This window comes from Lutjanus erythropterus, chromosome 10 (genome assembly GCF_056507025.1).
Source record: "Lutjanus erythropterus isolate fLutEry1 chromosome 10, fLutEry1.hap2, whole genome shotgun sequence".
NCBI classification, from domain to species: domain Eukaryota; kingdom Metazoa; phylum Chordata; class Actinopteri; order Lutjaniformes; family Lutjanidae; genus Lutjanus; species Lutjanus erythropterus.
This window is the reverse complement of record NC_139326.1, coordinates 5487943-5624236: the sequence shown is the minus strand read 5'-3', so window position 1 is coordinate 5624236 and position 136294 is coordinate 5487943. Positions and strand designations below refer to the sequence as shown.

Genomic DNA, 136294 nt, shown 5'->3' with positions numbered 1-136294 from the left:
TTATTGGTATTAGCCATGAGAGGCACTCGATCATCAGTTACTGACGTCCACCAGAGAGAAAACAACAACAACAACATTTCATCTAAGAAAGGCTGCCCCTGAATACTGGGTAATTCAATCAATATACTGTCAACAGTTAAAAAAAAACATTGCTGTTGAATTATTTTTTGTTATTTTTTTTTTTAATTTTGTTTTACTCAGATGGTGGAAGAAATCTCAGAAAGACTGTAAACCTTAAAAATAAATAGCTACAGGAAAATTTACTGGAACTAATATTTAATGGATTGCTTTTTAACTTCTACTGAAGATTATAGAAAGTGTAAATTTCCCACAAGCTCTGTGGTTCTCAAACTGTGGGGCATCAAGCCACTGCAGGACAGACATGGATGACCACGAGAAAAATATGAAGTGAAACCAAAATGAATATGATTTATGTAGGGAAGAATTTGCTGACGCAGTCATGGTGACCTTTATTTGACTAACATTCAACTTGGATCCTTTTTTGATCAGTTGCTTCTCCTGCCATTGTTAATGACTGATTTAAAAAAAAAAATTTATTTGGTTTCTGAAAAGGAGCATGCCAGAAAAAGGTTGAGACCCACTGCACTAACAAATACTTTGTTATTTGGCATATACAAATGAATCAAAATAGCAGACATACATTCATCAAAGGTGTTGCTGAACCGGTTTTATTGTTCTAAGTAAAGATTTGTCAAAAATACAGAATCCTTTGTTCCAATCAGAACAAAAAGACAGAAAGCATGCACCGTTTAATAAAACATTTCCATGACATGTTAAAAATCTGTTCAAAAGGAAGGACACAGGCACTAAATAATTATGAACACACAACTTTTGCATTTAAATGAGATTTTTTTTCTTCCAAAAATAAACACAGAACAGTCATAGCTTAAATTCAGGAGGGATATAAGGGAATACTCATACTGATAAAACCCAGTAAGTAGTTCTTGTTTGTGGGTGTGACGCAGCACCCAACCGTAAAATATTAACCTGGTTTGCTCTCAGACCAGGATGGATGAAGGTAATGGGCAACACTGAAGTGTTTTTAGTGTAGAAAAATAAAAGTTAATGTTTAAGTACAGGCTGCAGCGCTGTGCACACTCGGCGTGTCTTATTCTCACTTGACAATGAACCAAAATGGGGAACAAATGTAGTCTGCAGTTTGTTACAGCAATGACATTAGTCGACTATATAAAGGGAGCATAAACTGTATTAAACCTACACAAACTATTTGAAAGGTTGATCAGGATAGGATGGCTTAAACATAGATTAACGTATATAAGCAGGTATATAAAAAGGACTAAAGAGAAAACCGCAGCCCAGAGGGCTACCCAGCAACCACCAGAGATCCTGCCCCAAATCAAAGAATGCACTGGTGCTGTCTAAACGCTGGAACGATCAAAAATAAAAAGGTCAAACTTATGACAATCTGACTCAAAGGGAGGGATCAGCAATGAAAACATCCCCAAATATTCATAGCCAACTCCATACATACACATGAGTCCTCAGGGAGCCGTCAGCAAGTTATGGCTGGAATGAAAATTGCCAGTCTGTTAATGTGCATGTCCTCGTCTCTCTTTTATATTTCTCTTTTCTGTATTCTTTAATCACCCTTGGTAAGGAGGTCCTCTATGTAGGCATCAAGCTCGTCATCTGTGTTTATGTCAATGTCCTAAAAGTGTAAAAAAGCAATTAAATTTACTTTCTAATTTATAAAAAACAGCGGTACTTATATGACAAAGATTCCATTTAATAGACAGGTGAGGGTGAGTTGTATACTTTGAACCACTGCAGATAAAGTCTTACCTCTTGTACTTTTTGCAGGAGTGCAACAATGTTTGTTCGTAGTTTCTGTAGTTTCTCGTCTGCCTCCCTCAGTTTGACTTCATTAATGTTGCTCTTCTCCTCAACAGCTTTGGCCCTGGCATCAGCTCTGCTCTGGTACGAGTTACACAACGACTGGAGACCTGATTCATACTGCTGGAAATACTCTTTCTAAAATGCAGAGAGGGAAACACATTAATACTCATTACACAGGACAAGAAAACACAGTAATAATAATAAAAAAAACACACACACACAGATAGACAGGTTCTACTTCCTGCTGCATTCTCTGATCGTGTTATTGCTTTAAATTCAAAACTACATTTTTGTTCTTTTGATTTGAGGTTCAATTCCAGCCAAAGGATCAATCTATTTAAACCTCTATTATCCATCTCACCAAAGGGAAGGCCACCAACTCCTCAGCCGTCATGCTGTTAACATCATCCTTTGGGATCCGAAAAGCAGGAGGGAAGAAGTAACGCAGCATCGTCCTGTGAACATCAACAGCACAGTGAGCCACACCACAGTAATATGAGACTAAATAAAAAATAAATCCCCACTTTAGTGTATTTTGGCATTCTTATATTTCTTTTTTAATGTTAATTAACTAAGCAATTTTTTTGACAAATAACTTTTGAGCTTATATTATCTTATCAACTGCTTCACAAAGCAGACAAAAGAATAACGGATCATGGGACATAAGGGGAATCTTCTCTACTTCAACTTCATCATAGATCAAGAACGCATTTTATTTCTTCGGTTATGAACATGGTCTGCAGACTACAGGTAGCCTACAGCTGATCTAACAGGATGTGACATCATTCATCATTTTCAGTATATTCTGTGAAGACTGCTGGAAACTGCCTGACTTGACTGCAGCTTTTTGTCACCACCGCCTGCTCACGTCTACTTTCCAGGCAAGGTGCAATTAATGTCAAACGAGTCTACTGTTAACCTAAAAACTACAGGTGGCACTAACTAAAATGGGATTTTAAATAAAGAATGTGCCCTGGTTGTTGTTATTTACACAGTGCGTGGTGATCAGCTCACCTCAACATGGTGACCAGACTATCAGTCACCTCTCGACTGGTTCCTGGTTGAGTCGTGTCTGGCTCCATGGGTGCCGGCCCCTTCTCCGTCTCCTGTTGGGTGTCAGGTGTCTGAGAGATTGGAGATGGTGGCCGCATCAACCGGACTTCATCGCTACCCTTAAACACCCTTCACAGACACACAAGAACAGGATATTAATTATCATGTCAACAAAAAGTGTCCTGAATGCAGCAACACAGACACTCTCTCTTACCATCGATCTTTCGGGGTGGATCTCGGTACATAGTCAAACTTCACTTTCCAGCGAACACTCTGTTTATTCGCCTCCACTGCGATGACTTTGCCTGTGAACCACTCCTTGTTGACACGTACTTCAACCAGCAGACCCTTATCTGTGGAAAATAAACACATAGATTGATATTCCTCCTCATTTTACGGCTTTCTAGTGTGTTACACGTGTAAAGCAGTCCGTCATCTCACCTTTCTGAGCATTTTTAGTGTCGTTCTCTGATTCCTGCTGGGAAGATTTCTCAGATGCCTGTAGAAACAAAACAATCATTACCACCAACACAGTCAGAGAAAAATGTTTTAGTGAAAAGGAGGCTAAAAGAAAAGATTTACATTCCTGTTAATGAAAAATATGAAAGTCCCAGTCATTGAGTGAAAAGGGCATGCTTGATTGCAGAGTTACAGAAGAAGATGTCAACTTGTGTTTCAGGAGAGGAGAGTGTTGGACGAGAGAATAATAATGTGACACTACACCCAGATTGGCTAAAAAAATTTCAAGATTGTTAGAAGATGAGAGAGCAGATGCAGCTCAGCTTTATTTGAGGGTAGGAGAAAGAGGAACCAAGTAAAGCTACCTTTGCTTTAGCTCCATGCGGTGGCACAGAAATGGGTTTAGAGACAGATGTTGGTGTGGTTGGTGTCTGCCGTGTAGGAGTAGAAACTCCTTTCTTCTCAGGCTGTGAGTGTGTGTTAACCTGCAAAGTCAACAGCAGAGGGGCTCTGATTGGAGGTTCAGTTACCTACTTGACCATCCAGGACTGCCTGCCTTTCCATCTTTACCTTACTATATGAGTCATATCTGTGCCAAACACTGTAGGAAACTCAAACTAAAGATCTTATAAAACAACAATATACGTGTGTTCTGAGAAATGTGCTATTAGCCACCCAGCCAAATTTGAATGATTAATAAAATCTCTAAATATATAAAATTAGGTCTCAAAATCATGAAAAAATAAGCAGTTTTCTCTGCTCTGGAATGCTGGGGTTGTGTCCACTCTGCTGTCTGTCAAACACCACTATGACCTGAAAATGACCTGAAACACGGACGCTCTATCTAGCAGCTTTATTGGACATGTCGAGACATGTTTGAGCCACCAGAGCAAGAGGAGGATAACAGGGTATTTTGTTGTTTTTTTTCTTCTGTGTCAGTTGTTGTAACTGCAATAAGCTGAAGTGAACTGCTGGGCTGATGTGGACTGAGAGAGTCGCTGAAGGTACATTTGTAACGGACCATTAGGGAGACATTGTTTGTGTGTCAGTTTGTGGGACTTAAATAGAGCTGGGGGACCATGGCTCTGGCACGTCACCGAGCCACATTTCAGCCCTGCTCAAAAAATCCTGAACGCAGAAATCGTTAACAAAATGTCTACTAGTCAAACTGCAGAATTCAGGACTACATAGTTCTCTGTGTCTTCACGTTTTCAGCAACTAGCTTCCAACATGTACAATGTCTTTAGAGGAAAACTCCTTTTCTTTAAGCAGTGCAACGCTTTGGGTTGGTGGTATTTGACAACCTGGAAATGAGAGTAAACAATCAACTATCTTTCTCCAGTATCACTTAGAGCACCTTAAATGCCCAGATGATAGTCCACAGATTGCACAATATTGCCACAACGGAAGCTCGTCATTACTCCACCTTTGCCTTTGCACCTTTTTTACACTGAACCAAACAATGCTGCTGCAAAACCGCCCCAGTGTGTGATCTCAGACAGCCGACATTCTAAATTAGCAAATGTAACACAAAAGAACACTGTTGGAGTCTTAAGTGACGACTGCACTGTTCAACAAGCGATTCTGCTCTTTCGTTCTTTCCAAATCATTACAGAGCTCATTGATTTATAACATGAAAGCTTTTTATGTGTTCCTCAATAAATGGGGCATCACTGATTCTGCAACAAAGTTTAAGCTAAGGATCGGCTTGTCTGATGATCAGTGGAAGGGATAAGAGTTGCTCTCCTGCCTGTATTTGAGTGTATATGCTGCATCTGGAAAGTGTGTTTCTTCTGCGCTGTGTCTTATGCTCTCTGCATAATAAATATGTGGAATAAGTAAGCAATTTAAAAAACACAATCACAAACAGCAGTGAGCATGTAACTCAACAGTGTTGTGTCCCATCCTGCCAGCTCACCCTATTACACGGACATAGATTTGGCTCTGTTACTATCTCTGCTGGCAGATCAGAGCTGGGACAAAAATGACACCCCATTGCATGCTTGTACCTTTTATACAGAATGGCAAGGCAGACAAAACAAAGCAAGAGTCCTGCCTTGAACAGGCTGCATAAAGGGCTGATGAAACATTTTGTTAAAGTACTAATATTCTTTAAAACTGAATATAGTTCCATTCCATTTTTTACCATTTTCTGCATGTGGCTCAACATGATAAAAGGCAATGGGCAGTTACGGCCTATATATACACACGTGGAACAACATGTGCCTTTATTACTACACTTTAGTTGCAATTTATGTTCAGATACTAAAAAAACAACAGACCAGATTTTGAGTAACACTCAAAGGGAAGGCAGAAAGGCAACAAGCAGCAGAAAAGACAGCAGTACACAACATCACAGCACGTTGCACAGCCAGAGTAACACATGCAGGCTGATTCACAAGATCAAGTTTAACATGTGTATAGTTTGTGCATCATTATTGATGCTGCCATTTTATTCTGTATGTGTGTATATTTTGCAGTATTAAAGTAAAAGTCTACTCTAACGTGGATTATGTGTGTTTACCTCGTCCAACTTGCCACGTTTGGGAGGCGTGGCCTTCTCTACCACTTTCCCACGGTTAGCGACGGCTGCGGCCATCTTGGATTTCTTTGTCTGCAGTTCCTCTTCACTTTCCTCCTCACTGTCTCCTTCCTCCTCCTCCTCCTCTTCTTCTTCCTCTTCCTCCTCCTCACTGTCATCCAGCTCTATGATCCTCTTGCGTTGTCCAGCAGCTGCTGGTTTGGCTGATGATGCCTTTGACAAAGTCTGTGTTAGGAGACAGATATCAAAACAATTTCACACCAGTTTTTTGGGTTTAACTTGTACATGCAGCCATTTTTAGGTGTTTTTTGGACAGGAGGAACCTGTCCATATTTCTACGAACTGTTGGATCCCCGCCCCTCTTTTCTACTGTTTCCACACCATAGGAAGTATGAACAATTGTAGTTCTTAGAATGGAGTTTCAAGGGACTTTTTTTTTTTACCTCCTACTTCAGAGTAGGTTCTCCCCCACCACAAGAGGTACTCTGAGTGACCCAAGTGCACCCTGATTGGTCCAAACGTGAGTATATGTTGACTGGTCAACACATGAGCCAATGCAGCGCCAGTATTTGCCGTTTTTAAAAACCGAAGTTGAAGTTTTAAGCATAAAAAACAACTAAGAATTATTTTTTTAAATGGAATAAAACATGGACAACTGGACTGACAGTGAAGCCCAGGCTTTATCAAGTATGCGACGGTGGAAACATAATGTGATTTTGACTCAGTCTTATAAACTAAACTTGCAGTGTCTCCTTTCAAACTCCATTATAACTATAAAACCCAAAACAAACAGCAGAAGTGACATTGCTCTACCAACTGCTGACTGGCTTACATCACCTTAAGGTTCCTATTCCAGAAAAACATCCCTGCAGATGTGTAGCTCTCTGGGAACTCCCTAGTGGGGAGTTCCCCTTCAAAGAGTCTAAAAACACCTATTAAAAACCATCTCTTGGTACTTTGCGGTGTTTGAGGAATATTTCAAAAACCTGTGACTTGCCCGTGAGCTGCGGCTGGGTGGGGGTGTTTTGGCAATAGCTTTGGGTACAGGCTTTGATGCAGATGGAGGAGGCTTTGCTGCAGCTCTGGACCTGGATGGTTCAACTTTGGGCGGCGCAGGGGCAGGTGGTGTTCGGGTGGGGCGCTGAGAAGCTGCACGAGGTGGAGGGCCACTCGGGGCGTTTTTGAGGTGAGCTGGGAGCGGCGGGGAGCGTGGACGTGTTGTGGACCTTTCAGAGGACCTAGTTGCCTGAAATGAACCAGGTGAAATAAAGACACAAATTACACACACAAATATATTTTAAATGAAAAAAAAAAAAAAAAAACTTTTCATACACTATCTTCTCTCATTTTTTCTACACTTTCTATAAATGACTGCATATTCTGAGATATTCTGAGTGTGAGTGGACATATTATGTATGATAAGTTTCCCATTATTGCCCTTATTTCCAGTGATATTACGAGTATAAACTGGTAAAATTACTGGTATTAGATAAATTCAAAGTTTATAAAACCACAAGCAGCACAGTACATGGGAGTTTGTACCTGAGAGGAGCTCTCTGTTGGTTTCATGCTGACCTCCAGTGGTAGCTTCTTTACATCTGCTGCAGATTTGATGGTGTTGGTTTTCTAATGGGACAAAATGTAATTTATTATGTCCTGATGTGCACAAAAGAGTGAGAGAAAGTGACAGAGAAGGGAAAGATGAGATACCTGCAAGGCCTCCAGTTTTTCCTGCTGCTGTTTGATTTTTTCTGCCAGCTCTTTCTGCTTGTCTTCAGCTGTCAGCTTGTCCTTCTTCAGGACACCACATGGCAAATTCTGTTTTTGCTCAGGAGCGTCGCACCTAAAAAACATAAAATACACGACATATGTAGCATGAAGAAACTCTGTATTGATCGCAAAAGAGCACCGTTTTGCACAGTTAAATTTATACTATAGTGTGACTTACAACTTTAATTGAAATGAATTGAAATCTCTATTTGTCATTACACAAGTGCAATCCTATCCTATAAAACTTTCACGGTGTGTGTACCTGTCCTGCTTGCTGTCGGGATTCATGAGACACACCCAACTGTCTGGGTAGCGTTTGTCCACAGCATCCATCTGGAATGGCAGCGTTCTCCACTTTAAACACTTATCTGAAAATAAAGAGGAGAATCAGAGGTCAGTGTAAGTTTCCTAAGATACAGTATGAGTGTGAATGTGAGTTTTGTGCATTCAGGGATCTGCAACGTACCACACTGAATAGTAAGTGGTATCTCCATGGCGCGGCGTCTCTTGTATCTTTGCTCTGATGATGGAGGCGCAGACCAGCTGGCAGACAGATATCCAAACTCATCCCAGAACTTCACTATGCCTTTCTGAGCTGCATAAGACACAGAGATGTTATTTCCTAATTTTCCCGAAAAAGGCCCAGCATATTTCATCCTTAAACTCAATCCATACAACAGAGAAAGTTTTACAGTGATACAAAAAGTAAGTGCTCCCACCTGGAACAGAACGAGGACTGCTTGGGAACTGGATTTATGTGAGCCCATCTCAGATGAACAGTGAAACTCTGCTTTCTCACTAATCAAGTCCTCATCTTTTTGTGTGAGGCTCAATCTCATACAAGTCAGAAAATTTCACCGGCTACATTATTCTAATAATAAGCTGTCCAAAAATCTATTCGTCCATTCATCCAGATTACCCCAGATGATGGTCCTGTTCATCCCTGACTGACTTCTTAAATTATGATTTATGTATGTTTCAATGGGGTCAGTATATTATATTGATATCTGAACAGCCTGCTAAAGTATCGATGGACAATTGCAGTTTGAAAATGTAACATTAATCAATGATTGAGATCCAATTTGACTAAAATATTAATTTCACTACTATATACTGGATCATGTAGTGGGAAAATTACATGTTGAATTTTGTAGCTTGTATAAACTGGCCTGACATATCCTGGGAAAGAGAGACTAAGTGGTTACTCATCCTTGAACACACAGCTGTCCTTTTTTGGAGGGACAACTTCTAATAGCACTCAGTACATCATGACTCAGTCTCCTTTGTGTCTTTGCCCTATAAAATGGATGCGCTTTCTTGACCCACTGTAAGCCTACTACTAAGCTCTGTACTCTGATCCTTTGCAAAGTATTATTAAAACACCACAGTCTGGATGCTGTGGCATCCTCCTCCTCTCTTCTTTTCTATTGCAGCTCCAAGTTCTCTCTGTCTTGATTAAATTGTAGTGAACAGCCTTCCTACAACACACGTTTTCATTCACAGGTATGAAATAGCTCCAAAGAAGCTCAGATTTCATTCATCTATCACTGTGTGTCAGATTAAATTGGTCAGAGAGCACACCGTGGCGTGCTGCCTGGGCTTGACGCGTGTGTTGTTTAGTGCACGCAGACACAGACAGCAGTAGAGAAGCAAGGTGCACTACACAACTGAGCGCTGTTCACACAGACAGTTGTGCTCTTTGATGAAATACAAAGAGTCCTCTGCAGAGGCTGTGGATTTGATTACAGCCTGCGTCCCTTTGCCTTTTTCGAAACACTTCTGTACTTGTCTCTTACTGCAGCTCTGCGAACACTAGAGGTGCCCCCGAAAAAAAACAAAGGCACTGATGATTTTACTATTCTGTTGAGAAGACCTCGAGCCGACTTGCATTTTTCAGTCAAATCTCTGCATCTCCTTTTGTTTTAGCTGCGTCATTGTATAGAGCAATGCAGAAAAAACAGTATGGCAGGCTGTAAACTTGACAAATAGAGTCTCAAAATGACCACAAGTCACAAAACTCACTGTGATGAAAGCGGACAACAGTGACAGAAACGCCAGACAGCAAGGGAAACCACAAGAAAGTGATCACTGACTGTGTGTGAGGATGGCACAAGAGTTTAAGTCCATTCAAAAGGTTAATATGGTTTTACCTTCTTGTTGTGTTAAGAGGGCTGAAGTCTGTATAAACTGTAATTAGTGCCTGTAGCTACTCTCTTAATTAGTTTTTCAGTTACTATCCAAAACCTGAAACCAGTTTAAATTTGTTCCGTTTGTCCAACTGTCTGTCTGTCAGCAGAATTACAGAAAAACTATTGGCGTGATTGTCATGAAACATGGTGAAAGAATTCATTTTTCATTATTTTATTTTTTTATGGAACACTTGGGGACAATGGTTCATGAGAAAAATCATACAATTGTAACATCACCACAGTTGTATTATTGCCACAACTGCAACAACAACTGCACAACTTTTTTCTCGACTAAGGTGTGACTAAGGAAACGTAAATATACACATATCATGCCATTAATCACACTCACTAATGTGAACTGTCAGACTGAAGTTTGTGCTTTCACATTTGCACATCACAGAAGAGTGGCCTACTGGCCTTGGCAGAGGTCTGCATTTATGAAATGCTCTTCTAGATTTGTGATATCTTTACTGACTGGTTTATCAGAGGAGAGTTTCAACATGAAACTTTTTCTACAAACTGGAACAGAGTGATTTGAAAACCTTGACATTTGAAATTTTATAAAGGTCGATGATTTTCTTATTTGAACTGCGCAGATCAGGTGTTGGTGGCAAACTGAAATCTGGCAATTCAGAGAAACTTACCAATGTTAGTGTCTTTCCAGTACTGAGCTAAATGTTCCCCCATGGATTTCAGTAAATGTCGATACTCCTTAGCGTCTGCAAAGTCTTGTTTGTTGTGGGTAGGCTCCAGTACTAAATATGGGACATCCACTACTCCTACCACACCTCCACAGGCCCTAAAACACAGAAATCATGCAACTGTAAAACATCTTTCTTAATCGTTCAAACACTGTCACTTTTCAGTCTCCATGAGCACATTACTCACATGCCTCCCTCCAGCTGGGGCCCCGTCTTCTCGTACATCTTGATGAGACGAGAGCAGTTGTACACAAACATCCCGTCCAGGTCTCTCTGTTCTATGTTTACCCCAAATATAAAGTTCAACTCCTTGGGCTCTTTTAATGCTCTGAGGAACAAGAAAGTGTTGGATACTGGTCAGAAACAAATAAACAAAGCCCAGTAAAAACAAAGTGATTCAAAGTGTTAGGATAGTAACATGAAAAATTTGTCCAACTCAACAAAATAGCTCTAAGGAGGAAAAGAGAATAAACATAACATATAGATGATACATTTGTACAAAAATTAGGGATGAGTGAGAGCTTCATTTGTATCTGTTCAACCAACTAAATCACCCGTCTCCATACTTGGAATGGGCGGGGCTTAACAGGACATGGGTGGGACTAAATGGAAGTTCTTACTTTATGCCTGAAACTGATATGCGTTGATCACAAGTTGTTTATCATTTATTAGAATAATTAGAATTTAGAATTTATTAGTTAGTCCGACCAACATCCAGTTTAAGTCCCACCCACTCAGAGTACGAATATTGACACATTTTACTGTGTATAATATAGCCATATATCATCAGTGGATTACTCACTCAACCCTATCAAAAATGACTAATGTTAAAATGGTAAATTTCTTAATTTCCTGACAATGGTGGAGTGTGAAACAGAAACAAATTTGAGCTGTTTGTAAATCTGTAAATAGGAGAAATAACTTTACAATGTGGTCGTCTATATGTTGCTATACGAGAGCATCATACTTCTGTTTGGCTTCGAGAATCCTTTTCTTCATGTCAGCATCCCGCTGAAGCATCATGGCTGAATCTTGAACCTTTCTCAGGATTGCCTGGAGGAAGAGAAGACAGACAAAGATATCAGAAAAACGTCAGCTGAGACATTATAACAGCCTTAGATTAAATTGTGCACCGTGTTTACATGACAAATTGACCAACGTCCTCTTCAGCTCACCCGTGAATCTTTTGACAGGTCCTCTCCTAATCTGGCCTCTAAAGCAATGCGCTTGCTCTCTGCCTCTCTGGCTTTCTCTTCCGCTGAAAATAAATAACAAGATTTTTATTAAAGCTGATGAGAGTGTGGGAGTAACAACACAAAAGCATAATGTACCACAGACTCACCAATCTTAGCGAGGTGATCTGCTTTCTTCACTTCTTGCTCAGCACGAGTCTTGAAACGAGTCGATGAGTATTTATAAACCCTGTTAACAGAACAAGAAACTCTTTAATGAAAGTCTCATCAGCGGAATACATTATTACAGACACAGTATAAGGGAGTTACTATCATATTACCTTGGTTTATATAGACAGCAGGACAGTCTCTTAGTCCTGACTTTGTGTCCCTGGATGAAAATCCTCATGCGTGGGTCGATGTACAAAACTGCAGCGTACGCTCTGAACGACCTCTTCTCTGGCTTCCTGTGAGAGAAGGAAGGGCATGACCATTAACATTCACAACACTTCTGATCAATACAATCAACATCAAATAAAGTTAATGGTACAAAATATAATTTCTTTCACCATGGATGAGTAATACAATGGTTAAATAAAGACGACTATACTCACACTCCTTCAGGATTTATTCCAGCCATCAGTATGTCCTGGTGGTCTGTCTCTACATCCAGCTCTGGCTCTCTGTTGTCCATCAGCTTCAGATTATAGATGATCACAAGAGTACCTTTGAAAAAAATACCAAAAGTGAGCATCATAATCAATATCAGCCATGTAATTCCCAAACACTCATGCTTACTGGAAAGAAATAGTTAATGACATATATCATAAAGTTAATCTCTTTACATGGAGACACACATTCAGTGCTTACCGCTGCTACTTTCTATTTTGCTGAATTGTTCCATCAGCTGCTGCTCATTTTTAAAAGGCGAGTATTTGAAGATCAGTTCTGTCTCGATGGCGTACTTCTCTGGGTCAGCGGTCAGAGGCTCCTTGGTTTTGAGATCCCAGGAGGGGAGGGGGACTATCACCTGGAGAGAGGATCAACATCTTAATATAAAAAGGTCAAACAAAATATAACGGACAAACAAATCATCTCATCAGCAGCAGCCTTATTCACATATATTAACGACTGGGCTGCAGGATATGGTAACAAGGTCATACTGTGATTATTTTGACTGAAACTGCAATATGATGATTTTTGCATCAACATTTTTATTTCCATTGACAAAAAAAATCATGATGATGTGACATTCATTGGTGTCTGTACCAAACAAACATGCTTTGTAGGCAAGGACGTCTTTGTAGCACTACAGTACTTCATTATGATGCCGTTTTGTCCCAGATTGTTCCTTTATTAAAAAAAGTGCAGCTTCTGCAATTTGGATATTGCACTTGGCCATATTGTGACTTTGATAATATTGCGCTTAATTGTGCAGCCCTAATTATAGTCAAGTAATTTAGGCAAAAAGTTATTTTTTCAGTTCTTTCACGGATAAGTAATGGCATACAATATTTGTTTACAGACTGAGTAACTGCACAAGGAAGAAATATAGTTTTACAACACTTTCTTTGCTGTGTGGCAAAGAAAATGCAATAAATGCAATTTTTCCATTACGATAAAATCTCTGTAAAAATATAATGAACAAGATAATAACAACTCTCACTGCTTGTAAAAGTTTATTAAAATGTCAATAGGTAATTATCTCATATAGCTGGCACAGGTTAACGCCGTGCCTCTAGGCCGCAAATATCACTTCAGCATCATATTGGCATGATGACAGTTCACGCTACACTGAAACTTCTATCTTTACTGGTTGGTCTTGTCCTCCTTTTAAAAGCATCAGCAGCAGATAAGCAGCCAAACTTTCAGTGCAGTGTGCAGTTTTCCTTTGATACGTGTGAATAATCCTTATCTATTTTTCCATCAACTTGATGCATATGATTGTGGCATAAGCATGTCAGTGTGAGTGCATGTATGCGTGTATGCGTGTGTGTGTGCGCATGTGTGTGGTGTGTGTGGTTGAGCAAAAGAGTGTAGCAGTGGCTGCACTCAGGACAGACAGGTGTTGACGATCAGAGCAGAAGGTAAATTTATCAGTAAATTTGTCAAGTGGTAGTAAATCTACAATGGAGATTAGTTTGCCCATGAAAAAACACTGCAAAAGAAAAGTTCCTCTGTCTTACTTCTCAGCTGCTGAATAATGTGAAGATGGAGTCTTTAGGATTATTGGAGCCGCTCTCTGGCTAAAGAGCACACTGTGATCTGCCTATAGATTGCATATTGTAAATAAACGTATTTATTCAGTGCCTTTTAATTGGGCATCAACCTTGTCAAAATAACAGATTTACACGTACATAAATGCCTCAGGTCGTAGTTGTACCTGTGAGACATAAGCCAGTGCAGAACTAGTGCAGATAGCTGCATAGATTAAAATTAAACCATTTTTGTAGTGTGAGGTGTGAGAGTGAAAACCACATCTGACCTGCTTCTGGTCGAGACAGAGGGTAAGTAATAATGAACACTACACCAAGCAAGTAAAGCTGCAGCCTCATAACTCCAGAAAAGCTCAGACTACCTGCAATTTTCTATCATATCTATTTGAGTTTATTTTGGAAAAAAAATCCACATGTTCTAGAGGACATCAAATGTGCAGTTTGTTGAAAATGCATACAACTGCATCCTCTCTACAATATGCATGGACATAGCATCATAATGAATTTGCCACCTGTTGATGGACTGATTTTTATACAGGCTGTGTAATATACACCACTTTTTTATGTGCATTCACAATACATAGCTTAATTATTAAAAAGATCTGATCACAAAAAAAGTAAACCTGATGAGATGTAAAACTGCAGTGCTCACTCTTCAATCTGCAGAACTATTATTAGCACTTGATTTTTAGGTTCTTTGGTGCGTGGCAAGCCTCTACTTAATCATTCAAACAATTAATCAATGAAGCACAGTTAGTAATCAAGTTACTGGTATCTATCCCGAAAAACAATGACATCCAACAACAGTTGACTCTGACCTCATCCAGTCCCTCCTCTTCATGGAAAGTCCTCGACAGGAAAAGGCAAGTCAGCGTGCTGCCCTTTTTTGTGAACAAGATAAAGTCTTTCCCGATACGCATAGAGCCGCTGTGAAAACAGACATGGGCATTTTAATATGTGAAATTACTCAAACATTAGGGCACCAAATGCAAAATGTCAGAATCACAAGAACTGGGTGAAGGGCTTACGATTTCAGTCCGTTTCCATACTGGCCAATTTGAGTGGACTCAGGGGAACGTTTGCTTGACTTTCCAAACTGAATGACATGGGTTGCCTCATCTAATAAAAGAAAGGAGTTCAGCCTCATGGTTCCCACACAGAATACATCATACATCACCAGAAAACCTCACACTCAACCCACACAATGCACTTTTAATCATGAAATAAAAACTAGTTTGAGTGGACAACTTTGGTTATACAGGTGCACTTACTCGGGTCCATTCCAATACCATCATCCAAAAAACAGAGCATGTAGCCGCCCCGCAGCTCTGGCCTTTTTTCTGTCAGCAAAGCAGGAACATTAAAGAAAAATGTCAGGAACAATGAGCAACTCTGTATGCTTCAGTGTGTGAGCTATTCTGAGATGTACCTGTGTAGATGTCTATTCGTGTGGCGTTGGCATCTCTGTGAAAGAAATAAACCAACTATGAGACTTTCTACTTCTACTACAGGAAAAAGATATCAGGCAGATGTAAGCTCTCCAGGCTGCAGAATTTGCCAACAATTACAGGAAGTGTTGCAAATCATTGGGCATACCTTGAATTGTCCACAAGCTCTGCCAAGGCTCCAAACAAGAACTCGTGGGTTGTCCTTAAAACAGATCAAGAATTAAATTAATTCATATACTTGATTATTAAAGGAGATTTACCTTTAATTAACAAGGTAAGGTGGTCAGAAAAAGTTTATAAGAGATATTTGGTGTCAGGATCTGATTCTGTTCGGCTTGGGCCCTTAATCTTCTTGTGCCTAGAATCTCTTCTCTATTACCACTTACTGACAACAACTTGTTGTGACAAAACAACAAATCCTGGTACACGTCTCCTAGTATTTGCTTCTCTCTCCACCTTGCCTACTTGCAGGAAAAAAGCAACACCGCAGAGCTTGTTGACCATTATATCACACTGGATACCATATAGACTACCTTCTTAAAGAAGAATTTAAAAATCTAAATTTATGACAGCTGTCAGGGCATAAAAACAATGATCGGTGGATCTTAGGAATCAAGACTTGATAGTTTAACAATGGCACCCTTGTCTATAAAGTGTCAAATGTAATGGCAAAAGCCCAACTCAAGCTCACCAGCTATTTTTAGTTGGTAAATGATTAAAAAGGAGCACTAATTGTTTTAGTCCTGCCCTTGTGTTTAAACCCTTCCCAGACCTGTGCATAATCCCTCAGCAGTGGATTTGGAAATGAGTCCAGGCTGTGATATCATCATGTGTTTCTAAATGTGTTGACTTGGTGCACCAGTCTATTCAAACATGGACTGGGTTTTTCGGTCAGCCTAAGTCACAACAAAATGTTTGGGTGTACTTGTAGCACTGACAAGATGAGGAACCTTAGATCTAACTTTTCCAGTGCAAAGACAAAAATGCAACTGCTTGTTTAAAATACATGACAGCGAACATTGTGAACTACAGCACTCCACATGTGACTTGTGTAGGGTGTGACTTCTGTACATTTTTTTTCAGACGAATAATGACTGCTTCAGCAGAGAACCTCCCACAAATAACAATGCCATATATGTCCAACCACACTCACACCACAAAACAGTTGAAGCTAACTGATATCTATTACAAGTGTCACATAATATAAAGGATTAAACCTGATCATCTATTCTAATAACACGTTAAGCTGGTTTAGGGATGTTCAGGTGTATCTGTACAGACATTAATGTTTGAGCTTTAATCTGTTGTAACCTTTCCAGACACCTGTGGGTGTTGCAAAAATAATTACATGATGTGATATGTTTTTATCTATGTCTAGTTGATGGTCTTTCATATTACTTATCATAATAATGTGCAATATCAAGTTAATACTATTTACCAGCAGGCTGGTACTTACGAATTTGTGTGCAGGTACTCAAAGGTGAGCTGAGCCCTGCTCAGGTTGCTGTAGTTGGAGTAGGCCATGACCACACACACACAGTTATTTCCTGTTTACTTCCTGGTCTCCTGTTTGATTTCGTCCTGTCCAGTCGAGCTCTAGTGCAGAGCTGCCATCCCAAAGAGGGGGAGAAAACTATGCCAGGTCTGGTGTATCCACCTACAAACACCACACCATGGACATGATCTGAAATCAGCAGGTGCGGAAAAGTCATATGGGACAGTTAACACCCGCGCCTTATTGAAAAGCCTCCCCCCCACATGAAGGATACCACGTGGGAGGCCTGTTTAGGAACAACACACTTAAATGGTTAAGAGCAAAGTGCGCCTCTAGGCAAAGTGTTAGCGATGAAGACAGCAACATTTTAACATCCGTGTATTTAAGCAACAGTCAGTTATTGGTCTAGCTCTGACAGAAACGTTTCAGACGTTATACAGCAACTGTTACTAACGTTTAGTGTCAGGCTAACGTATACAGCTAACGGATATTAGCGTTTTCTACAGTGTTTATGATGTATCTAGCGTTAGCGGTAACTAGCTAGCTTCACACTGTGGAAACATGTAGCTGACGTCAGCCATATTAAGTGAGTTTTCAGACCGTTTCATACGTCGAAGACTTTGTAGTGGCTTCGCCCTAGTGTAATAATCCGTCCGCGGAGGAATAAGTACTTTATAACGCTACGTTGGCTTTCTTCTGACATGAAACAGTCATCCAGGCCGCGAAGGATCCATCCACTTCGACGTTGGTTACTGGGTTTCCCTCTGAACTGCACAAACCCCGCCTCTGCTTTTCTACACTCAGCCAATAGGAAAGCACCGTGTAAACATCCTTAGCGACGATTGGAGGAGACATTTTAACGTGAACTAGGTAACATACCGGTGCATCAGGCAACCTCTTGGACAAAAAAACAAACGCATTTTGAATTTAAAATATTGTTTATTATTTATGCGTGATTTAATTTACGTTTTCTTTTTTGTGCCAATATTATGTTTTATATTTTAATAATAAATATATGTACTCATCATTTGTAATTCATTTACATGTGTTATGTCTTACCAGACTGTTATTTGTAATCAATAAAAATACGAAAAAAACAGAAGAACAATGTTTATTGTGTTTGTCAACTATTAACTACTGACAATGCAGGCTTGTCTCACTACTTACGACAACAACAGTGTCAGAAAACATCAGTACCATGACCATTATCTAAAATGTTGGTGATGGGTTCACCTTTTCATTATTTCTGCACAATAATGTAATTTTGACAATGATAAACAAAGCATAATGTACACTGTAATAGATCATTTCAAGTCTGCAAGTTGATTTCCATAGCTACAACACTAAAAATAACTGAAACCAACTGATTCCAGGGTTCAAAACCCTCAAAAAAACAGTTACTTGGAAACAGTCATTTAAGGCAATGGTTTCCAAACTGGTCTCTTGGGACCAACAGGGGTCCTTGAGTGGGTTGTAAGGGGTCCACAGCAAAATGAGGAATAGATATTTTACATGTTTTGGAAGTTGGAACAACATGGCAAGTAACAAGGTTGGGTGTATTGAATAACTGTAAAAATCTTGTACATTAAAAAAATAATACTCGCAGAGCATATGCTCAGACAAAGTTTTCTAAAAGTGGGGGGCAGTGTTCAAATGTGCCTCTATTGTGTGGGTCCTTGACATGAAAAAGCACACTGCAACATTAATCATTAACAACAGAAACATTAAAACCACAAGTTTAATTTCAGATGTCCAAATTTGATGTCCCTCTTCTATTGCTGGTCCTGAGTTTTAAACAAATATAACAAATAGGCCTGTGTCACCGCAACCTTTGCAGATGTTACACACATTTTCTCCTTCTCACCTAAACACTGTTAATTCAGAAATTAGTAAGGACTGAGAGACATTTAAATGTTTCTTCAACACACACTTCTTTAAGTTTCTACTGCTGTGCATTTTATATGACACATAACATATGCAAGAATATTTCAACCGTTGGTCTGCAGATCTGGTAACAGATATGTAAACTGAAATAGTCAAACAGGCAAACTAGCCCAGTTTGCCCAAAGACATTTGGTCCAGTAAAAACACAGAACATCTTCTGATCGGAATACAGTATATTAACACTACTATTTTAACAGATATTTAAAAGATATTAGATTTAGATTTTAGATTTTTAATGTCCATTTTCTGCAATATACTGAGAGAAATTCTGGGAAATGTGGGAAGTGAAGTAGACAAGACAATGCCAAAGAAAGCCAGTAGCTCCTGGGATGAACGGCACATAACAGACTGAGCAGAGAATAGAAGACCAATTGTCCCCATTACACCATAGTCCCATTACAAAATATCCTCCTCCATCACAACTATGTTTCTCACTTGGACACTGAATAATATTTCAGCCTCCATATTTCAGCACGGTTGCCCTGCTGATGTAGTGTTGCACTTTCAAGTTGGGAAACTTGTGAGAGATTGATTAAAAACAGTCAAAACCAATGCAGAAGAAGCAGAAATATCCTGACTTTTAGTCCCTTGCATGAGTCAAACCTGAAAATCTCTGTATCCTACATAAACAGGTACTCTGCAAATCCAAGCTGAGATAACCCTGATGACATCACCAGGGTTCATTACTCTGGCTCTAGAAAGCCGTGTCCAGAGCCACAGAAGATGTTAAGTCTGCAAACTGTTCACACGCTGGATAGTACCACTCATAATGTGTTAACTGGTTTCTTTTGTAAATCTGGTGGGATGCCTCTGTAAAGGTAGTAGTATATATCACTCTTCTCTCTCTCTACTGATTTCATCAGGATGCAGAGGAAGAAAAATGTTCAGCTGTCAATCAAGGGCTCCTGAAAAAAAAGTAAAGCAGTAAGGTTAGGTTAAAACACAATCTGCATGTTTAAAACTCATGCACAGAGAGAAAATTGATTAAAAGTGATAGTTTAGATTATTTGAAATGGGGTTGTATGAGGTATTTATCTATAGCCAGTGTATTACCTACTGCTGACACACAGCAGGAGAAGCAGCACGAAAGTTAAGCAATGTACTAATTTTTCACCACTTTACCTTACCTTCAGAAAGCCTTTTCCAACAAGAAAAGTATCATATATACCTAGTATCACTCTCTCCACACCAACCAGACTCAGCTATTTTACCTCACAGAACACGGGAGTTACTTTTCCACCAGAACCTGTGATTTTGGTGTATCCGAACTAACCTTTTAAAACACCAGAGTCACAAAATAATACTAACTAACCAGTTGAGACAGTGGTAAACCAGCAACTCCTGTGCTTTGCAAGGTAAAATTACTGATTTCGCCAATGGATTTTGGTTGTGCTGAGAGTGCATGACAGAATCTGAGTGAAACAGCAGATTCCCATCAGAAAAGGCTGTGTGATGGCAAGCCTTTTTTTAAGCGGTTAAAATACATTTTGCTCCTGACCCAGTCCACAGCAACCCCACTTCAAATAGTCCAAACTATCCCTTTAAAGTGAATACAAACTATATGGCATATTTCATGCATGCCAGTCCTACTATAGTAATTTTACAATTAGCAGTAATATATTTGATACTGTTATATGGTGGTGTGGTAATACAGGAAATGACAGTTACACTTTGTACGTCCAGTCCATTCCAGTGGTAGCGACGCATGAGTGAATGTGTCAGACTGGCAGCAAAACAAAGCATCAAACAAACTCCTATCAGACACACACTGACTTCCATCAGATGCCGCACTGCCACGATCTGCTCCTCCTGAAGAATAAAAGTAGAGAAAGACTGACGTGATTACAGGAGGGTATCTGACTTGATTAGGTTCCTTTGACATACTGTATGTGTACCTGCGTTAACATGATTGTGAGCGTAGGGTCAGTCTTTGAGTGTAGACTGTAGCAGGTGTGTGACGCTGTAGACGGCTGGTTGTTTGCTTCCACGTAGACGAGTGAAATATTTTTCTCAGATGCAGGGCACTCTGGTGGAAGTCTTCATTAACACACAACACGCACAAAAAACACACAGAAATGACCCATGCATGAGTTGACAGCCATTCTTTTAAGGTGGCATATTAGGGACATTGTAGGTTTGATATAGAGTCCCAAATTTAGCGGCAGAAACTTGGAAAAATAGTGTTTTGAAGCTGTCACCTCATCCAAATCAGCTGTACACAAAATAATGTAGGGATTTGGATGAGGTGACAAAAACTACAGCAGAATGGATAGATGCAAGGAAATGGCTCATCTACAGGCAATTCAAATGGGATTTGTGGTACGGCAAGACAAAATATGACAGATCATCAAATTAATCAATCCCCAAGTAGCCTTTTTTCCTTATTGCTAAATTTGATTATAAAGTATAATTTGATTAGGTGACAACATCCACTGCAGGCGTGATACATGACAAGTGGCGACATCTGTGGTGTGATGAGGTTGAGGATGTGGACCAACCTTGAAAAATTATGCAGTGTGGTTCCTTGACAAAAACATTTTTATGATTTTTTTCCCTCATAAATTAAGAGTTTTTCTCACAAATGTATGGCTTCATAATCTCAGAGAATATTCAAGCTTTCTTTTTGTAAATGTGAGTTTTTTTTCTCATAAATTTACTAATTTAATCTAAGAGAATATCCATTTTTTTTTCTAGTATATTTACAACTTAAATTTAGTAAATCTTTCTTGGAAAATTACCCCCCTCCCCTAGCTCTGTAATTTCTTTTTTTTTTTTTTTTTGCCTACAATGGCTCTTATATGCTGTTATATTTATATACCTAAGAAGTTGGTGATATAAATTAAGGAAACTTAGAAACAAAAAATCAAAAGCAAATTCCACCAATATTACATTGATTAATACATTAATCAGTGATTAATACATACGGGTTCATAGGCAGGAGTTGTGTTGGGGCACTTATGGTGAGGCAGGTGTAGTTATCATTTCCAGACAAAACCTCTACTGTCACATTAATAGTCTCATCGCCTGGGGAGTAAAACAATCAACCATGAGTGAGAATTTATGATTATACACATACTTGTACTTTTTTTCACAACAAAACCAATTCACTGCAAGTCAAACCTCCAAGAAGCAGTTGCTCTGCTCGTAACGTTGTGTGTAGACTGAGGTCTTTCAGAGAGCCACTGTTTGAACTGGCAGTCACAGTCAGAGGAACCTTGAGATGCAAACTGGTGACAGAAGGAGTCTTTGTAGAGACGGCTGAAGTTTCACTCTCCACAAGAGGAGAGGGGACTGGTGAGACAAGCTCAGATGGATTTGCTTTGGCTTTCACACACAGCTGGAACCGTGATAAGGAAGACAGGAGGTGGTTCCAGTCCTGAGAGAAGAATAAAGCACATCAATATTGTCCCAGGACAGACAGAAATGCAGTCACAGAAAATGTCACTTTACAACAACTGTGACCAAATATTTTCATATGCTCCTGTGTTTAACTATAGTTTGTTGCAAAGTCCAATAAACGAAAACGTTCATAATTTGGACCAATGAGTCTTTACCTTTGCTATGTCGGGGTTAGGCAGAGTGTGAGTGTAGCTGTAAGAGCTGAGGCAGATGAACGAGATAGCCAAAGTCAACAGACAGAAGAAAAATGTCACCCCTGGAGGATTCTGGGATACATAATCTCTAAGGTTAGTCACCGGCTGCCAGAAACCCATCTTCAAACTCCACATTCACCTGATGTGACAAGCTGTGAACAGAGGAGAGTTAAGTTCATCAAGTTTTTGTCCACTTTTGGCAGTGAGGGGACACTGTTCATTTGTAATTCAGAAGGACTGAACAATCTTTGAGACGTATGTCTGTGTGAATGTACTTTTTCAGCATAAAGACATTCATACAACATTAAACAAACTGTTACCTTTGTATTTAAGTTGGCATATATCTTGTGACTTTGTAGATATCCAACAACAAAGCACTAGACTAGAAGTTAGATGTACACTTCTGAAATTATTGATAATCATAGAAAATCACCTCTCCACCGACGCCCTTATTTGTGCAAAGAACCAGTGTTTGCAGTACGACAGACAGCATATATTAAATCCATGTACAAACAGACTACAGACCAACAGGAGACGTGTACTTGCCTCTGGTATCAGCAAACTACCTGATAACCGTTATTGTGATGTTGCTACCTGGTTGAAATCCAACGTCTTACCTTGAATTTGAGAAGTCTTCTCCGATCACGTCTGCAGTTTAGGTAAAACACAGAAATACATGAGATTGTCGGTGGTAAGTAAACCCGAGCTCGACATTTAAGATGTTTAAAGTTCACTTAAAGCGGCACAAAAATAACAACACGACAGCGCCGTCCGTTTTCGACAGCGCATTGCTATGACGACGACCAGGACGTGAGTCACGCGAATGTTACGGCGCCGGAAGTGCGCCGGGTGCTGCAACGCAGGGGTTTGACCACTGGGTGGCGCCAAAGTACCATCTTAATGTTTTTAATGACAACCTGCCGTTTTTGCCAACTTTTATTCAATATTTATATATTATACAGGCAGTATAATTTTACACATAAATAAACTATATATATATATATATTGGGTTCACAAGAACAGGACGGACATGAAGTCATGGTGGCCTTGACCTTTGACCACCAAAATGCACCCTGACCATGATGCTAACAAGGACAACCTCAATTTAATGAGAGATTCACTGTGGCTCTCTGCACTTTATTAATAATTATTCAGATTATTATATTCCTATACAGTATGCTCACAATGGCCATTTTGGTGAGATATCAAATGAATAATTTAAAGTTCTTTAAAAGCATCTAAACATTATTGGTTCACCTAAACACATTTTCACTTCTGTTTTTTAACCTGATTTGACTTTAGGAGGTGTACAGCCTGTGCTAGATTATTCCATTTGTTAGCGTGAAAAAAGTTTGACTTTTATTATTATGTTTTTAGACTATTTTCAATCATTTGTCATTAAGGACAAACCCAGTTGTTACCAATGATACTAATCAAGGTCATGGTCCATTTATTGTGGTAGAGTCTGTGAAAGCATGGCCTTTCTATTATTCTACTGCAACCAATGAATTCACAAATATTAAATCTGGTTATTAATACAAAATTCAATTTTAAAAAAGGCAATGATCAGAGCTGTTTATTTGAAAAATATTTCAAAAATAATTCATATAATGCATCATTCAGAATTTCTCAAAACGTATCAAACTCATGATCAAGACATTTGTCTTCAGTGTGACAGGAAACCTGCATCAGTATCGATGATCATACTTTTCTTTGTCCACAGACCAGTGTAGTCCTGTGGAAACATTTTACAACTCTAAAAACTCATCAGAATTAAAATAAGTGGAATTAACCTGTTCACACATTCAGCATAAGAAATTAAAAAAACAAAAACAAAGAAATATGAAAATCAGATATAATGTGATGTAGAAGCTCCCATTTTACAACAGTATGGTTTCTCTTGGTCATACTGGCTCACATTCAAAACTCTTTACTTTCCTCTGCTTTAATTATGCAAATAGTGCAATAGTGTAAAACTTACAGAATATTATTGCCTCTCACTCTCCTGAGAACCAGTAACATGACTACTGTGCTCATAAAAGTCATGTCAGATTGAATTAAATTACCATTTCCCTTTGTCAAAACAGCTGGTAGTATTTATTTATATATATATATATCTCATGCCACTTGTGTGTGTACATATATATATATTTATATATATATATATATAGTATGATAATAATTAAGGAGTCCAGGTGACTTTCATAGGCTTGAATGTCCACGTGTCAGGGTGACCCATGTGCACCAGGTCTTTGTAAGGGGACGTGCTCCACTGGAAGGGCGGCACCTGGTCCCATGTTGGCCCGCTCACTGCCATCATACTGTAGTCACGAAACATCCCGTAGGAGGTTAACTGCACAGAAACACACACACACATATATATATTTATAAAATATCATAACTTGCATGGTGCATCTATTGGGTCAGTCAGTTGAGTTATTTACTGAACCTTATGATTGTACACTGCTCAGATCACAAATTAATGTATTAATCTATAAATACGTAGACAAAATTTCAAAGAAATGAATTATTTGATTCTAGTGGGCAACGCAAAGAGGAATTCTTTAAAAAAAAATACAAATGAAACATTAATCCATCAGTAAATTGTTCAAATTAAAAAAATAACATAAAACAGTTAATAAATATATTAACACAAATTTAGAAATAAATAATGTCATTTTTAAAATATCTATTTGAAAATGCAGTTTAAAAAGAGAAACAAATAACTTAATTCACAAACTGAATAAATAATACAGGCATTTAAAGGGCAATGTGCTTTTCCATGTGCATTTTCTCCTATTAGCTGTTTGATTTGCTGAGTAATTTTGCAAATTTCTGTGACACTTGTCCTTCATTCAGTCACACACATCACACAAAAAAGATCCAGGGATAATGATGGGTAAAGTTTGGGCAGAGAGATATGTGAGGGCAAGAAAAGAAATAGGAAAAAATAAAAACCTTCATGTCTGTTCCTCCGTGCGGCCTCTGCCTTAAGGCACCAAACGGGTACGTTCCGTTAGCTGGGTTCAGGTCTGAACGGGCTGAGATCGCATTCTCTCCATTACCAGGTGGATCGCAGCCTTCACACTTTGACAGTGGGTCCTCTTTAAAGTTATTATACCTGAAGAGAGACACGTCTCATCCATAAAATTCCACTTTTGTTATTAGCATATATAAGAATATAAAATCTAATGTTATAGTCTGTTTGTCTTATGCCGATCAATCCAACATGAAACCAACACACAACCTGCGAAAGACCGTACCTCATGAGGCGGATCATCGAGTCCACATCTGTGACAGCCGTCTGGTTTCTCCTGAATATCTGAGCCCGAGGATTCTGGTCCAGCGAGAACCACGGGCCGAACTTCTCAACCAACTCATTGCAGCCACTGGCATTGAATATGTCCACATAGTACCTACATATGAGCATATATGAAGATTTAGATATAACACAATAAATAAAGTGGTTAAATTCAAAGTAAGGTGCATAAATCCAAAAGATTTTTCTTCTGGTATTTATTAAAAAATAGCCAATTAAAAATGATCAATAATAATGAATATTGACTGAAATAAAACATTTTATCCTGATAAATATTTCAGCTAAATCACCCATCCCTAACAGGTTCCACTGGGATACTTACGGGATGTTGTAACTTGCCCAGTACCCTTTCTGCAGCAGTTCCTGAGTTTTATCAGAGAAAACAACAAGACCCCTGCAGCAAGACAAGATTAGTTGAAATAATAGGTTTTTACTGTAAGTGATCAATAGATATACTGCAATAATCTTATTAAAGACTGGGTGCAAGGTCTTACGGGATCTGCTCCAGCACAACAAAGAGTTCCTCTTTAATGTCAGTCCTCCCTGGAGTGAAGTGTTTATAGTCCACAATCATCCACTGGTTGTTGTACCTAGAGAGCACAAACACACGCACACACGCAGATGCACACACACAAACACACACACAGAGCATTCAACCTTTACCCTACTAGCACTTCCTGATTTTTATTTCTTTATTTACTGTTTATCCATAAAACTGGAGTAACTGTATGACTGAACTGACTTATCATGTGATTGCTGATACAATAAATCGCCTTTCTCTGCTTACTTTGTACCAATCAATCCACATGACAGTCTAAAGTCACACAAAATCTTATCTAATCTTGACATTAATGGGAATTTGGAGCACAGGACAAAAGGCTGCAGACAACAAAGACTGCCGCTCAGGAGATTACATCAGGACAAAGTGGTCATAGTGTTATTTAAAATGTCATGAGAGCCAGTTTCTTTCTTGCATGTAAACACTCACGTTCCACTGTTATACTTGCTGAATATCTCGGCCCACTCCTTGCCAGTAGTAGCAAGTCGATTAGCCACGATATTCCTCAGCCACTCCAGGACGGTTCCTGAGGGGTGAACAAACTTCCAGAGAGCAGGGTTACTGTTCCCGATGGTGGTTTCCAAGGTAACCTGGAGACACAGGATAGAGTAACATAATTTTCATATTAGTTGACTTATATTTTGTATTAATGATCTGAATCTGCAAAGTGAGTAACTGAAATTGTCAAATAAATGTACCCAATTCAGCTAAAACTAAAATGGTTATTCTAAATTTTAAAGATTTTAATTTTTACTGCAAATGTATATCAGTTATCGGTTTCCTTCACCACTTATAGTATTGCTATCAGCCCTGAAAAAACAACAACAACAAAAAAAATGTCGTTCCCAACTCAATTTGCAACCAGAAGTAAAATAAGAACAAATTATAATACTGTAGTTTATTTTTATTTTCTATAATGCCAAGCACAAAGAGTTCTCACCAAGCCACTACTGAGGATATAAAAGTCGTCTCCAGAGAAGATCGAACCAGGATAAGACGAGAACGCCTGCGTTCCTCCAGGAAGAAGATCACTGTCTGAAAAATTAGATCATATAATAAAGCACAAAATAATATGGATTCACATCACAGACAGTCTGTTAGTGGGGCTTCTACTGGAAATCTATTGTCTTTAAAACAAGGAGTTTGCAGTTCATTGTTTAAAGGAACAGTTTGACATTAGAGTTAGATCAAAGGTTGACACCAGTCTTGTGTCTGTGTCGTAAATATGAAGGTAGATTCAGTAGCCGCTTAGCTTAGTTTAGCAAATAGACTGGAAACAGGGGGAAACAGCTCACCTATGTCCTAAATATGTCGCAGGTGGGAGGAGTTTGTCTTTAGGGCTTTCTGCCAGGAAGCTTTTCACAAACACATAACTTTCACCCTGCAATAACTTATTATTTTAACCCAAATCATGCTGTTTTCCTAAATCTAAATAGGTTTGTTGCCTAAACCTGACCAAACTGTACCTGAAAATAAGAAGTCAGCTAGGTTAAAAATTAGAAATCAACGTTTTGCATCAAACACAAACCCCAGTTTCTCAGATTAAAATCCCGTGTTTGACCAATTCATCCACCATGACCTCCTCCCTGCATGGACTTTGTTGCTCTTTATAGTACGTCACCTGACTTCCCGCGGGCTTTCTGGCAAAAATCCCAAAATCCCTGAATGCAAACTTTTCTCATAATCATATATGACCCATCTCATTTGTTTAATCCTTAGAAAAAATTAAGTGTAAACACAATGATTTAATGTAGAGATGAAGAGGAGACGCATGTGCATCGGTAAACTACCTGAAGGAGAAATTTTAAAGGCAAAGATGTATTTCTTCATGATGCGCAGCATGGCCTGGTACACGTTCCAGGTGTCATGTGACACCAGCAGCTCCTTGTTGTTTGGCAGCAGCTTAATGAGAGCAGAACATGAGCCGGAGCCAAGAGGCCGGGTTTGGCTGGATTTGTTCAGAGCCGATTCCAAGTCCTCCAGATCCCCGCCCAACTGGAAAAGTCTGGTTTGAGAATGTGAGACAACAACAAAAAATAAAGTTTATGAAGAAACATGTTTGATTAATAAAAAATGGAGGTGATAACTTACAGGAAGCCAAACGGGTTTAAGGAGAAGGACCCTAGTGGAAAGGACAGCTCGTCATTGTAGCTGTCCTCCAGTCCTTTCAGCTGCAGCAGAGCCAGACGCACCTTACAGGCAGAAAGAGACACTTACACTTAAAAATTATATTACAATTTATTACACTATTAAACTATTAAATTGCAGCTTCTGTGATCTGGATATTTCAATTTGACATGTGGTGATTTTGACAATATTTCAATTAATTATGCAGCCCTAATGCCATACATCCTTAAAGTGCTCATTACGTACCTGGTACCAGTAGGGTGAACTTGGCTGCTTCTCTATTTGCTCCTGAACCCACTGCAGGTTGGTTGTGATGAAAGCCTTCAAGCGCTGGCAGTAAGCAGACTCAGACGTGAAGGGTCCACAGTAACCCATCAGAGTGTTCATCCAGTGCTTATAGATGAGCTGAAACAAACACACGTCAAATCTTCAGATTACATTAAATGCAAAGTAAGTGAATAAAAAATGCAGACTGCTTGGTATGTCGAGCACAAACGGGCACACAGAGTGAACTCACCTGAGACGTGAGTGCAGCCTCGACTGCACCGGCAGCATAAGCCTGGATGCTGTCATTGTACTGACTGCTGGTGGTGACCTCCAAGAAAGACCAGCTGAGGAGAGAGAGCACATGAAAAGAAATGAAAAAGATATAACACATAAGGAAAAATAAGGAAACTGCCTGCACTGTAGGTGAGGAGATGACAGACAGACCCCTGCAACTGTCTTTGTATTTTTCAGCTTCCTCTTTTTAAAGCCAGACATGTTTAGTATTCCCTGAGATATCATGATACACATTTGATTATTACTATATGTGTTATTTTCCTCTCCACTCATGTCTTTTTTTCTTCCATCCTTAATTTGCACAGAGGTCCACTATCAACTTATGGCCATCTTGACCTCCTGTCATATGCTTCACTTCTGCTATCTGTATCTATGCTACTTGCAGAAGTGCAAAGCTAAGCCAAATTATCGAGCAAAACCTGCAAAAACATTTCCTGGTCGCTGCTTCTCAAGTGTCATGATTTCGCTGTTGTACTTGTTATTGTATCACTGGAAATTCAGAATGTGTTTGCTGGTCAGACAAAACAAGCAACTGACATGTTCACTATGAATCAGAATTGGCTTTATTATTATTTGTCATTATTTTTAAATACAAATTTTGAGAAGACCACTTATTATTTTGAGATACTGCATAATTATATTTAAATAGTATTTAATTATTCTGAGATAGTGTCTTTATTTTGAGAAAGTTTCTGATTATTTTTAAATACTAACTTATTTTTTATTTCAAGTTTCTCATGATGACTTTGGATCTTTTTTCTCATTAATTTGGCTCAAATTGTTTCCCGTACAGTAACAGACACACAAGCTAAGAACAAAACAAAACTTAACAGAAGGAGATAAAGAATGTAAAGAATAAAGCCTGGTCAGGCCTGGAATATACATAAAATACAGGTGTGTATATCTGTTAAAAAAAAATAATGAAAACATAACTAAGCCATCCAGTGAACAGACTCAAACCCTGCAGTGAACTCACCCTGATGTTTTAATGTCATCAGTGAAGTTTCCCCAAGCCACAAAATCCTCTCTGAAGCCCTCGATGACAGACAGCTGTCCGCTCTCTTTGTCGATAACCGCGGTTTTTATTTCAGCTCCAACACACGAACACAAAAAACACACAGCGAGTAAAACTGATAAAACGTTTAAAACCATTAAAACACCTCCAGCTGCAGACGTCTTGCTTCGCCTGGACGCCATGTTTACATGAAGTAGTCACATGACGACACCGCGGCTGCCTGGTCACGTGACAGGGAGCGTCCTTTCAAAATAAAAGACTAACTCCAGTTACTGTGCTGCTTTAGTGTTTTCTTATTTCAGTCAAACACACTAAAACTGCAACATCAACTGGGTTGTTAACTAGTAAATTAATCGCCAGCTATTTTGATAATCAATTAATCGGTTTGAGTCATCATTTAAGGAAAAAGGTTAAGATTGTTTGATTTCAGCTTCTCAAATGTGAATATTTCTGGTTCCTTCATATCTCTAGGACAAACTGAATATATTTGTAGACAAAACAAGACATTTGAAGATGTCATCTGTTACACTCATCATTTTCACCATTTTCTAGACCTGGGGTCTACAACCTCTTCGATAAAAAGAGACATTTTTGGTCAAAAAATTAAACGAAAAAAAAAATCTGTCTGAAGCTGCAACTATTAAATTCTCTCTGAAGACTTTTCATTTATTTGGCATCCACGGCCAGCTTATAGAGACTCAAGAAGATTAGTCACCATCAAAATTTAGAGGAAAAGACTCCAAGCCATAGACACAGGCAACAATGCACATTTTAGCTGACTAAGTATTAACTTGTAGGCTACATATTTTTACAGTTGGCAAATATAAGAATCATTTAACACTGTAAAAAAAAGTGAGTTTTGAGCCCAATGCAAACACTTCATAAAGTTTTGCTGACCTATGATCCTCAGTTGAGATAATTTACTATTCTTATTTAGATAAACCTGAATCTTTCAGTTTTAGAAACTCAAAAAAAAAAACACTGTTAATTTCCATATATTTTTTTGCCAAAGTCACAGGGAGCCATTGGAGAGGAGCTACAGAGCCGCAGGTTGCAGAGCCCCATTCTAGAAAACAATCACCAGATTAATTGATGACAATAATCCTTAGTTGTAGCCCTAAAACACAGATGAGACATAAAACGTACAGCTTTCAAAGCATAAAATAAAATTTTATATAAAAGTTGACATCAGTCTGACATTTTATTCTATACAAAACATTATGCAATGTTAGAAATCCAGAGGTCTTCAAAGTTAAACAAAACTTCAACCAGCTGGTAAATTCATTAGAATTTGCTCCGTCTTCACGTGTCACTCAGGTCCTTTTGTTGTCACAGTCCTTTTCATACATTGAAACACAGGAGCACTAATCAGAGTTATGTTGAGCCTTCAACAGAGACAGCTCAGTTTTCCTCCACCCCGTCTGTTTCCATCGTCTCCAGAATTCCCTCCATCACCTCTGACTTTCGCTGCTTCTTGGCGGCAACTGATACGGAGAATAAATATCACCGAAGAGATGAATTAATAAACAGCTCAGTTGTTATAATTTCTTGATGTTTCTGCAAACAAATGATCGTGGATTTACCATGAAAATGTTCGGCTGTTTTCCGTCTCAGTGTCTCCACAGTGTCCTCAGCATCAGCCCACTCCAGCACGAGGCGTCTCCCGTACAGATGGGTGCTGTGGCACAGTGCAGCAAACGCTTTCTGCAGAGGAAACACCGGCATAGCAATTACGATCATGAATCTGCGATCCTCTGCAAACCACAATATTAAATCACAAGAGGACAGTAAATTTCCTATGAAAGCTTACACAATATACGAACCTTAGCATCCTGCTTGGTGAGGAAGTCGATGAAGCCAAAGCCTCTGTGATTCCCTGAACCAGCTGCTTTCTTTGGAAGACGGACTGTCTTCAGCTCTCCAAATGTACTGAAAAGATAGAATGAAAAATCATAGTGTTATTACTCCAAACTTGCTCAAAATTTTCTCAAAACATGATGTGAATTAAAAACAGTTATATATGTGATGATTACCAGAAGAGTTCCCGTATTTCCCTGACAGTGGCTTGGAAGGGGACGTTGCGGACGAGGATCTTGGATCCCGTCTGTTTCTTCTCAAGTTGCTTCTTCTTTCGTGACACCTCAGTAGTCCTGCACACCGCGGAGAAGGACTTCCAGTCAACATTTACCAATAAGTGATATTTTCATGCACATTTCAGCTGATGCTGCCAGTTTGATGCTTGATGCTCATGCAGATGCATGATTCACATTACAGAAGTCAAACAATAACACAAACTGACTGATCAAGGCAGCAATAGACCAGCAACTCCTGTGTTCTGCAACATAAAGTTACTGTTTCTGCAAAAGGAGTCTAGTTGGTTTTGGAGGGAGGAATATCTGGCTTACATAACACTGTCTGATGGTGAGGTAAAATAGTGAAAATATTCTAAATATAGTGTACACTTAACTTATTATTATTCAATACATAAGTTCACGAAAATGCAGATCTTACCTTGTGGCTCTCTCAGAAATTTTCAGCTCTAACTGGTGATCATCCACAGTACAGTGCTGGAGGAGGGTGGAGACAAAGAACACACATCAGCCGAGAACCAGGCCGAAGAGAAAAGCTGCTGAGAATTTCAACGGGGAATGGATGTGTAACGTGTGGGAGAAATTTCTGATCATAAAGGGACGTCTGAATCTCTGCATTTTTCGGTTAGTTGGCCTAAGAGGGCCTTCACACTTTGCAAACTTATGTGAGCGGCTTCAGGGTGCCTGGAGGAACAGATAAGATGGGCCTTGTTATGGTTCCAGACCTCCTAACAAATAATAAACTGAGAGACGCATTGATGAGGGTCACCCACAGCCTGTATGACAGAGGACATACTAAATTCTCTGCTGACAGCTTTAATCGTGGCAACTCGGGCTCATCGAGTCTGTCCTTTGATTCATCAAAGTGAAGACTGACCGAACGCAGATTTTCCGCATCATACCTGTAGCTGCCTCAGGGCTTTCTGTGCCGCTTCTGCTGTCTGATACTGGACGAAACCGTAGCCCATGGACAACAGCTTGCCTGGAAATCAAACCAACAGTGTAAAGTGGTTGTGAACCAACATCTCTTGCAAAGCCTGAGAAAACACACACAGACTACAGATATATTCCCTCTGACAGAATGTGTTCTTCGCATATTTATAACTCTACATTTGTAATTAAGGGACATGAAAGATCCTCATTTTAATGTAAAGTACCTGTTTTATCTTTCTTCTTGGAGATGGAGCAGGACTTGACCTTCCCACATTTGGAGAAAGTCTGCAACAAATGAAGAAAACACAATCAAACATCTCAAACACTGTGCTGTGATTAGACTTTCATTTAGTATTACAATTTAACTGAAGGTTTTATTTATGAATTAATCTACCTCCTGTAGCTTCTCCTCTGTGGTGCTGAAATTAAGATTCTTAATGAAAAGTGTGGAACCGGGAGCTGCTTCCTCTTCTTCCTCCTCTTCTTCTTCTTCTTCAACTTCCTCTTTCTTTTCCTCTTTTTTCATTCCTTCCTGCTTTTCTACCACTTGTTTACAGAATGAAAAGATATCCTGATTATTTAAAAGGAATCTACTTATGTCTAAAAATACTAAAAAACTTGAAAAAGATCGTTAGAGGGATCGTACCTGGTTCTGGCTTGGCTGCCACAAACACCCCCACAGGTGCCCACTCCAAATACAGAGGAACATGTTGAAACTAGAGTGTTGAGAGATAAGTACAAGTCTTCAACATCACTTTCCTAAAAAATATGTTGCACGTGCTGGTTTTGCTGGTAAAAAGCTTTACACACCTTGCTGTAAGCGAGCCGAGTGAAGGCTCGTTTTGCCTCGGTTGGCTCAAGGAACTCAACGACGGCGGTGAGTCCTGACGGCGGCAGCAGCACTCGCCCCAGAGAGCCGTGAGGTGAGAAGAGCTCCTCCAACTCTGACGCCGTCACTCCAGCTGGAAGGTTTTTCACCAGGATCACAGTTGTGCTCCTCGCTGCCGCCGCCTGCACACCGACAGGAAAGAACACATGTGAGAGAGAGAAGCTTAGACCAGGATTTCATGCACGGTAAATTCTTTTTGGACAGTTAAGCAAAGAGAAAACTGGGAGTTTATATTAATCATACCTGGCTAAAGGAATCCAAACTGACGCCGTTGTCTATCAGAAACTGCCGAGTCTCCTGAACGATCTGTGTCTCTCCCAGAGCCATCCTCACTGCAACGCTTCCTTTTGACTCCTGCAGCACAATGATGTAAAGAGAAATTTAAACTGTGCACTGCTGCTCATAATGATCCACATGTTGATGTGGCTCCAACAGATGAAAAAAGACAACAGCCCTGTCATTCATTCGAATGGGAGCGCTGCGTTGGCTCAGTGTCGGTGCACAGCGAAAAAACAAAGTGTGACAAAAGTGGAACCTCGCTGGAAAATAATGTGAAGTCATTCAGCAAGGTGCCGCATTGGCCAATAAAATACAAGCAAACACACACTGCTGGTGGATAATTTTTTAACATGAATGCCATATTTCGAGTACCTCACGATCAATGCAATGAAGGACAGAATATTGCCGCCATGATGACTTTCCAGAGCAAAGAGAGATCACGTCTAATTCCATTATTTCATGCACAGTATAGTCTTACACAGATTAAAGTCATCTGCATTATTCTATACATTATAACATAACATCTAGTTAACTAAAGCCAGTGACAGTTTAAGATTAGATTTTCTGTCATTTAGGATGGGAGAAACATGTTAACATTTAGAAAAGATGATGGTGATGAGGACATTTAGTCAAACGTTTACAGCAGGATGCACGTGAGTTATAGCACAGAGCTCAAAACAAACTTTTTCACCTCCTTCCCAAAAACTCACAAGGGTTATTGCTGACATTGTTCCACATCAACCACACTGACAAGGCTGCTTGCCGTTGTGTTCGCAGACATAACTGTTTATCAGCCTTGTGAGCGCAGGCACCAGCCAATACTGATTATCTCAAAATGCCAGAATATCAGACTGAATAATCGGTCTATGCAATGTTTTGGTGTCTGCTAAACCCTCTAACTCATGGATCTGTTACTTAAACTGGACTTAAAGTGTATTGCATCGTCTCTGGGGTATCTGAAGCAGGTGAGAATCATGCCGTGGGGCGCATTAATGTAGACGATCAGGATGCAGTGTTACTCACGTGGTCCAGGACTTGGCTTTTTGTGGTGTTGTATTTTTCAGCAATGGCATCTGCCACTGCACTTGTGCCCAGAAACAGGGTGTTCCAGTTGTGAGAGCTAGAAGGAAACTTACAGTTAATAAGTGATATGAGGTACGAGTCATGGAATTGAACACAAAAATAAAATTACTGATTAATTCATTCATTCCCAAACACAGAAGTTGAGGGTTAATATGATTATATATACCTGGAACTTGCAGCTTTACTTTTAGCATCTTTTTGCCGTTTGTAAGATGAAGAGCCAGGACCACCGGCGTCTGAAGAGTCGGCCTTTTCCTTCTTCACTGTGGAGGGAAGCAGGTGAAGCATCCTGCCCTGAAAGGACCAGAGAATGAATGTTTCCGATCAGCCTCAACCTCGTCTGTTGTACGACTGAATCCAGAAGCAATCACAGGTCCTGTTTCTGTGGTGTGGAAAGACAGAAACCTAAAGGAGGAGCTCACATACCTGAAATATGTGTCCGTCCAGCTGAGCCAGAGCTGTCACAGCATTCTCTGGTATCATGTAGGTTATGAAAGCAAATCCTTTGGGCTTCTTGGTTAGATTGTCAATAGGGAAGAGCACCTCAGATATAGGACCTGCAAAGACAAATGCAAATCTATAATTATTATAAACTCAGACGAGAGCGAGTTTATTTTTTGCAGGTACAGTTTTTTTTAATTCACCGTGTTTCGCAAACAGCTCTTTGATCTCTTCCTCGGTGCAGGTGTAAGGAAGGTTTCTGACGAACAGGCGGCCCGACTCCGCAACATCTTCCTCCTCCTCGTCCTCCTTCAGCTTCCTCGTGAAGTTTCTGTCAATTTCTTTGTCCTTCCTGTCTCTCTTGCCTTTGCCCCGAGAGGCGTCCACACGGAAGACCTCAATGTAACGGCCGCCTGAAAACAGAGGCAGAAGACGATTAGCCGGCTGACCTGATCACACACCGAGGGTCAGGTGATGAAGACACGTATCACGATTAGAGCTGTCACAATACAAGGATTTTAAACTTCAATACAATATTAGTACAAAAAAAAATACTCAATACCTCTTTGGATACCATGGCAAACAGGAAATAAATCCTAGGATACAAGATTTCTCACCTATGTAGTCTTTATTCTTCTTCAAGGCCTTTTCCACCTGTTCGTCTGAGTGCAAGTCCACATATACGTAACCTGAAACACACACACACACACACACACACACACACACACACACACACACACACACACACACACACACACAACTGTGCTGATACATGGGCCTATATAGACACATACATTACAGATTGGCAACTATCTACCCACCAGGTATTCAGTATAACTATCAAATCTTGTCTGAGCACATTTCGCTGAGAAAAAGCACTAAAGTACATTAAAATGTTAACAGTGACACACCTGTTCTATTTCCGCTTTCGTTCCTCCCAATCCTGATAGCTGCCGGCTTCAGCGGGGTCATGAACTCTCGAATTTGTTGCTGTTGGTGTTACATAGAAAAATATGTCAGTGTCAATGATTTTAAAGTGGAATGTCTCAAATCAGGAAGCTCTTGTCCTCTCACCTCTTTCACAGTGAACGGGACTCCTCTCAGCTTCACCGTGAACTCCGTCACCGGCTCCGTCTGCAACAAACACACGCGGTTGTAAACCAACACAAACTAAAAAAACAAACACTGTATTGGATGGTAATATCTAACATGTAGATTTGTTCGAACAGCCACCTCTTGATCGGCAGTTTTCTTTGCTTTGCCTTTCTTCTTTTCCTCAGAGGAAACTGAGGTTTTGGTCGTTGATGCGTTTTCTCTTTCACCGCTCTCATAGGCGCTGTCTGTGTGCTGTACAGGACCGCGATCCTCTTCTTCATCTTCATCTTCGCCCCCTTCACCATCGTCCTCATCTTCACTCACCTCCATGGTGTCATCTGTCTTTACCACCTTTGAACGCAGATAGTCCATGTCTGATAAACCAGACTTCAAAGCTTCTTTAGTGGCACCTGAAAGCAACAACACATCATTGATTATTTATTGTATTTTATTAAATATATTTGTATGAATATTTTATTTTACAATGGTGGTATATTCTATTGTTATTATAAAATTATCTATATATATTTATTTCATTATGTCCATTGATGATCTTGGTCTCATTAATATTGTGAATTAAGTTTTTTTTAATGTTATATTCATCATCTGTGTTCGAATTCAGGGGCTGCACCCTCCACAGACGTGACCAGTGAACGTAAACCGCTGAAAAGACCTGGAAGTAGGGCTGCGTAATATACCCCCCAAAAAATCGTATTGTGATTGTTTTGACAGATATTGTGATTCCGATTTGATTCACAATTAATGTGAATGATCACTTGTTAGGGTCTGTACCAAACAAACCTGTTTATTAACATTTGGAGAACAAGATTTGTAGACCTGCAGCACTACTTTATTATAATGCTGTCTTGTCACATTTTTCCTGTATCAATTGCAGCTTCTGTGATTTAGACAGTGCACTTAGCCATGTTGCATTTTTAATAATATATCAATTAATTCTGCAGCCCTACCAGGAGGCAAACTGCTCTCCCTTAAATGAGATTGTAAACTTTGCTGGTTTAGTACTAAAGAGATGCCCTAAAATGCCAGAAAAAGTTAAATACTTGCAGTAACCAGAGGAAAGTTTCATTATATTGGCGCTCGCAAAGAGGTTAAACAAACAAATTGTGAATAACTGACAGATAGTGTAGCTGGTTAATGCTAAATGCATACATAAGCTCAGCTACTGTCAACCACAGGCTACAATTGGGCTTAAGAGCGCCATCTAGTGGGCTGTGCCATTAAATAAAAATGTCAAATTAAAATACAGAATTTCAATGACACATCATCTATAAGGAGGACCCAGCCCCTAAATTTGGACTCATCTTTGTTTTACTTACACTAAGAAGTGAGCACCATTACCAACCTTCATCTTCATCATGTTCTTCTTCTTCCTCCACCTCCTCCTCCTCCTCCTCCTCCTCTGACTGTTCTGAATCAAAGTTGAGGTAGTCATCTGAGTCAGGCTTGTTCTTGCTCTGAGTTTTTTTCTTCACACCGTCAGGATCGGGCGTTTGCTGCACGCTGTCGTTCGCCCAGGTTGGTGCTTGACTTCGATTCTGATGCACTGACAGAAACTCCTTGAAGCTCTGGTCCTCTTCCAGCTGACAAACACAGCAAGTACATACCCAACGATTAAAGCGTCACAGAAAGAAAAAAGTAAAATAATATCAATACACTGTATTAACTCTGCATGTTTTGGTTGGTACCAAGCATTGAGGTGAAATAAACAGCTGGTTCCATCTTACTCATACCCTTTTATAATTAACATTGAATAGCAGACAAATATAGCTGCTGACTGACATTTACTCACATTTTCCAGTGTGCTCTTGGTTTCCTTTTTCTCTTTCTTTTTCTGGGGACAAAAACAAAAACATACAGTTTTTTTAAGGTGCAACTAGCAGCATTTTCCAAAGACAAAAATGCCCTTACTTTGTAACATTATTCACCCACTGCTTGATTCAGTAACACAACAGACAATAAAAGTAGTTTCCCAGTCTCTGTTGTGACTGAGTGTCCTTTTCTTTAGGATAGTTTGCATCATACTCTGCTTAAATGTGCAGAGCTTGTGACTTTGTGGTGACTTTCAATTTGACAAGTTAACCTGCACTTGATCCACATGTGTGCACATCAAACAGCCTTTCCTGCTTTCGTCACAGTCAGTGGATAAAATACAGGTTTTAGAGGAGAGTCTGTCCTGCAGTTTTGATTGAGTTTTGAAAGTTAGAGCCAATCAAAATGGGGGACATTGCCTCAATATATGCATCGTGGGACAAGGAATAAGAATGCAATGCAGTCTGACATAAAGGGGGACACCTCGTCACCCTATTTCAGGCATACTAGAAGTTTTCTCACTGTTCTTCTGGTGCATTTATAAACAGCTCGGACAAATCCTACTAATTCTACCTATATGAGACAGTGCTGCAAAACTTAACTGCATTGTTCTCCACTAAGACAATTTAACATACTGTGGTTATCCAGGCAGTAAGAAAAATGAGTTAATATTTTGTCAGAGTAACTCTTTTAGTAGGATTTGGGATGGAATTGTGGATGTAAAATTCCAGTTATTTGATGTCTGCAGGTACCTTCTTGCTGTCAGTATCTGCAGGAGTGGAGGGTTTGTCCGGGCCTGAGCTCTGGGTGTGTTTGCTCCAGGCTCTGGCTTTAGTGGGGTCTCCAAAGGCCTTACACATCTCCACCTGGAACAGATGACAAATCGTGGGTTCACACACGGAAAAAAACAACAGTAAAGTCAACAACATGCTTGGTTTGAGTCAGTGGAGAAGTTATACCGTCACTCTGGACGTGTCCACGAAGCTCCTGTCGAAATGTTTCAGAGCTCTGTTCGCATCTTCCTCGGTTTTAAACCCCACGAAGCCAAACTTTCGGAACTTTCCGTCCTTGGTGAACTTCAGAGAGCAGTCTGTCACGGTGCCAAAGGCAGCGAACATGGACCTGAACCTCTCCTCCTTCATCTGAACACAACATACAGTTAGTTAGATTACATTATCAGGTGGTCTGAAACAAAATGCGACTGTTACGATCTGCTGACATCCGGGCGGGTTACTTACCCCGTTAGGGAGGTTTTTAACGATGAGTCTCGACATGGTTTTACTGGTTGTACTTCCACTAATGTAGCGTAAGTTTGGTTTTTAAATATATGTCAACAAACGAGCGTGGACGAGCCTCTAGGTCGCCATTTTGAATGGGAGGAGCCTACTTCTTCTTCGTCTGTCCTTAGAGTTACAACTATGGTGAGCCGAGTCAGTCTACACACGCGGTAGCGCCACCTGCTGGACTGGAGCAAAAATAAAGGAATAGACTGGAGAAATATTTTAAAAACGTGTAAATTCCCTCGACTAGACCTGCAAACAAACGGACATTATAGAAGGGGTATAGTTAAAATACATAAAATAATACATTATATAAAAATATTAAGAGATATACAAAATCACATTTTATAAATTTGTGATTCTACTTTTGTGAATGAAAAATGTTGTATATTATCCTTGATTAGTTATTTATGGAATATTAATTACATTGTGTTGTTTTGGAATTTGTATTATGATACACTGGACTACAAAACATTAAAAACTGAAAATACTGTATATATATATTTGCATTAGCATATTCAGTATTTACATTTGGTCAAAAAACTAATTAAAAAAAAACCCCTCATAAATACAGTAGGCACAGTTCTTCTCACTTCATTTTGCTCACCACAAAGCATACAGGAATGTTCTTCTAGCCAGCAAAGAAAGGAATTTCAGTGAAAGAAAGAAATTGATCCCACTTTTCATCCCAGCCAATTAATTCTGAAGTTAATCTGATTATATGAGTTGGCAATTTGAGCAAAATACCACTCAGTAAAATTACTGTAACTAAGTGTCCCTCTTTGCTCACTTGCCAAAGGCAATTTTACTTCCACTCATATAGATATTTGATTATATACTGTCCTTGATTTGGAGCAGGCAAACATGTAAGTAAGAACAGAAAATTCATGGATTTAATCAAAAGAGTTCACCTATATTTTCACATTTCATGTTTAGTTTCATTATACATTGCACATTAACATTAAATTCCATTTTGAAAAGTATTAAAAAGTCTGACAGCCTTACAATTTTCAAAACAGTAATTATATTACAGTTACTAATCCAAGTAACTCTGAGTTGCTATGTTACTTTTTGACGTGTAGGTTATGCGAGGGACAAAGTACAGTGAGCAGGTCATGATAGTGAAATTCTATCATTTTAAAAATGATTTTATTGCTTCTACAACGACTGTGATCAGAACTGCCTCCATAGCAATGGTCTGTTATTCATTGCAGCAGTCTGCTATACAGAAATTACAGACTTTAGGATTAGGATTGGGTATTTAACAAAATCATGGAATTAAGTAATATAATAAATAATATAAGTAGTTAATTTTGATACCAAGTAACAAATAAAGTTATATTAGTGCTTTTTAGAGAGGCAAAAAGTAACTTATTATATCAATATTAATAATAACTAATTTATTTACTTTATTGCAGTGGTATTAAGGCCAAGTAAAAATACTTCTTACACTCTTTCCAGCACTGTAAATACATGCAGGACACACTCCTCAATGAACCCTTTGTTCTCCAAAGCTGAAATACAAGGCGGCCTAAAATGGCATAAAAAGTTCACATTGGTTAGGAAACCTTTTTCACATATGGATCTTTATTGAAAAATTAAAAATGAGGAGTTGTACAACCAACATTAATTTATACCAAATGTAACATTACATATTACAGATTGCAATGACTTCACTTCATGTTTGTAGGTAAACAAACAAAATGTAATTATGACTACACAGAAGTTCAAGCAAAGCACCACAATTTGTTTGTTACATTATAAATATTAAAAAGCTCGACTCCCAAGTCGTGGTTTTTATCTCATATAGAAGTCGATAACAGCGTCGTCCCTGCTCCATCGGCACGGCACGCCATTTTGTAGTTGGAGGACTGGAACTCATTCTGGATTTCCAGGAAGGTTTTGTTCTTGGTTTCAGGAATGATGAGGTAAATGTATATCGCCATTGAGGAGCAGATGACCAAGAACACCAGGAAACAGTACTGCTGCAGCCCGAGCTGTGCAAATAAACAACAATATAACATATAAGTGAGTCAGATGTTTAAAGTTCCCCCCAGACATGTTTTACTTTGTTATGATTAAAGGTGGAAGGAGCAATTCTGGGGAAAGACGGTTGATTGTGGACTAGAAGTGGACAGATTCCCCAAAAGAGACGCCAAACTGGCAGAAGGCTACAGAACAAGTCTTAAATTCAGCCTCCAAATGTTAATCGATGGGACATGGACCAAACTAAAACGTCAAAGTACACGTCAAATATATTTTCCCAAAGATGATTTCAGTCATTTTAGGGAGTTTTTATCACACAGATGTTTGTTCAAGTGTTATTTTTTGATCAGCTTGATTTTAATTAGTTATTTGATTATTTAAAAAAGGGTTTTATGCCATGATTGACAGCTGAGCTTTGCTCCCAGTTGGCTGTGTGGGCGGGAACTGGAAACCGCAGCTCAAATGCTGGTCACTACTGCGCAGATGGATGTTGCTTGTTAGCATGTAACTAGCAGTGTCTGACACAGCGAATGCTCTTGCTCTCCTCACTGACGAGTCCTCTCTACGCTGGAAGTTTCAGGTTTCTTTAACTTCACAGAATTATGTCAGTAACATCAAGGTCAGACATTTCAGGGAATATAAATACAAGACATATTTTGACTGGTGGGGATCTCTATTTTGAAATGTATCAGATAATGATAAAACATTTGAAAAGTAAGATATGTTGCCATGTTAAATCATTTGGACACCTACCACAATAAAAGGGAAGCCCAGGCCGATTAAGAAGAAGCTGAGCCAGTTCACCGACCCTGTGATCATGTACGCTGCAGGGCGTGCAGTTTGCGTGAATAGTTCAGTGGTCAAGATGTTAGTCACGCCACCTTCACAGGAGAAGACACATGAAAACACATCACTGTTGGCTGTATCTGCTGCTGCTGGCGAGAAAATACTTCATAGTTACTTATGTAGTCAGTTACCTGGTCCTAGGCCAAAACTCAGGATAAAAGCAAATACACACGCCATGCTCAAGTATGGAATCACTGGGCTAGAGTCCTGAGAGAAAGACAGTCACACACGAGTAGAAGTGTTATCGATGATCATGTGTATGATATAACAACAATGCCTGGGGACAATTACCTGAAAAGTGAGCGTCAGCGTGAATAAAATGCAGCAGATGCTCATCAGTGTGTATCCTCCTGTGATGAGCGCTTTCCTTCCCAGACATTCAATGAGCAGACCCTGTGAGACACACAGTATGTCACGAGACCAAAGAGACTCTGCAGGAAAACATTTTCTTTGAAATTTACTCTGACATTTCACGGCATAACAGCAGTTTAATTCTGTAAAATCCTGCTCCGCGAGATTTCACTTTATGTTTTCGTACCGCATGTCCCTGCATGACAGTAAAAAGAAAGTCAGCATGTGATTTGTGGACAGTGTGGGACATTTGGAATTTACAGGGCCCATGAATTTATATGATTGTGTTGCATAAGAAATGTTAGAAGTTGATCAGCAGATTGCAAGACAACCTTACTGCATTATATTTCATTACAATTTGAATTGGTTTTCCTTTGCATAAATATTTTCCTGCGTGAAAAATTCATTGGAATGCAGGAAATGAAGTGCTCAAAATTTGCAGAGGGAGGACACCCTGTCCTCATGTGTAGAAACAACCAACACCTTTGCTTTAGTCAAAGTCTTTATTAGAAAGGTCTTGTCTGTTGTTGTGCACCTCACCTTATTTATCTTTTTTCTGCAGAATTGTAAGATCCACTGAAGTAATCCACATAAAAAAATAAAATGTAAATAAAACTCATACTTACACACGTTAAAGCCGTGACACATTCACAGGCTCCAGTTCCAACTGTCACATACGGTATTTTATCAACGGGAATACCAGACTGTCTGAACAAGTAATCTGCGTAGAAATAAATCTATAAGAAAAATAGACAAACAAATCTTTTAGTAATGTTTAGTGGCGTTTTTTAGTCTTAAAGTTGCCAATGAGAACCTTGTGAGAGACGGCAGGACAAAGAATATAAGAGGATAACATACAGCATTGATGCCGTTGAGCTGTTGTGCAATGTTGAGCAGCAGGGTGGTGACAAGCTGCCAGCGGATACTACGATCAGCTAACAGCTCCCAGGGTTTCATGGCCTTGATACCCATTAAATTATTCCTCTCCTTCTTGATATCCTCCCACTCCTGATCACAGTCAGGACCATGCAGCTGCTTCAGGGCTGCAGACAGGGAAGCACATGACAAACGTGGCGATTGTAGATCGTTGTGAAACTGAAGTGCAGCAGTTGCAGCAACTTTTTACCTTTCTTACATCCCTCATCATCTCCTCTGTCGATGAGCAGGAAACGTGGACTCTCTGGGAACCAGGGCAGGATGAGGAGCTGCAGGAATGCTGGGATACATGTGGTGGAGAGCAGAAGGGGCCAGTGCTGTTCTTTACCCAGGAGCTCTCTGTGAAATCACACAGAGATCAAAATCATGGAATAAACCCATTCAATCTTGTGAAGATACTGTGTGATGTTAAAGTAACAGTTCACCCTAAACCAAAAATACATGTTGTCCTTTTATCTGCAGTGCCAGTTATGCATGTGGATAGTTGTGGTGTGATGTGCAACTTCAGGTTTGAGTTTTGGAGACATCAGCCGTTGAGATGTCTGCCTTTTCTCAAATATAATACAACCAGATGGCACTCAGCTTGTGGTGCTCAAAGCACCACATGTCCCTGCTACTCTGAGTTGTAAGCAGATGCATATAGGAACTATTTTTTTTCTACCAAACTACACCACTAGTTCAGTGGTATTACACATTTACACAGCCGAGGAATTCAGGCATTAGCACAAAAATACCAGACACCTCACCTCATCAGTTTGAATTGCAGTAGTGTGTTTTGGCAGTGGAAGTGAGCGGGCTGCAGGGGACGCCAATAGAAATGCAGAGGCACTGAAAACAAGTCAACTTCTGGGGAAACACAACCCGATGTCACGCTGTGGCTTACAATCACTAGCCAGTGATCCAACGTGTTCTCATACCTACTAGGGAACTCACACCAAAACAATCTAGATGGATAAATAGCACTACAGGTAAGAAGGAAAAATATGTATTTTTAGTTTTGGGGTGAATTGTCAAAGTCACATATTTCCAGAATTTACTTGAGACCAGCCACTTGTCCAGCCAAGATCCCAACAGTGATGAAAACAGAGGTTCCCATTCCCATGGCACCGCGAAGTGAAGTTGGAGCAATTTCTCCCAGATACAGAGGCTGAACACAAATTCCAATGCCTGTGAAAATAAAACACAATTAAAGCCACATTTCAAACATTTATCAAGATGGTTTTATGCATAATACAAAGGTGTGTTTCACTGGGATGTCTTTAAATGTGTTTCCGAATTACTTACCTGCATTTAGTCCAATGAGAAGACGTCCAACGATGAGTAATTCATATAATCCTGTCGGGTAACTCAGACCCATCAGCAGAGCAGCTATTATTGCAGTTACATTATTGGCCAGCAGTGTCCCTTTCCTGAAAAACCAACATTACATAACAACTTAATAACTGAAACGTGATAAGGAAAATAGGATCATTTTGCCAGCTTTTTTTTTCTTTCTTTCTTTTTGTCCACACCTCCCCAGCTTCACAGATAATGTCCCACCGATTATTGTTCCTATAAGTCCTCCTATGGTGAATATGGACACGATAGTGGACCACAACAGGGTGAGGACATTGTCTGATATTTCTGTTTGGTAACGCTCCCTCCAGGTCACGCTGATGAATTCTTGCACATACTGGAGATACAAGAAGGAAGACACAACATGCATATTCAGCAAGTGAAATAAAAACAAATAATCTAATATCAAGTTTATTTGACTAGAAAAGTTTTTTTTTTCAATCACTAACAAAATACCTCAACTTGTCTCTTCAAATTCAGTCAACTTAAAATTTTAAGGCAGTACAAACACTGACTTTTTAAAGTTAAAACAAATAGTTTTTTTTTGCAGTGTTGTACCTTTAACCCAACTGCTTTTATCTGACATCTTTAGTTACTAGTTAGTTTTCAGATTAAGATGTTATGTGGGGATGCCCCGGCCGGTATCTGTCCGACGCTGATCACTGATCAGAGTGACACGCTGTAAAGACAGATGTGTCACGAGTAACACTGACGATGTGTCATGTGAGCAGGAGCTTGAAGGCAAGTGAGACCTGTCAGCAGCCCTGTCATCATATCAGCTGAGTGGAGTTACTGCAAGGAAGAAGAAAGCAAAACAGCCAACAGCAGCTTATGCATTTACACAATTTAGTTATTTTTAATGTGTGAAAACTTTAAATTAAATGAGCAGCAGTATTATATAACTGAATCATGGTATTGACAATGTATTTCTTCCTTTAGGATAGTTGAATATTTGTTTTGAACATGATGCTTTTAAGATGGCTACGTTAATCAAAGTGCATCCCTACAGAGGCGTTATTAACAGCTTACTCAAGGTTGCAGAGTCGGACATGAAAAATTGGTATCGAACCGTCTCTAATTTTCTGAATTATTTTTAAATATATGATGCACTGTAAAATATTAAACTACACAAAAGTGTTTCCTGGATTCAGCCTCTCGAACGTGAAGATCTGCAGCTTTTTCTTGTCTGAAATCACAATAAATGGAATAATTTAAAGGCTGTGATTGCATTTCTCACTATTGAAGAATCAGTAGATGAATTCAGTCATTAAATAGTTAAAAGAGCTATTAATGCATGAGCAATAATGATTTAATAGTATAATAATATATAATAGAATAACATTTTTCTGCCATGATTTCCCTGATCATACTTACATACTTTTACTTGACATTTTCAAAGTAGGACTTTGTATAGACTTTTCTTTTTGACAGTGTGGTATTAGTACTTTTACTCAAGTAAATCTGAATAGATTAAGCTTGTAACATGGGTACAAAATAGTCTGCATAATACTGTACTGATGTTCTATTATACCACTTTAACATAGAGCATATTTTCTGTCCTTCTTAGCATCGATTAAAATTATTATAGCTGGTATTAACAGTGACAGTAGGGTTATTATTACCGTTGTGGGTGCATTGATGACTGATATGTTATATCCATTCTGAAAGGCTCCTCCTATACACGCAGCACACACAGCCAGCAGGAGAGATCTGTTTGGAAACTGCAACAAAACAGACACATAACAAACAAACAAACATGAATGGAAAGCAGCGTCCCACACATCCAGTTCTTTGTCAAACTCTCCTACCTTTGACCGCCTTCTATCTTTGGTTTCTTTAACAAGCAGAGGTTCAGATTCATCCATAAACTCTTTTGACATTTTGTCGCTGGTGTTTTGCTCACAGTATCGTCCAGCACTGTGTGTCCAGTATCCCTCTACATGTGAGAGCAGTTTGCAGAGCAACAGGACACTTATATTGCAGGAGGATGTGTTTATTCTCAGGATTATACAAGTGATCTGTTGTGACTGCTTGGCTGAGGAGAATCGGCCACGTGAGTCCGTGTTTATCTTAGTTTCACGCACATAATTGCATCAAAACTCTAAATACTCTCCAGTTCTAATGTAAATGATGCGATCACAGTATCTACAGAACCTCTACGGAAGCCGCCATTTTTTTCTGTAGACAAGTCTCCACAAAAAAAAAGAAAAAAAAAACATACCCATAGCTGCCTGTCACAAACCAGAGTGAATCCACACACAGAATCACAAGGCAGAGGTAAAAATAAGGCAAAAACTGAAAATTTAATAGGTCTTCTCAGTGGAACAGAGTACAGTCCGTAGCAGGAATCAAAACCAAAAATCAAAGAGATCAGGCAGAGGTACAGAGGCAACAGGCAAAAACACAAACTAGGTAAACAGGCACAGGTCATAAATCCAGAAGGCAAAAAAAGAAAACAGGCATGATACGAAGCGGGCATGAGCACAAACAACAATCTGGCAAACAACAGGGGCAAACTGACTGGTATAAATACTGAGGGGAGAATGAGCAGATATGAAACAGGTGTGTGGTGGCTGAGCAGGCTGGTCACAGATTGGCTGACAGTCAATGCAGGGGGAGTGCACTGGGGTGTGGACAGAATACTGGCGGGCAAAGCTGGCAGGGGCTGACTGGAGGATGAGCAGAGGGGTGTGAGCAGGAGGAGCAGCAGGAGGCTGGGGCTAAGAAGCTCCAGCAGAGTCCATGACAGCTGCCAGTAGACAAACTGATAACTTGAAGCCCGGCAAGATAGATGTCTTGTAATCTTGCAAATCCAGCTACTTTGCAGGTTCAATATATGTGCACTAATTAATAATACAACTCATATATTTTCACTGATAAGGACAAGACTGTAATATTGGATTTAATGTACACAGAGTGTTACAATTGCCCCATTGTCACCACTCATACAGATGTGGATGGCACCCATTCATGTCTTTTTGCAGCGGCATTTCAAGTGACTTGTATGTTAACCCACAGTGTTACAGCAGAGAGTGCGTTGTAATCACCTCGAGAGAGCCCTACTGAGCATGTGCAGAGTACATGTCATCACTTTAGGTTGTGTCTTACAACTGCACAACATTGCAATTCTATTTTATATTTTTCATCATGAGGACTCCTCAAATGCACCTGCTGGGAAAAGTTTGCATAGTATCTGAGGCATTATGAACTGATTATTAACATTTATGACAAAGAACATGAAGAATGACTAAACTGTGAGAAAACAATAAGCTTTGATGGATCACCAGTATTTACAGCTGCATTATTGACAAATGCAAAGGATCAGCACTAACCAAAAGGTTTTTTCATGACTAAGAACCCCAAAATATGCTCTCATTAAAGACTTTCAAACAATCTACAAAGCAGGTAAATATCAATTTATTATCTTTTATCTAAAATGATTTAGTAACCAGGAAAAAACTAGTTAAAACCTGTTAATCCTTTAAAGCGTGCCTTACTAAGACCCGGTCACATTGCTCACATTTCTCCTCTTCACTTTTTGAATTGTGCACTATTAAATCGAGTGACGGATACACCATCTAATAAATATAACCACAGATAAAAGATAAAAAATAAACCTCAAACCTACAAAAAAAAAAAAAAACTTCCAGGCAAACACCTTGCAGCAAAAGATCTCATCACAGGTCCTCCCAGTGGTAAAAGGAAGACATATTCACATTAAACTGGTTAAAAAGAATTACACTTCTATTGTAACCTTCTCAGGTATTAAATGGTTTGTAAAATTATCAGAGATGGTTGATTTTAACTCACCTCTTTCTTTGATTGCACAGGTCCCTGATTTGAGCTCATTTTGGGAGCTGCTGTGAAGTGATGCCTGAATGAAGCGTTTATAATGGATGTTCCACTTCAGCTGAAGATCTTACATTAAAGCCGCCTTTTGGAAGGTGCAGCATATGATCTCAGCTCCGAGGGGGGGAGACTTCTTAAACTACATTACTGCTTTTTAGAGAGGCAAAAAGTAACTTATTATATCAATAATAATAATAACTAATTTGTTTACTTTATTGCAGTGGTATTAAGGCCAAATATAAATACTTCTTACACTCTTTCCAGCACTGTAAATACATGCAGGACACACTCCTCAATGAACCCTTTGTTCTCCAAAGCTGAAATACAAGGCGGCCTAAAATGGCATAAAAAGTTCACATTGGTTTTCACAAATGGATCTTTATTGAAAAATTAAAAATGAGGAGTTGTACAACCAACATTAATTTATACCAAATGTAACATTACATAATACAAATTGCAATGACTTCACTTCATGTTTGTAGGTAAACAAACAAAATGTAATTATGACTACACAGAAGTTCAAGCAAAGCACCACAATTTGTTTGTTACATTATAAATATTAAAAAGCTCAACATGCTCGACTCCCGAGTCGTGGTTTTTATCTCATATAGAAGTCGATAACAGCGTCGTCCCTGCTCCATCGGCACGGCACGCCATTTTGTTGTTGGAGGACCGGAACTCATTCTGGATTTCCAGGAAGGTTTTGTTCTTGGTTTCAGGAATGATGAGGTAAATGTATATCGCCATTGAGGAGCAGATGAACAAGAACACCAGGAAACAGTACTGCTGCAGCCCGAGCTGTGCAAATAAACAACAATATAACATATAAGTGAGTCAGACGTTTAAAGTTCCCCAGACATGTTTTACTTTGTTATGATTAAAGGTGGAAGAAACGATTCTGGGGAAAGACGGTTGATTGTGGACTAGAAGTGGACAGATTCCCCAAAAGAGACGCCAAACTGGCAGAAGGCTACAGAACAAGTCTTAAATTCAGCCTCCAGATGTTAATCGATGGGACATGGACCAAACTAAAACGCCAAAGTACATGTCAAATATATTTTCCCAAAAATGATTTCAGTCATTTTAGGGAGTTCTTATCACACAGATGTTTGTTCAAGTGTTATTTTTTGATCAGCTTGATTTTAATTAGTTATTTGATTATTTAAAAAAGGGTTTTATGCCATGATTGACAGCTGAGCTTTGCTCCCAGTTGGCTGTGTGCGCGGGAACTGGAAACTGCAGCTCAAATGCTGGTCACTACTCTGCAGACTCTGGCTTGAAATGACGTCACCAGCGCAAGATAGTAGCACTCATACCCAGGATATTTTGGCTTAAATTTTGCACCTTGGTAAGAAGTGGAAATGTGTTGTCCATCTTTATTTACATTAATTGGTTGAGTCACATTCCCAGGTCACCAAATACTAGCTATGTTTAAATGAACAGTATTGCTTAAATCTGATTAAAATCATTCTAATTAGAAATTCCAGCTTAACTTTCTGCACGTGTCTGCCCCATGTGGGGCATTAAACCCAAACTGATCAGAAAAACAAACACTTACATACATCAGCGTGATGAGATCTACCTAAAATACAGAAACCATCTTTGGGAAAAAGATTTACTTGAAGCATACTGAGATGTTTTTGTTTGGCCCATGTCCCGTCTGTTAACATGGAGGAGACAGGGTTTATGAGTTATTCATTTGGACACCTACCACAATAAAAGGGAAGACCAGGCCGATTAAGAAGAAGCTGAGCCAGTTCACCGACCCTGCGATCATGTACGCTGCAGGGCGGGCAGTTTGCGTGAATAGTTCAGTAGTCAAGATGTTAGTCACGCCACCTTCACAGGAGAAGACACATGAAAACACATCACTGTTAGCTGTATCTGCTGCTGCTGTCGAGAAAATACTTCATAGTTACTTATGTAGTCAGTTACCTGGTCCTAGGCCAAAACTCAGGATAAAAGCAAATACACACGCCATGCTCAAGTATGGAATCACTGGGCTAGAGTCCTGAGAGAAAGACAGTCACACATGAGTAGAAGTGTTATCGATGATCATGTGTATGATATAACAACAATGCCTGGGGACAATTACCTGAAAAGTGAGCGTCAGCGTGAATAAAATGCAGCAGATGCTCATCAGTGTGTATCCTCCTGTGATGAGCGCTTTCCTTCCCAGACATTCAATGAGCAGACCCTGTGAGACACACAGTATGTCACGAGACCAAAGAGACTCTGCAGGAAAACATTTTCTTTGAAATTTACTCTGACATTTCACGGCATAACAGCAGTTTAATTCTGTAAAATCCTGCTCCGCGAGATTTCACTTTATGTTTTCGTACCGCATGTCCCTGCATGACAGTAAAAAGAAAGTCAGCATGTGATTTGTGGACAGTGTGGGACATTTGGAATTTACAGGGCCCATGAATTTATATGATTGTGTTGCATAAGAAATGTTAGAAGTTGATCAGCAGAATGCAAGACAACCTTACTGCATTATATATCATTACATTTTGAATTGGTTTTCCTTTGCATAAATATTTTCCTGCGTGAAAAATTCATTGGAATGCAGGAAATTAAGTGCTCAAAATTTGCAGAGGGAGGACACCCTGTCCTTATGTGTAGAAACAACCAACACCTTTGCTTTAGTCAAAGTCTTTATTAGAAAGGTCTTGTCTGTTGTTGTGCGCCTCACCTTATTTATCTTTTTTCTACAGAATTGTAAGATCACTGAAGTAATCCACATAAAAAATAAAATGTAAATAAAACTCATACTTACACACGTTAAAGCCGTGACACATTCACAGGCTCCAGTTCCAACTGTCACATACGGTATTTTATCAACGGGAATACCAGACTGTCTGAACAAGTAATCTGCGTAGAAATAAATCTATAAGAAAAATAGACAAACAAATCTTTTAGTAATGTTTAGTGGCGTTTTTTTAGTCTTAAAGTTGCCAATGAGAACCTTGTGAGAGACGGCAGGACAAAGAATATAAGAGGATAACATACAGCATTGATGCCGTTGAGCTGTTGTGCAGTGTTGAGCAGCAGGATGGTGACAAGCTGCCAGCGGATACTACGATCAGCTAACAGCTCCCAGGGTTTCTTGGCCTTGAAACCCATTAAATTATTCCTCTCCTTCTCGATATCCTCCCACTCCTGATCACAGTCAGGACCATGCAGCTGCTTCAGGGCTGCAGACAGGGAAGCACATGACAAACGTGGTGATTGTAGATCGCTTCACATGAACGCACAGTTCTTCTCATCTGACCAGGCTACAGGGTCTGTTTTTCAGAATCTTGTCAAAAGGTTTTCTGCATTTAAATCACTTTCCTATCACTTCATTGTGGTGCAACCGGAGTGTGATCAGTCACATGCTTGAACTCACAGCCTTGAAGACAGAATGTCTTTGGCTCTTGTGATTCCTGATGCAGGGAGTCTTGAAAGTTTTTAAACTACGCTGTCATGTGCACAAACTCAATCTTTGCAGGGCACAAATAAAGTCACACCGGTTGTGAAACTGAAGTGCAGCAGTTGCAGAAACTTTTTACCTTTCTTACATCCCTCATCATCTCCTCTGTCGATGAGCAGGAAACGTGGACTCTCTGGAAACCAGGGCAGGATGAGGAGCTGCAGGAATGCTGGGATACATGTGGTGGAGAGCAGAAGGGGCCAGTGCTGTTCTTTACCCAGGAGCTCTCTGTGAAATCATACAGAGATCAAAATCATGGAATAAACCCATTCAATCTTGTGAAGATACTGTGTGATGTTAAAGTAACAGTTCACCCTAAATCAAAAATACATGTTGTCCTTTTATCTGCAGTGCTAGTTATGCATGTGGATAGTCGTGGTGTGATGTGCAACTTCAGGTTTGAGTTTTGGAGACATCAGCCGTTGAGATTTCTGCCTTTTCTCAAATATAATACAACCAGATGGCACTCGGCTTGTGGTGCTCAAAGCACCACATGTCCCTGTTACTCTGAGTTGTAAGCAGTTGTATACACCACTAACTCGGTGCTTTGACAGACTCATACAGCCGAGGAATACGCCATTCAGGCCACATTCAGAGAGATTCAGGCGTTGGCACAAAAATACCAGACACCTCACCTCATCAGTTTGAATTGCAGTAGTGTGTTTTGGCAGTGGAAGTGAGCGGGCTGCAGGGGACGCCAATAGAAATGCAAAGGCATGGAAACCAAGTCAACTTCTGGGGAAACACAACCCGATGTCACGCTGTGGCTTACAATCACCAGCCAGTGATCCAACATGTTCTCATCCTGACTCGTCACATACCATCGATCTGTCAGTCTGGTTGCAGCTGGTTAGATTTAGACACAAGAAACTACTTAGTTTTAGGATAAAACAATATAACATGTCAGTGAAGCTACTTACAACACAAAAGTCGTGTGATAAAAGTCATGTAACTTTATGTATCTTACAACTTTTATTAACATTCTGGTCTCACGCGGGACACAAACCCCAGTCTTCTGAATGAAAGTCCCATGGTTGCTTGAGCTTTCTGAATATAGTGACGGAGAGCTGGTAGCGAGAAAACCAGTCAATCAGAGAAATAAAACATTATTTCCTGATTGCCCCCCCACACACACACCAAAACAATCTAGATGGATAAATAGCACTACAGGTAAGAAGAAACATATGTATTTTTAGTTTTGGGGTGAATTGTCAAAGTCAAATTTTTCCAGAATTTACCTGAGACCAGCCACTTGCCCAGCCAAGATCCCAACAGTGATGAAAACAGAGGTTCCCATTCCCATGGCACCGCGAAGTGAAGTTGGAGCAATTTCCCCCAGATACAGAGGCTGAACACAAATTCCAATGCCTGTGAAAATAAAACACAATTAAAGCCACATTTCAAACATTTTTCAAGATGGTTTTATGCATAATACAAAGGTGTGTTTCACTGGGATGTCTTTAAATGTGTTTCTCAATTACTTACCTGCATTTAGTCCAGTGAGTAGACGTCCAACGATGAGTAATTCAAATAATCCTGTCGGGTAACTCAGACCCATCAGCAGAGCAGCTGTTAATGCAGTTACATTATTGGCCAGCAGTGTCCCTTTCCTGGAAAACCAACATTACATAACAACTTAACAACTGAAACGTAATAAGGAAAATAGGATCATTTTGCCAGCTTTCTTTTTTTTTGTCCACACCTCCCCAGCTTCACAGATAATGTCCCACCAATTGTTGCTCCTATAAGTCCTCCTATGGTGAATATGGACACGATAGTGGACCACAACAGGGTGAGGACATTGTCTGATATTTCTGTTTGGTAACGCTCCCTCCAGGTCACGTTGATGAATTCGTGCACATACTGGAGATACAAGAAGGAAGACACAACATGCATATTCAGCAAGTGAAATAAAAACAAATAATCTAATATCAAGTTTATTTGACTAGAAAAATTTGTTTTGAATCACTAAAAAAATACCTCAACTTGTCTCATCAAATTCAACTTAAAATTTTAAGGCAGTACAAACACTGACTTTTTAAAGTTAAAACAAATAGTTTTTTTTTTGCAGTGTTGTACCTTTAACCCAACTGCTTTTATCTGACATCTTTAGTTACTAGTTATTAGTTTTCAGATTAAGATGTTATGTGGGGATGCCCCGACGGTATCAGTCCGACGCTGATCACTGATCAGAGCGACACGCTGACATTTTCAAAGTAGGACTTTATATTGACTTTTCTTTTTTACAGTGTGGTATTAGTACTTTTACTCAAGTAAATCTAAGTAGATTAAGCTTGTAACGTGGGTACAAAATAGTCTGCATAATACTGTACTGATGTTCTATTATACCACTTTAACATAGAGCATATTTTCTGTCCTTCTTAGCATCGATTAAAATTATTATAGCTGGTATTAACAGTGACAGTAGGGTTATTATTACCGTTGTGGGTGCATTGATGACTGATATATTATATCCATACTGAAAGGTTCCTCCTATACACGCAGCACACACAGCCAGCAGGAGAGATCTGTTTGGAAACTGCAACAAAACAGACAGATAACAAACAAACAAACATGAATGGAAAGCAGCGTCCCACACATCCAGTTCTTTGTCAAACTCTCCTACCTTTGACCGCCTTCTATCTTTGGTTTCTTTAACAAGCAGAGGTTCAAATTCATCCATAAACTCTTTTGACATTTTGTCGCTGGTGTTTTGCTCACAGTATCGTCCAGCACTGTGTGTCCAGTATCCCTCTACATGTGAGAGCAGTTTGCAGAGCAACAGGACACTTATATTGCAGGAGGATGAGTTTATTCTCAGGATTATACAAGTGATCTGTTGTGACTGCTTGGCTGAGGAGAATCGGCCACATTAATCCGTGTTTATCATGGTTTCACGCACATAATTGCATCAAAACTCGAGATTCAGTTCAGGTTTCTCCAAAAGTCAGAGGGAAGGGACATCTGAGGCCACAGACGTTGTGGGTAATACTAACATTATTTCCTGAAAAAAAAAAAAAAAAATATATATATATATAAAAAAAACACTGAATAATTCTGATTGCATATTGATATAACAGAACCAGAGCTTTACAAACAGCACATGAAGGTGGTAGGGAGTGGCTGTAGACTAGTGTTCAGTGAGTAGGGGAGACCTGGGCCAAATGCAACTTTGTTCACATTTATGTTCATAACTGACAGACAACTTGAAATACACTAGTCATCTTTTGATATAAGAAAAATATATAGGTAACCTGACAAGCCAGATGGTTTGTTACACAGAACCATCCGGGAAGTTGTCCTTAGTTCTTTCAACAGTGAAATACTGTCCAGTTCTAATCTAGCTGATGCGATCACAGCATCTACACGAACCTCTTCAGAAACTGCCATTTTTTTCTGTAGACAAGTTGTCTTGTTGTCTTATCTTGTCTTGCCTTTTCTTTTAAATCTATTTTTCATCCACGATTGGCAATGTTTACATATGTTATGTATTGCAGTTACTCTGTAAAGTGAGTACCTCTCAACAAAAAAATCTTAACAAAAAGAGAACAAACGTATTAAGTAGGGATGGTCAAAAGTTATAAAATACAGCTTAACACTCAACGTATTCTTTATTTCTGCAATGTGGAACAAATTGCACCATTTCAAGGCTTTATTACAGGATTTATAAGTTGGAATTTGAATACTCAGATGTCACTCACTAAAGCTTTATAAATCAGAGGCCATTAATAAGAGCAAGTTTTGGGTTGCCAGGTTGAGGCTGCATGGTGTATATCCTCCTCCAGCAGGACACTTATTTTATATTTTTCATCATGAGGACTCCTCAAATGCACCTGCTGGGAAAAGTTTGCATAATATCTGCAGAATTTATGAGCAGATTATTAACATTTATGACAAAGTACATGATGAATGATTAAACTGTGAGGAAACAATAAGCTTTGATGGATCACCAGTATTTACAGCTGCATTATTGACAAATGCAAAGGATCAGCACTAACCGCAAAATTTGATCTCATTAAAGACTTTCAAAGGATCTACAAAGAATTTAAATATCTTTTTATTAACTATTATCTAAAATGATTTAGCAACCAGTAAAAAAATGAGTTAAAACCTGTAAATCCTTTAAAGCGTGCCTTACTAAGAACTGGTCACATTGCTCACATTTCTCCACTTCACCCTGAATTGTGCACTATTAAATCGAGTGATGGATACACCATCTAATAAATCTAACCACAGATAAAAGATAAAAAATAAACCTCAAACCTACAAAAACAAAAAAAAAAAAAAAAAACTTCCAGGCAAACACCTTGCAGCAAAAGATCTCATCACAGGTCCTCCCAGTGGTAAAAGGACAACATATTCACATTAAACTGGTTAAAAAGAATTACACTTCTATTGTAACCTTTTCAGGTATTAAATGGTTCGTAAAATTATCAGAGATGGCTGATTTTAACTTACCTCTTTCTTTGATTGCACAAGTCCCTGATTTGAGCTCATTTTGGGAGCTGCTGTGAAGTGATGCCTGAATGAAGCGTTTATAATGGATGTTCCACTTCAGCTGAAGATCTTACATTAAAGCCGCCTTTTGGAAGGTGCAGCATATGATCTCAGCTCCGAGGGGGGGAGACTTCTTAAACTACATTCCTGCACGGTGCTGAGGCTTTGGTCTGTTGGGAAGGGGGGCGCTTGCTGACCCAAATACAGAAATAATACTGTATTGACCCTTTGTTGTCTGCATGAATAGAATGGGGTACTGATTTATCTGAGGGGCAGGAACGAGAAAAGAAAAGGGCATGACTCAAATTTAACTTCTAAAAGTCTGTGTAGGGAAAAAAGGGAAATACTAACTGTTGTATGCAGCTTATATGGTACAGCACCATGTTTTCTGCACTTTTATCCATTTCAAGGGGAACAATTAGTGCACCGCATCATGTTTTCTCCATTTTAAGGCCACCATTTAGTACAGTGCATCTTGTTTTCTCAGTTTTAAGGGCACAATTTAGTACACTATAACACTCTGAAAGAACATCAATCAGTGCACTGCATGACATTTTCTCCATTTTAAGGGTGCCGATTAGTTCACTGCATCATGTTTTCTGCATCTTTAAAGCAAAGATTAGTGCAATCCCATTTTCTCAATTGGCTCTGATTAGTATGCTGCATCAAATTATTCCCCACTGGAAGAACACCATAGAGGGCACTACACCAGGATTTCACCATTTTAAAAGCAAAGACTAGTACGCCGCATCATGTTTTCTCGATTGGAGAGAGTGTTTTTGATTCATGTGTGAGAAAAGATTCTGATCAGCACTAAAAAATACACTAAGATTCACACAACAGCCTAGAAAAATTATTTTTAGTAAGATAAAATAATGCTTTGTATAATATATTGTTATTACTGGAACAGGATCTACAATAACAAGTTGTTATCAAATAATTAATTGCTCTTTAAAGTGCTTTGAAACCAAATTAATAAAACTGATTTGTAAGTCTTTAAAACATTAACATGTTTTTCTGTTTAACATTTCCTTTTTTAACATTAGTCCATAACATTGTGACGTGGGTTGAATAACTTCAGGTCTGATAGAAGAACAACAAGAACATTTTCAGCATCAGCAGTTCTACGTCATGTTGATAACAGTCCTACAAGGTTCTTTGAAGGCGCGCTGCTCTGCACAAGATTCAAACAATCGAGTTGTTTATCAGCCAAAAACTTTTAATCCTGCAAGAATGTGAGAATTGCCTTACGTTTGGCTGTTTGAGCCTTCAAGTGAAAATGCACCTCATTATATAACTAAAGCATATTATGTTCATGTTATATATCGATGTTATTCCCTGATAATGTTCCGGCCAGTTTTATTTTTTTGTTAGCAGCAGACAGTGTGGAGATTATGTCACCCTCAGACAGATCCTGGATCTGCTCTGCAGATAAAAGAAACACTCGTGACTGTGAATCATAGGGAACAGCATGTGATTCACAATTTGAAGCTCTCCGTCCAAATAAATGAATAAATTGCACTCATAGTTCTATTGTACTTTTATTTATTTCACGTCTTCAAAGCAGGACCTTAACTTTTGGAGTATTCTTACAAACTGCTTATAAATGACATGAATTATTCTACTAGAAGACGGATAAGAAGAGAGAAAATTAGCTGTTGGCTCCATGTTAGCTTGAATGTAATGCATCATTCAAAACTAAATTATTTAAGAATAGGCTATGTGTCGTACGAAAACTGAGAATAGCTCTATATAAATATTGCATTAAAACTAGATGCTGCTGGGCCTCACAACAAGACAAATCAGAATCAGAAATATTTTATTAATACTAAAATTGAAATTAACAGATGTGTAAAAATGCCAACACTACACTATATACGATAGTGTACATAAACGTGATCAGTGATAAAAATGAAATAAATGGGGTAAGATGCAAGAATAGTATATATAAATATTAGTATTGCACAATCCTATTATTATTGTTTTATTATTGTTATTATCGTTGCACAGAGCATTGCACAGTTGAATTAATGCAAAAAATAACTGTATAGGCCTATTATTGAAATCAGTATTGCACAGGCTGAAGATGTAAATGATAAATAATAATTAGCGGCTGACTGGGGTGAAATAAGTCAAGTAGTAGACTAGAAAGCGTCAAGAGGTATGTATGATTTATTCTCACATTACAGTCTATGTTGTGCTGTTGTTTATACAACAAACACATTTGCATGTGCAGTTGTTCTGCAGGTCTTCAGGGGCCTGAGTGGGACATTTTCCAGCCAGCAATTTTCAGGTCCAAAGGTCGAGTTAAATTCTGTAAAAGTAGATCAAACTCCTGCAGGCTCAGATATGAAAGGTCCAGGTCTTGGTCCCTGGTGTCGTGTCAGTGTTTGTCCGCACGGGGGCGCTTCATCCGCGCAGCAGAGCGTCGGTGCAACACCGAAACTCTTCCCCCTGTGATTTAGGAAACCGAGGCGGCTGGTGGCTGCTGGCGATCATAATGTCGGGCAGGAAGCCCCGGTCTGTGGCAAACCCTCTGGAGTCTGCGATCACCACACCGAGTGAGAGGATCCTCAAAGAATGCCACAGTCTGTATGTCGACAGCGAAAACGGTAAATAATCGATAACCCGATCAATCAAACAGTCAACGTCAACAGCTCAGTCCGTAAAGCAGACACGCGCAGAGTTGTGCTGTTATGTAACTTATGGGTTTAGCAGGACTTGGTGTGAAGTTCGTGGTGAAGTTAAAAGTGGAAAGCTGCTGGTTTAATATACAAAGTAGTCGTTGGTGAGCAGCAGCTGTCCGTCAGTGTCAAACTCCTGACATTGAACAGTGAGGATCCTCTGCAGGGCTGCAGGGCTGCAGCCTGTAACTGACTGTCAGCTCACTGCTCCTGCAGAAATAAACTGTTCATCTCAGGAGGTTTGGTGAATCCATGAGGCTGAACACTGTCTTCAACAATAATCCTGTTCTACTGTGTGGCTGGGTCACTTTGTGTGTGTGCAGACTTTGCACTTAAAGGGAGGGAGGGGCCTCACTATACTTACTATACTGCTGTCTTTGTTATGAGCCTACAGTTGCTGGGGATTAGTGAACTACAGGGAGTAGTTTAAATAGATTTTGCAGTAGAGCTGCAACAATCATTAGTTGATTAATCAATTATGGCTGCAACTAACGATTATTTTCGGTCAATTATGAAAGAAAATTGTGAAAAATGTCAATCAGTGTTTTCCAAAGCCGAAGATGACTTCCTCATATGTCTTATTTTACTCACAGCCTAAAAGATATTCAGTTTATTGTCAAAGAAGTTTAAAGAAACCAAAAAAATTCACATTTAAGAAGCTCATCAAGAAGCTCAAATCAGAAAATGTTGACTTTTTTCTTAAATAATTACTTAAACGGATTATCAAAAATAATTGGCGATTAATTTAATAATGCATTGATAATGGATTAATCGTTGCAGCTCTATAATCAATTAGTAAATCAAAAGAAAAGTAGGTGGCAACTATTTTGATGATTAAGTGTTTTGTTTTTCAAGCAGTGTCAGATTTAGGATTATAGGGAGTAAAATAAATCCTGTATCGTTAAATTGGCTGGTTAAGGTTGTCAGAAATACTGAAATATTGATCCTGGTTTGATACTATGTGTTTACGATTATAGTGTCCCATTCTTTTCCAAACTTTTTTTTAATAATACACAGTATTGAAATTGTGATATCAATTGCAAAATCAGTATTTCACTCAGGTGAATTTTAATTTCTGTGTGCAATAATCAGGTGTATTATCATCATTCTGTGTGCAAGATGAATGCTGCTGAGTCTCCTTATATTGTATATACTGTTCCTATTTTATATTTCCCCTGTTTATATTGTTCCTATTTTTGTTTTGTTATATTTCCTCTTGCTTATATTTTTGTATTTTATTCTTATATTTTTTATTGGTGCTTCTTCTTCTTCTTCTATCCTCTTTAGTGCCATAACACTAATAAAGGAATATCTTATCTTATCTGATGGCCAAGTGCAATATCCAAATCAAAATTTTTTGAAAAAGGATAAATGTGTGAGAACAACAGCATTGCAGGGACGTACTGCAGTGCTGCAGAGATTCCCTGGGCTAATAATCCTGCTTCAGATGAAAGAAAACATAATTGTTTGGTACAGACCCCAACAAATATCACTTCAGCATGGTTTTTAATATATATATATATATATTTAACTTCTATTTTTTTTTTAGTAAAAATGAAAACTGTAATGCAAAAATGACCATTGCCATGAATTGTGTCACGTTCACAATCGCAATTTCAGTGAAAATGATCACAGTGTGACTGTTTTTCCAGATTGTGCAGCTTGAATCATCTCAACAGGCCTGATCAATAGATGCTGGAAAGACGTCACCATTTTTACTGCAATTTCTGCATCAGCTTATACTATTTTGATGCGTGTTATTGAAAATGTATATACATGTTAGATATTTTATGAATAAGAAATATATGCATTTAGGCTGAGATTGTCTGAACTTAATTGGAACACATACATTTTTCTTAAACTGCTTGTCTATTACCATGCACATAGGTAAACTATGCACATAGGTAAAGTTGTTTTTACTGAAGTTTTGAAATGACTCGTGTATTGGAGTTCTTTCTGCGGTTTTGTTCCTGTATTTGTATTTTATTTCACGGCTGATTTGAAGCATTAAATTGTGATGATGCCACTTTAATTGTTACCTGCTGACTGTGTGTGTATGTGGGCGTTTGTGTGTGTGTGTGTGTGTGTGCGTGTGTGTGTACGCGTGTTTTCAGGCCTGGTGAAGATTGCCAGCAGCCTCGGAGTGCGGCTCCTGCCTCCCAGAAAGAAGATCATTGTGATGATAATGGGCAACCACTCTGCAGGGAAGAGCTCCTTCATTAACTGGTAATACATCTTATTGTTACAGGGATGATCTGCTGTAGCGCTCGGCTGCCTGACCGTCACATGCTCCGCTGCACGTGTGGATCAGGGTTTATAACAAGTGACACAGAAATATCATCCTCACACATGACTTTTAAAAAGTGTTCTGAGGTTTGAAGATCGTGCAGGATGTGGTTATTTGTAGGATTTTCAGTGTCGACAGAGCAAAGACGATTAGGTCAAGTTTGTCTAGGTTATTATTCTTCATGTCAGCTGAGTGTTTTTGTAAAAGCTATGTGCAGAATCAAAGCAAAAGGGGAGAAAATAGTAACCTTAGTTTCCTTATTTGATTCTTTTTTACTCTTTCAGACTAATTCTGAGAAAAATCATTTATCACATCCCATGTAATTGACCCTTCCTAAATCCCACCCCTTTCTGAAACCTCGGTCAACTTCCTCCTTTCCTGCTTCCTGTGCAGTGTGCTTCGCTTGTCTATGCTGAAAAGAAAACCAAATTTTGAAGATAACTGAAAGCTGAATCTGCAAATGTCATATCTTAAGTTATCTAGTCAACTACCTAAATAATCCATGCTTTTTATTCACCATTTTCTGACATTTTATGGACCAAACAACAAGAAATTGATCTACAGATTAATAATGAAAATAATTGTTCAATGCAGCCCTGATATTGCACAGCCCTGGTGTTTTGTTGAGGCATTGTTAAACTCTCTGTTGGAGAAGAAATGTCTCACTCAGCTGGTTCAGGAATTTGTTTTGAACGTGTATAAAGAGCTCAGATGTTTGTCATGCTAACCGTCACTGATCTCACCTCCCCGGGGCTGTGGGTTGGTGTTTATCATGAAACTGTTGCCGTGCAAGGGAGAGTAAACAGAAATGGAAATATTAGATACCATTAGACTCTCTATATTCTTCCAGAGCAGCTGTTAAAATGTTTTAATCAATAACTTGACTGCATTTGCAGGGAAACAACTGGGATTCTCCCAGAGAGGAAAAACTAGTTTTCACTGTTGTGATTCACATCATTTGCATGAGATTTAACAGCCTGTTATACTCTCATCTTATGCAAATGTTGCAGATGTTAATCTTAATAGTTGTCACATTCATGCTGACGGAGAAATGTTGGGTTTGAAGAGACGAGAGTAAACTAGAGGTGTGTTTTATGTAGCTGTCTGTATATTTTAAATCGCCTCCTGGCGTCATAATTCAAATGTGATCACAGGTTCTTCCCATCTCCAACTCCGAATAAACTGGCTTTCTACACAAACATCAGGCTAGTTTATTAGAATTAGTGCTGAAATAATTCAACAATCAATAGATTAATTGATAACAATTAGATCATTCAAGGAAAAATGCCAAACACTCCCTTTTTCCAGCCTCTCAGATGTGTTTGTGTGAAATCATTTTATTTTATTTGCATGCATAAAACTGCATAAAATCCAGATAATGAAAAAATAAGAGATGTGTCAGCAGAGGTCAAGAGATAAAGTTTAAGTTTATAATAATTTCGGAAAATGCCAAAAGAAATTAAAATAATAAACACACAATGAGCAGAAAAACTAACCAATCAGTAAACAACACTCCAGTAAAACAAAGAAATACACGAAGAAACAATATGGGGAAAAAAGAATAAAGAATTATATGTGATGACAATTCCCTTCTAAAGTTTTTACTAAGATGATTTATTGAATGTCTTTGGGTTTTTAACTGTTGGTTGCTTTGTGCACTGGGGATTAATTATGGGCATATTCACTGTTTTTTGACATTTAAAATTAAACTGTTAATGATTAGTTAGCTCATCAAGGGACTGGTGTTGGAAATTATCTTCGGACTGTTAAGTACTTTGGACTCTAAACTCATAATAAACTAGAATGTCAAATGTAAAAATCTGATAATTGTTAGTTGCAGCCCTACAGTGAACGAGCCACCGTTGTTTTAGATCCTGTGCACTGAAAAGATCAGAATAGTCTTTGATGCATGTCGCTTTTATTTTAGGTACGCTGAAGAGCACATACAGAAAGCCGGCGTCGCCATTGAAACGCAGGGCTTCACATTCGTCACAAGTGGACGTAAAAGAGAATCACTGACGGTAAGAACGGCGAACACTTCCAGCTCTGACACAGACAGACTCAGTTTACTGTTTATGATCTGATGGAAAGCCAGAGGGGTGTAAGTGACATTTGACCAAAGTTACAGGAGAACCAAAACAAAAAAATTACAATAGTTTGTCCCGACTGTGTTTATTAAATTAATCTTTAACATTTTAAGTTCTTTAACATGTGGATGACAACATACTTAAAGGAGACATCTGTAATATATTTACTGTAATAAATCATAAAATTACTTTGATCTGAGATCAAAGAAGCGTGTCAGGACCAAAATAATTGTTTTGTATGTCCGTTTCACATGAATCAGAGTTCAAATTAATGCAGAATTTTCTCTGACTGAGTAGGTGTCTCTTTATGAGTCGTGAGAAATCATTAATAATCTTTTAGAACGAGCAGATGTTTATAAATGTTAAATTGAACAGTATGTTAAGGCAGTGAGACAGGCAGTCACTGAACTCAAATTCACGAGCATCCTGCAGAGCTCCTGCAGAGCTCCTGCAGCCTGCCTGTCTCTGCAGTGTCTGGGGAGAAGGGGGCAGGGGTAAACAACTCGCTTCAACCATAAATCATATATTAAACAGTATTTCAACCTATTAAATAAACAGTACATGGTTTGAACTTGCTATTTGCACTGCTGTGCTCATTTTTATACGTGCAGCAGCTGCATATTGCTACTTATTTTGATTTTGGAACCAATATTATTGGATAAACAATCTGACAAAAGTGTGTATGTGATGAAATTACGAAAAAAAAATCCTTTCTTAGACTATAACATATGATATAAAAAAAATCCATCTATCATATTAGTTCATGGAATGTAATTTGTTAAAACAATTACAATAATTGAAAATATATATTCACAGTAATATAATTATAAACAGCAAGTGCAGCATACAGATTCATAGAGATTCTGGAAGTTTCAGATTGATCTGAAATGAGATACCTGCAGGTTTGTTTCCCTGTGTCTTTCTGTTCCTGTACTCTCTGTGTCCTGTGCCTGCAGGTCCCTCTATTCTAATAGATGCACTTTTGCTCCTTTGGCCCCAAATAGTTCAGCATGTTCAGTGTTTTTTTGTTTTTTGATTTCTTACTCTGGCTTGGTGTAGCATGTAGAAATGTGTGATCTTTTTTTCTGTAGAAAGGGCTCATCAAGGGCTTTCATTTGATATATATCTCTAATTTTCACCCAGAATGGCACCTGGTTCTCACCACTCGATATAGAAATAGCCCATTTTCTCACTGATGGTCTCGTTGGCTTCAGTACTTTCGTCCAGATAGAGGCATCAGTATTAAATTGAGAGCGTTTCATAACCAGTTTAAAAGTCCTTTTTAGTTCGTTTAACCATCAGTATTTCATATTCAGACATTTCCTCTCAGTAATGAGAACTGAAGCTGCAGACAGTCGTAAAGGTTGATGAAGCGATATGTTTGATGTCAGCTTGTATGGAGGGCACTCCCTCTGTCAGTGGTGATTTCTCATTCTGCATGCTGCTCCAATGAGCGGCTCTGTTGTACACACACACACACACACACACACACACACACACACACACACACACACACACACACAGACAGGCATCTTTGCAGCATATAAACAGGCTCGGGAGACACCTGTCTCTCCATCTCCTCTTATCCTCTTCCTCTGCCTCTCTGTTCACATCCTGCTGTGGTGAAGGTGATGAAGATGAATAATATATTTGCAGTGCAGGACTGCAGAGTGAAGGATTATCTCCTCTATGTGCGGGAAAAGCTTAAAGCGAACGCACCGAGCTGCAGCACAGCAGCTGGTGTCCGACTTGAGTGCGAAGTGCTGAGAAGAGAGAGGACTCTGTCGTAGCAAACTGCAGATTCATGTATGTCTCATCAAGTTATTTCTCACACTGTCTTTTTAACTCTTTCACAGGGAAATGCAACGCTGCATCTCTACCCTCACTTTCGACCCCTCCTCGAGTTCAAAGGTAAGCCTTTTCCTCTTGTTTCAGCGTCTGTAACTCATAACGGCTTTCGAAAAAGTGCACTAATTTAACTATTTCCCATTTTTGTGCTGAAAATGTAGTGATATTGAAACTCCATGCCTCCCTGCTGTACTTATCCTTTACTGAATCTTCCTAAATTAATCATTATGCAAAGATTTTGTGTCCGCATGCAGATTTTGCTCCGTTTCTAATGTGATGCGTCACATTCAATGTCATTCTCAACATCTCACATAATAGAAGAGTTTACTAAATGTTTTATTCATGCGATCCTTGTGAGGATAATCACTTAAATCTAGTGGCTTTGCATCTCTTTGATACTGAAACCAGCATCAAATATCTCCTCCTTTTGTGATGATAAGATCAGCACTGCAGTCTGAGAGCACAACACATTCTCATTAACTCTGACCATAATGCCTAAAAGTCCTAATTAATAGCACCTTTGTAGTGTGCGCACTGGAGAAATACATGTGATTTTTATGTGTTTTTTTTATTGACTTTATTTTCCTATGCTGGCGTCATGATGAAAAACATCAAAAAGCAAACAGAGAGGATAAAGTGTTAAAATGTGCTGGAACAGCAGGAGGAGTGAACAGGAGATGAATGTAATCATGAGCTGCACACAGAGATCGGCTCCTTTGAGGTTTAAGATAGCGCTGTTGTGTGGCCCGTGAATATTTCCGACCGGGGCTGGCCGATGAGGACAAAATCAAATATCACAATATTTTTGACCTTGATATTTATCGATTAGTTGCTGGGATGACTATTGACACGATGACATTTCTGATAAATAATCATCAGCAACGTGGATATAAAAACTAAGTGGGTGAAGGACTCCCTGTGAAATTGGTATTCCATCTGGATGGGCGTGTTTTTGCAGGACATGCACACATACAAGATGAGATCAGTTTATCTGATGCATGTCAAATATGAAAGCATACAGACTGTGCTGTTCCCATTTCTCTATAATGTGTATATTTGCTCTGACAGCTACGTACATGGACATCGATAGTCTGCCTTGTAAGCACATTTAGGCCGGAAGATACTGACCGACATTGATGTCAGAATACAGAACCCCCATCTGTGTAGATTTTTGTTGCTGTATGTAATTTAGTCCATCTAAATGTCAATATATTTTAACACACATATTTCCAGTCTAATGTGTCATGATGGTCGATTTCAGAATTATTCATCAGTCAGGCAGAAGTTATTTGAAAATCTGCAGAAGTCTAGTTGAGTTTGCAGCCGCGCCAGAAGCACAAGGAGTAAAAATCTAAAAAAAAAAAAAAAGGTAGCAGGTCCTCAGTTAACCGTCTCCTTTCCTGCTCCCTAATTTTTAAAGATAGTTAAAATATGGGGATATGTAAAAGTGTCATATATTCTCATCTTAAGATAAAATTAGCAAAACACTAGCAGATTATTCTACATCAGTCATTAGCTAGTTAGCTAGCCAGCATTGGGCTAAGATTAGCTAATTTAGGATGCAACGCTATGTGCCACTTTTACCAGAAAAGGAGAAAGTTGACTGAGGTGCAAAGTTTGCTTAGCTGTCATCAGAGCACAGAGCAAAAAGGGATGGGATTTAGGAAGGGTCAGTTAGGCGTGAGGTGTGTAATGGTGCGTTCAAATGGGGTCGTGTTTACGTTTTTTTTTTTTTTTACGCCCGTGAATGCGCCCTTCACGTCGTGTTCACAACATTGTGGACTAGAAGTTTTACTGTTAGCTCTGAGGTCACAACTTTCTATTCATGACAAAGTGATGAAAAAGTGACTATACAACCCAACGCAAGCCAACGAGAACATGCATTAGGCACGTTCTGCGTGACGCAGGACATAAGACCCTGCTTCTGGATGAAATACCATGTTTTTAGGGAGTCGGTAAAGCAAATAGTGCAGTAGTGCAGCCTTTCAAACCAGGAAAAGATGACACTTATGCCATATCACGATATAACGATATCCAAATTCTGAGATTATGTGTAGAATCATATCACAGTATCGATATAATAGATATATTGCCCAGCTAAGAGAAGCTGTTGAAGTCAAGTTCAAAAGTTGAGTTTTGCTATTTGAGTGAAATCAAACTCAATTTAATGCTGTAATATGTAACATTTATTTATTATAATGTCTAAAAACACTAGACATGCTTTATATTTTGTTGAATTGTGAGCTTACATTATGCTAAATATTTCCAGCAGTGGTCAAGCTCAGAGTAATTCGCACATTTATTGCAGCTAGTTGCTATAACTTTTGGGAAAACATGGATACGTCCAAGAGTGAGTTGACAAATGAGGCTAAATTTAAAGTGAATAAACTTTAATCTCATCTATGAACATGATTTCTGCCTGAGTCATGTCAGATAGATGTCGTCTGCAGTGGTGGTTGTTTAACTGCGAGGAAAACAATGATCCTACTTCACAACATCATCAAACTGCATCTTTTATTATTGTTTGAATGTGAGAGAGACCCCTAGTGGCAGAACATTTTGTGCAGTTAAAGTTATTCCAAGTTTAATTTGCAGACTCAAGATCAAAAGTTGAGTTTTGCTTTTTCAAATGAACTCGATATGAAACAACATTTCATCCAGAGCTTGGACATAAATTCTCTCTGTTTGTGCATCATGTAACCATGAGTTATTTATGTGATTGTGGTTCTCACAGGTCAGGCTTATCTTTTGTGATTTGAGGTCGAGTAGTTCAGGTGCTTCACCTTGATGATGACTCAACGCTGAGTCACAGCTTTGACGTATCGAGTTTTCTTTACAAATCAGACTCCTGCTCCGTTCTTGTTACATCTGGGCTGTTCGTTCCTGAGTAATGTGAGTTGAGACATAATTAGCGACACATTGTGTTAAGATAATCGGCTGTGTGTGCGTCAGCAGCAGTGGTCTGAAGCTTCTGGATGTTGAGGTGGTCGTGCAGAAAGTCTGGGTGTGCCTGCCTGTCTGAGTGGGAGCATCGGCGTGGAGGGGAGGGGAGGGGAGGGCAGTAATGTATGTGTGAGCGTGTAGAGGAGTGAGGGTTCACTGGGTGCGGACTGGAGCGCTCACGGTATGGCGTGTGAGTCACACGCCCCATCGACAGCAGTGCAGTGGAGTCAGGAGGAGCTGCTGAGAAATGTCACAGCCATTAGAGACGGCACAGCAGCAACAGCTCTGCAGGCCTGCGACGCCAGCGATGATCTGCTGCTGGAACACAAGCAGCCTTTTCATTTCAGCTCCGTCGCCGCCTCTGGAAATACTCTTTATCAGGCATTTGTTTACCTGTCACACGGCGACTGAGGATGACTCATCAGAAAAAAAGCACCATATATCCTTATGTGGGAGCAGCTGCTGCTGATTGTACAGTTTGATCTCCTCTGGGATCTGCTTGGAGACACTTTGATGTTGTTTTAGACTCACATGAAGGATGTTTAACTCTGTGTGTCTGTCTCTGTCTCATCAACCTGTTGTCAGGAGTTGTGACTACGTGCTGCATGGGAATTGGCCGTTCTCGTCACACGTCAGATGACTCAGATTTAAGATTTTAGGCTGTGTTGTTTGCTTGTTTTCTTTACACGTATTTGCACTGTGGCTTGTTCGTCCTCTTTAGTCCAACAAGTTCTTTTTTAGTCTTTTAGTCGATGCAGCATTATTGCAGCCTTTGCCCTTTTCCTCGTGCACAGGATCTCCAGTGCAGCCTTCTCAGTTACAGTCACTTGAGGAACTTAGCACCCATCGGCGAGTATCGCTCTCGTTTCCTTTTCACCTTTCAGGGGACTTAGAGGACTTTCTTTAACTAGACTGGATGAATATGTCTGTATCGAGGCTGTTTGATTCGCTTATTTTCAAATAGACTTACATAATTGATATTTTTCTGTCTGTAGTTTTGCAAAGATGCATGCAGGTGTTTGTTTTGAACAATCCTGACTAAATGAGGTATAGATCCACAGGCTTACAGAGATCTAACGGGAAGCTACTTGATAATGTCTGCATGATGATGATTAATCATTAATTGATTAATCGCTGTTAAGAATTTAACCATTTAAAAATGCACCTCATTTGATATTGTTTTGTCTGGTGGGGTATTTGCTGAATAAGGAAGGAATTTCAGATGAAAAAAATATAAAGAAAACTGGAGAAAAAAATGTGCAGTTTTAATGTGTGTAATGTGTTAAAGTGTTAATCGATTGTTAACAATTTCAACTATCAGTTAAGGAGGATGCACAAAATCTGCAGCCCTAGCATATATTCGGGCTGGGCAATATGGTTTATAAATGATACCTTGCTATTTTTAGGCTTTACCATGATAGTAGATTTTCATTTCTCAAAGCTCAAGGTGACGTCTTCAAACGTCACTTTGTCCATAACCCAAAGATATTCAGTTAACTCTCAAAGAAACTAGAAAACATTCACATTTAACAAGCTGAAATACAGCATTTTGATTTTTTTTTCTCTAAGAAATGATTGTAGTTGTAATTTACTGCAATTTAATTAAAATTAATTGTAATTAATTGTTGTAACTCAAGGCTATTTGATTCACTTATTTTCAACATGGACCTGCATAATTGCTACTTTTCTCTTTTTATTAGTGTAAAGATGCAGACATGTGTAGTATAGACCAGCAGCCTGATAGAGAGCTAATGTGATGATACTTGATAATATCTGCAGATATAATACTGCTGAGCAACATGGCTTATAAATAATGTCTTATATTTTTAGGTTATTATGCGTTTTTACGACAATGTCAATATACACGGGCTGGAAAAACTGAAATAGCACAGTATTTTTGACCAAGTAGCTCGATATTAAGGCTGCAACTAATGATTATTTTCATTATCATTTACTCTCTCGATCATTTTCTCAATTTATCGATTAGCTGTTTGGTCCATAAAATGTCAGAAAAAGGTAAAAATGTTGATCACTGTTTCCCAAAGTTCAAGATGATGCCCTCAGATGTCTTACTAAAACCCAGAGACATTTAAAGTTTACTGTCATAGAGGAGTAAATAACAAACAGAAAGTTTTCTTGTTTAAGAAGCTAAGACGCGAAGCTAAGTGATTAATTTAAGAGGTGACACCTAATCAATTATTCAATCAATTGTTACGTAATTGATTGATCTGTTATTTGTCAACTATTTAATTAATCTTAAATTATTTTGTAAACAGTAAACCGAATAACTTTGGGTTGTGGATAATGTTATAAATTTCGTGCATTAACTTAATTGATAGTTGAACGCACTGGGGATTGATTATTCGATTAATTATTGATACATAAAATACACACGTTTTTGTCTCATTTTATTCTTTTTACTCAATTAACTTTTTTCAGTCTGATTTTAAGTTTTCCTATTCAGCAAATGACACTGCAAAAAATTAAGTCAAAGAAGTCGCAGTTACAGCTATTTCTATACTATTGATCAATTATCAGTTTTTAATCAGTTAAATTATTATTGGTGATTAATGATTAAATATCCTTAGCTATGGAGAAAACAAGACATTTGAGCACGTCATCGTGGGCTTTGGCTTTGTGATCAACATTTTCTGATATTTTTCTGACACGAACCAAACAACTAATTGATTAATCGAGAAAATGATTGACAGATTAATCAATAAAGAAAGTAATTGTATGGCCTGCATGTGTATGTTTTGAGCAGCCATGACTGAAGTGAAGTATCGAACAGAAGCCTTATAGAGATCTGACATGAAGCCACTGGATAATATTTGCATTTATATGTAAACTAATGTTTTCTTGTCACCTTTGACGAAACGATAATTGCGAGGCCGTGGGAAAACACTTCTGAGACGTGTGATTGGAGGCAGATTCACTGATATTGTGTCCTTGCTGATGTAAGAGAAACATAAGGGAATGCAAATGTGCCACAGCAGCAGCGGTCCTGCTCCTCGCTGCAGCACAACGATGTGATTTGTGCTGCCTGTTAACACCTGCCTCCTCCTATGAAACAGCCTCAGTGTCATCCCGGGCCTGAGTGTGTGTTTCTGTGTGTGTGTGTGTGTGTGTGTGTGTGTGTGGTGTGTCTAAACAGTGATCCTGTTCTGGAGCTCAGAGTCGGAGGGTTTTTTTGTGAGGAGGGAGGCGGGCGGGCGGGCAGGGGTCGCTCCATGCGTTGGTGGTTGTGTCGGAGTATCGTAACCTCTCAGTGCGTTGCCTCACAGTCGTTCTTCACTGGCTAGCTTTATGTCCCACGCCCCACGCTAAAGCTGCCAGTTGAAGAGCTGTTGTGTGTAACCATGACAACCAGACCGCTCCACAGAGGGCGTGGTGAGAAAAAACCGGAACACTAACGAGTGTTTTCAGGTGTCAGAAATGAAGTTTTATGTGTGAGGGTGTGGCCGCTGAATGTCTTCTTCTTCTTCTTCTTCTTCTTCTTGTTCTTCTTCTTCTTCTCTTTCTTCTTCTTCTTCTTCTTCTTCTTCTTGTGTTAATGCTTGTAAACAGCTGACTTACATCTTTTTTTCAGACCATCCTGCACAGTTTTGCAGCTCAGCTACAAATGCACAGTTATTTCGTCTTGCACAAAACATTGGCACTGTCTCTTGATCTGTAATATCACTGGCCTCCCTCAGGTTTCCAAGTATTGACTGCACTGCGGCTCTCAGTCGCACATAATAATGTAGACAGAGGTGACAGCGTCCTGCGGGGACTCGACTTTTTATTTATCGTCTCTGTTACGATGAATTTCTCCTGAAGGAAGCACCTGCACACACACATGGTGTTTGTATATTCCAGGTGTTATGGACTATCTGACCGCTGAGATCTCCACCTCCAAGCAGAAGAAGTTCAGCCTGGTGACGTTTGTGGACACGCCGGGTTTGGTGGACGGGGACATGGTCTACCCTTTCGATGTCAACAGCGCCATCATCTGGTTGGGTATGTCCTTGGCAAGTTAAAAGGGAAATACTGCACTTTTCATGCAGATGTCAGTGTTGATGTTAAATGTGGCCAGTTGAAGTCCAAGAAAGCTGAGTCCAGCAGTGCCTACATGGACCAAGATGCAAAAAAAAGCATTGAAGTTGCATTTAAGAGACCATAGGAAAAGGCAAAAGCAGGCCGACAAATAGTTAAATCATTAGAGAAAAGTGACAGTTCATCCCAATAATCATTTATTTAATTAAATCCTTAGCACACACTGAGGGAGAACTGTCAGTGATAATGACAAACAATTAGAAAACACACAATTAAAATCATTAAGAAAGCTTGGTGGTAGCAGGAAGAATACATGGCTAAAACAAGATGTAAAAATTAACATTAATGTAACATTAATGTTAGTGTTAATAGGTAAAGGTGCAGAAATTGGCTGTGATAAATAAATAATAAGAGCAACTGATTTTTTTTTTTTTTTTTTTTACAGCAGTAGCCATTGCAATCAGTCAAATCAGCAGTTAAACCCTGGAAATTTCTCAGCAGCACCAATGAGGACATCTTAAAGGTCTTTTGAAGTAAATTCAAGGTATGCAGGGCACCTTCACCTGAAAGCAGATTTTCCTAGTGCTGTACATTCCAAGAAAACAGGGCTGAGTGCCATTTAGTCCCATTATAAAGAAATGGCTTGCTTACCCTATCAATACGGAGAGACCAGCATTTGTATTTATTTACTAAAGTGCCAGAAACTGTCACTTTATAGAACTCATGACTCAGTTATGAGCAGATTCATATGTAGGAACTATTCTCTTTCTGCTGTAGAATCAACCTGAACTACCGGCTTTCTCGTAGAACTGCCACATGAAACTTTTCACAGCAAGGTCTGTGGATTATCTTGACTAGCCGTGTCACGATTCTTGGAAAGAGCACCACAAACTGAGTAACATTTAGTCCCAATATCTCCAAAACTTGGCAACTCGCATCAAAACTAAATAGTGAGAGAAAAAAGAATTTTGATCTTGGGGTGAACTGTACCTTTAAGTTTCAAACGAGCCAACATTTTAAGCAGACCACAGATATTCAGGAAGCTTGTTTTCACAGGTTGGGAGCGCAGAAACGAAAAGCTGCTTCACCTTGTTTGGTTTTGATCCTGAAAACAGAGTAAACCTGTTCCAGATGACCTGAGGGACCTGGGCGCCTCGCAACCTACGAGTAGATCAGAGATGTGTTTGGGCCCGAGATCATTTAGTGCTTTATAGACAAGTAATAGGATTTTAAAATCTGTCATATGACACACAGGGAGTCAGTGCAGTGATTTAAGCACCAGTCTAATGTGCGACACTTTCTTGACGAGCTGCAGATGTCTGACTGATTTTTTTATTCAGACCTGTGAAGACACCGTTACAAGAATCCAACCTGCTGAAAATAAACGTTTTTCTCAATCTCGTTTAGGTAGAAAACCTGTCATTCTTGCTATGTTTTTAAGGTGGTAGTAGGGTCATGTTGTAATTGGGCTTCATGCAAGAATCACTCGTATGAACAGATTTGTTCTTCAGTGGTGTGTTCGAGTGATTTAGGAAAATTTGTCATGGGCGTTAGTCTGTAACAGTACATGTCATTAGTTTGCTTGCTGACCTTTATGGTTCTCTGAAAGCAGAACTTAAAAAAATCTGAATTCAGAAAGTTCTTTTTGCTCCTTGATGCCTGACATATGGGGCAGGAAGTGTAGCCTTATATGGTGTTACTGGGGCGTTAACTCTGCTAATTTACAAGCCTCATGCACTCAAATGTGCACAGACGAATCATTTACACAGTTATCTGAGTGTTTGCTGAATCTGATAATAATACCAAGTTGTTCTTGCATGAGGCCCATTGTCTTCATGTGACTGAGTCTGAGTCACCGAGATCTCTGGCTTCATTTTTAAGTTTTAGTGTCATGGATTGAAGCTGAGCACTGACTTTTAATCTTCTTTGGGGCCAAAAACTTCTGTGTTCAGTTGTTGAAAAATCTGGCACATCCACTTATTCAATTCAGCTGTTCAGCAAACGTCGGGGACTGCAGTCATGTGGTGACACTGTTATGTAGAGTTGTGTGTCATCTGCGTGAAAGTGGAAGGCGGGAACGGACCCTTGAGGAACTCCACAGGGGATTTTTGTTTATCAATTCATAATTTATAGCATGTAGCTCTTCCTTAACACCAATGACAAGAACGTGACAAGAACAACAGATTTTGTAGCAGAACTCTCAGTCATTTATTGCTTTATTTTTACCCTCAACACTGACTGGACATCACCAGGAAAAGTGCTAAATGTTCCCTTTAACTATCGAGTCTAAAACTGTCGTGTTCCTCTGATGGATGTTTTGTTTTCTTGTGCAGGGGAACAGGCCGACCTGGTGTTTGTGTTCTTCGACCCGATGGGTCAGGCGCTCTGCAAACGCACACTCAACATTGTGGAGAAGCTGAGTGAGAAATGTGGAGACAAGCTGTTGTTCTACCTCAGCAAGGCAGACGAAGCTGGGAACGAAACAGACAGACAGGTCAGTCCACTCCATATTTGCCTTTTTTTTTTTAAAAATCCAAAATGTTAAATCTAAGAAAAATTACTAAATTAAAATGGTTTATTTCTGCAGAGGGTGATGATGCAGATAGTCCAGGAACTGTGTCGCCGTCCAGGTCTCAACAAGTGTGGTTTTGAGATGCCGACAATATACATCCCCAACCCTCAGAAGGTTAGACTTTGTTTTCTGTTCCTGTGAATGCCAGTCAACAAAAAGAGAATCTGTCAGCGCAGTCATTTTTATCTCCTGCTGCTTTACAGAAGATAATTCATGCTTTAATTTCATCTGGTTCAGACTACTGCAACTCACTCTGTACCTGCTTCAGTCAAAAATGAGCCTCACGTCTCCAGGTTGTTCAAAACGCTGCGGCTAGAATTTAAACGGGTACAAAACATAAAAACCTCATCACCCTGGTTTTAGCACAGTCGCACTGGCCAATAAGGTTGAATTGATTTTAAAATTTGATTGATTACTTTTAGAGATAAACTAAACTAAATGGTCTAGCCCCTAGCTAGACTGCTGACCACTGCAACCTTTTATGAGTCATAACACAGCCTGCAAAGCCCTTTTAGTTGTTCCACAGTCCAGACTCAGGACTAAAGGTGACTGTGCCTTTGCTGTAAGGGCGCCTGTACTCTGGGACAGCCTGCCTGAGGAAATCAGGCTAGCAAAATCAGTTTCACCTTTTAAATCCCCACAGGAGTCCAGAATCACTCTTTGTTTTCATTGTGTTTTATTTGCATTATCCTGTCCTCCTAATAAACATCATGCTGTATCGAAGAAGACTTGAAACATAGGGAAACTGTTTACTGAGGTCATAAATAAAAAGAGCACAAGGTTAATTTTGTCATAGGAGTTACTTTCTTTTTGAAACCAGTAGAGTTGCCCCCTGCTGGCCATGAGAAAGAATGCAGATTTAAAGCATTTCCACATTGCTCTACATGTTTTTAGATTTAACCTTCATTCTTGCAAAGTAAAAACAACAATAACTGTCTCCTACTAGCTCTAAATCATCCAGTATTTCCCCGTCACCAGATTGGAGCTGTTTCTGGTCTGGTGTTTTCCTTCAGCAGATCCAGGTCTGATCTTCAGTCTGGATTTAAATATCTCTGCTATCCTTTGGGATGAACAGCCATTGATTTTCCTTGAATGTAAATTCTCCACTCCAGGTTTTTCCTGGTGGCTCTTGATGGCCGGAGAAGGATGATTCATTTTGCAATATGGTGACTGAGAGACTTATCCACTCTGTGGGAAGGGGGTGCAGGGGTTGTAAACCATGGCCTCTGATCAGCCACCTTTGACAACAGCAGCCCCCGAGTCCTGAGTTACGGCCGCACCATCCTGTGATCTACAACCGCGAAGCTGCACTCCGTACTGCACTGTAGATTTGTGCATCCCTCCAGACTTCCAATTTATTTTCGCTGAGCGAGTGCAGCTTCACTTCCTGCTAAAATGCTCACGGCTGTCTGTCAAAACACCCTTATGGTTTGTTGTGGAAGTTTCCAGGCCATCCCAGCTGTGTTTGTTTGCATAGATCCAAAATCGATGCGCTTACGAGCTTTTTTGTTTTGTCCAGCCGAGCCGGTGCGTGAACCAGATCGATGGGGTGTGTCAGACCATCGAGAAGACCATCAACCAGGCCGTTCAGAAGACTTTGGACCAGCTGGAGAAAGACTGCGACCTCATTTGTTCCACCATCAGCAGCAAACTAGAGAAGGACAGGTTCGAGTTTTTATTTTTTCTAAAGCTAATTTATCCTGATGCAGAATGTGTGGCATCTTTGAGCAAATAAACCTTATCATGTGTATACGGAGGAGATAAGAGTTGGCAGATATTACCCGCTGCAGAAAATGTGATATTAAAACCAGATTTCCGCAGGGCTGATGTGACCTACAACAAAAGCGTCCGTCTGCACTCGTTCCTGTGCGGCGCTCTGGGTATTGTCCTTCCTACCCTCTTCATTCTCAGTTTCATTGTGAACACCATCTCCAAAGAGCAGCTGGAGGAGCTGCTGGGTGAAGGGACGGCTCGGTTCGTCTCCATCTTAACAGTAAGTCCAGAGAGTCACGCCGGTGATATTTGATAACATTGTAACACTGCAATAAAATGTAGTTTCGTTCTGTATTTTTCTCAAGCTTGGTTCTCTGAGTGTCTGTTCAACGTGTGTCTCACAGGGAGTAGTGTTGTATTTATGGGACTGGATACCAGAAGATGGACAAGTTGTGTTTGTGATCGTTTTTGGAGCTTTTTGCTACCTCCTGCTTTTCCTAGCAAAGTATTTTGCAGGGTAAGTGCTACAAGTATACAATACAAAAGTCTGCACACATGTAGTCGCTTAAAGGCGCCGTATACGACATTTATTTCTGCTCCAGCCCTCAGACCAAAACAAATGCTGCGTTCACCTAAAATGTTCAAAGTAAATGTCAATGGGATTTCATGTCATGATTGACAGCTGAGCCCTGTTTGTGACTGAGTCGGCCAGGTGTGCAGGTGGAAACTCGATACTGTAGCTCCAGTTCTGGTCACTTATGCACAGACTCTGCCTCCAAATGTATCAGAGATATTTTGACTTCAGTTTTGTGCAGCGGAAGGAATCGAAGATCCTATGTTTATCTTTATTTACAGTCAATGAGACAGAACAAGACATTGTTCAGTGTTTTCTGATTTTCTTTGAGAAAATGATGGTCAGATTTATGGCTAAGGAAAATAAATTGCAGACCTACACGCATTCAGCCCATGTGGTTTCTTAGAGAGCTTGTTCTGTTTTGTCGAAGAGGGTGTGTGTTTTCTTCCATCATATACACAGTTTCTCTCTCTCTCTCTCACACACACACACACACACACACACACACACACACACACACACACACACACACAGAGGAAGTGATTACTGAAATTGTGAGTGAACACTGTTATGACGTTCTTCCTTCTCAGCCGAGGGAATAAGACTCTGACGAAGAAGGAGAAGCGAGCGATGGCAGAGTACAGTGATTACATCCAGGACGTCGTCAAAACTAAGAAGGTTAGTTTTCTGTTTTGTGCCATTATATCAGAAGTTAAAGCTGCAGCAGTATTACGTGGAATCGTTCCATAATACAGAATGTATCCTCGGGTGTGACAAACACTCTGAGAAAAGTTATAACTCGACTCTTTTAGTGTCTTTCACTTCCTAGGCCCTTTACACAGCAGCCATTTTGAAATTAAATAGTCGGGTAAATACCCATGATACTAATTAAAGTTTCTTTCCATTCAGGTCAAACAGAGTCAGGGTGACGCTGTTGTGCATGTGGCTCTGATAAACTTAATGGAACAGGACCTTAATTAGTATCTTAAGTGACACTTGTGTTTACCCTGCTATTTCATGGCTGTCATGAAAAAGGTCTACTGTTTTGGATTCATGGAGCGCAACTTTGCTGCTTACTGTAAACGCTATAAAGGGTAGCACTGGATTACATGCCACACCATGTACAGCGCTGCAACGATGAATCGGTTAATCAGTTATTAATCCATTATTAAATACATTGCCAACTGTTTTGATAATTGATTAATTGGCTTGAGAATTTTTTTAAGTAAAAAAAGTCAAAATTCTCTGATTTTAGCTTCTAAAATGTGAATATTTTGTGGTTTCTGTGACACTGAACTGAGCATCTTTGGGTTGTGAGTAAAATGAGACATTTGAGGACGTCATCTTGGGCTTTAGGAAACACTGATTTAAAGTTTTTACCAATTAATCAACTATGAAAATATTAAGTTGCAGCCGTAGACATTAGGAAAAAAAGCCAACCATAACCATATAAATATTATAATATTCTTGCTTTTTATACTTATTTATAGACCCCATCAACATTTTAATTTGTCGGATTTGAAACATCAGATTTGTGAATCTCACCAGTCAGTTTTGCTCCACAGGCGAAGTTGTATGACTGGTACCTCCAGCAGTGTGCAGCAGAATATGACCTCTGACCCCAGGCGAAGTGAAGACGGTTCACACGTGTGTCGGCGTGTCGCTGCAGGGGTTTCGTGAAAAGCGGCTCACGTGCCACAGTACGTCAGCAGGAATCAGCAGGACTTTCTAAACAGGAAATCATCCAGCAAACAATCAGGTTTTTCTCCTCTCAGTCGGGCAGGTGTAGCAGAAATCGCTGCCAGCATTTATCATCTCAAGATCTTAGATTAAAATTAAAAAGTGCCTTTATAGTACAGGATAAGCTGTGATCTCTTGAAAGCAAATTTCATAATGTGAATAGATTTTTTTTGTTTACAAATGGACTTTTTCTTAATTTCTTACTGAGTAATTTGCAGCTGTTTTCTGCCAGCAAACACATTTTTTTTGTACAGATGTCCTCTGTGAAGCCTGTCCTCACGTTGTCATGGTCCTCAGATCTCAATGCACCCAACTGAAGTCTTTATGAAATACCAGAATGTCCTGTTTGCAATGTTACAACAACCGATGCTGTGATAACACTCGGGCATTAAAGTCGGACATTTTATCTGATATTTTCGTACCAGTAAGAGCTGTGAGCTGTCTGCTGCCTCCAAAGAGTCTCTGTCCTTCTATTAGACGTGTTTTGTTGTGTGAGTTGTACAGCCGCCAGACATGTTCATATGTAAATCATTATCATCTGATAGTATTTACAGAAACCACGGTCCAGACCTGTGATTCTGGCACTGTAATACAACGGTATAGTAAAACTGGTGAGCATTAACGTCTGTGTGTATCTCCTGGTTAGCACTGAACCTTTCATGTTGTCCAAAAGATCTAGTTTTATGACTATCACCGTTAATTGCCTTCACTCCAGTGTTTGTAGATGTATTTATTATTAGTCTTTGAGGTGCTCTTTACCCAAATAATGTAGAATAAACTCTACGGGCTGTTTGCAATATTATTGTGAACACTGTCGGTTTGTTTTGTGTGTGTTAGATGCCTCCCAGGTGTCCTCCTCATTAGGGAAAATCTTTTGTTTTATGAGATATTTCATTTATACAATGTGTGGTACATTATCTACTCTGTGTACTTTTTCCAAAAATTGTTTTTATTGTATGAAACGGAGACTCAACTAGATTCATCTGGAGATGTTTTTTTAGTAATCCCGACTCAAAGAATGAAATTTGTCAAAAAGCTGCAAACTATGCTCTGTCTCTTTCTCGAAAATTATTAAAGATTTTCTACCGATTCTGCTCTACTGGTGATTTACTGTTTACTGGTTAAAGCGGCAAAATCAGTACATATACATCCATACATATTTCTCTACTGGCCTGTGGTGCTATTTATCCATCTAGATTGTTTTGGTTGAGTTGAGGGAGTAAATTGCACTCAGCTTGTGGCACTCAAAGTGCAAAAAAACCTACATTTTAACTCAACAGCAATGTCTCTTTACAGAAAATCATAACCAAACTACTCCAGGTAAACCAAAGACCTTGATATGAGCAGTTTCATGTAGGAACTGTTTTCTTTGCACCCCCACCAACCGCATCGCCATGCAGAACAAAGCGCACGTCTACTCATGGATGAGCCGAGGAGGATGCTGTTGATGTTTACATCCTGTGCTGACACAAGCATGAGCCTCTTACCCATGAGTAGATGCACTCTTCCTTCCGCACAGTGACACCTTGTTGTCCAATAAAAATAAAAGAACATATTTTGGATTTTGGGGTGATCTGTTCCTCAAAAACAGTGAAGAGTGCAAACACAAGTGGAGCAACATGAAGGAAACACTGTGTAAAACAGTAGTAGTTATTGTTGGAAGACTTTTATTTCAAAGTTTAGTTATAAAAATGCCATTCCAGGCTTCTCTGTAGGAACAACAATGCTTTTTAAACCGCTGCGTGGACGCTGTGTGTGTGCCAGTCAGGGCTCAAGTACTTTGGGATCATCAACACACTGGGATGTAATCAATCATCCACTTTCTACCCCTCTCGGTCTTCACACCCATTACAAGCAGCTCTGAATGAAAAGGAGAGAACCGGTGCAATTACAATAACTGGGACAAAAAGAAAAATATTAAAGCAACAATTTCATTTCTGCTTGCAAAAGGACCAGTAACCCCAGTAAGACCAGGCCACAAACCTCAGTTCCCTGAGTTAGTAACAAAGAATATCCCAATGGAGGTGACGGCTATCAAAAATAACCTTAAGCTACTGTAGGATTTGTCTAAAGGGGTGATATCTATGTGTTAGAAAATACATGAATCTATTGTGCAAGCACTAGTCTGATTAGAATTTCATTTGTGCAATCTACTAGCAAGGCAACCAATACAAAGAGGTATGTTGTAACGCTAGGAATAGTCATTTATTACGAATTAAAGCTGCATGTGTGTGTGTTTGTGTTAAAGCTGCATTCGGGGTTCTGCTGCAAGTGATTATGCAGTTTGTTTTTAGCAGATTTAAGCTTTGTTTGCTGATGCATCTAAATAAAAAACTCTTGTTTAGTTTAGGGGCTTATTTATTTATTTTTAAACTCCTATTATAGTAAATTATTCCATGCAGATCTAAGGCCTGTATGCGAGCATACAACCAAATCTGTTATTTAAAACTTAGAAAAATTCAGTTCAAATTGTCTGCTCTTATTTTGTTACAGTGCATTCAGGATTATAGCTATATACAATGTTATTTGTACAAAAACAAAATGCCAATGCCCGTCCCTGGCTTCTTATAAACAAAGTGTACAGGTAGATACATCTTGCAGCAGCGCCAAGGCTGAATCCAGTATTGCTTTGTTGCGAAACGTCGTCGTAAAAGACCTGCCAACACAGTGATTCAGTATGTTCAGGCCGTCAGTGGCTCCATTTGTCACGTCAAAGTGTCTCTCAGGAACGGAAGCGTCGTCCTCGGGGAAGTGTGTCTCCACAGTCCTCTCCCCAGTGTGAGTGTGTGTGTGAAAGTGTGTGTCCAGACCAGGATAGCTGCTCAGTGTCTCAGCACCATAAGTGTCCATATTGAGGTGGACTGCGGGTCTGTCCTCGTGACCTTCAGATCATTGAGAGCCTTTGTCGATCAACCAAGAAATGTCTCCGGTCCTGCAAAAACAACAAAGAAAAAAAAAAAAAAACCCACCTGTGAGACACATTCACGTGTTTGTCAAATCGCTGATGAAGCTGACGTCTCGCCTACACATGGTCAATATGAGTGAAATGGAAAATAGAAAAAAAGCTCAGATTTGTCCATACTTGCCAAGCCGTGCTAACATCCTTCAAATTTTGAGTTTGCATTGTTAGAAATGAAAGACATGAGAGACGTGAGGAACACAACAGTCAAATCAGACCAAAAACAGACAGAAATACATGCAGTAACTAACAGCATCATGGCAACACTTCATTTCACAAGTCCCAGAGTTTGTTAATAACTTACATATTTAATAATGAAGCAACAGACATGTCAGTTATTTTGAAATGTTCTTGGAAAGTAATTTGATTCTAGGGGAAATTAATTAATTGCAGTTATTTTCTAGTGTAGCTTAGAGTCTTTTAGTCAGTGTCAGCTAAACATGCAAAAATGTAAAAGTATCTACAGGCAGAAATTAATTTCTAAAGCACATTGCTGGCATGCCAGAAAAAAGAAAAATGGATCAGTTTCACATTATCTAATATTACATAACATTAAAAGTTCTTCAAGAGATTTTAATGTTACTACAACAAAAAAAATGAATCACATTTCTTGGTATAACAATATTTACCTTGTTAAATATTATTATTTATTGTCATTATAATAACATAAAACATATTAATTGTTTAATTACAGTGTCACTGTATTAATTAAGGAGAGTAAGATAATTGGTGTTATTTTTCTGAAGTACTCTGACGTGTAGTTTCAATAAGCCAACTAGTTTGGCTTGTATAATACTTTGCATGTGATTGAAGTCACAAGTTCTTCGACTCGATGTGTTTTCTGTCAGAGTGATAATAACATTTGCCGTGTTTTTCTTCACAGTAAAACCTGAGAAACCTACAGAACATAACAGCTATTGTAACCGTGACCAGGTTTAAGCCTGGGAAGGAGACTTACTCCACATCTCGTTTCTTAATCGTCTTTCCAGACCCTAAGACCTCTGCCACTCGGGATACAATGGGATCATAGTTCATGCTGGCAACAGCCACCACCTCCTCACTCCTATAGATGGACCAGAGGAGAAAAAATACAACGACAAAGTGCTGTTTAATGAGACCAGGAGGCACAATTTAACAGTAAAATCAGCTCATAAATACAGGTTCCTACCAAATATTCATCTGATTTACATTTTCTAATGCAAAATGAAACGTACCTGGTGTAAAACGCCACAAACCTCAGTTCATCCAGATCTCCTTGTATAATGACATCATCAAATCCATCACCATAACCTTCAAAAATACAAAGTTATTTATATATGTGTGTGTATTTGTCAGCGGCAAAAACAAAAACAGTTCTCAGTCTGAGGTCTTTATTTTTTATTTTTACAGCTAGATGGCAGTGTAGTAACTCCACTGACGTCCTCTGATATTTCTCTTACAGCATGTCTGCCTCATATAGCGGTGGAAGAAGAACTCAAGTCCTTTACCTCAGTAAAAGTAATGGTACTGCTGTGTAAAAATACTCTGTTACAAGTAAAAATCCTGTCCCCTACTCGAGTACAAGTACAGTAAGTATTATGAGCAAAATCATGAGCAGTAGAAGATGATCTGAAACTTCTTATGTGCACACAAAAGATTTAATTCTCTCAAATTTTGTTCACAGATTGGCGAGCGCTTCGCCTTCATTGGTTGGGCTGGTTAGGTTTTAGGCATGAAGAGTGATTGGTTATCAGGATAAGCCAATCAGAGGCGGAGAAAATATAATCCTGCTGTTTAATCAGCATCTTTACATGTCACCCTGTCAGGTGGATGGATTATCTTAACATGAATTTTAATAATTTTGTGAGTAAAGTTGAGGGAAATAAACCTTTTGTGTGCATAGTGAAGCACAAAATCCTCAAAGTTATAAGTAAGTTACATTCCACCTCTGGCGTCATGAAACTGATAAAATGTCAGGCTAAAGCAAACACTCTTTAAACTAGAGACAGATTGAAGACCCGTGCCTACCTGCATAGCGGATGGTCTTCCCAAACATGGCCGACCAGAAGTAAGGCACAGTTTTGATCTCGGTGGCTCTGCCCATCATGCTGAGAGCTGCCACCCTTCCTGTCAATAAGGTTGGAAACAAAACAGTATTTACATGCTTGTCTTTAAGCTTGTGAATCATCATCACAGTAACTTATAACCACTGTTGTCTAGTGGGGCCTGGAGAGGAGGGTATGCTCCATTTTTTTTTTTATAGCAGCACATCCAGCAAAAGATAAACACCCTGCATACTCGGTGACACTGCACTTGCATATATAGTTCACCCCAAAATGGGCCAATAGTATGTGTACTTTGTCACTTACTTTGTGCTGCATTCGGGAGTAAGGATTAGGGCTGCACAATTAATCAACATTTTATCAAAACTGCAGCATGGCTTTCTGCAGTTTTCAAATTGCAGGAGGTGCAGTATTTGTGAAAGGTGTCCTAAATGAATGAATGAATGAGGCTGAGATGTCCTGTCCTACACATCAGATTCTGCAGACTTAAAAAAAAGAAACTTAATTTGGTACAGATTCCTGCAAAAAAACTGACACCACAGTCATTTTAACATGTTTTCCAATCAAAATAAGAATAATGATGTACAAATTATCATTACCTTTAATATCGCAAATCATATCACAATTGCAATATCATTCAAAACAATCAGAATTAGATATTTTTAAAAAATTGTTCAGCCCTAGTAAAGATGACAATGAAATTAACATTAGCCACAGAATCAGTACTGGTTCACAGACTATAGGGTGAGAAAACTACATCATTATGCATTTTGAGTGAACTATTCCTTTTCCCTTAATCCATCCAGACATTAAACATTAAAATTAGACAACCATTCTCTAAACATGCAAGTAGTCTAGGTACCAGTCTGTTGGAAACTGTCTCTAGGAACAGCTAAGTTTATTTATCAGGCGCTTTTTTTCCCTAAGATAGTGAAGTGATGAACAAATAATACCTCCCCTACCTAAATCTACCCTGTATTCCAAATCTCATACTGTGTGTAGTATGCATACAATCAGGACATACTACTTCCTCATATCATGGTGCCTTGAACTTTGGCCATCTAACACACTTACACACCCATCACAAAGGAGTGTGGATCAGAATAGCCAGAAAAGCATGCTTGCATACTACGTATACTACGTGTACCTTTATTCATGGTGTACTAAGTAGTATGGTAGTATGCATATTGGAACGAACAGCCTTAGATATGCAGCATGTAAGTATGAAGCTGTAACTCACTCACCGTGTACATGAGCCATTTGCCAGTGAGGGATGTTCACCTTCTTGTTGTTGCGCGGTGGGAAAGGAAAAATCACCACGTCTCCTCCAGCGAAGACCCCGTCAGCATTCGTCTGCATCATCTGGGAGAAAGTTTAGAGCAGTAAATTAATAAAAACTGTTCAGAGCTCTTTCAGTCACGCTTCAGGTTTAGTAGAATACCTTGTTGACTGTGATGAAGCCCTTGGAGTCCATGTGGATGCCGCTCTGTTTCAGGAAGCCTGTTGCAGGAACGCTTCCTGCGCGACAGGACACATTTCAAAAGATGTCAAAGGGGAGTTTCATCGTCTGCTGTGATTATATGTCACTTTAGGTAATGAAGAAGCTACATTTGAGATCTTCGACATCACCTGCTCCAATGACACACACGTCTGCCCGCAGGACTTTTCCACTCTTCAGCACCACCTCTTTGAGCTGTGGAACAGGAAAAACAAAATGTTCAGGTGTTCATGTGTTAGAGACTGTATCATGATGCATTAACACCTTTCACACTTCTTTTCATTCTATGAGCTGATGAACACAAATTAAAGATTTTAAAGCCCCTAAAAGTTTTTTTCTGTCACCCCTACATGAGACAACAGACCCTGTTCACACACCTGTAAAGGCCCCACCATCTCTCCTACACAGGAGCAAGATACACAGACTTTGTGGCTGTTTTTCCACTTTTTGTTGTTGCTGTACATCATGTTGTAGTCATTTTGTATCTTTTTGTGGCCATATAGGGTGTCTTTGTAGTTCTTAAGAACTACAAAATTCTTAGTCCATAGTCTTTGTAGTTCTTTCTGTCTCTTTGTGGTCATTTTGTTTTTGTTTGTTTTTGTGTCTCTTTGTAGTTCTTCTGTCTCTGTTCGTAGTGCTTTTGTGTCTCTGACATTATTTTATGTCTCTTTGTGGTTGTTTAGCGGCTTTTTATAGTAATTTGTGTCTGTGTTGTCATTTTGTGTCTCTTTGTGGTCATTGTGTGTTTCTTTGTGATAGTTTTGTGTCTCTATCATTATGTTGTGTCTCTTTGTGGTTGTTTTACCTCTTTTGTTATCATCTTGTGTCTCTTTGTACTTGTGCTATGTATCTTTGTGGTCATGTGTATCTCTTGTGGTCATTTTGTGTCTCTTTGTGGTTGTTTTGCTCCTCTTTATGGTCATTTGTGTCTCTGTTGTTATGTTAAGTCTCTCTGTGGTCATTGTGTGTCTGTATATGGTCAGTGTGGGTCTCTTTGTAGTTGTTATGAATCTCATTGTGATCATTCTGTGTTTCTTTGCATTGTCAATCAAATCTGATCAAACTACACCCACACACACCTGATGAATTTTTAATGAATAAAAAATTTGGGATGTCTTTTCTAAGTGTCCTCATTTATCCATTTACTTTAATTTTTCAGGGGCTTTAAAGTTGACACGCTCCAGATAAGCTTTAATTTCAGTTAATATCCTCGTGTGTCTTATCTGACTCGTCTTCATCGTGGATTAAATGAGGAGAGGATGGTGCTGCTGAGCTTCATGTCATGCTGTTTCTCTCACTTTCTGAATACCTGTCCATGATGGCCAATCATCTCCGACACCTCGTTCAGCATGTAGAACTTCACCCTGTTTGCCTCAAACAGCTGCAAAGACAAAACACGCCACACACACACACACACACACACACACACACACACACACACACACACACACACACACACACACAGTAACCATGTGAAAACATCTGCATGCATCTGCTGGATAATGAGAGGATTTCTGCTCTCTCAGTGGTTACTGTGGTATTGACCAGAAAAGTGTGATTTGCATTTTAACTAGTAAGGTTTTTTTTTCTTCTCCTTCCCTTAGAGAATAATGATGATGACAGTATTCTGGAGGTGCTTCATGTTCTGAAAGGCTTGATTTCCCCAGAGCGTGTCCCTACCTTCATTATGGCTTTCCCTACTTTCTCCCCGAGAGCTTTTTTGAAGGGTACAGACTCGATCCCGATGACAGAGACAGAGTGGGCCTTGTCAGTTAGAGCTGCAGCCACCTCCATGCCTGCAGAACAACAAATAACCCGCATACAGTTAATACATGTCGAAGTTGATGCAAAATGATGCAGACTGGTGACAAATGGAGAGAAAAAAAGAATAAATGAATAGAAAAAGAAAGCATGATGAAGGGCATGAGGGGTGAAAAAATGATGTGAATCATAAATTATAGCTTTTGCAGTCGACAGAGTTTGTATTTATCAAACTACTAACAGTTAAATTATGTGTGGAGGTTAAAAGTAGTCCTGTTTACAAATTGAAGAATAAAAACATTTATTTATCAATTTTGTATAACTTAAAATCACTCTTTAAATGTAAAAGAGCTCCAGAAGTATCTAAGTAATTTTTAATTTAAGTAATTTTTATTTGCTTCCAATCTATATATTCATATATTTTAATACTGTATATTAGATTGTTTTTACTTTCACATGTTAATTGCAGGATATATTGAGGATTTCACACAAATAAAAAAAAAAGGTCACATTTGTTTTATGCAGAATAATCACAAAGTGAAATGTAAGGATTTTTTAAAGATGTGGAGTAAATCCTTGTCTCTGATTGGCTGTTAATACATGTGATTAATCATGTGAGAGATGCTGTTGCAGGTAACGAAGATAAATATGTTATACTCTTCCTCACACTCAGAGAAAATTTGAATGCACTTAATGTCTGCACTTGTCTGTGCGATGCACTTTATGTTACTGCACTATCATTGTTTTTTGTGTGTTTTTTAATGGGGCAACCTTTATCTCCAACACAGATTTCCCTGAGGACAAATGAAGTCATCTTGAATGCTCTTGAATCTTAATACCACACTGTAAAAAAACATGTTAGACAAGTCCTGCATTGAAAATGTTCCTTGGGTAAAAGTATTAAAGTATAATCAGGAAAATATACTGAAAAAATATAAAGGGTTATACTGTTAGTAGTTGGCTGAGGGGGAGCAGAATCTACTCTATTTTGCATAGTGATGCAATTAATGATTATTTTCATATCTTATTATTATTATAAATAATAAAATAAATGCTGTCAGAACCAATAACCAATAACCAAGAACCGATAACCAACCAACCAATAAATAATACAAAATACATATTATGAAAAATAAATTAAAATAATTAGAATAATTAAAAAGAAAAGCAGCAAATTCACACATTTGTGAAGATCTTGTGTTTTTTTTATTCTTCAAATACTTGTTTCAGGTGTACTTGTACATTTTAATATGTTCTGTGTGCAAAAACCTTAATTTGTAATGTAACTAACCCTGTCAAATAATTATTGTGGAGAAAAATCAAAATATTTCCCTTTGAATTATAGTGGACAAGAATTATAAATTGGCATGAGAAGAAATAAAATATTCAAGTTAAGTAAAAGTACCTTAAATTTGTACTAAAGCACAATACTTGAGTAAAAATACTTAGTTACCACTGTATTATGCTAGCTCACTTTCAGGTGTTTTTCTCACCAACAAATGATGTTCCCACAATCACGGCGTTTTTGTTGTTGGCGAGCCTCGCTACGCTGTTGGCGTCCTCAGGTGTCCGCAGATGAAACACGTTCCTGATGTCTTTGCCTTTGTAGTTCATTGGTTTTGGTCTGTCAAGCAGGAAATGGAAGCAGTCAGATCATAAATTGAAAATGTCGGCTGATTAGTTGTCCCGTGTAATAAAAGTGTTCCCTCACTTGCTTCCTGTAGCGATGAAGAGTTTCCTGTACTCCAACCTCAAGCCGTCTTCAAAGGTCACAGATCGTGTTTTCACATCTATCGCCACAACCTAAAGCAAACATCGTAGTAATAAGAACGTAGTATAAAGAACAATCTAATTAATGAGGTGATTCATCAGTAGCCATTATCAGATCCTGGGGTCTCCACCTCTCACCTCTTTCTCTGTGAGCAGTTCAATGTCGTGATCCTGGAGGAAATCCATGGAGCGCAACCTCAGCTGCTCTGCTGTGCTCTCTAAGGACTGAAGGTCAACAAGTTAGTCCATCAGAGGACATCAGTTAACAAACAAAACTAGAAGAAGAAGTCACTCAGTGGAGTGCAAATCTCTGCCATTAAACAGATGGTGAAGCACCTACTGCAATGACACCACAACTGCCAGATGCAAAGTCCAGACTTTTCAATTTAAACAACGTTATTTATTTTAAACATTACAAACAATCAGGCGGCTTTACAACAATATAATCAGGGTGAAAGTAACTAATTATAAATACTCAAGTTACTGTCATTAAGTAGCTTTCTGGGTACTTGTACTTTGATGAGTAGGTTTTCAAGTCTGTACTTTTGCTTGTACTTAAGTATTAATTTACTCCATGTAATCTAGTTACTTTCAAAATCATAATTGAGTACTGAGTACAACTTGAATTAATGTCCAAATCTTTCATCTGCATTTTTGTAACCAGTAAGGGCATCTGATGGCAAACAAGACAAGACATATGACCAAAAAACTAATGAATATTTAATTAATTTAATTAATCTATAGTCTAGAGATGGCAGTAACAGCACCTCGGTCAACATTGTTTTGTCTGATGGAGACGTGATGATTAGGAAAACTAAAATTTAAAATGAGAAAAAAAAAAGACAAAAAGAATGTTTTCTATTGATAATGTGTTAAACATCAACTGTTAAAAATGAAAAAAACGCTTCATAATAAAGGTCCCATTATTTCATGGTAAATAAGTGCTAATTACAAAGCAACATATTTGAAATTTCTCTGAATTTAATTACCCCCAGATTTCATGATAAGTATGTGATAATTTGTAAGTATTGCTTTTATGCAAGTAGGTGGTAATTACCATTTCACATATTTGAACTTTATTTGAAATTAACTGCAAATTTAATATGTTACTTTGTGATCACCACCCACTACATGAAAATGGTACTTCCTAATTAACACATAATTAACAACAAAATTTGGGGGTAATTTCTAAGAATTTCAAATGTATTACTTGGTAATTACCACCTATTTACCATGACATTATGGGACCATGTACCTAATACTCTGAGTAGTTTTTGAGACAAGTACTTTGTACCTTCACTTAAGTATTTTTCTAACACCAGATGGTGGCAGCCCTGCTGGTCATGCAAACACACACAATCTACTGCATTGTTGAGAGAGTTTGGATAAATGCAAGCGCCCACTTAATAATAATATTTTTCACACTTTTCATGTCAATGAAAAATCACATCCTCTTTGATTCAGTTATGTCTGTTTACTTCTGCACAAGTCACTCTCTTTGTCACAATCTTCGTTGTTGTTTAGAAGTGCAGCTGTTTCCCCAGAGAGCTCCTGTTTTAGCACCACTGACCAACACAGTAGCGCTGCAGTCTGTTACGTAACTTTCTTGGCAAAGTCAGTCCTGTCTCTGAGTTTATGTGGTCGGGGTCTGTGTGTACAAACCTTACTCAGTTTAGGCCTGTCATATGGAGGATGTCTGTCCATGGTGCACATGACGATGCGATCCGTGAAGCCTTCTTGCCTCAGCGTCTCTGCACACACCAGACCTGCTGGACCTGCAGGGATAAAAGAGGATGAATGTGAAGGAATATCTTTTAGAAACCGATCAAATGATTCAGCTGGAAGAAATAGAGACAAAAACACACTGACCTGAGCCGATGATGAGAACATGGCTGAAGCCTGTGCTGGAGTTAATGACTGCTGAGCATCGGGCCATGGGCTTTGACCTTTTCTGTGACTGAAGAGCCTGGGAATGTTTAAAATAAAGGTGTCAGATCAATCAGGAGGTCCCTTTATTTTCCTGCACAAATTCTCCACATTCCTCTTCTCGTTACCTGCTTGTTTGCTCGAATGATCACCTTGTCCTTTTCAACTCTGACCTGGAGCAAACAGACATGAGCGATGTGTACACTTTTTGATGGTGCTTAGAGACATGATAAGGCAGGGAATGTGTTAAGAGACAGCAGCAGCGGGGAAGGTCACCTGGAAGGTCGGCAGGCTGTCCAGCCCGGGGAAGTCCTCGATATCTCCTGTCGCAATGTTAAAACATGCACCATGCCAGGGACAGCGCACGTGTCCTTTTGACAGCACGCCTGGAAGGACAGGAAATGACAAGAAGTGTGTGACATTATGCATTATTAAGCAGGTTAAAATCATACCTGAAAATATATATAATGCTCACCTTTGACCAGCGGTGCTCCGTAGTGTGGACACTTGTGGCCCATGGCTGAGAACTCCCCGTGCTCTTTTATCAACAAAGCTCTGCCGCTTCCCAAGTCAACCTCTCGCATCCTGTCAAACACACACACAAAAACAAAAAGGAGTGTGACTGCATTCATAACTGTTTGTTTCTTTAAATCAAGGACTACAACATCAGGACTACAACAGACACAGCAGCAGCCATTTTGACATAAAATAACAGAGTAAACACAGGTGAGGTTATCAGTGATACTACAAAGTGCTGCTGTTTGCATGTTGGCTCACTGGTGAGGCTCTGCTACACTAAATGGAACAGGACCTTAGTTAGTATCATTAATAACATCCATCATGTTTTCTGTATGAACACCAGAGATCTTATTATTAGACTACGTAACTTTTGACAGAAGAAATGACACAGTCTGTCTCCTACAAATTAAAAGTTGAATCCATTAGCAATAAAATTAACAATTGCTCAATTTAATACACTTGGAGGTTTTGTTGATACAGCTTTACTTGTTCTGGTATGACCAGACTGGGTGTCTGAGACGATATTCGCTCCACACAGAGTACATGACACACCCCCTGAAATAACATCCTGGATTGCCAAACCACAAACTTTTCCTAAATTTACCCAAGTATTTTTTGTCTCTAAACCCACAGAAGTTGTGCCAAAACCTAACCATGTAGTTTTGCTGTCCTGTGGTCCTGTGTACCTACAGACGTAGCCAGTGGGTTCTGAGATTGCTGCCAATGCAAGCCAAACATTTCCGACTGCTGCAGCTTCACATTAAAAGTATTCAACTGGCGAAACATGAGTCAACTTTTATTACGAAGTACTCACAGGAAATGTGACGCTTTTGTCAGTGAACTCAGCATGACCACTATTGATCAAAGATGGTCTGCAAAACAAGACAACGGTCTTTTTTGGCAGCAGATCAGTTTGAAATACTGCAGGGAGCAATGGAGCAAGAAGGAGCAGCCACAGTGAGCTGTTAGATGAAGAGCTGCAGGTAACAAGTGGCTCACTATTAACTTAATGCATTTAGCAATTAATGCAAACATATTTTTAGAATGTCTGATTTGTGCATTGCACCACATTTGTGTGATGTGCATCATAATAATTAACAATATTTACCTTCACATACATGTGTGCATGAGTATGTGTGCTAGGTGTGTTGAGAAAACAAAAGGTTCTGTTTTTCATGTTCTTACTGTCCGTTCTCTAGATCTTTAACATGGCAGACGGAGGCCTCCACGTAGTCCCGTGGTTTGTGGTAGAGGGGTAGCGGGGTGGAGTCGTCATCAGAGCCGTGTCCCAGGGCCCCGTTAGGTCTGCAGTCAGCAAAGGGACTCGCTTTGCCATTAGGTGACAGCCCGTCCATCTCTTTTTCTTTTTCCAGGAGAGAGAGTTCCACTTTAACTTCAACTGCACAACACAGACACGTCTCACTTAGAAAATATCTGAGGATGCATGACTGAACACACGCAGCGGCGCAATCACATAGAGCCGAAAAATGATGCTGTAAAGCTTTCAAATAGAAATCTGTTTAAGTACTATTGGCAGATTATTGATGCTACCAATCACCAGTGGATTGCACTGTTATTCCTGTATATATGATTTTATTGCTATCCTTCTTTATCGCTTTGGAAGAGTAATTTGCCTTTCAGCTAAAGGAGACGTCCACAACTCTGGGGCAAATTGAGTCTGACATCTCCACAACTGAAACAAATGAGAGCAGGAAGCAGGTGAAGGGACAAGTGTGTATGGTAACCTTGTCTTTCTTTTTCTTTTCTTTTCTTTTTATTTCTTCACCAGGGATATGGTATGAAAAATTCACAAGCACATCACTCTTCATTCCTGTCAATCTGTCTATGTCTGAATTAACTTGCTAATCCTGAAAATATAGTTTTGACAGGATAAAAATGCCATAAATATCCATCAAGGAAAACTGTCATAATAACACTGAAGTAGAGCTTAAACCAGCTGTGTTTTGTGTACATTTTCAGTTTGGTGCTTTCCTAAAGAGATAATTAAGAAAACGGGCTCTAACATAGTAAAGTATAATAATCTGTCTTTTGGGAGACATTCAGTTTTACTTTGATGACATGCGATGCGCCGCTGTAAGGTTTATATTTCTGAACATTAAGAAATGGTTGTGTAACTCTTTTTTGCACTGCAGCAGGCTTTATCTGTTCGGCTGGAAAAATGTGCTGATCATCCGGTTCTTACACAGTAATCTGGCTGGAATTTTCTCCCGCTGAGCAAGCCTTAATTAAAATCAATGGAAAATCATAATAGTGAGTGCAATCGCAGGAGAAAAGAAAGAGAAAGCTTTTCCACCGCTGAAGAGAATCTCTGGATGTCTGCTGCTAAATCACCGCACTGATGCTTCATTTGATTAGAACTGAAAAGTTAACTGGTTTAAAACGTTTACTTAAGTGTTTTCTGTGGCGTTTTTATTTTGATCTTGTCCGTGTTTGCAGCTTTAACACGGATATTTTGTTTAGTTGTCAGTGAACGCAGAGCTTTTAGAGCCTTATGTATAATTTCAGTGATCGTAACCTTTCTTGTTGATGTTGTCATGTTGATGCAGATGACAAACTCCTCCAACTCCCTCCCTCATACATCCTGTTATGGTGCCAACTTACTCCCACTTACACTTCAATATATATATATATATATATATATATATATATATATATATATATATATATACACTGTATACTGAGAGGTAGTTTATGCTCCACACTTCAATTTTGGGCATCAGAATAAGGTGGTTTTATAATCATTATGCTTCCAGACAACACTTTTATCCTATAAACCAGGACCTCAGACCTGCACTTTGAGTTTTTTTTATCCAAGAACTTTTTTGTAACTAGATACCTGATGGTCTGGTTTCCTAATGCTGCAATGTTGCTCCCTGATTTAACCACAAATTCTGTAACAACTTTAGTTCCAGTACTCACCGGTGAATCTCTCTCCTCGCACACCCATAGATGGTCACAATCCTCACAACTGGTCCAGAGCTCAGCTTTATTTTGATACTTTAATGGGGCGGATACTCATATTGAAGATCCCCTCAAGACATGTTTTGTAGTAGTTTATTTTTGACATTATATTTTGTGGTTATGGCAAAGCAAACACTACTGCTTTCATCCACAGTGACCTCAAAAATATGCAAGTTCCTTGTAGTAGCTTAAACATGGTTTTGCGACATAAAATAGGGTGACCAGACGTACCTATTTTCCACAGACAGCTCAAGTTTTTGGTGGCTTTGAAATGTTCCTCATTTTTTTATTCTTTGCTCGCTATAGCAGCGTCATATCATTCTTCTTCTACTAACTAGGCTACTTGCTTGTGCTAGTTTTGAGCAAACTTAGTGTCAAGTTAAGTGTCAAGTGAATCCACAACATCATCACAAACATCTGTAGAAAGTAACTTAGTTAGTACCCCATTTTATCAATTTAGTCCCCTTTTGTATGTCATAATAACATTAGATATTTGAATGATTTACTGACCAACAAACTGTGAATGTTCTGTTTCATTTTAGAAATCTGGCTGCCTTAATATAAAAAGTTTTAGATAAAAAAACACCCTTAGTACTCTTTCTCCTTCAATAAGAAATTCTGGATCCTGCCTCATGCTGTGTTCACCAGGTTTCATGTATATTTTCCTGCATCACAGTGATTGGCTTTTGAATTTATTTACGTACCAAAACTTTGCTCTGAGTATGTTTGACATCTCCATCTTCAGTAGGAATTTGGTGACAAACTTTGCACAGATACAAGTCAATATAGTCAAGATCAGACATTTTAGGGCATAAAAACATAAGAAAATATATTTTTTGAGTGGTGCTGATCTTTAAACTACTATGAAACTGTTGTTAGTCAACTTCGAACTGGATATGCTGCCTCTAAAATATCACTAGTCAAACAAAAAAAGTTGTGATTTATGATAATTAGCTTTTATATAATGTTTGCTTTGTTTTCTAATCAGTTAAGTTCTGATAAACTCCTCCAGAAATGAGTGCCAATATGGTTAAAACAAAGAAAAATATGGACTCCAATTGTGCAAACAAGCTTTTCACTGCCTTCCCCGTGGCTTTTCAGCAACACAAGATTCTTTCTGTGAAGCTATAAAATATAAAGACAATCTGTCTAAAACCTTCCCACTGTGTGAAAGACGGCTTTAATAGTTACTGCGGTTAAGATGGGTTGTCATCGATTGTTGTCACACTGTGAAAGACACTGACTAATTAGTCCTCAGAGGCCTGACAATCAGCAGCCTCTGCTCAGTCAGAGCAGATTTGATGATTTGATCTCAAAGCTGCAAACGAGTTCCTCATGCAATGAAGCACGATGGCTAATCTGCTAGCCATGCTAACACTGAAATGGATGCACTCGCAGTGTCATATTTGGGTATTCACGTCTCAGTATGTAATCCTCTTGACCAAAGATGCCACAGAGAGCATTAAAATTCCTCCCACATGAAACACTATAGTGCAAACAGAGGAGGCTGGATATGAGAGGACATGTATAACAGGATTTGGAGGCTGTAGGTAGTTTTGAAAAGGATTCGAACTGAACAAACTGTTCTGAAATATACAGTATATATTTTTACCACAAAAATAACTGGTCTCTGGACGGAAACAGTGCAATATTAAAACACGTGTATAAATTCACTAACATTGTAAAAACGATTGCTGGACAGTGTCTCTTCCCTTTATTGGACTCATAAGCAGAATCAGTTTTTCTATTATCAATTAATAAATATTACACTGCTACATGGACTGTTTTTTTAAAGGTGCTATGTTGTATTTTTACCCCCCCCCCCCCCTCCCCCCTCTGCTAGCGAAGTGAAGTGCAGTCAGAATCCTGCTGCTTGTGTTCGCAGCCCGCTGACACGTGCGAACATCTGAGCATCGGTCAAAAGAGTGACATGACATACAGGAGACAGAACAGTTAGCTAGAGTTGCTCACTGTTGCCATTGTAGAGGAGCTGAGGAGAGGCAAGGCTCTGTCATTTTAGTTCTTTACATATAAATCAGTCTACAGGCTGTTACAGGCAATTGAGAAAGTCAGGGAAGGTCTCAATTTTTTTAGGTTACAATCCATTCACACACTGGCAACACAAAGTGATTAATACATGTAAATTGCTTCACTTTAAAATACATTAACAGCGGGAAATATTTCTAATAGAAGCGATTTTTTTGAACCATGCTGAGGCCTTTAAAATTCTTTATAGTTTACATTAAATATTCATGAGACTGAAACTTTAATCTACATTGAATTTAGCTGCACACAACACTGCAAAGTGGGGCAGTAATTCAATATTGTATTATAATTTATTGGCTTTTTAGTTGAATAATAATGTGATAATGGATTTTTTTCCTTATGTACATTTCTCTAGTGTTAATCAGTGCCTTTACATCCTTTTATCTAATTGCACTTGCACTCTTATGAAGTAATTTCTGAGATACAAAGTCATGCAGTGAAATTATGTTTTGAGAACAAGATACTGGACAAACAGACCTTTGTCTCATGTAAACATCACTTTGATTATGTTTTTATTATGAATGATTCATATTGATAAGAGGAAATATCCTTATTACCAAGGAAGTTATGTTTTGGTTTTGTCAGTGGGGTTGCAGAAAACTACTGGCCTGACTCTCATGAGAGAGCGAAGCATGTTGGTCACCTGGTTTGGGTTTGGAGAAGCATCCTCCCATGGTGGGCCCGGGATTGAGGGACACCCAGGGGAGAGAGGGAGGGAGGGGGGGAGAGGGAGGCTGGCGAGGGAGGCGCGGTCAGATCCTCGGGCTGGGCTGCTTGGTCGGGAGGTAACGATGACACAGAACTGTGTGTGTGAGAACCTGCAGGTCCAGGCTGGCCATCGCACACGTCAGCTCCTCCACATAACCTGCATGGACACAGAGAGAGACATCATCAACAACACACACACACACACATGCATGCACACACACACAGATACACACACACACACACCAGACAGATGTGTGTCAGTCGCACTGGTTTACATAAGACGTTTCTTAATCGCTCTTATAACATGGCTTATCTGTTGTTCCGATGATTTTAAAGATATTTCAAAGAATTGTTGGGAACATTTTTGAAGAACTCTGCATAAGACTGTCATTAGGCTGTCATAACTCTGTCATGACACTTGTCATGAGCATAAAGAAGTTTTTATGAATGTATATGAATGTTATCATTAAGTGCAGTTTTATCGGTTTTGCTATTTTTGATTCAAAGTTGACATTGTTTGAGATGTCTTTGTTATGACAACTTGACATTATCAGACATAAAGAAACAGTTAAGATTTATGTTATAACATGACATTAAACTGTCATATGTGATTGGTTTTGACACTGGCCTTCATGAGACCATTGTAATAATGTCAGGTTGTTATAACAGAGATATTATTGGCTTGGTGAATGTCAAGTTGTCATAACAAGGACATTTTTGTCTTGGTTAATGTCAGGTTGTCATAACAAAGACATTACTGGCTTGATTAATATAGAGTTGTCATGACAAAGACATGTCTTGGTTACTGTCAAATGGTCATAGCAAAGACAATTGTGTCTTCTTAATGTCATGTCATAACAAAAGCATGATTGGGTTGATTAATGTAAGCTTGTCATAAGCATGTCACAGACATCTCAAACAATTTCAACTTTGCATTAAAAATGACAAAATTGACTGAATGACATTTAATGACATAAACATCATTAACATTCATAAAGACTCCATGTACACGACAGGTGTCATAACAAGGTTATTCACACTTCTTCAAAGAAAGTGTTTTGACTGCTTTCAGTTTCAAATTTTAGTTTTTCATTTACCACTTTGTCTTTCGAATAGACAAAACATTTGTCCTCCAAAGTGTCTCCTTGTTTTTTATGGCCTTGTGTCTTATAATCAGTCAAAGTCACTGACTGTGTTTGTGTTTATCACTAAAAGTGTCTGAAGGAGTCGGGGTTAGACTACAAAAGCTAGACAGATTATTTTCTGTGTTTGTGTCTCTACAACATGTTAGTGCTTGTTAAAAGGAAGCAATTGTGTTAATTAGGAACATTTCCACACACACTGTTACCTTTGTTCATGCATATTGCATGGAAACTGTTAAATATTAACAGCACTCCGACACCTATTAACTTTCTCGTCACACTGCTCTTTAAAGGGAAGCAGGGGCCCCTTGAGTTTCAAAATCCCCCTTGTGTTTTTTGTTGCCACGTTGCCCTCGCACTTGTGCCAGCTCTGGTATTTCACCCACACATACTGTAGTTAGTGACTCACAGGCTCGCTGGCTGCTATGAATCTGATGCAGGATGGCAGGTGTATCACCCAACATGGTGCAATCCATCACCGAATTATCCTTTTGAGGTACAACCAAAGGGACTGCTTGATATTCTGAGCACATCTTAATGTCCTTGAACTTCAGAAAAAAAAAGTGTGCAGCGTTGAATGGACCACTGCTGAGAAAAAGTTCCTGAGAACAAACGAGAAATGGAAAGATCTCCTCTGACTGGCCACAACTCTGCAGCTGAGATTGAGCAACTGTACCCAAAACTATGTGGTTGTTTGCAGGTCGTGAAAGTAACAAAATAAATTTACTCGAGTACGGTGCTGTACTTGTACTCATACTAATTCTTCGCAACTTCATATTTCTATTCCACTACATTTTAGGGGAAAATATTGAACTATTTTCTCCACCACATTTATTTGACAGCTTTAGTTACTTTGCAGATTTAAAAAAATGTAATAATGTCAACGTATTGTCAAAAATTAATGCAATAATTCCAAACCATTTTGGCCTCTGACCTCTAACAAATAGCAGCGTGTTATTGGGGCCCCTTATTATACTTTTCATTAAAAAAACATTCACCTTCTAACCTCTCAGATGGGTTCATTTAGAGCTGGGTTTAGCAATTTTGGGTCATTTCAGTAATGAGACTCAACAATCAACTATCTCACCGACCTGTGATTCTCCAAAGTCTCCTGTCACAGACCAGATTTTCTAAAGAGCCAAGAGGAGGAGCTGAAGTCTAGTTTTCTCTCAGACCACATGAATTACAGTATGTTTAAAAGTATACTAAAAAAAGTTATTATGGAACTTGAAGAGGTCCAACCCATAGTAATTAACAGCAGTGTTCACTAACAGTGTAGTGGTAGCTCATTTGTTTGATGCATCGATATTAACAGTCTAATAATGTCATATGCAATAATCTGCCACAGGGGACATTTTTCAGAAATACAGAGCCAGTAGTTTTGCTTGTGATAATTTCAGTATTTGTTGCTACTAATACATCTGTACTTTTAATGAAGTAGGATTGTGAATGTAGGTTTTTCTTTATGTGTGATGAAGAATTTTTTCCACTGGATCTAAAAATACCAACTTTAATTTAATGTCAACACTGATGCTGTTGTGAACAACAGAGAATCCACTTCTCTGCAAACTAAATTCCAGTGATCATTTGTCATTTTTCACTGACAGTCTCCTGAGTTTTCTCTTTATCTGCTGGTTTCACAGCCTCACTGTGGAAGACAGAGACAGCCTGAACAGCGTTGTTAGAATCTCTTCGAAGATCATCAGAGTGACAAGAAGAGGTCTAACGCTTTTTTGCAACCAACAAATTCTCTAGAAAGCAGAAAGTGTCTTGGCTTCTTCTGGACATGTGCTTCCAAATCATACATTTCGTCTGAAATCCTGCTACTATTGTAAATACTCTGCTGTGTTTTTTTCAACCATTGTTGGTATAAGCTTTAAATGATCTTTTTATTGTGCTTAGCACATTTATTTGTTGGTATTATTTATAGAGTCTATTCCACATTTTACTACCTTGTGTCATGATTTGTTTTGTTTTTTTTACTGTGTTTCATGGTGTATAACAAGTGTGATTAGTAAAGTTGTATTATACTATATTGCACTACTATATTCCACTGTTGCTGGGGGTAACATCAAGTGAAAAATAGTGTACAAAAATAAATTTAAGCTGGTGATGATTTTTGGCTCTAATATCACGTCAGATTTTCCAAATTGCCTCTCTGACAAGTGGAAAAGCCTCATTTTGTTGTGTATTCCTGCACTATGCATCTGTGCCAAACATTTACATTTTCCTTCTTCAGTTAACAGCCGTGCTAACACAGCAGAGCCTTTGATGGCGTGTGTTTCTCTAAATACGGAGAGCATCATATCAAATCACTTCCCCTAAAGAGAGGCTGTCTGTGAAGACTTCTCTCTCACATGTCGCCCTGTTAATAATTTGTCACCACTGAAATTTTGATGAACAACAAATTGGATCGCAATGAGCTGCCATCCTGGAGTTCCAGAAAGCCCAAGATATTTTGTGCAAAACTAAAGTAGGTTAAGCAGATTTGGTCCTCACAACATATGACGCAGATCCCGCTCTCTCACTGTTGGGCCTGTCCCCAAGCAGTGCTAATAATCCTGCCTGCAAACAAGCTGTCAGTTTCACTCACTTCCCTACAAATGTAATACCTGTTACAGGAATGTTGCAGGGGAGAATTAGCAAAACGCTGCTCCTGGTCTATAACTCACTCGCAGTCTATAAACTGACTGTGAGTGAGACTGTGTGGCCGGCGCCCATCATTCAGAACTTATTCTATAACATCAAACAGTGATCTTACTGATTTAAAGATGAACACTCTAGAAATAACCCTCTTCCGAGCCCGAAACAAGCCTGGGGCTGTTTTACAGAAATCTCCTGATTTGCTTTTTTTTTAAAGTTTGGTAATTAGGGTCATGATTTAGGAAAAAAACAGACAGATGAGCAGCCTATCGTAACTTAAGATATGAAGAGTATAAATATGTATTAACCTCCAAAAATCGTACATAAGCTGTCCTAATTTTCACTTCCCCACCTGTAGTGGTAGCTAACTTACTAATTAACAGTAGCTAATGGTAGCGTTTGCTGAGAGTAAATTACCGTAGTTGTAGGTAACAGTAGTTAACGGTAGTGTTCACTAACTTATTTAATCATATGGCTGCTCATTGATTGTGACTGTGTCTGCTATCTCAGCCCACTCTTTTTCTTTTATTCTCCTAAGTTAACATTATTGTCAATTTCCCCAAAAGAACATCTTTTTTTGTATATTTGAATGTATATTTCTCTATGTTTAAAAAACAACTATTACAAAATGGTTTAGCTCTGCGAGGTGAGAAAAATACTGTCAGTTGAAGTTGCTAAACTAGGTTGCATTGCATATTTAGGAAGTCAGATAAGACAAGATTCTTAAAGTTGATTAGGATTTGATTCTGTTATAGCAGATTGGGAAAATCCTGTCTTAGACTCTTCTTATCTCAACTGAAATGTATAATATGTAACTTCTGCTGCTATTAAAACAATAAGAAAAGACGTAGTTTGATGAAGTTGCATGGTATCATGGGAGTTCTTGTCTTTATTGTTAAACAGCCACCGTAGCTGATGAAAATCTAAAACTGGACTCAAGCGGAAGTCATATTGATGGATGAGGTAATATTAAGGTTTAGTCACCTTCACCAACTTCCTTCCTCACTCTCTGATGTATCCTGTGTTTTCCTGGAAGTTTCAAACAACTAGTTAGCAATGGCTAACAGGAAACGCACCATTACCTTTAACAAAGTCTGGATTTCTCTGCATTGGAACATCTGGAATACTATCAGCTGCAGGGGAACAGACACTGTAACATTCATATGTAGTAAAAACTGTTAATTACATATCACTGTACAGAGCGTCTTGGACCTGGACTCACAGGACCTGAATAAAAGAAGAGCTGCTGGTTTCAACAATCCAAACTAGTGGTCTCTGTTTTATTCACACACTTGCTTGGCAGGTATGTCGGCCTGTAGTTAACGATTAGGACTCTGATCCTCAGCTGATAAAAGACAAGAGCTCCACAACAGTCTTAATTTAACCACACCTCTGCACAAGGCTGCACGTCCTCCCAGTTTGTGAAATAACAAGATAAGCCCGAGGAACCGTCCTCTGATTGCGTAAACAGGCTGTTGAGCAAAAGTGCTCTCTCACCAGGCTCTCAGTGGTTATCTATTGTGTTTACCATCAGCTTAAGGAAGCCTTCGATGTGAGGGACAAGTGGGTGAAATTGTTTTAATCTTTGGTCTTTGTAGCATTTCTTCTTTTGTTTCAGGCCATGTTTGAAGTTAAATTTATGCAACTCCATCAGTTGGGTCAACAGGATGTCCCTCAAGATGCCAAGAAGCTTTTGACTGACTTCTATTTACTCCATTGCCTACGTGTGTTAACTATAAAAGAATAAAGAGTGGATTACGGTTGACCACAATCCCTGTTAAGAAGCTCTGCTATGTGACACAATCAGACATTGCGAGCAAGTTCATTCACACCAAGTTTGTATGGATGTTTGTCTTGTTTGCTTGTAGATAAATGGCCATGGTTATTATTACCATGTTTCATCCAAGATCAGAGGAGCTGACAAGAGCTTAAAAAGATCCAAAACACTGTCTAAACTAAGTGTGCATATAATCTGAAAAGGATTTCCTTTTTTTGTAATCTACTTTTTATACACTTATTTTTTGCTTTTATATTTTGCTTTTTTTCTGTGCTTTTATGTCTAATATTGTTGTTTTGCATCACTGTCTGTAGGTGCTTTAGGTCTTTATAAATACAGTGTATTATTATTACTATTTTTATACCAAATCTCATTAGTATTTTATACCTTTACTGCTGTATTTGTCAACCTATACTAGCAGATTTGTCTTAATAACATAATTTTCTCTTGGTTTTGCTTGGCCTTATAATGTTTTGGCTTTCTGTTGTTATACTGCCTCCTAGGTTTCCCGCTCTTGTTTTCTCTGCCAGAGCCATTGTGTGTTAAAAGTGCTATATGAAATGTTGTCATTATTATCAGGTTATCCTTTGTGGTAGGTCGGGGTGCAATCAGGGGGTTTCTGGGCTGGAAAGAAATATTGGAAAAACTGAAACATACAGAATATAATGTCTAAAGTCTAACCCAGGCGACACAGGTCATATAGTTAAGCTTTTAAAGGAATTCAAACAAACCTACGTAGATGCCATGTGGCTCTAGAAAACAAAGATTATGACTGGTGCTGGAAGGAGAAAAACCTTACATTTCTTAAACCATTTTTCCTTGAAAAAGTCGACCCAAACTTTACATCCTGTGTGCTGGATTCTAGCTGGTCAACAATGGCACCACCAACTTCTATCAGGTCATTTTTGCTGCTGCTTTGAGCGATAACCTCTCCATGATGTCATGGAAAACTAGAATTGTGGTCTACAGAGGGGTGTACACCCCACAGAGCAGCTGTGCTTCCATATAACAGTTCTGCTATTGACCAGTTTCTCAGCATGCACACACACAAACAAACACATGCACATAAGCAGCAATGAAAACCAATAGAAACAAATAGAGTGTGAGATGTACTGTGTGAGTTACTGATGTTTGAACTATTAAAAACTCTATCAGCCACGTAGGTGAGTGTTTGATCTGCTCTTAGCAGCATAAATCAAAATCTTTTATGTACTGTAGCTCTGTGTTTTTCTGCTATGAGTTCAGTTTTATATACTGCAGCACAGTTCATGGTTCTCCAGAGCTGGTATCTGAGTCCCTGGACCAACTTCCATACAAGTCCTGTATGAATTCATAGTGCATAAATACAGGCAGAATCTAATAATTTTGCATAAAGCATCACACAGACATGTCATATTGGGAGCTAATAAAGATGAGCTATGTTTCTCTGACTGTAAAAGGAATAAATCAGCTTACCACTGTGCATGGAGCAGGTGCACAGAGATCCTGTCAAACTCCCTGGTGCTCAGCTTCCCCCTGCGGAGCACGGAAGCATATTAGCACATGAGTCTCCTCAACAATCCTCCTGTCCCCTCTCAGGGATTGGCTCTGTCCACTGGAGTATTCCCAGTCTGTGTGTCCCTCTGTACCCTCCTCCACTCTCCTCTTCTGCCTCTTGATGCAGCAGAGGCTCTAGTGTGAGTGAGTGAGTGTGTGTATGAGTGTGTGTGTGTGTCTGTGTGTCTGTGAGTGTGTGTGTGTGTGTGTGTGTGTGTGTGTGTGTGTGTGTGTGTGTGTGTGTGTGTGTGTGTGTGTGTGCCCCTCACAGAGCCCCCCTCTCCAGCAGCAGCAGCAGCAGCAGCAGCAGACTGAGCCGACCGGTCGTGGGAGTTGCTCTCTTTTCCCTGGCCGAGCCTGCAAATGCAGCACAGGAGGACCTTTGCCAGTTTCTCAGCTGTATGCAGTATTGATGGAGTTGCTGAGGGGATGCTAACACAGCATGAATTCTCACCGTTCCCTGCTCTCGTCCTCCCACCCCCTCCTCTTTCTCTTTCAGAAACACACACACACACACACACGCACTTAAGCACACACACACTCTCTCTTTCTCTTGCTTTTACAGACCCTTTCAGCCTCGCCTTCAGATGTCAAAGGACCTGACTTGCCAGTTAAGCCTGATCAAACACTTGCTGCCCTCCCCACTGCACTGCCTGGTCTGACTGCCCACTTATCACGCTGTGCTGTGCATGCATTGTACTGCATGTGTATGTGCTGCTGCAGCTATTGTTAAAACTTACCTATCTGTACTGACCACCAGAAGACATGTAAAAACTACACTTGAGACAATAAAACAGCTCTTACAGTGTGTGTTTGTGCAGCAGGAGGAGAAAGAGTGAAAGTGCAGTTGGTGCAGTAAATCCCAGTTTCAGTCAGGGGGGGTCTGGTGGAGCAGGATTATAAAGGTATACTGAGTCTTATAGAAATGAGCTCCCAACATATTTCCATTCCTTACATGCTCCCACTGTGGGAGCAACCGAGCCTCCCCTTTAAATACACTTTTAGAAATAAAGGTGCTAACTAGAACCATAAAGGGTTCTTTGGCTTGTCCCAGTAGGAGAAACTTTTTTGGTTCCTGTTCTATTTGAAACATAAAGGATTATACCTAGAACTATCTGTGAAACGTTTCACCCACCCTTTTATAAACCAAAGGTTTTATCTGGAATCCACCTGGAGCATTCCCCTGAGAACCCTTTTATATTCCAAATGTTTCATCTAGAACCCATTCAGGGAAATCTACTGAGAACCCTTTTATATTTCAAGGGTTTTATCTAGAACCCACCCAAGGGGTTCTACTGAGAACCCATTTATATTATGGTATAAAGATCCTGGATGAAAGAATTCTTCAAGGAATTCAGGAACCCTTGCTGGGATTCTGTCCAGAATCTTTCCACCTTCTAAAGCTGCTAACAAGCACTTATCCAGGTTTTTATCTAGAAATCACCGAGGGCACTCTCCGAAGAACCCTTTTATATTCTGAGGGTTTGTTCTAGAACCCACCTAGGGCATTCTCCCAAGAACTCTTTTATATTCCAAGGGTTTTATGTAGAACCCACCTGGGGGATTCTCCCAGGATCCATATTATAGCCCAAGTGTTTTATCTAGAACCCACCTAAGGCACTCTCCTGGGAACCCCTTTATATTCAAAGGGTGTTATCTAGTACCCACCTAGGGCATTCTACTGAGAACCCATTTATATTCCAATTGTTTTATCTAGAACACACTCAGGGGTTTCTACAGGGAATTGTTGTTCCCTATTTTGGTACAAAGAACCCTTGATGGAACAATTTCTTCCTAAAAGGGTTCTTCAGAACTAAATGGTTCTGGGTAGAGCCTCAGCCCCTCAGGAAGAACCCTTTTGGAACCCTTATTTGTAAGAGCGTACCTGCGGGGACAAGGTCGTTCACCTGATAATCTCAGACTCATTCCTATGGAAACGATGACAGCACTGACACATGCAGGATGATCATCAGGATGCAGCACTAACAGAATGCTAATGTGTGCAAATGAAAACTTTCTAGACATTTCTACCGTCTTCCTACCAGCAGCTGACAAGGGCACATGTCCTCCAGTGTCCGGGTGTTTGTGTTGCTCTCTGCATGTGTTCAAGCATATGTAAAAGCATGTTTGAGTGGGAGGAGGGGTGAGCGGTGTCGGGGGCAGCAACCTTACATCACTGATACATCACTCAGTTTAATTGAATTACAGAGGGGGACTCTCTTCTTTCTGCAGGGGCCAGACAGCTGCAGCATCCAAAAACCCAGATTAACAGAGGCAAGAGATGTGAATGAATCATTCATGGACTGAACTATCAAATCAGAGACTGACAAAATATTAATGTCAGCTGCTATCAGGGTGGATTCAAGCAGACGGGGTAATTAGATCAAAACAAATTGTCAGTTAAGGAAATGAACAAGATCTACACACAGTTTTATGTAACACAAACTGGACTCAATTTATTTTGTATCATTTTGTGATTTGTTGTGACAGCCAGTAAACTGACAAAAAAAAAAGCCCAAATCAGGTCTAATCATCACAATGTACAGCAGTACACTGGAGCCAATAAGAGGAGCTGACGGTGCCAAGTCCCTCCCCGAAACGAAATTTAACACAGAGGAACTGCAGTGCTGGAATGCAACTATTCACTCCTGCCCTGGCAGTGGGCTCAGAGACCCTGGACAACTAATGTCGGACATTTTCATGCTTATTTAGGGTTCCTAATTAGTAAACTACAGACCTGTGCATGGGACCGGAGAGTAGCTATTTACTTAGTGTACTGCTGCATGTCTTTATGTACTTTTTCCAAGGTTATTCTTGTTTTTGCAATATTTTAAACAAAATTTTGTGCTCAAGATAATTTCTTTTTTTGCATATAGGGCATTTATTTACAAGCAACAGTGGGCTTATCCAAGTTTTATTCCTCAAACTAAAATCATCAAAAGAATTCACAACAAACACAGCTCTGAATCACAAATACGTTCACATATGTAAATGAAGAGTTAAAAACTCTAAAACTCCTGAAACCTTTATTTTTACAGTGTATAAATGAAAAACATTGCTTTCTTTGCTTCTTATTGGGGCTGCACCAAAAAGGAATATTTTAAGCCCCATTAAATCATGGTTTAACTTTAATTTATGTTGCATGAAGCCTTTAAACTAGCTGAAGATTAGACTCTCTTTAACATCAGTTCAGTTTTTGCTCTAAAGCTAATTCTGTTGCACCAAACCATTAAATTTCAGTTTAAACTTACATTTAAGGAGGATTAACTTTCAAAATGGTAGTAATCATAAGTAATCATGATGGTGCGTTCAAATTATTGTGTTTACGAGATGAGCCCATTTGATACAATAACATACAATAGAATTTTTTAGCTAGTTAGCAAATAATGTAACATCTTTCTTAAGAAATACTCATTTTAAATCCAGTTTTGCTAAACTCTGATTACATCTAAACTCAGATTAAATTGACAATTGTTAGAGCAACCCACTCCATAGGAATAAAATCTACTGCAGCTGCTTATTAACTCACATTACATTAATAGTTAATGAAAAGTTGATTAGGAAAATGTCTCTATTAATACTTTCTGTAACAATTTAAATTGAGAAGAACAAATAAAACAGAAACCATGTTTGCTTTTCATGCTGCTTGAGTCTGAAATATTATTCTTGACATTGTCACACAAATAGTGCCACAGAAGTATTTCACAAGTCATTTCACTGTCTCATCTCTCAAGTCCACCAGCTGGCAGTCTCCATATGAAGTATATGAATGTGCAGCTGACACATTGGACAGTTTACAACACCTCTGTCTTCAGGTACTGCTTTGTCCTGTGTTTCACCTGCGGGCTGTTCGGGACGCTCGGTGGCCTCTGGTCGAAGTCCCCCATGCACACAGCTACAAAGAATAGCGTCCCTCCGATGACCAGAGCCAAACCTCCAAACCAGCCGGAGAACATCGCCTCTCCGTACTCCCAGCGTGGCATCACATCAGGAAAACCCTCGTCCCAGAAGTCCACCAGAGTCGTGTAGGCCACAATAGAGACCGGAACCAGAGTGGTGAGCCCTGACACCCAGGACAGCACCCCGCCGAGGATAAGGAGCCGTCTCTTCAGGCCAGGCTGCCCCACGCACATCTCAACTCCCTCCAGTCCTGGGAAGACGGCCACCAGAGCCAAGCCTCCAGAGCCTATAGACACCGACACCAGCACCCTAGAGATCTGCAGGTCCATCGGCAGTCCCAGGATGGAGTCATAGGCCTTACACTGGATCCCCACCTCCTCTGTGTAGAGACACATGTGCCACAGTCCGGAGAACCAGTTCTCCACTTCGTTCAGATCAGAGTTCATCGTCTTCCAGAATGGAAGGAAGGCTGTGATCCCAGAGGTCACCAAACCACCAAACGTCACAAAGAGTGCAGTCCTCTGCATGATTTTAGGTGTTAGAAAAACCATGTTTTGCCTCTGCCGTGCTGTGATTCCTGCCTCAAGTGTGCAGGTAACAGGTTCCAGATCCAGAATGGCTCAGTAGCCCGTCCCACCTGCTAATGTAGCAGGACCAACCCGGCCAGCCCACTCATTCAGCCCCCTTAATAAAACGCACCTGAAAAATGGGAGATAATCCAGGATTGCAGCACGACAACAGACATACTGTTTTGTTTCAGTGTTCAATATCATCTCAGTGAACAATGAACTCTGTTTTTAGATGAAACCAGATATCTCCAGTGGGATTCTGGGCTGTGTGCACACACAAGTGGACTTAAATGGATGAAACATGAGCAAGCTGGACATGGGGGGTACACAAGCAAAAAAAAGAGGGAGAATCAAACAGCTGTGGGGCTGCGAAATTCAGCCCATCTTCAAAGTTGTAATTATTTCAGATGATTTGTTTTACTGATGTCACTGGTGAGACTTCAGTTAAGACATTTACACTCTAAGGACATCCAAAGAGGCGCTTTTGATTGCCAAGTGTCTCAAGTATCTGGACTATGAATAGCACTTTGTGCTCACTGCAACGGTTCTTACAACAGAGTCCAAAAGAGTCCAACACTTTGTGAATTCCACTGAGAGTTTTACAGATCTTGCAGTACAACTGGCAGCGAACAGAAAATTCAGTCTTGTTCCTCTGCATTTAGGTCAACCTTTTTTTCTCAGTCCTATCAACAATTTTTACCATATAACTTCAAAATAAAACAACTCAACCATCTTATTCAAATCATATCTAATGCAGCTTTGGACCAAATATCTAAACTTTTACCATTTAACTGAAAGAACTTCGGCTCCTATAATTTTCTTACTTGGAAACTACTTTTTACTTGGATCAATAATGGATTTGGACATTTTCTGGCTGTGAGGCTTTATGGATATAATTACACCATAAATCATGGTCATATTAAGCTATTGATCCTTACAACTCTGTGACTGTTTTTCCTTTGCTTTAGTGCCAAAAATATACTTCAGTATAGCATATTTTTTGTTTGTTTGCTTTTGCACTTTTGCATGTTTGTCTGTGTGTTTTCGGCGTATGAAGGTTGAGGGAAGGGATTGGAGTTATGAAAAATACTACAACCTATCATTGTTGCTGGTTATTGTACACTCACTTGAAATAAATGAAATGCAGTTTGAATGTTTAAGGTTGGCCTGGCTGTCTAGACTTCTGTAAAATAAGTGTTTTAAGTTGTAAGACACTGCAATTTATATAATAGGATTAAAATATCATTTAGCTCACTCGAGTATATTAAAATCTTTGCAAATGCAGAACTTTGCAGACACTGAAGAAATTCACTCTCTCAAACCAAGGAGCATTGTTTGACTTTATCATCCATAGATCTGTGCAAACTGAAACCTCTGAAGGACGCAGCTAATTCAATAAAAGGTCAAGACTTTAACCTTCAGGTTTTTTCACATGGTGTATAGGTTACATTGGCCTCAGTTTGTGGTAAGGGTCTGTGTAGGAATCTGAGATCCGTGCTGGTGTTCAATCTAAAAATATTTGTTTCTTCCAAGACTTTTGGAATGAACGGCATCAGCGCTGGTTTTTAAAACATAAATCTTTAAGTTGCTTATTTTGAGGAATCCAGTTTTAATTCAAGCTATCATAAATATCACAAAGCAGGGATACTGGCTGGATGACTGAGCAGACCGTGGCATTTAGATAAGACTGCCAATCACGCCAGTGGAGCCAGCAACGATATAGTTCAGCCTCGGCTGATGCAATGTAGAAATAAGGCTGGGTCAGGCTGCAGAGTATCTGCTGTTTGCTTGGCTGAGTGTAGGATTTAACAGATATATTAGGTCAGTGGGTCCATCAGATTTATGATGGCACAGTCTGGTAACCACAACAGGGCCCAATGACAGGGCTGCAACTCATAATTATTTTCATTATGGATTAATCTGCTAATTAATTTAAAAATGAGTAGTTTATAAATTGTAAAAAAGAGTCCAAAGAGACATCTCCAAATTATTTCTTTTGACCAACCAACAGTCGAAAAACACAAAAACTCTTCAATTACTATCATTTAAGAAAAAGAAAAGCAGCAAATCCTTACATTTTCCTTACAGTTTTCACCCAAGGATGCTGAAATCAGGCATAGAGGTCAAGCGTTTGAAGGAGTGAGTTTATGTTCATGCCAATTGGCTAAAAGGGCACGTGGCAATGAGAGTGGACCATCTCAAAACGGGGCCTAATCTCCAAATGGATTCACAGACTCGAACAAGATTTAGTGGACAGGTTCGTCGTGAGTCAAAGGACAGCTGATTGACTGTTCATGACAACTGGCAAAAAGGGGACGAGGCAGTGGGAGTGGCCTGTAAGTAAAAGGTGCGTAACTTTTAAATAGATTCATGTTCCACGGCCAAACTAATGGACAGTTAGTCGTAGACTCTTGTGGGAGGCAACCAATGCAATCAGAAGAATTCAGACCAGCCTGACCACATCTGAAGGTATTCTGGCTTACATTATGTTTTGATCTTATGTAGGTGTAAACGCAACAGATCATATTTTAATACCAGGTGTAAATACAGGTGACACAGCCTTGCAGCAGGTGTCATTGAACTTAGCAGAAATTTCCTTTTTCCACTGTTGTGACTTAGTCCCAGTCTTTATACTTAAACCACATCAGTCAAGTCATTGTGTATTTGTGTATGTGTGAATGCACACACATGTAGATGCATGCATGCACGTTTATCAATGGCTGGTCACAGCCATTGCAATTTTGTATTTGTTGCTTGAAATATGACTGAAACAATTAATCAAAAACAGTTTTGCGACTAATGTTCTATCAACTAATCGATTAATCGCTGCATCTCTAGTCAAACCTGCTTTTACAGAAACGCTCATGCAACTTTTAGCACATTTTAACGTTTATGGATAACTGCCAAAAGATGATTGTGCAAAACCTTTAATTGCATAATTAGGTTGTTTACTCAGACAGCTAAAAAGGCGCAATGGAAGCTCTAAGAGAATGAGATAGTGTGGGTATAAAGAGTTCAGCCCTAAAAAAAGGCACAAAAGTCCAGAGTGGAGTGAATACTCAGGACAAAATGACTTATTTTGTATAAGATTTATTAAGGCTTTAAATACATGAAACCCACGTGGGTAAATATTTAATAACAGCATACTGATGTCACTAAATACACGTTGCTATATAAAGAGAGCTCATCTGTTAGTAATGGTAAGAGGTGATAAGTTTTACAAATATGTGTGCCAATGACTAACATGAAACAAAACAAATAGCTTCAAGACAGACATACATTCTGATTATTTTCATCATATCATGATTTTGATTCCTTGCAACATTTAAATCCAGACGTGTTAACTGTGTCAGAGATGAGAATAATACAATAACGTGATGAATACAGATTTAGATAAATAATCCACCTTATAGTATACTTTGATTAAGTATCTGAGCAGATAACTTAAAACACGACACTTGAATATTTCTATAGTGTCACAAGTATGGATTATTACAGTCCGCTGCATATCTATCATAAATGCAGCAGCAATACTGAGCAAAATAAAACTTTTCTTTTGTGTAATCAAAATAAATAAATGACAAACTTAATATAAAAAGGGAATTTTTGGACCATTTAACAGTTGTAACTGAGCTAGAATCTGGTTTCTTCACTGATTTAACTCCTCATTGAGACGAGAAAAAATTGATACTGCATCGATAAAGGGGGGTGGAGACATGCCAGGTCCAACATAAAGAAAAGTACTGTGCGTTGGGGACGAGGGAATGACTAGAAGTAGGCGGAGCAGAGATGTATGGCTTCTGTGAGGCTCTCGGCGTCATCCTAAATGTCGGAGCCCATCTCAGCGCACTGTTTGTCTGATATGTGTGTAGCTAGAGACTCAATGATGTCCAAAAGCAGCAGCTGGCTGAGAGACCGCAGGTTGGGGAGCTTGGAGACCTTTGGGAGGGGAGGAGAGCAAAAAAAAGAAAAAAATGAGCTGTAAATTAAGACAATGAATCAAGTAAAATGAGGAATAAGCAGCACTTGATCGCCCATGCATGACAAATTAAAATAAACAGGAAGAAGTTTAACAGAAACAACAGCACTCCAGTGAAGGAGGGTGAGAATTGAGCGCTTCACTGCGTCTTTGAATAACAAACAATAATCAGAGTGGCACTTTGACCCTCTTCGTTATGAGATGAGGTGCTTGTACAGCCGGCCGGCCTGTAAACAGTCTCCACTCTACACACAAGATGGAGGGTGATCCACCGGGAGGCCAAAAGGTGTCAGTCTCATGCAGAGAAGACGAGCCTACAGGGTTAGCTCAGCTGCAGCGAGTGGGCAGCAAACCCCCAGGGCTCCGGATACCAGCCCACCCACCTTAATGAACTGGTGGACAATAATGTGCAGGCAGTGCTTCTTCATGTCCAGAGCCTGGGTCTTATCAGCCGCCTCCAGAATCTGAAGAGGAGAAGGGGGGCGAAATATTGAGGGGACAAATGATTCATGCAGCATACAAAAATGTCTTCCGAGTATGGGACAAATTAGGTCACTACTCCCCCCCGGGTAAAAACATAAATACCTGCAAGACATTCTCCACAGTGACATTCATCTCCAGATTCTGCTTACAGTAAGCCTGCAGCCTGTTGTTTGAAAACCCGTAGTAATATGGAGCAGCAAACAGATAGCTGGTTATGGCAGGTCAAGGAAGTAACTTATTTCTGTGCTACATTATAATAAAAAGCCAAAATGAAATACATGTTTTAATCTTGTCAAATAAACACAGTACTATTAGTACTTTGTGACCACAATACCTGAAAAGAAACCCATTATGATGTGGTTACAATAATGTCCACTAGATGCTGACTGTAGTGTTTTCATGGATCCCACTTAAATTATTTTTACTATAATCTTAACCTTGTCAAACCTTTACTTAACCTTAAACACCTCTTATTCTAACATAGAACCATTTACAAATGTCTCATATATATATCTATCTCAAGCTCAAGGCATATGCCTAAACATAACTGTTTTGAGTGTGTTTGTCTTGATTGATGCGCCTCTCAGCTGCATTATGACTCTCTTATTCCACCTTAACTCTACCACTTATTTTCTGGATCAGTGGCTGAGAGGAGCAGAAGCTGTGTCCCATTTCAGGGGCTGCCTTCATCAAAGGACGTGGCCTCGTTCATAATTTCTTTTCATTAAATTTGCAAAAATGTTTATTAAGCCAATGTCTTTTTAGCGTGCTCTGCCGGGGAAAGACTTTTCATCTGGTGAATGAATATAAAGCAGTGTGAATTTGAAAAGGATACAGGGAATCCTCTGGAGGCATGTTGACGTCACCGTAGTAGATATAACGCAGCATTGACTCAAAGGCCTGCTTACTTGGAACCATCTCACCGATGGAGATGTTAACCTGACCGTCCTCGGGCATGAAGGAGCGAAACATCGCCTCAAAGTAGCTGGGGAGTAGAAATGCAAACTTTAAAAAGTGTCAGATATATCACTGAGCTGAAATGAAACAAGTACAATGGTAAGAAAATTTAATCACCTCCCGAAATCATTCTCATATGATACAAAATACATTTCTTGATGTTCACTGGTTTTCATTCTAATCTTCTACTCTATACAAGTAAAAAAGAGACCTACATTTAAACTGAGGTATAAAATAAATAAAATAAAGTATAAAGTAGACAGCACATTTCTGAAAATGCCTTAAAACTGTCTAATTTTCATTGAGTTAAAGGGATATTTCAGATTATTTGAAGTGGGGCCTTGCTGTCACACAGACTTTTCCCACAGGACACCGCTGTTATCACTCAATTAGACTCTTTTGGCAAAAACATCATCACGTCAACATCATTTTACCTCGCAGACCACAAAAGTTGCTGGTCTATTGCTGCCTCAATCTGTTAGTTTGCACTATTGTGAGACTTCAGTGAATATGAACTAACCTTCTGTGACACCAAAGTCACACAATAACACGAACTAACAGAGCGAGGCAGCAGTAAACCAGCAAATCCAAGCAACAGTGGTTTCTTAACAGAACAGTAAAGCAGTGGAAATATTCTAAATATAGTGTACACTTAAACTGATATAGATTTTTTGGGGTGGCTAAAATGCATTTTCCTGCTGTCCCTCTTCACAGCAGAACATTGCTTAGCTTCGTACACTGTTACTCCTGCCGCCTCCCCAAACTGGGGGTGTGCTGACCGCCATGTGTTTAAAAGCAGATCATAAAATCTGCGTAGTCTTTACCTGGACCGAGCTGCCAGTATGGCTTTATGAGCAGGTCGCGGATGTCCGTCCAGCAGCAGGATAATGTCACAGAACTCCAGGCCGCCTCCCTCCAGGTAAGCCTTCATGTCCTGGACCAGGGAGGTCCCGATGTCCACAGGCTGGTCTGAGTACAACCTGGGAGGAGGCTGCTGCTTTCGTCGTACTATCTCTACAATCAACGGAGTGGACAGATGCTCGAACTCCTTCGTCATGATCACCTGGTTGAAGTGCGACTCCTTCACCACAAAATTAAGGCAATGTTCCTAAAGAAAAAAATTGTTAGCATAAAAGCTCATTTCTCTGTGGTGCTGCAACAGACTTGGTGCTATTAATGACTGGTTTACTTCTTTTTTTTTTGATAATATAGTTTTTATATACCTATATGATATTTCTTGCTCTTTTCTTTTTATTAAGCTTTATTTTTTTTTTCCATTCATTCAGTTTCAGCACTGCAATTATGTACATAAAGTAACACAAAGTTGCAGAGGCTTAGATGGCACCCTGAACTTCAGCCACTAGAGGGCAGTAAAAGTGAGATTTGACACTGATGTTGGTCCTCTTCAGTTATCCACATGTACCTTTAGCTGGTCCAGTTGCAGCTTGTTGGCATTTTCACAAACACTAAGAACATTCTGCAGGTCAACAGATGCCTCGATGTACTGCACACACAGCTGCTCCAGGCGGGAAAGCTTAAAACTAAGAGCTAGTTTGTACACATCCATGATTAGAAGAACATCCTGGACATGACCTACAGAGACAAGCAAAGAAAGAGCAACTTGTCAGTTTTGCTGGTCTTACATGGGGATTTCTGCAGTCACAATCTAAAGACCATTAGGAAGTGGTACCTCTGCGTGGGTACTGGATCTTGTCCGTGTAGAGGAACTGCATTAAGACTTCAAAAGGCTGGGCCTCCGCTTCCCTGATGGCTACCTCTAGCAGCGGCTGTGTTCCCGATGGCCTGTGGCCTGCTGGGATATCCCTCGGGCCACCAGCTGCCCCTTCGTCGCTCTCCTCGCTGCTCTCGTGTTTGGTCTTCTGCACACAGATTATGCAACACTTCAGTATGTAACGCTTTGTTTAACATTCCAGCAGTGATCTCTTACTGTTACAGCTATTTTTTTATATAATGTCTGGTGTTTCTTACACTGTTTGCAGCTTCAATCTGTGCGTAGAATCAACAGAGTTGATTAAACGTGGTTGTCAATGTTATGTTATTAATGTTATTCAAGTTTTTGTATTTTTTTATTCATTTTTTATTTTGTTTCTAATTTTTGTTTTCTATTCAGTTTAGTTTCAGTTAGTTGCTACAGTGGATTTACTTATTTCAGTTTAGTTTTATTGTATAAAATTGTTTCATGGGCACATGCCTGATTCTGAAACCAATTAAGCACCATTAGAAGCCTCATTTCTCATTCTTTATCAATCGTTTGCCTCTTTTTCAGTGCAGCCAATGCAATGTCTTGTTCTTCTCTTCTAAAAAAGCAAAAAATAATAATTTGAGCAGTATTTGAATATTGATTTGGATGTTGATTACTGTGGCAATGGTAGAAGTTTCAAAGCTGTGAAGCCTGTGTGTCAGCTCTAGAAATGTGACTGATGACAGAGGAGCTGGGATTATCTCAACACAATATTAGTATCATGACTTCTTCTTTTCGTGTTACTGTTTGTTCCTGGTCTTCCAGTCAATGTGAGAGTTGAGTAAAATTAATTACAGATGCATTTGCATGATTTTGTTTCACGTGTATAAATATCTTATAACAACAATGATCATCTTCCTTGTCTCAGAGGAAATGAAGTGTACTTGTACTGCATGGCTCTGACCTGTCGCTGCCTATCCCAAGCCTGCAGGATTTTCTTCCGCAGCCACTGACATCTTGCAGTCACTATGGCAATGTGCCCCAAGACTCTCTCCTCCCTCTGTAAACAACACAACAAGGAGTCAAACAGATGGAAAAATCATGTTGTAATTTTAATCAGCAGTATCACATTCAGACCACGAAAACCCACCTCGCCCAGAATAAACTCCACGTCACAGAACTGACGATTCTCCCACAGTTTGCCATAGTCCTCGTGGAGAGTACACTTTGGGTAGCAGGAAAACTGCAACAAGGATAAAATTAGATTTTACTTGACTATTAAAACAACTCTCAAAACAAGCTTTATGGTTCAAGTTCATATATTTTCTACAGACATGAAAGGCTTTTGACCAGTGTCCAAATGATGCGAAGTATTTAGAGCGAGTGCTTGCATATTTCAGCGATGAATGTGTTTGATACTAACCTGGAATCTGTACATCTCCCCGCTGCGCACGTTATTGTCCACAGTTCCTCCAAAGATGTACATAGCATCTTGAATTACAGCAGCAGCATGGAAGAGTCTCCCACTTGGCATCTAAGGAGGCAAGCACAGAGGAAATTCAGCTTTTGTATTTAAGAAAGTGTAAGGACATTGTTCAAAAGCATGGTTTCAAAATATGTATTTAAGGATTTATCAACAAATGTGATTACATGGATATCCAGGATGGAACTAAAGGAGCATCCATATTATTGTGATCAGCACTGATTTTGTTGCCAAGTACTGCCAACAACTCAAATGATTCTCGATGCATCAATGTATCTCATCCTGAATTTCCTATATTGCTGACAACAACAACAACAAGTCTATAACATAAGAAGCTGCATCTTCAAAGTACCTGGATCTGTGTGTTAGTTACATGTATGATTCGTCTCACCTCCTTATCTATGAAAACTGCCACAGATTAGGGGATTCTCTTTCCTCTCTCAGACAGAGATGGCAAAACTGACAGCACTTCCTCAATTCTTGGCTGATTAGCTTGGCTTGCTGTATTCTTTATGGGTGCAGACATTAGCTTAGGGTGAAAGCAGCTAACATCCTCCTCAAACTTGTTGCAGTAACGCTACTGAAGTATTTCACTTTTGTGAGGCAGGTTTTGCACACAGCATGCACCTTTTCTAGTCCACCTTTCCAGTAAGTTCAAGAGGTCCAAAATGTGCCCAGATAAATGCATTTTAGACTTTTTAAGGACCCACAAAAACCCTGTGTAGTGGTGGTAACTCAGGACCAACGTGTTCTTGTTTTTTTAATGTCTACAAAACACATCTGTGACATTTAACCACTTCCACTGTGCACTGACACAGTTCTTTGTGAATGCATTAAGTTCATACCTCGCTGTCCAGGCTGGGGTGGATCACCTCCCAGGTCTGAGAGTCCACATCGTAGCAGTGCAGCTCGTTGGGCAGAGTGTTGTCAGCAGCTCCTCCAAACACGTACAGGTGGCGGTCAAAGGCGACCATAGTGTGGCCATAACGTCTCTGTGGAGGCGGAGGGGAGCCCCGCAGTAAGTGTTCGGTCGGGATGCGTGTCCACCTGCAAAAAAATGGAGTAAGGATTAGTCCCATGTATCGCTGACAGCTACAGGGTGACTGACTGAAGTCTTCGGCACAAGCAAAGGCTGCACTCACATGTGACCCTTGAACTCAAACTGGAAGAGGTTGTTGGTGATTTTGGCTCCACTCTGACCAGAAAACACGAACATCTTGTCCCTGCACACAGCTACTGGGAAGTTACAGCAAGATGGAGGAATCTCACCACTCTGATCGATCTGATGGACACAAAGGCAGAGACAGAGACGTCATCACCTACAGTTCAGTGTTGTGTTCTACTGTCAGTGCTCTTCTGGTTGTAGCATAATGAAATTTATTATACTGACCTCCTCCCAACATGCATGTTCTCGATCCTGCAGACTGATGGTCCACATGTCATTCAGCCTGAAAATGGGGGGTAAAAAGGTCAATATTACATACAAAAAAAAACCTGTCAACTCTGGCAAAGGCAAAGAAAAGTCAAGCATACCTGGCATTCCCATCATAGCCAGCAAATATCCACAGTTTATCACTATAGACTGTGGCCCCATGTGCAGACCGAGCCACTGGCAAGCTGAAAGACAGACAGAAAGACTGAATCCTGATATCCTACTGGCTGAGTTTCTACATGCTTTGAAATGGCTGATATAAAAATCTATTGTAGAAACACAAATTAAACATTGTAAATACATTACCTCCCCTCCACTTTCCATTCAGTCCACTGTCCTGTTGCAAATTTGTACTCAAAAAGGTCATTTTTGTTTTTCAGGTTTGAGTTTGAGTAGATGTCTCCAGTGTAGCCACCTGAAACATATTAAATCAAGCATTATAGCAAACAATTCATTTCACAAAAAAAGAATTATAGCATCAATATCACCTGAGTTTAAACTGAGTACAAAAAAAATGACGTTTGATTGTGAAGAACATAAGCTTGAAAACCTTACCAAAAACAAACATGCTGCTGCCATAGACAACAGCTGAATGGTGATATCTGGGAGCAGGTGGAGTTCCAGTGGTGAAGGCTCTGTAGAGAACATCATATACATCATGTATATATCATATAAATCATATTACATGTCTACAATTATTTTATTTGCTCATTTATGTTGCACTGATGTAATCTTACCGACACCATGAGCAGTCCTTCACATCAAAGCGGAGCAAGTCATTCAACATGTTCTTCCTATTAGGTGACAGAAAAAATTTAAAATGCATGTGATGTAGTGCAGTGGTTCTCAAATAAAAAATATCTATTGAATTATTTATTTATTTTACAAAAGGCTTCATAGTTCAGGGAGCAATATTTTACTTCGAGCATGCGTCACTCACACATCCCCATTTAATTTTGGATAGAGCTGGGTGATATGGCTTAAAAGTAATATCTTGATATTTTTAGGCTATGCCTCGACATACCATATATATCTTGATCACACATTTTCTCTAAAATCAATTGATTCTCAAATTGTGCAAACATACTGTGATCTTATAGAATATAATGAATTGCTCCACATTAACCTCCCAAACCAGCAGGGCTGGGCCGATATGGACAAAATCAATATTGTGACATTATTTAAAGATGACTATTGGCGCATTCATGAAATATTAACACTAGAGCCCGACCAATATATCAGTTGACCAATATTATCGGCCCAATATCGGCCTATCACAGTATCAGCACATATGTTGTAAGATATGTGCCTATATGAAAACTTTTTCAGCGGAAAATAATGTACATTGTTTTTATTTCTTAGCTACATAGGCAGCAATTTATGCGTATTTGATCCTTTTTTCAATTCATTTTTAATATTTGTGTTTCATTTTATTTATAGTTATTATTACATACATTAAAGACACCGGTTAAAGTTTACTGTTTTAGTGCCCTGGTGTAATTTTAGACAATACACTTTATGTTAGACTGTAAAATATCCTGTCATATATTTGTCCTAAGTGCTAAACACTTTTGAGGGGTCAGTTTATTCAATATTCAGTAAATTATACTCTGTTTAAAGCATATCGGCCCATACACTGATATTGCAATTTTTATTACTCCTTAAAAAATCCATTATCACTTGGGCCCTAATTAACACAATTATTTTTAAGATAAATAATCACTTGCACTGTGGAAAGACATGGGACTTGAGACAAATAATAGAACAGCTAGAACAGTCTGATATCACTGTACTGTAACTCAGCCTATAAAAACCAAGAAAACAAAACATGTATGCCATATCAAAATATAATTATATCCAAAATCTAAGATGACATTAATCTAATACCATGATATTCATACCTCGCACTACCAATATATTGCACTTGCACAGCACTAATAGTGGAATCTCTATATACATGAGAGGATCCCTGGTATATTTTCTGTTTTGTAAGGGGTCATTAGCTGAGACAAAAAAAAAGGAGATCACTGATGTAGTGTGCAATGTGTATAAAGAAAAAATGCCAGTCAGTGTCCAGTACTACTCACCCATTGTCCCCTCCAAACACATAAATGGCATCCCTGTATGCCACAACAGTGTGCTTGCTGCGCCTAAAGACAGCAAACGGCAATAACGGTGAATTAAGGACATGCAGACATGTTCAGTGAAGTCAGGAAAAGCTGCAGCTACTCATCTGTCAACACGTTACCTTGCACCAACAAACTCATCACAAGGTGGGAGTCTTCTCCAGCGATGAACGGTCTCAAAAGGGCCAAAGTTGAGCGTCAGATATTCCACACTGTCCGAGCAACTGTGGTCGAAATCAACACTCGGGGCCACTTTAGTTGATTTGCAGGACATTTTGTTGCTAACTCATCCAGCTGAATCATTTCTCAGGGCCACTCATCTGCAGGGACGTCCTCAGTGAACGCCATCGTTAAAGTCAGTCCTCCTAATGTTTCTGACACCTGTATGACCTGTGCACACGAAGCTTATATCCTCTTTATTTACATTAGAGGATTATGATCTTCCCCGACTAACAGTTTAGCAACAAGCGATGCTAAAAACTTACACTAGCCGCATAGCTAGCCTAGCTAGCTAGCGTTAGCTTTGTGCAGCAGCTGCTAAGCTACAAAACAAACAGCAAACAGTTACAGCGAACGAAATTTAACGAATTAATCCTAATACTAATACACTAAAATATCCGCCTGATATGGTGAAATACTTGAGCTCGTATATATACTTAGTGAATAAGTACGCATCTGAAAGCATTAGTCACGAAAACTAACGCTAAACTAACAAAACACGGGTGCTGTCATTAAAGAATCGGCCGACCACGCCCCCGAGCCGACACTGCTGAGTACTTCACTTCCTGTATGTAAAAAAACAGGATTTAACTTGGCCATTTAACCCTCATAGGCAGTATATAAAGTGTATACTGTTAGTATAATGTTTTTAAATGTTATAAATGTAAGAGAGGCATTAATGAAGGGTCATAAATTTACCATTTTTTTTCACTTACTACTATAGCTCATTGCATTAAAAAAAAAACTTTGCACACTTGTCTAATGTATAAAGTATGTTTATATTTAACCAGTGGTGGACAGTAGTGAAGTACATTTACTTGAGTACTGTACTTAAGTACATTTTTTTTATCTATCTGTACTTTACTTGAGTATTTGTTTTTTTGGAAAGTTATGTACTTTATTGTACTTTTGACTCCACTACATCTCTAGGAAGGTTGTTGTTACTTTACATTGAAGTCAGCTGTTGGTGTTTTTTCTTTTCTAAAATGCACTTGGTCACATGCTGTGTTCCTCACAAAAGGAAACCGATCACAGTAGCTCCTCTCAAATGGGATTGATGTAAAAGTGGAAATTCGTCATCCAGGCACACTCTGTAACAAGAACAAGCAAGCTCTCCCTCTTTCATTCAGACAAAAAGCGGTAATGGCAGGAGAAAGACAAAATGAAATCTCAAGATGGTGTTATAATTATTAATTATTCCAGGTAGCTTTTAAAGTTGGATTGTTTTTATTGGGGTGAAACATACCACATAATTAATGTATATACTGCCTCTGAAGCCAGAAAGAAATCTTAACAGACTTGGAGAACTCCTTACAGTTATCTTCAATCTAATTTTATGATGTGATTTTAATACAGTTACATCAGAAAATGACAATAACTGTCCTTTTTGTTTTTGATTGTATTTCTATGCTGAAGTTTTAATAGGTGTTTCTATAGGCTTTGTGTAGCAGAGTGGTTCTACAAGCAGGTCAGTGCATCATTAGATGGTTTCAGAGAGTTACAAGCTTCTGTAAATGCATCATGAAAACAATACAGCATGCACTGATATTAGAATATGTACTTTGTAATTTGTACTTTTGAATACTTAAGTATTTTTAAAAGCAAGAACTCTAGTACTTTAACTCAAGTAAAATTTTGACTGAGCAACTTTCACTTGTAGTTGAGTAATATTTGACGCGGAGTATCTATACTTTGACTCAAGTACTGGGGTTGAGTACTTTGTCCACCACTGTATTTAACATTTCAGGATATTTATAATGTATTCTAGTATATTCTTTATATTGTGTATTATCAGGATATTATAAATAAGTGACTCCCAAAGTGTGGGCTGCAGCCCAGTGGTTGGTGAAATGTAAAAGAAATAACTAAAACGTTTTTAAGTTTCAATTTTAGACGTTTGAAAGTACCATCATCTATGTATGATTAATGTTATAGTTATTAATGTGAAATAGTAATCAGAACTAATAAAACAAAACCGTGGAATTTAAATTATGTGTTATTCTTCCTTGGTACGATAAGTCCAGTGTGTTGATCAGAGTTGTGATTAAAGGTTTGGGTGGGCTTAAGAAGATTTTCAGATTTCATATTGGGTTGTTTGTACCTGATTCATGGGTAAAGAAGAGTGTTTACTTTCTGACTCCCTTTCCAAGCTCTCAAACCTCCAAAAATGTGTGCAACCTATTTCATAACTGAGCTGACTAACATTATTAGGTCCATCTGTGTCTTTCCTGCTATGACAGGTGCTGTGAAGAAGCTCGAACAAATCAGTCAAAACTCCTGTAAGGGCACACAGAAATCTGCATTTGGCACATTTGGAAAAACACAGGTGTTTATAATAAAATTCATGAATGTTAAAGATGAGCCATAACACTGTCATGGCTTATTTGTAACAACTGTGATTTTCATTTTATGATGAGTCAAAATGTTGTGAAAAGATTAGATTTTTATTGGGGTGTTCATTGCTGACAATGACCATCTACTGCATACACCTTCTCTATATTTATATGTTTTATATATATACATATATACACTGAAATAAAGTTTTCTTCTGAAATTATGCAGTCTTGGACTTGAATTAGCATACCAATAAATAAAGAATGTAATATATCTTCATGTCCAAACAGTATTTAATTGTTGTGTTTATACAGTTTTTGTAAGAAATACTACCCCTCCTTGGACTTTATCATGTTTTATTTTCACAACTGTAATTAATTAACAGGTCAGCTGACCCATTAATCCATCTTTGCCATTTTGGTGTTTGGTGTATTATCTGCATCTCAAACTGCATCTCCAACACTGGTTGGAAATAGCAGGTTGTCTTTGTCCATATTTTTATGAGATGACATATTATTTCAGCCTATTCAAAGATGCTAGGATGTTGTATGTGTTCATGCACAATAAATCACTTGCTTACAGAAGTAAGGATGAAACAGTCACATGGAGAGGAAGCTGTCAATTTTATGAATCAGACAGTACATTTAATACATACAATATTACATGTAATTTTCACTTTATTTTGAGGATAAAAAGATTATCAAACATTGCCAGGAAAAATGGGCAGGTGTGTGGAGGACAAAACCAATAAATTACATATTGATGAACTGATAACTGATTCCATTACATGCAAAACACAAAATATTTAATACATAAAATGACAGAATAAACAAATGTAAGAAAAGAAGAACAATAAATGAGGGATGCAGTGCATAAACAGGTAATGTCTTTCTCAGTTTAATTCCCTTTACATCTGCAGGCTAAGATTACAAAGCTGTGTAAACACATGTAGGTGGTGTTAAACACTGTTAGTCATTGTCGTAGTGCCTTTCTAGACAGGATTTACCTCACTTGGCTGACAATGAATTTTATTTTTGGCTCACGATGCAACAAAGTCCCACCATATCATCAATGTGCCTGCCAGAACGCCTGGCAAGGGGGAATGCTGTTACTGCTCTGTAGAAGTGAAAATGTAATATCATATATGCCTAGCAGAAAACTCATCAATATATCATGTGCTATAAAAACTGACAAGGAAAGTAAACGTGTAAGGAAATGATTTTTCTTCTTGATTGCATAGTGCTGTGCTCAAATTTTAAATTATTGCATATCATGCATATTATATATCAGACCTTTTTCATGACATTTTGACATGTCACTGCCGGAGAAGTGATGTGATTTAGATGTACCAGTTCTGGGGTCCCGGAACGAGCGATCATTAATGTGATTAGTTGCGTCTGTGTCATTCCTGGCAAGTGAAAATGCCTGCCATTAAAAAGGCCTGTATTTGCTCACTGTATGTTTTTTAAAATGATATCTGATTTTGTCCTCCACACACAACAAAGTGGGATGTAATACTTACATTCACTATTTTCACATCTGTATTTAAGCCCTTAGTTGGCTTCAGTCTCTTAGGAATAAAGTATTTCAACTTCGGGGGGGGGTAGAATTCAAAGAGAATATTTAGCTTGAGGGGAAGTGCCATTTATTCATTCTGTGTTCAAACAACCTTAAAAAATTGGCAGGAATGGCAACATTTTTGTCTTTATTGCATTAAAGGGCTTATACAAATTAATCCTGAACTTCACTGTTCACTCATTAGCTCACATATGACAGTAAAAACATTTAAATTCTTGGAAATTGACTCGCGAACATAGAGAACAATACTAAGTCTCATCTGCGTGTGGTAAACTGGTTCAGTATTTGTAGATTGTGAAGTCTACAATATTTATTTCTAAAGCACCATTGGATACATTATAGTGCACAATCATATGAAACGCAAACAAGTCGATGTGAATACATTTCAACGAAATGAGGGAGGTCATAAGATTGAAATGTGACAAAATTATTTAAAGGGATAGTTCAGATTATTTGACATGGACTTCTAAATAGTCAGCGTACGACCTACAGTACGTGGCGCTCAGTGCGCCCCAGTTTGGAGTGGAGGAAGCTGCGACTGAAATTTCTCTACAGATATAAATAAATAGCTACCTACATACACAGGAGTCCTTGGTTAGAAGCTCAGCATTGTACTGATGCAAAAAAAGTAATTTAGTCACATAAAAAAGACCTATCCAGAAAAATTTAAAAAATCAGTTTAAGTGTATTCTATATTTAGAATAATCTCACTGCTTTATTCTGCTGTCAGACAGCCTTTTCCAACAGGAAACTACTGTCATAAAACACAAAAATCAACTCCATAGGCAAAATCTGTAATTTTACCTCACAGAACACAGGAGTTTCTGGTCTACTGTTGCAAAACTATTTGTTTGTTTGTGTTAAAGTGGGACAAAGTCACACAAACTTACAGATCGAGGCAGTGGTAGACCAACAACTCCTGTACTCCACATGATAAAATTGCTGATTACACCTGTGGAGTGTGGTTTGTTTGGATGGGGCGAAATTTGTGTCATTTTCCCATTGGACAAGGCTGTGTGACCGCAAACTAAAGCAGTGAAAATATTCTAAATATAGCACACACTTAAATGGATGTTGATTATTTTTTAAGTGGCTAAAATACCATCTGTTGCTGACCTTGTCCACAGCAGTTCATAGCTTCTGTGCTCGTGTCGTGAGAGTGTGCCGACCGCCATTTACTGCAGCTAATACACTGACTAGTCAAGACATATCTCGTATAATCCCACATCAAATAATCCAAACAATCGCTTTAACCTTTCACTCTAACAGCCACACAATCAGACTCCTCTTCTCTTAATACAGTCAGTCAGAGCTGAATTGGCCCCTCTTGCTCACATGCCTAGTCACCAGTTGATGATGTCTCGGACATGGCCCCACAGCTTGGTGATCCACAGGTTAACCCCAAGCTCTGTCAGGTACTGAAGCTCTGGCATCAACATCTTACGGCACAACTTCCGATGTGCCTTGTCCACATTCTTCTTCAGGTTGTAGCCCATGATGGACTTCTCTCCGATGGGCTGCCAGGGCTGCATGGCCGTCTCCTGGATGCTGCCAGCTTCTACAGCGTGACCCCCTTCGATGCAGATGGATGCCATCTCCGCATTCCTTCTCCTGAGCTCTGCCACATCCACAGCCATCCGCCGACGTCCGTATGCGTCTACTTTCCTCCAAAAAGTCTGGTTGAAAATCTGGTATAGCTTCCAGTCGAGAGCGTTCCACTCGAGAGCCCTGGCCCTCAGCTCAGGGGTCAGTTTGGACACCGTGGATCCCTTGCGGGCGTTGAGCTTGAAGAAGAGCAAGTCGTCCATCTCCCAGCAGAGGGCATCCTTGAGCAGGATGAGTGATTCCTCGAAGTATTCCACCAACATGACCAGCTGAAAGCGGTCCGTGATGAACTTGATTCCCTCGTCCACCCGCGGATCATCCAGCTCCAGAGTGTTGTCCTGCCCAAAGTCGAAGAACAGCAGATTCTTGAGGTAGAAAGAGTTGAAGCCCTCTGGATCAAAGTAGTAACGGGGGTCACGTAGAAACTCCGTCAGCTTGTCATCGCCTGGTATCTTCCAGGTAAAAGGCACCAGACGGCCAAAGTAGTGGAAGGACGACTCAAAAAGCTCTGCGGGGTCTCGCAGGATAGTGATGTAGGAGGTGTCCATAGGTAGCAGCTTGGCCACCTCGGGTGCATTGAAGCGCATGTGATTACAGATAACGTTGAAGCACATTCCAGGTCTGTAGTCTTTAACCTGGGAGCGCTGGAAAAGAGAGGGATAGAAGAAGTCATTTCTGCTGTCGGGGAAGGCAAATTTGAGCCGGTGTTTCTCTCCGAAGCGGAAAAGGATGTTGAGGAAGGTGCTGCTGGCTGTTTTGTGGGTCTTCATGAACATGATGTCCACTTTAGGAGTGCAGGTCTGTCCAGTAGTTTGCTGTGAGCTGTTTGTGGTTGGTTTCGGGTGGATCTGGGACGGGCGGTGGGCACATGAGTAAGGCACTGGAACCCTACAGACAGGAAAACAAGAAAAACAACCAAATGAAAAATGTGCTGATAATGGTGATAAAATTTCCCCCCAGTAAGTGGGATGGTATGAGGCTCTGTTCATAGTCAGTGTGTTACCTACAGTCAGTGCTGAATGAACATGAAAAAACATATAGACCAAAGTATCGATGTGATATAAAAACTTTGTCTGATCATATAGGATGAAGTACATGACTTGACACATGCAGACAGGATGCTCGTTGCAGTTCTCATGTGTTATGGTGCATTCAATTTTAACTGGCAAGTCAGAACTTTACCCCTTTAATTTGATAGTACAGCTGAAGTAAGCACAGGAAAGGAGGAGAGAGAGTCGGGGGATGACATGCGACAAAAGGGCCACTGGAACCCATGGATGCTGCAGAGAACAACTTCAGTACATGGAGCCAATACTGTACCAACTGTCAGTTAAAATGTATGCTATATTTAGAATATTTTCACCACTTTACCTTGCTGTCTGACTGGAAACAAACCTTTTAAAACACAAAAGTCACAAAATAACAGGAACAAAGTAACAGTTTGAGGCAGCGGTAGATGAGGAATTATGTAAAAGGCTGTCTGATGGCATTAGAAGGTAGTGAAAATATTTTAAATATAGTGTACACTTAGACTGAATTTTTTTTTTTGGTGGCTAAAATATATTTTGCTGTTGACCATGTCCACAGCAGTACATTGCTTAGCTCCAGTGCTGGTACTGAGATATCCCAGCTTTACATTATGCTTTCCACAGATTACATGCACACCAGTGTGATGAGTCTTACTCAGGCAGGCTGAAGTGCATCTGTGGAGTGGAGAGGCAGTAAAGCAGGATCATGCAGCTGGTCAGGAGGGTACCCAGGACCAGGCCTTTGCACATGGACCTCCACTGCCTGCCTTGCTTGCCCGCCATGGTCCGGCAGAATCGAGGACCAAGGACCATCAAGGACCACCTTGACGAAAACACAGAACATCATCATCATCATCATCATCATGGCAGCATGATAGATACAAGACAAATTCAGCATAATAATGCTTTATAGCTCCATACAAAAGTGACAGCAGTGTTTGAAATTAACTAATTGATTAACTGAGAAAAATAATGACAGATTAATCAACAATGAAAATAACTGTGCCGCCCGAATTTTGAGATACTACCTCAGTATTTCTAGATACTAACTCACTGTTTTGAGATGATACATCATTATTTTTGAGAGGCCTTCTCCTTATAATGACTTACAGGATCTTTTTTGTCATCACATTGGTGGAAATTGGCTTCCGTAAAATTCTGTTTTGCTGTTGTTCAAAAAAAATACTGTGACGGAGAGGAAAAGGAAGAATTAAAGTTGTTTTTGTATGTGATGCTGTCATTCACCCAATTATTTGGGTAAAACAACTTAAAGTGATCCAGTAATGGCAGCTCCTAAAACTGTAATTTCTTGAGCAGAGTACAGTCCTGTCGTCATCAGGTGGACCATAATTTAAGGTGCTGAAGAATATTTACCCACTGGGAGGTTCATTCTAGGTGTTTCTGACAGTTTCTGGTTTCATAAACATTTTAAACACAGGGTGTGGTTAAAATTGTACGGTGAGCTACAAAATGACATACTTTGTGACTTGAAATGACCAACACTGTGTTTCTCCACAGCCCCATCAGATAAATAATGCATTAAAGTGGAAAGTGATATTGCACCCCCCCACCCCAGCGAACTACGGTAAGACGAGCCACCTGCTGACTCAGCAACACAAGAAACAAGGTGACATCTACCACCTGGAATTTGCAGCATTGTATGACCTAATGTGACCACAATACAAAGAGAGATGTACTGTATAGATACATTACATAGGTCAAGCTTGTCTTCAGCTGTCCTTGCATTATTCAAACAACCATTATTATTTATTTTCAATAAATGATGTAAAAATGGCTGAATGTCTCAAAGAAAGTGCTCTGAATTTTTACTTGTATTTACTTATTTTTATCCATGATGAGCAGAATTTACTCCTCTCTTCCTATCAAATAAAAACACTTCTGGACTTCTGGTTACTACAAACTGTGATGGACAATGTACCTTTGCAGCAAAGAAGAGAGCGAAATCAATCTTTTACTCAAATAGAAATAAAAACACTAAAATACATCATAGTTCTGCATCCAACATCCCACTTACATAAAAGTATTGTCAACAAAATGTTAATCAACAAAATATACTTAAAGTATCAAAAGAAAAAGTGCTTGTTCTGCAGTAAAATTGCTTGTAAATTATTTAAGATTAAGGTCACGTTCCATTTAGTGTAGCAGAGCCTTTCCAATTAGCTGACATGCACAATAGCGGCACTCTGACTCTGTTTGACCTGAATGTAACAGAACCTTAATTACTACATGTCATTAGAAACACCTGTTTACACTACCACTTCAAAAAAACATGAAAAAAATGAAACAATCTCAGATATTTAGAGGGGAAATGTCTCTTTAGTGGAACTAGACGCTATTTTTTCTGAGTCACAAGGCAGTAAGGTTAGGAACGACTTGTTTAACCTAATGTGTTGTATTTTTGATTTTCATAATTAGCATTGTAACCGGTAATTATAGTGGCCAAATAATGTAGTGTAGTAAAAGACAACATTTCCCTCTGAAGAATTGCCTCAAAGTTGCACTTAAATACAGTATATAGATGTTTTTATATTTCCATCACTGACAGTGACATACGGATAGATTTGCAAGGATTGGTCAATTAATCAATTAGCTGATCGAAAGAAAATTAGTTGCCAACTATTTTAATAGATTAATCATTTCTTTTTCAAGTAGAAAATGTCAAATATTTGCTGGTTCCATCTTTTAAATGTGAGGATTTGCTGCTTTTCTTTGTCAGTGATGATTTTGAATTAAGAGCCTTTGAGTTTTGGACTGTTTCTTGTGACAAAAGAATCAGTTTGAAGACTAAATGATTAATCATAAAAAAAAAAAAGATTAATTGATATGGAAAATAGCCATTAGTTGCAGCTCTACATGCAGGTGTTAAGACATCTTTGAAGGTGAATCACCTCTGCATCACATGGAGCAGATGCTACCACCTGTAGTCACATCATTAAATTGTATATAACGTGACTGCTTCCTGGATGCACTAATACTGTTTGATGTCTTTGAAAGCACATATCAAACATGACAAATATTTTATTAACACGTGTTTTTTTTTTTTTTTTTTTTTTTATGTTATCAGTATGTGACAATGCAGTAGATTTTTTGGATAAGTTGCTGATTTCATCTTTATTACCGCCTGGGATGAGAAATTTTGTTCAGTATTATTGGTTTGTCAACGTTTGTGTACATTTAGAGGACAAAGTCAGAAATCTGAGATAAAGAATTCAATTTCAGAATCAAACAGTTTTCCATTTTTTTTCCATCTGTGTTTGGAGTTGGTGTTTTTCCCATCATCTGATATGATGTTTGGGGGCATTTTCCATTTTCATCCACACAGTTTGCCCGCGTCCAGATCTTCACTCCACCAAGTTGATTGATTCTCTGAATATGGAAATCGAGTGTAACAGGTTGACAGCACTCAGCTTGTTCAAAGCAGCAGAAAAAAATATGCTTGAAAAATTCAAAACCAGTGTCTCCAAAAAACAATCACAACCCGGTTACTCAAGATAGTCTGCACTCCTTGCTGTGAGTGGTTTCTTGCAGAAATTATTTTATTTCTGCAGTAGAATCTACCGGAAGTACTTTATTTTCTACTAGAAAGAAAGTAGTCCCTACATGAAACTGCTCACAACAAGGTGTGTGGATTATCTCAAGTAACCAGGTCATGAATTTTGGAAAAAGACACTGGTTTTGAATTTTTTAAGTGCCATTTAGTCTCATTACACTGGAGAGAAAACAGACATCTCTACAGCTGATATCTCCAAAACTCTGCAACTCACACCAACATAGACTTTGTATGTATGTTGATGTCATTTCTGATTCTGAGTCCCTCCTTTTCTGTTAGAGATAAAGTTACGGTACTTTCATCCGTGATCGTGATGTTTAATGAACCCATGATGAATTGTGACACCGTTTTGAAAGTCCCAGTCTAGTCTTAAGTATGGTGTCCTTTTTTGGTGTCCAGTGAATCATTTATTATTCAGTTTTGTCCTTCATCCAGCTTTGAGACTGATGACTTCAGACTCCATGTGTTGGCTTGAGTTACTATGTGTGCCTCAGTGTTATGAACTGGTCAGGTTAGGTTCAGTCTTATCATCTGAGCATTGTTCAAACATTGCTCTCCAAACACGGCTAAAATGGCCTTTTCTGCTCTTTGTCTGGACGGCATGAAGGGGCTATTATGTAGGCATGTGAGAGAGCTTTCTGTCCGCTGTCCGAAGCCACTGTGATGGGAGACATTCGGGGAGAAGGTGGAACAGTTCAGCCTGACAATTAACTGAAAATTTCTCTCCCACTGCCTGCAATAGTGTTGATATAATTGTTTGCTTAAACTTCCCCCCAAAATAACTGCCACATTATGTCAAAGTATGCCCTTGTGTGGGATGTATATTAGTAGAAGTGAAATGCTTTCTCACCTATGAGAGATTAGGAGTTCCTACAATATTACAGCCCACATTTATTCTGTAAATGTTTACTCTGACTTTTGTATGGCTTCAAACGAAACTGAAGACAGATTTATTTATTGTTCTTGTATAATAGGAACTCAAGGCTCAATAGTACTGCAAACATGACTGAGTTTAGGGCTATATTGATATGTGATTACACATCTGAAGGTGTTGGTAAGTATAATAATGTCTCAGCTATCATCTAATATATAAATAAGACTGTTATTAATATTAAGAAAACACAAAATAAGATAATTTTGGAGAGAAAAATTGCAATTTCTCTTACCTTCATACATGAATCCAATGATAAACTACTGGACGTGCTTCTTATCCAGCTGCATTGTCTCCCTCTTCCTTTGCATCCAGTTCCAGATGACTAACACAAGTCGATTTCCCTCCTGCAGCTGTTCTTATGTCTGATCTTGACATACACATGCTGTTATAGACCCGGCAGCACAGTTCCGCGCTCCCCTTATCACATGTCCAGTGCCATGGAGCTCATTCATCTGGTTGCTGCTCCTCTTCTCCTCTTTCTCTCCCAATGCACACCTGATGCCTCGGGCTACCTGCCTCCACCCGCCCCCCACCTCAACTTTCAATTCCAAAAGTGATCTCGCTGAATAAAGCACTGCAGGGAGGCTCATCTAGCCACCTCTGACGTCATGCTCTCTGTCAGGGGACGTACACTTGTCAGTGAGAGTTAAAAAAAAAAATGAGGGAGGGAGGGAGATAGGGAGAGGGAGGGAGGGGGGAGAGAGGCTGTATAGTCCCTTTTCTGTGTCTACATACAGAGGGCTATTGAGTGTGGACACTGGAGTCTGAGCTGCAAGCTGATAGGAGGGGTGGAAAACAGCATAAAAAGAACAAATGCAGAAAGCCAAAGCACAAAGGCTGTGATTGTACCACTTGATCAGGACTGCTCTGTCTGTATTGTTTGAAATGCTTATTTAGCACTGGTGTCTACACATGCTGTAGGCGGAGAACATACACAGGACTGTTATTAAAATTTGCACATGGAAACGGCAATTAATTAAACAAACTGAGCGACCTGCACAGCCCGGGCTGTCATCCAACAATGGAGTGCATGTGCTCGAGCTAGTATTTTTCCATTTATAAAGGACCAATCGTTTTCTCAATTGTTTTCTCCAGTGTTTGCACTAAAATCTACACTAACCTATTTCTGCCAATGCGATAAAAAAACATCCTGTAAGTCATTATAATGAGAAACATTCTTAAAATAATAACTTACATATGACTTAGAGTCAGTATCCAGGTCATTATTTTGGAGAGATTCTAATTTTTTCGAGATACAAAGTCATTATTTTCAAGATTCAAGATTTTCAAGATGTTTAGTGTCACACTGGTTATTAAGTACAATTGTGTGAAAAACTTAATTTGGGAAGCTGTATTGAAGAGTAAGTTAAAAAGGCAGGTAGGTTAAGTAACAAAATACATAATAATAATAAGATAAATATAAATAATAGTATAAAATAAAGTAAAATGTGTATTAACAAATTATAATGTAAAAATACTCAGAAGTATAAGTAGGACTCAGTGCAAAGACTTAATAATGTGCAAACAAATATAGAAGCAGTGAAGGTTGCATATTGAACATTATTGTTTTTTTGGCCTGGGGGAAAAAAACTGCGGGCAGGATGGAGAACAGGCTGTTGTCAGGGTGTGAGCCGTCCTTTATGACCCTCAGGGACGTCCTGAGGCACCGTTGGGTGTACAGTTCCTGCAGGCTGGGCAGCTCGCGCCCGCTGATGTGCTGTGCTGTGCGAACCGCCCTCCCCAGCACCTTACGGTCCATGCATGTGAAGTTGGCATACACGGTGGTGAAGCAGCCTGTCAGAAGGCTCTCTGCGGTGCCCTGGTTGAAGTCCCTGAGGATCTGTGGCTTCAGCCCAAAGGTCCTTCTGTGCCTAAGTTTGTATCGTCTCTTCTGGGCCTTCCTGACTACAGCGTGGGTGTAGGCTGGGCCTGATCCTTGTGGATGTTGGTACTTAAGGGTGTCCACCCTCTGCACAGCTGTTCTGTTGATGGTGACGGGGGGAGATCATCCTCATAATTGCTGTTGTCGTCTGCAAACTTCGCAAAGGTGTTCGAAGCCTTTGTTGCCACACAGTTGTGGGTGAAGAGGGTGTGTGGGAGGGGGCTGAGAACACAGCCCTGTGGGACCCCTGTGCTGAGGGTCAGTGATTAAGAGGTACAGTTGTCCATTCTCACCATGTGGGGGCGTTCCATCAGAAAGTCCAGGATCCAGTCACACAGTGTTCTGTTCAGACCTCAGATCCTTTAACTTACTGACGAGCCTGGAGGGCACTATGGTGTTGAATGCTGAACTGTAATCCACCAACAGCATCCTCACATAGGTGTCCTGCAAATTGCAGGGGGGTTGAGACTAAGTCATTACTTTGAGATACTGCTTCATTATTGTGAGATATTAACTCATCATTTTAGCAACTAAGTCATTATTATCAGATGCTAATTCACTTTTTTTAGATAAATTATTTATTCATTATTACCACATGCCAACCCATTATTTTCAGATACAAACAATTATGTTCGGATACAAAGTTATTTTTTGAGAGGGTTTCCCATTTTCATAAGTTGCATGATCTTTTTTCATCACAGAGATGGAAATGGGCTTTCATAAAAAAGCTCTCAGTATCTTAATTGTGTGAGCTGTGAGTTATGATGCACAATAAACGTGGTATTTTGTGCTTGTGGACCTGCCACTTTCAATTCAATCTTGTGTGCAAGACAACAGACAATTCAATAGAGAATGAAATGAACATTGAACCATGGGAGACAGTCCATTTGGCTCTGCAAGCCAGGATGCAGCAATATGTGGTCATAACGCTTCATCCATTACAGTACGTTGAGCGCTCTGTGTCTCACCACACTGTGACCCTGGTGCATGAAAGGCGCACTGGATTCGTGCTGCTCATCCCACACTCGTCACGCTCAGGCACGACACTGCTGCTTTTGTTGAGCAGGGCGCGCCTTGGCCCGCAGGCACCCAGAGTGCCAGGCTGAGACCCGGACTGGGCGGGCATGCGTGGAATGCAGATCAGGGTGAGAGGGGGCAGGGAGTGTCACAAGCTGAATGGAGAGATTGAGGAGAGCGGGGCATGACTGGCCTGGCCTTCGGCCCACCACGATCACAGCAGCATCTTCAGGAGGGCAGAGGGGCTCATGCTCCTTCGTCATCAACACCCACTGCCCGTGTGCGGATAAATCACTGAAGACAGGATGGTGACCTCAGCCTCTGCCTTCTGCACAGATGTGCACTTGTGGGTCTTCTGCAGGGCTCTGCGTTAGAATGATTTACTTCCTACCTAAAAGCAAGAATGCTTTCCTCAATTCAGCTCTTCCATCTCCTGCTCCAATTAAATATGGAATCCCCCAAGGCCC

General features: G+C 39.3%; 11 protein-coding genes across 16 annotated transcripts; 1 reads left to right on the top strand and 10 right to left on the bottom strand.

The window, feature by feature from the left end:
• Positions 1–673: 673 nt before the first annotated feature.
• Positions 674–17736, bottom strand: morc2 (MORC family CW-type zinc finger 2). Its single transcript, XM_084728006.1, has 28 exons — positions 17524–17736; positions 16885–17085; positions 15577–15630; positions 15410–15444; positions 15252–15320; positions 15009–15099; positions 14799–14907; positions 12635–12794; positions 12379–12490; positions 12106–12231; positions 11935–12014; positions 11768–11850; positions 11560–11645; positions 10780–10920; positions 10536–10690; positions 8169–8297; positions 7965–8070; positions 7643–7775; positions 7475–7558; positions 6930–7178; positions 5915–6157; positions 3756–3875; positions 3373–3430; positions 3146–3284; positions 2893–3060; positions 2240–2333; positions 1825–2013; positions 674–1690 (listed from the first exon to the last, which is right to left on the bottom strand). The coding sequence occupies exons 2-28, from the start codon at positions 16950–16952 to the stop codon at positions 1622–1624; spliced, it is 3150 nt and encodes a 1049-aa protein (XP_084584132.1). The 5' UTR covers positions 16953–17085; positions 17524–17736; the 3' UTR covers positions 674–1621.
• Positions 17737–18018: 282 nt separating this feature from the next.
• Positions 18019–23252, bottom strand: LOC146319903 (transmembrane protein 248). Of its 2 annotated transcripts, none has more exons than XM_084728004.1 (7): positions 23078–23252; positions 22422–22612; positions 21988–22243; positions 21792–21891; positions 20763–20904; positions 20536–20676; positions 18019–19772 (listed from the first exon to the last, which is right to left on the bottom strand). In XM_084728004.1, exons 2-7 carry the CDS (start codon positions 22593–22595, stop codon positions 19752–19754), a joined length of 834 nt encoding a protein of 277 aa, XP_084584130.1. In that variant the 5' UTR covers positions 22596–22612; positions 23078–23252; the 3' UTR covers positions 18019–19751. The 2 variants fall into 2 exon arrangements, with proteins under 2 accessions (XP_084584130.1, XP_084584131.1); XM_084728005.1 differs by lacking the exon at positions 23078–23252 and adding an exon at positions 22781–22937.
• A 1362-nt stretch (positions 23253–24614) lies between these two features.
• plbd2 (phospholipase B domain containing 2) lies at positions 24615–30661 on the bottom strand. Its single transcript, XM_084728002.1, has 12 exons — positions 30003–30661; positions 28983–29076; positions 28712–28870; positions 28430–28530; positions 28129–28343; positions 27279–27373; positions 26768–26928; positions 26274–26369; positions 26102–26173; positions 25724–25876; positions 25419–25581; positions 24615–24813 (listed from the first exon to the last, which is right to left on the bottom strand). Exons 1-12 carry the CDS (start codon positions 30221–30223, stop codon positions 24643–24645), a joined length of 1701 nt encoding a protein of 566 aa, XP_084584128.1. The 5' UTR covers positions 30224–30661; the 3' UTR covers positions 24615–24642.
• Positions 30662–31190: 529 nt separating this feature from the next.
• Positions 31191–40063, bottom strand: rbm19 (RNA binding motif protein 19). Its single transcript, XM_084728003.1, has 24 exons — positions 39920–40063; positions 39641–39823; positions 39434–39547; positions 38662–38703; positions 38215–38452; positions 36990–37261; positions 36831–36890; positions 36668–36746; positions 36374–36445; positions 35960–36169; positions 35742–35872; positions 35482–35609; positions 35256–35352; positions 34197–34307; positions 33875–34075; positions 33711–33780; positions 33459–33610; positions 33289–33349; positions 33034–33113; positions 32553–32608; positions 32075–32191; positions 31865–31970; positions 31625–31745; positions 31191–31525 (listed from the first exon to the last, which is right to left on the bottom strand). Exons 1-24 carry the CDS (start codon positions 39953–39955, stop codon positions 31443–31445), a joined length of 2820 nt encoding a protein of 939 aa, XP_084584129.1. The 5' UTR covers positions 39956–40063; the 3' UTR covers positions 31191–31442.
• A 1678-nt stretch (positions 40064–41741) lies between these two features.
• LOC146319900 (solute carrier family 2, facilitated glucose transporter member 11-like) lies at positions 41742–49331 on the bottom strand. Of its 2 annotated transcripts, none has more exons than XM_084727999.1 (12): positions 49226–49331; positions 47038–47136; positions 45592–45752; positions 45365–45489; positions 45118–45247; positions 44271–44419; positions 44003–44187; positions 43771–43881; positions 43085–43186; positions 42925–43000; positions 42701–42828; positions 41742–41958 (listed from the first exon to the last, which is right to left on the bottom strand). In XM_084727999.1, exons 1-12 carry the CDS (start codon positions 49262–49264, stop codon positions 41764–41766), a joined length of 1500 nt encoding a protein of 499 aa, XP_084584125.1. In that variant the 5' UTR covers positions 49265–49331; the 3' UTR covers positions 41742–41763. The 2 variants fall into 2 exon arrangements, with proteins under 2 accessions (XP_084584125.1, XP_084584124.1); XM_084727998.1 differs by lacking the exon at positions 49226–49331 and adding an exon at positions 47224–47575.
• Positions 49332–49781: 450 nt separating this feature from the next.
• Positions 49782–55452, bottom strand: LOC146319899 (solute carrier family 2, facilitated glucose transporter member 11-like). Its single transcript, XM_084728001.1, has 12 exons — positions 55366–55452; positions 55180–55278; positions 54442–54602; positions 54225–54349; positions 53978–54107; positions 52819–52967; positions 52277–52461; positions 52044–52154; positions 51360–51461; positions 51200–51275; positions 50976–51103; positions 49782–50062 (listed from the first exon to the last, which is right to left on the bottom strand). Exons 1-12 carry the CDS (start codon positions 55435–55437, stop codon positions 49868–49870), a joined length of 1533 nt encoding a protein of 510 aa, XP_084584127.1. The 5' UTR covers positions 55438–55452; the 3' UTR covers positions 49782–49867.
• A 3889-nt stretch (positions 55453–59341) lies between these two features.
• LOC146319898 (uncharacterized) lies at positions 59342–80808 on the top strand. The gene is made up of 12 exons (XM_084727997.1): positions 59342–59848; positions 62035–62146; positions 64135–64228; positions 66151–66205; positions 72944–73084; positions 75454–75614; positions 75708–75806; positions 77212–77357; positions 77514–77685; positions 77810–77922; positions 78570–78657; positions 79545–80808. The coding sequence occupies exons 1-12, from the start codon at positions 59737–59739 to the stop codon at positions 79596–79598; spliced, it is 1347 nt and encodes a 448-aa protein (XP_084584123.1). The 5' UTR covers positions 59342–59736; the 3' UTR covers positions 79599–80808.
• Positions 80809–81369: 561 nt separating this feature from the next.
• On the bottom strand, positions 81370–105508 carry aifm3 (AIF family member 3). 3 transcript variants are annotated; one of them, XM_084727994.1, is made up of 21 exons: positions 105298–105508; positions 104948–105007; positions 97866–98087; positions 93380–93593; positions 92151–92260; positions 91952–92061; positions 91804–91848; positions 91619–91715; positions 91412–91524; positions 89888–89974; positions 89691–89782; positions 89473–89603; positions 87899–88014; positions 87528–87599; positions 86350–86413; positions 86162–86238; positions 85965–86082; positions 84686–84784; positions 83893–83968; positions 83637–83741; positions 81370–82651 (listed from the first exon to the last, which is right to left on the bottom strand). In XM_084727994.1, the coding sequence occupies exons 3-21, from the start codon at positions 97894–97896 to the stop codon at positions 82609–82611; spliced, it is 1800 nt and encodes a 599-aa protein (XP_084584120.1). In that variant the 5' UTR covers positions 97897–98087; positions 104948–105007; positions 105298–105508; the 3' UTR covers positions 81370–82608. The 3 variants fall into 3 exon arrangements, with proteins under 3 accessions (XP_084584120.1, XP_084584122.1, XP_084584121.1); XM_084727996.1 differs by lacking the exon at positions 105298–105508 and having other exon boundaries at positions 93380–93557; positions 104948–105239; XM_084727995.1 differs by lacking the exons at positions 104948–105007; positions 105298–105508 and adding an exon at positions 102798–103023.
• Positions 105509–108242: 2734 nt separating this feature from the next.
• Positions 108243–109552, bottom strand: cldn26 (claudin 26). The gene has a single exon (XM_084729435.1). It carries the CDS (start codon positions 109477–109479, stop codon positions 108823–108825), a length of 657 nt encoding a protein of 218 aa, XP_084585561.1. The 5' UTR covers positions 109480–109552; the 3' UTR covers positions 108243–108822.
• A 3019-nt stretch (positions 109553–112571) lies between these two features.
• Positions 112572–122414, bottom strand: lztr1 (leucine zipper like post translational regulator 1). Of its 2 annotated transcripts, none has more exons than XM_084727992.1 (19): positions 121782–122414; positions 121621–121683; positions 120271–120327; positions 120089–120168; positions 119840–119948; positions 119635–119718; positions 119492–119549; positions 119244–119383; positions 118947–119148; positions 118042–118152; positions 117769–117861; positions 117583–117678; positions 116607–116796; positions 116340–116509; positions 115741–116024; positions 114795–114944; positions 114062–114167; positions 113860–113940; positions 112572–113436 (listed from the first exon to the last, which is right to left on the bottom strand). In XM_084727992.1, exons 1-19 carry the CDS (start codon positions 121931–121933, stop codon positions 113320–113322), a joined length of 2343 nt encoding a protein of 780 aa, XP_084584118.1. In that variant the 5' UTR covers positions 121934–122414; the 3' UTR covers positions 112572–113319. The 2 variants fall into 2 exon arrangements, with proteins under 2 accessions (XP_084584118.1, XP_084584119.1); XM_084727993.1 differs by having other exon boundaries at positions 116607–116793.
• A 4003-nt stretch (positions 122415–126417) lies between these two features.
• gal3st1a (galactose-3-O-sulfotransferase 1a) lies at positions 126418–133507 on the bottom strand. Its single transcript, XM_084727989.1, has 3 exons — positions 133161–133507; positions 129079–129246; positions 126418–128283 (listed from the first exon to the last, which is right to left on the bottom strand). Exons 2-3 carry the CDS (start codon positions 129234–129236, stop codon positions 127134–127136), a joined length of 1308 nt encoding a protein of 435 aa, XP_084584115.1. The 5' UTR covers positions 129237–129246; positions 133161–133507; the 3' UTR covers positions 126418–127133.
• Between the last annotated feature and the right edge of the window lie 2787 nt (positions 133508–136294).

Coding starts and splice junctions, on each gene's coding strand:
- morc2 (XM_084728006.1), bottom strand. CDS start 16,952: ATGGCCTACTCCAACTACAGCAACCTGAGCAGGGCTCAGCTCACCTTT. Junction 8,298..10,535: donor CTGGAAAGACACTAACATTG/GTAAGTTTCTCT, acceptor TGTCTTATGCAG/CTCAGAAAGGCATAGTGAAG. Junction 2,014..2,239: donor AGTTGGTGGCCTTCCCTTTG/GTGAGATGGATA, acceptor TCTGCATTTTAG/AAAGAGTATTTCCAGCAGTA.
- LOC146319903 (XM_084728004.1), bottom strand. CDS start 22,595: ATGTGGAGTTTGAAGATGGGTTTCTGGCAGCCGGTGACTAACCTTAGA. Junction 21,892..21,987: donor AGAGCAACTGCTTCTTGGAG/GTTTGACTTGCA, acceptor TTTACTCCCCAG/GCGATGAGACTATTAATGTG. Junction 20,677..20,762: donor TCACAATCATGTTAACGCAG/GTACACATACAG, acceptor TTTATTCTTCAG/GAGGAGCAGATCGTGGCAGT.
- plbd2 (XM_084728002.1), bottom strand. CDS start 30,223: ATGGCGTCCAGGCGAAGCAAGACGTCTGCAGCTGGAGGTGTTTTAATG. Junction 29,077..30,002: donor GATGACATTAAAACATCAGG/GTGAGTTCACTG, acceptor CTCTCTCCTCAG/CTGGTCTTTCTTGGAGGTCA. Junction 25,877..26,101: donor TGGGCAAGTTACAACATCCC/GTAAGTATCCCA, acceptor GCTCATATGTAG/GTACTATGTGGACATATTCA.
- rbm19 (XM_084728003.1), bottom strand. CDS start 39,955: ATGTCGAGACTCATCGTTAAAAACCTCCCTAACGGG. Junction 38,704..39,433: donor CAGATACTGACAGCAAGAAG/GTACCTGCAGAC, acceptor TTTTGTCCCCAG/AAAAAGAAAGAGAAAAAGGA. Junction 33,781..33,874: donor CTCGGCTCGCTTACAGCAAG/GTGTGTAAAGCT, acceptor TCAACACTCTAG/TTTCAACATGTTCCTCTGTA.
- LOC146319900 (XM_084727998.1), bottom strand. CDS start 47,295: ATGTCAAAAGAGTTTATGGATGAATCTGAACCTCTGCTTGTTAAAGAA. Junction 47,137..47,223: donor AAGATAGAAGGCGGTCAAAG/GTAGGAGAGTTT, acceptor GTTTTGTTGCAG/TTTCCAAACAGATCTCTCCT. Junction 41,959..42,700: donor TGGGCTTCCCTTTTATTGTG/GTAGGTGTCCAA, acceptor TTATTTGCACAG/CTCGGGCTGCAGCAGTACTG.
- LOC146319899 (XM_084728001.1), bottom strand. CDS start 55,437: ATGTCAAAAGAGTTTATGGATGAATTTGAACCTCTGCTTGTTAAAGAA. Junction 54,350..54,441: donor TTATCTGTGAAGCTGGGGAG/GTGTGGACAAAA, acceptor TTGGTTTTCCAG/GAAAGGGACACTGCTGGCCA. Junction 52,462..52,818: donor TGATGAGGGATGTAAGAAAG/GTAAAAAGTTTC, acceptor CCCTGTCTGCAG/CCCTGAAGCAGCTGCATGGT.
- LOC146319898 (XM_084727997.1), top strand. CDS start 59,737: ATGTCGGGCAGGAAGCCCCGGTCTGTGGCAAACCCTCTGGAGTCTGCG. Junction 62,147..64,134: donor AAGAGCTCCTTCATTAACTG/GTAATACATCTT, acceptor CTTTTATTTTAG/GTACGCTGAAGAGCACATAC. Junction 75,807..77,211: donor ACATCCCCAACCCTCAGAAG/GTTAGACTTTGT, acceptor TGTTTTGTCCAG/CCGAGCCGGTGCGTGAACCA.
- aifm3 (XM_084727994.1), bottom strand. CDS start 97,896: ATGGGAGGATGCTTCTCCAAACCCAAACCAG. Junction 88,015..89,472: donor TGTGGGAACATCATTTGTTG/GTGAGAAAAACA, acceptor GTTGTTCTGCAG/GCATGGAGGTGGCTGCAGCT. Junction 86,083..86,161: donor GCTTCATCACAGTCAACAAG/GTATTCTACTAA, acceptor ACTTTCTCCCAG/ATGATGCAGACGAATGCTGA.
- cldn26 (XM_084729435.1), bottom strand. CDS start 109,479: ATGGTTTTTCTAACACCTAAAATCATGCAGAGGACTGCACTCTTTGTG.
- lztr1 (XM_084727992.1), bottom strand. CDS start 121,933: ATGTCCTGCAAATCAACTAAAGTGGCCCCGAGTGTTGATTTCGACCAC. Junction 119,384..119,491: donor AACATGCATGTTGGGAGGAG/GTCAGTATAATA, acceptor TGTGTCCATCAG/ATCGATCAGAGTGGTGAGAT. Junction 119,149..119,243: donor TTTGAGTTCAAGGGTCACAT/GTGAGTGCAGCC, acceptor ATTTTTTTGCAG/GTGGACACGCATCCCGACCG.
- gal3st1a (XM_084727989.1), bottom strand. CDS start 129,236: ATGGTCCTTGGTCCTCGATTCTGCCGGACCATGGCGGGCAAGCAAGGC. Junction 128,284..129,078: donor ATGCACTTCAGCCTGCCTGA/GTAAGACTCATC, acceptor TCCTGTCTGTAG/GGTTCCAGTGCCTTACTCAT.